Raw genomic sequence first — 144,179 nt, 5'->3', positions numbered from 1 at the left:
TGTGATTAGCTGCTACTGCTTTCTTAAGTGCTAGCACGGCTGACTGGATCCTTCGCTGCACAACTGCGACTGTGGTGTGGGTCACAGTTAGACTTGTGAGCGTGATGCTGTGATTAGCTGCTACTGCTTTCTTAAGTGCTAGCACGGCTGACTGGATCCTTCGCTGCACAACTGCGACTGTGGTGTGGGTCACAGTCAGACTTGTGAGCGTGATGCTGTGATTAGCTGCTACTGCTTTCTTAACTGCTAGCACGGCTGACTGGATCCTTCGCTGCACAACTGCGACTGTGGTGTGGGTCACAGTTAAACTTGTGAGCGTGATGCTGTGATTAGCTGCTACTGCTTTCTTAACTGCTAGCACGGCTGACTGGATCCCTCGCTGCGCAACTTATGCGAGCTAGCTAGAGCGACGCGTCAAGTCGGCGGTGCTGATTGTCTGTTAACTGCTACTGGCTGCTACTATTGGCCTTGGCTGTGCGTTTCACGCTGGTTGATCACGTTACTTTATCGATTTCTCGCATTGCAGCGCTGCCGGAACTAATTAGGTTATCTGCTACTGCTTTCTTAACTGCTAACTGCTACTGGCTGCTACTATTGGCCTTGGCTGCGCGTTTCACGCAGCGCAGCGCTGCCGCCTGCGAAACATCACAATCGCAGTTAAGATCTGCTAGTTTGGCCAATCCGCTAGCAGGTTGAACTGTGATTTCACACTAGCAGTGATTTAGTAGCAGGTTTGCAAATCGCTTCCCATCACTACTTGTGTGTATCAAGAAACTTATTCCTCTAAACGTCATTAGCATGATTAGGAGAGTGAAAGGAATCCGTTTAGAGCCTTAAATTGAATGGATTTGACAAGAAATTTACGTTCATGTAGTAAACGCCCAATAGCCATAGGATGAAAGTTATCAATTTTATTATCATTTTTTTGATGAAACAGAAAAAATATACGGGCGTGTGTGGTTAAATGGATACAAATTACATGCAATATTGTTAGTAGGTTGAGCAGGAGGTGTAGTGTTATTATTGCGTTGGGTTGAATTTTGCAAAGAAGAGGTATTATGAGAACTATCGGTCACACTTGTATCCAGGTTCACCACTTCTTCTCGTACAACATTACGATTTGATGCGGGCTGAGAGTCCTCATCACCTCCACTGTCGGTACTCATGTCACCACTTCACAAAATCACACGCAAGCTGTCACTCGAAACTAGGCGTAAGTTTTAGAAACGTCAAGACACGGAACACGAAACCTCGAACAAAGTACGATGTCGCGAACGAGACTAAGCCGAACTATTACACTTAGCCCACAGGACAGAAAATACATGGTGTGCGTACTTACCGGGAGACGGGAGACAAATGGGAATCAGAAGCGTACACCGCTAATTACTTCTTCCCCTTTTACTTCAATATTGAGGGGTCCCGTTCCTTATTTCGCCCTTAATGTTAGCCTTTTTCGCTTGTAATATCAGTTAAGTTAGGAACATAGTCGCACAACTCACTGTATTAATTAAATTCTTCTTCTTCTACTTCCTGCTGGTTATGGGCTCCTATAACTTTGCCCGGTCCAAAAATGGTGATTTATAATGAATACATTCCCGATACGACAAAACAACATTTCACATAACACATATTAACTGTTACATTCACACACCTATAGCATTTCAATGTATGTTTCGAAAAATCAATCAAGGCGAATACACTCCAACACCAGTGGAAGCAGGAGTATAACGTCATACATAATAGGTATGACAGTACATTGTGTTATAATGCAATTTTAGAATCATCAAGAAACACACTGATCGCGGCAATCGTATCAGCGGTAGGATTATGGCATGCAACAAACAGGAAACACTGGTAGGAAAAGGAAGTTTAAGACGTGCAAGACTGCCGAGAAGCTTCTGACGTGCACACAGGGTTAAAGGACATTGAAAATCAAGTAATCCGCATCTCCATCCCTGTCACCACACGTACATTTAGACAAATTAGCCAGATGAAATCGTAATTTATATTGGGGAGTAAGAGCATGATTAAAGCGCAAACGAATGACATTAGTGATATGTTGTCGTGAGTATGATGACCCTCTCGTGAACCGGGATTTCTGCGGAATGCGTGGTTTTAATTGATAATAAAAGCGACCTTTGACTTGAGCAGTATATTGCCATTCCTCTTGCCAATCATTATGGAGAGTATCTTTTATCATGGTAATATAATCTGTGGGGGAAGTCGCTACCCGAACTGGAGTCGAAAACCGATGTGATTTAACAGTGACCTGTTCATTCTATTTAATAATGTGACATGTTAAAATTCTTAATTACAAGTTTAGCTGACCCTGATCAACAAAACGTTTAATTACATTAATTATTTCAGTAGTAGGTTGATATAATAAACAAGAGATAATTTACTTGATGAAAATGGAAAATATTTATTGAATTAATTTCCGAAGAAACTTTCTACGACATAGTTTATAAAATTTACATTGAAAAAAGGTTTAATTCTCGTCACCCTCGCCATCACCACACACACACACACACACACACACACACACACAAGGAGGAGTCTTGAAGATGACATCGACGTTTGTTCTTAGGAGTTAGAGCATGATTAAATCATAAACGTATAATATTAGTTATATATTTTCTTGTATAATTTCTTTCGAAATACCATGGTTTCGTACAGATATTGGATTGAATATTATAGTAATACTAGCAAATGTACCCTTGCTTCGCTACGGTATTCTACATTGCTTGCGGATGTCGATCAAAATTACTGTACATGCAGTGAATAAGATATTTTTTAAAGTCCATGGATCTTAGCGTGATTCGAGAAGCGGCATAGGAAGGTACACATACGTTGTTTCCAGTATAATGTGCATGTTGTGGAGCTGTGATGATAACGGCAGGTCAGCTTGCCTATTGTCATCCACAATCTAGTCGGGAATTACCTGCTGCGCGGTCACAGTTGATTTGGAGGGTTTTCGTTGCAATGGCAGGACCAATTTCCTACTTCCAGACAGATAACAGTTCAGAACATTTTATTAAAATGGGAGGCACCTTTTCTACTGCCAGTCGAAATTGAGTTGTACTGCTATCATTATAATCAGAGGCGCCTTTACTAATGCCAGACAGTTTACTGCCAGTCACACAGAGTTGGTGAGTTTCCATTATAATAGCTGGCCACAATGCCTAACGTCAGTCACGTTGTAGGTGGGTGGATTTGTTCATAATGGCGGACATACTTTCCTACTGCCAAACACCATCAGGTAAAGTAGTCCTGAAAAAATTCCATGCTCCCTAATCATGAGCCAATCAAATCGAGAAGTAAATAATTCATTCCAGTTGTACACACGAGTTGGAGGAGGACAAAATTCCTACTGCCAGTCAAAGTCAATGTGGGGAGTACTGATTACAATAGCAGACACCCTCCTGCTGACTGTCATTAACGATTTGTAATGTATTAATTACAATGGCACACACACCCTTTATAGATCGCTTCAAATCGACTCCAATGAATAAATATAGATCGACATAAGAAAGTTTATGCCTGTTCACCTCCATTTAAAATTTAACTGCTGGTAAATGGTACATAATATCGACAAACGGATTGTACGATAAGACGCCATATTTAGCGATCTAAATGGGTGGTCCCATGATATTTTCTCGTATCTCATCTATTTATGGGTAGGATTTAGTAAGAACTTTGAATAGTGTGAAATATGAGTAAAGATTTTTAAGAGTGCATTACTTTTTGGGTACTCATGTGACAGTAACTAAAATAGAAATTGGCTCCCATATAGCTACAGGGTGGGGAAATATTTGTGCAGACTTTGATGATTCTATCTTTAATGTAAGGGATCCAAGTCATCAAGTATACGTGTAAAAAGAGGGAAATGTAAGTACAATCCAGAAATAGAGGCAAATTTGAGGTGTAAGTGATAGTGATACGGCAAAATAACATAGGACCAAAGTTGTAAATCACTCCATATTGAGCCAAGATTTTGCCATCCGTTTTGTGATACGACCTACCGTTTAGCCACCAAATACCGCGAAAGGAAGGTCTCAACCGTAATTAAAATTGCCCCCATATTTCGATATTTTCGGGGGTAATAAAGAAAATTTTAAACATCGCGCAATTTTCCCTTCAGTTACAGGATAAAAGCCATAATTTCTCAAAATTACAATGTTCTAGCTGGTCTGGCAGATTGTGTGCCATCTTGATTTGGGGGAGAGGTTAAAAATGAAGACTTTCAGCGAACTCCTAAGCCCATAAAACCTATAGGTTTTTATTTTGGATAAATATATCCGACAGCGTTCTTATGCTGAGCTCCAAATTTGAGACTCCCAGCGTGGTCCCACTCATGGTATTTTGAGAATGTTCTATTTTTCTAGGGATTCCGAAGTCCCACCTTCTCTGGTACAAAGTTTTAAGTTTCTAAAATGCCTGGAAGTGCCTTATTAATTCATGCTTATTTCCATTATTTTACCTTAGTTTATATATATATATATATATATATATATATATATATATATATATATATATATTGTACCGGGAACACCGCTACGACAGAAGTTCGAAGTATGTTTGTTGAACTTCGCGCGAGATGGAAGTTAGGCAGCCCGCCGAACGCAGTGACGTACCCAGCGAGTGACGTGGCCGCCGTAAGCCAGCTATCCGCTACCATATATTGTAATGATCCAGCTCGTCCTCAAAAGTACATTTTTGAGCTAATTCATCGCTATTTTGACATTGCCAACTTAAAAGCCTCTACAATGGACATCATCTCTTCAGATTTCAAGAAAATCCACCGAGTATTATAGAAGTTATAAGGGTAGATAGTACCCGAGTTCTAGACACTTCCATGTGAACGTGTATAAAAGGAGGCCCATCCGACCTACGAATTCAGTGTGTCTGTCACTCCGCCGTCTCTGTGACACGGGTGACAAGAGAAGTGTTGTGCGTGTCGAACTTCTAGTCGACAGTCTGCGAAATCCAAGTTCGGTATTTTCTCTAAGTGTTATATCAAGACTTTGTCATATTCTTGAAGTGCTTGAAAGGGACTTTACTTCTGAGAGCATCGTATTGGAACTTAGTCATATTGACACATTGGGACTTTGTTTCTTTTCGTGTGTCGTGATTGGACTTTGATGTTTTCTTAAAGTGCCATATAAGAACTTTGTTTTTTTTTCTGAAGCGTCTCATTGGAACTTAGTTATTTTCGCCAAGTGTCGCGATAAGACTTTATTATTTTCTTAACGTGACGTACTGGAACATTGTCATCGGAACTTTATTTTCTTCGAGTGTCGTGTTGGGACTTTAACATTTTGACGCCACGGAACTTTATTTTCTTCGAGTGTCGTGTTGGGACTTAAACATTTCGGCACATGTTCACGTGTGTTGTGTATCGCACTGAACTTACGTTTCGAACTTATTCGAACTTATATTTTTTCAATTTCTGGAACATTGAACTTAGGGGACATTCAACATTACGTTTAATGGTGAAATATGCAATGCTTTCCAAGTGCTGCACAGGGACTTATGTTTTGATTCTTAAAGACTGTGACAATTCGGAATACGCATATCGCATCTCCCGAAAGCCTAGAACTTTCCAGTATTTTGAGTGATCCATAATTTATGAAGTCAGACTTTCTCTTTCGAATATTATTTTCTTTAATGGCTATTCACTTCGCTTATTAATGCAACAGGACAGTTTCCAAGTGCTACTTATTCAGTTCATTGCCAATATGTTTTAAATCTTCAGAACTATGCATTTAGGACTGCAGTGACAGTAATCCTCTAGAACATTCTGACTTAACTTGCATTTCTACCAGTACTTGTTCTTCGAGTGATTATTCCAGAACGTTTGATTTAATATTTAGAGTGCAGTAACCATAACTAAAAGGTCATATCTGTTCAGACAGTTCCCTGAATGTGTGGAGTGCCGTGCAGGAAATTCAGGTGTGAATTACGTCTCGAATCGAACCCCGGAACTTGCGCCAATCTTCTAGACATTCCAGAACGTCGGGACATTCCAGAACGTCGAGACATTTCCAGAACCTCCAGACATTCCAGCACTCCTCATCCGAGCAGGTGTGGTCCCTGCCCAGTCGATGTCCAGCACCATTCCAGGACTTGGAGGTACCAACCAGCCATGACACTTCCGCGCTGCTGTACGAAGGTGATATGAACTTGCTTTTGATGATCAATAAACTCAATTTATCAAAATAATTTCTCAAATTGATAACTATACCTCTCTCTGTACCAGCTCCAATGATAAAGCCACTCCCGTGATTAAGACCCATGCTCGTTCATTTAATATCAAGCGCCTTAAAGATATGAACACATTTTTACGGGTACAGAGAGGAGGTAGTATACGTGGCGCCCAACGTGGGGCCAGATTTCATTGGAGCTTAACATGAAAGACTTACATACAGCTCAAACTATGCTGACTAAATTCAATCAGAATAGGAGTGTTTTCAAATTTCAGTGGACACTAACTTAACTGAAATATAAGTGCATAATATAAGTGATTTGGTAGAGGTGATTTGCAAAGACTTGGTTTTATTAATGTGTGTTGAAACATTGGCACTAGGACTTAAGACTTTGAAGTTTTGACTGAATGCAAGTTTCGAAAATCTTTCAATTTTTTTAAGTGTGTCAATCATTATTTCCGTACTTGGTACTAGCGTTATATATTTTAATAAAATGGAGGAGATTATGGCAGCGATTGAAGCCCTTAGGCTCAGTATGAAAGAACAACTTAACGAATCTAGTTCTAACCTTGAACGTCAACTTAATGAGTCTAGTTCTAACCTTGAACGTCAACTTAATGAATCCCGTTCCAACCTTGAACGTCAACTTAGGGAATCCGTAGTTCAGATTAATGCTGAAGTAGATAAGAAGTTTGTAGAAGCGAATACCAACCTAGAACAAAGGCTTACTCAGGCTGGTGCTCGCATTGAACAAAAATTTAAAGAGTCCAACGCTAGGGTAGATGAAAAATTTTCCGAAATCAATTACCAATTGAAAAGTAACATGGAGGTCATGAAAGAAGAAATTAAAACTCAAGTTGTAGCTCTTCGATTCACCTTCCCTGTGAGAAGTTACCATGCTTCAAATATCCTGATTCTTTCCACTATTTAACATTAATGGCACATGAGCATCATCCAGCAGGATGTTAAAACAGAACTACAAGGACAGATAGAAACCCTTGGTAGTAAAGTCTCTAATTTAGAACTGAAGGATACTCCCTTATTTTCTTCTAGTCTATTAAAAACTAATGAAAACGCAAACATTACCACTATCATCCGAATGACCGATGAAAAACCTGCTAAATTCTCTGGGAAGGAGGAATACACCGCCAGGGAATTTTTACTCAACACTGAAGAATATTTTCGAGAAAATAAAATCAGTCCTGATCGACAGCTTCGTGTCGTTTCCAAGTTACTAGAGGGACGCGCTCTATCATGGTATTCCGCTTTTAAATCTTGCTTTAACACTTATTCTGAATTCAAGGAAGCTCTATTGAAGCGTTTTTGGAATTCAGAGACGCAACATTTAATTAAGCTGCAGCTGTATGCTAAGAAGTACAATACTTCTATAAACACATCCCGTTACTCAGATTATTTCATCGGGCAACTTAAGAAGATGCAATTTTTGGATCCACCATTGCCTGAGCAAGAGCTGATCCAGGCGATCACGTTGCAATTCCCAGCCCAAGTTCAGGAGATTTTGGTAGCTGCTAACATACAATCTTTAGAACAAATGGATGGGATACTTCGTAGATTGGACACAGCCCACGCTCAATCTTTACCGAAAGGGAGTAAGACTAAAGAAATGACTACCAGTCCTGTCGCCATTGTGACACAAGGACGTCCAGAACCGGAAGTACCAGAGGAACGGCCTACATCACGAAACACACCTACCCGATATCGAGGGTATAAAGGACGGCCGGACCGAGGGAAAGTGCCATACCAAAATAGATTAACATGGAAAAAGCCAACAGAGGCCCAACCAGTAGAGGATAGGGTTTCTTATCGAGATGAATTAAATAGACGATGGCGAGATACTCAAGAGTACTTGAAAGAACAGCGAAAGGGCGAGAATCAAGAAGGAGCCGCCTCGCTAGAGTATCAGCAAGCCGCTGGTAAGACAAACGAAACACCTGCCCCGAACCCTAACACAACGGGTGCAAAAAAAGAAACTCTAATGTTTTCTTAAGAAGATTGCCTGAAAATGGAAGGAGGTAGTATACGTGACTTCAAAGCCATTCTCCCCACTTCTCAGGCAATTGCTAAAGAGATGGAAGGCTTAAAAACTCAGTTACAGGAATCACATTCACAATTATCTTTAGCCCAGGTTAAAATAGCCTCTATTCAGGAGAACCTTAGAGATACGCTTAAAAATGACATTCAAAGAGTAAACAATGAAGTCAGTCTTATAAAGAGTAAACAGGGAGAGTTTGATAAAAAATTTACATCTCAATTAGATACTACACACACTCAGGTTACGCGTATATGTCGAGACGTATCCGAATTAAAAAAGGATCTCCAAGATGAAGTTAAGGTAGTAGAAGATACTATTAAACAACAGGTGAAGGATGTTAAAACAGAACTACAAGGACAGATAGAAACCCTTGGTAGTAAAGTCTCTAATTTAGAACTGAAGGATACTCCCTTATTTTCTTCTAGTCTATTAAAAACTAATGAAAACGCAAACATTACCACTATCATCCGAATGACCGATGAAAAACCTGCTAAATTCTCTGGGAAGGAGGAATACACCGCCAGGGAATTTTTACTCAACACTGAAGAATATTTTCAAGAAAATAAAATCAGTCCTGATCGACAGCTTCGTGTCGTTTCCAAGTTACTAGAAGGACGCGCTCTATCATGGTATTCCGCTTTTAAATCTTGCTTTAACACTTATTCTGAATTCAAGGAAGCTCTATTGAAGCGTTTTTGGAATTCAGAGACGCAACATTTAATTAAGCTGCAGCTGTATGCTAAGAAGTACAATACTTCTATAAACACATCCCGTTACTCAAATTATTTCATCGGGCAACTTAAGAAGATGCAATTTTTGGATCCACCATTGCCTGAGCAAGAGCTGATCCAGGCGATCACGTTGCAATTCCCAGCCCAAGTTCAGGAGATTTTGGTAGCTGCTAACATACAATCTTTAGAACAAATGGATGGGATACTTCGTAGATTGGACACAGCCCACGCTCAATCTTTACCGAAAGGGAGTAAGACTAAAGAAATGACTACCAGTCCTGTCGCCATTGTGACACAAGGACGTCCAGATCCGGAAGTACCGGAGGAACGGCCTACATCACGAAACACACCTACCCGATATCGAGGGTATAAAGGACGGCCGGACCGAGGGAAAGTGCCATACCAAAATAGATTAACATGGAAAAAGCCAACAGAGGCCCAACCAGTAGAGGATAGGGTTTCTTATCGAGATGAATTAAATAGACGATGGCGAGATACTCAAGAGTACTTGAAAGAACAGCGAAAGGGCGAGAATCAAGAAGGAGCCGCCTCGCTAGAGTATCAGCAAGCCGCTGGTAAGACAAACGAAACACCTGCCCCGAACCCTAACACAACGGGTGCAAAAAAAAACTCTAATGTTTTCTTAAGAAGATTGCCTGAAAATGGAAGGAGGTAGTATACGTGACTTCAAAGCCATTCTCCCCACTTCTCAGGCAATTGCTAAAGAGATGGAAGGCTTAAAAACTCAGTTACAGGAATCACATTCACAATTATCTTTAGCCCAGGTTAAAATAGCCTCTATTCAGGAGAACCTTAGAGATACGCTTAAAAATGACATTCAAAGAGTAAACAATGAAGTCAGTCTTATAAAGAGTAAACAGGGAGAGTTTGATAAAAAGTTTACATCTCAATTAGATACTACACACACTCAGGTTACGCGTATATGTCGAGACGTATCCGAATTAAAAAAGGATCTCCAAGATGAAGTTAAGGTAGTAGAAGATACTATTAAACAACAGGTGAAGGATGTTAAAACAGAACTACAAGGACAGATAGAAACCCTTGGTAGTAAAGTCTCTAATTTAGAACTGAAGGATACTCCCTTATTTTCTTCTAGTCTATTAAAAACTAATGAAAACGCAAACATTACCACTATCATCCGAATGACCGATGAAAAACCTGCTAAATTCTCTGGGAAGGAGGAATACACCGCTAGGGAATTTTTACTCAACACTGAAGAATATTTTCAAGAAAATAAAATCAGTCCTGATCGACAGCTTCGTGTCGTTTCCAAGTTACTAGAGGGACGCGCTCTATCATGGTATTCCGCTTTTAAATCTTGCTTTAACACTTATTCTGAATTCAAGGAAGCTCTATTGAAGCGTTTTTGGAATTCAGAGACGCAACATTTAATTAAGTTGCAGCTGTATGCTAAGAAGTACAATACTTCTATAAACACATCCCGTTACTCAGATAATTTCATCGGGCAACTTAAGAAGATGCAATTTTTGGATCCACCATTGCCTGAGCAAGAGCTGATCCAGGCGATCACGTTGCAATTCCCAGCCCAAGTTCAGGAGATTTTGGTAGCTGCTAACATACAATCTTTAGAACAAATGGATGGGATACTTCGTAGATTGGACACAGCCCACGCTCAATCTTTACCGAAAGGGAGTAAGACTAAAGAAATGACTACCAGTCCTGTCGCCATTGTGACACAAGGACGTCCACATCCGGAAGTACCAGAGGAACGGCCTACATCACGAAACACACCTACCCGATATCGAGGGTATAAAGGACGGCCGGACCGAGGGAAAGTGCCATACCAAAATAGATTAACATGGAAAAAGCCAACAGAGGCCCAACAAGTAGAGGATAGGATTTCTTATCGAGATGAATTGAATAGACGATGGCGAGATACTCAAGAGTACCTGAAAGAACAGCGAAAGGGCGAGAATCAAGAAGGAGCCGCCTCGCTAGAGTATCAGCAAGCCGCTGGTAAGAGAAACGAAACACCTGCCCCGAACCCTAACACAATGAAAATGGAAAATGGAAGGAGGGAAGAGCCGCTCTGCGTAACTCAGGTACATTATTGGCACGTAGAGGACTCGGAACTACTCCATGAAAACATGACACCGTCTAGGCCAAGAATCCAACGTAGCCTGCCAGTAATCACCATTAGGGTTGGCAATATTAAAGTTATGTCATTGGTAGATTCAGGAGCTCAAGCCTCACTTATTTCAGCCAGACTATTAGAAGCCATAAAGGAGAGACATGATGTACTTGTGATGCCTGTTTCCCAACTTAGGATCAAAGGGATTGTTCCAGATAAGTGCATTAAATGTAAACTACAAGCGTTTATGGAATTCGTCGTGGGACATGTTCAATTTGAGCATGTTTTTCTAGTAATCTCTCAGATGAAATTCAATGTTATCCTTGGATCGGATTTTCTCATCAAATATGGAGGAGTGATCGATTACACAGCAAATGTCATTACATTTTATAACGTTGACCCTGTAGAATTACAGCTGATCAAAGGAGACGACGGTCGGATACAAGGGATAGATACCCCGCAAGAAGAATTCGATGGTGGAAATAGCGATGCTGCACCAGTCGGAGATGAAGAGGGTGATCCCGAAGAAGTGGGACCCGTCGAAGATGTACCCCTGATAGATGAGATGTACGACGACGGTCCAGACTATGTCAGCTCCGTAATCAGTGTGATTGAAGACCCAGTGGCCAACAAAGACGTTGCGGATTCAGTCAAGGAAATCTTCGAAACTTATCCAGACGTGTTCAATGATAAACCCGGAGAGATCCGAGATTTTAAATATCATTTAGATGTCAAGGATACTTCCACATATAAAAGACGTCCCTATTCGATAGTATGGAGATGCAGAGCATAAGCAAGAACACACATCATGGAACCGCCGAGGGAATATATAACGCTACTAGCCTAAAAACATACTTCGAGAGAGAAGCCTAAAGAAAATCCTTGTCGAATTTTCTTTGCCCTAAGAGGGGGGGACATGTACCGGGAACACCGCTACGACAGAAGTTCGAAGTATGTTTGTTGAACTTCGCGCGAGATGGAAGGTAGGCAGCCCGCCGAACGCAGTGACGTACCCAGCGAGTGACGTGGCCGCCGTAAGCCAGCTATCCGCTACCATATATGGTAATGATCCAGCTCGTCCTCAAAAGTACATTTTTGAGCTAATTCATCGCTATTTTGACATTGCCAACTTAAAAGCCTTTGATGTTTTCTTAAAGTGCCATATAAGAACTTTTTTTTTTTTTCTGAAGCGTCTCATTGGAACTTAGTTATTTTCGCCAAGTGTCGCGATAAGACTTTATTATTTTCTTAACGTGACGTACTGGAACATTGTCATCGGAACTTTATTTTCTTCGAGTGTCGTGTTGGGACTTTAACATTTTGACGCCACGGAACTTTATTTTCTTCGAGTGTCGTGTTGGGACTTTAACATTTTGGCACATGTTCACGTGTGTTGTGTATCGCACTGAACTTACGTTTCGAACTTATTCGAACTTATATTTTTTCAATTTCTGGAACATTGAACTTAGGGGACATTCAACATTACGTTTAATGGTGAAATATGCAATGCTTTCCAAGTGCTGCACAGGGACTTATGTTTTGATTCTTAAAGACTGTGACAATTCGGAATACGCATGTCGCATCTCCCGAAAGCCTAGAACTTTCCAGTATTTTGAGTGATCCATAATTTATGAAGTCAGACTTTCTCTTTCGAATATTATTTTCTTTAATGGCTATTCACTTCGCTTATTAATGCAACAGGACAGTTTCCAAGTGCTACTTATTCAGTTCATTGCCAATATGTTTTAAATCTTCAGAACTATGCATTTAGGACTGCAGTGACAGTAATCCTCTAGAACATTCTGACTTAACTTGCATTTCTACCAGTACTTGTTCTTCGAGTGATTATTCCAGAACGTTTGATTTAATATTTAGAGTGCAGTAACCATAATTAAAAGGTCATATCTGTTCAGACAGTTTCCTGAATGTGTGGAGTGCCGTGCAGGAAATTCAGGTGTGAATTACGTCTCGAATCGAACCCCGGAACTTGCGCCAATCTTCTAGACATTCCAGAACGTCGGGACATTCCAGAACGTCGAGACATTTCCAGAACCTCCAGACATTCCAGCACTCCTCATCCGAGCAGTTGTGGTCCTTGCCCAGTCGATGTCCAGCACCATTCCAGGACTTGGAGGTACCAACCAGCCATGACACTTCCACGCTGCTGTACGAAGGTGATATGAACTTGCTTTTGATGATCAATAAACTCAATTTATCAAAATAATTTCTCAAATTGATAACTATACCTCTCTCTGTACCAGCTCCAATGATAAAGCCACTCCCGTGATTAAGACCCATGCTCGTTCATTTAATATCAAGCGCCTTAAAGATATGAACACATTTTTACGGGTACAATATATATATAGTACAGTATATGTAGTTTGTTCCAAACTTACTTGTCCCCGACCCAGTACAATTAATCACAAGTGATTAAAATTCCCTACCCCTGCCGGGGATGAAATCCAGGACCCACTGAACCGAAGGCCGCAAGGCTAACCATTCAGCCAAGCAGTCGGACGACATTAATATAGGTTACTTTCCAATAATTTTACATATCATCCCTTCAAATTCCCAAACCTTAGCGGGGCTTTGGATTTTCCATCTGCACAGGTTTTTCTTTTCTCCTGATGGTCATACGTATACCAAGTTTCTTTGAGAGCGATTCTGAAACATACATACATCCATAATCTCGGTCATTTTTACAGTCATTTTCACCCTTTCTCACCCCCCAATATCATTGCGACTGAAGTAGGACTTAACCAGCATCCAGAGTGCCATAGTTCATGTCAGTGACCTCGTAAAAATTGATTCACCTTTAATATCAGTCCTTTTCATTTATTTTTTTATTTTACCTGCCTTTCCTAGAAGTGCTAGGAGTATTTCCCTCCAACAGTATATTTTTCAGATAGTAAGTCATACGTGTACGGACTTTCGTTGAGAGCTATTCTGGAACATACTCACGTACGACCATAATCTCGGTTATTTTTACATTAATTTTCAGCCCTTCTCAACCTCCATTCTGATTGCGGCTGAAGTATGTCTTAACCAGCACCCGGAGTGTCACAGTACAACTCAGCGATCTCGTGAACAATGGATTCAACTTTGATATCAGTCGTTTTTTTTAAATTTAATATTTCACCTCCTCCCCTAGTAGTGCTATGAGTGTTTTCCTCCAACAGTATTTATTTCAGATAGTAAGTAACATGTGTACAAACACTGTACGAGGGCTATACTGGAAGAATCATACATACGTGCGTAATTTCCATAAGTTTGGACAATTTCCTTCTCTCCCCATCTCATCCTCATGTCAATGCTGGCCGAACATGGACTTCAGAGACATCCGGATTGTCATTATCCGCCTCATGGACCCCGAAACCTACGGACTGCACATTAACATTTGTCGTTGTTTATTATTTTAATATTTCACCCCTATCTCCGTATTTTTTATAACTCAACTCCGCCGCTAGCGGTGCTAGCTGAATCGTACCCCTCTAGTAACTTATTCGAGGTAATTTATATATGTACAATGCATAGTTAAGAGGTATGTTAGAACATATACACATACGTCCGTAAACTCGGTCAATTTGGACATTTTCTTTTCTTAACTCGTTCGCACCCCCTCTCCCGATTAGGACTGAAGTTTGTCTTAAACGTTATCCAGAGTGTCACAATTCATCTCAGCGACCTCGAAAACTATGCATTCGACTCAAATATCGGTCGTTTTACATCTCACCCCTACCCTAGGGGCTAGCGGTCCCTTACCCCCACAGTATTCTTTTCGAGATAGTGGTACTTGTATCAATATTGATAGAGAGCTATGCTGGAACGTGCACACATCGCGGTCATTTCGGAAATATTCTTGTTCACCTTTACTGACCCACGATACCAAAGGGTGCTGAACTGTGACCTTAAACATCCGGAGTGTCACAATCATCTCTGAACCTGAAAGTTATGGATTCGACACTATTTTCGATTACTCCATTTTATCACCCCTCACTGCCAACCGATAAGGTGCCAGCGGTGTCTTACACCCACGTGGTTAGTCTTCTGATAGTAAGACATATGCGTAGCAAGTTTGGATTAAATCGGTCCAATAGTCCTCAAAACTATGGATTCGGCAATAACATCGGTCGTTTTTAGCTCTACTTATATTTCATCTCCTCCCTTGGAGGTTCCAGGGGTGTCTTGCCCCAGCAACATTTTTCACAGATAGTAAGAGATATTTGTACCATATTTACGTGTCAGCCATGCTGGAAGATACACACATACATCCAAAATCTCCAACATTTGGCTTATTTGAACATAAAGAAATAAATGAACTGGAGTAAAGTCACTATATATATATATATTTCATAAAAAAGACAAGATTTCAGCGAAATACAGACAGATGGAGCAGCAATGGGTTCACTTTTGTCACCAGTGGCTGCTAATATTTTTATGGAACACTTTGAGTCTACTGCATTAACTTCAGCGCCATTGAAACCTAAGCGCTTCTATCGTTACGTGGATGACACATTTTTGGTCTGGCCACATAGAAGGGAAACATTAAATGAAATTTTAGAGTACTTAAATTCCATTAACAGAAAGATCAAGTTCACAATGGAAGTAAAAAATGAAGGTAAATTACCTTTTCTTGATGTTTTAGTATACAAGAAGGACGATGGTACACTAGGCCATGCAATGTACAAGAAACCTACACATTCTGAAAGATACCTTCATAAGTCCTCACATCATCACCCCTCCCCAAAAGCAGCTCTCCTACGAACGTTATATACTAGGGTGAATAATGTTGCAGACGATTATAACCGCTCGACTGCATTGAGAGAACTGACAACATCCAGGAAGAAAAACGGTTATACATCAGGAGACATAACACGAGCGCTGTGAAGATTAAGGAGCCTAACTTCGATAGCACCAACAAGGACTACAGCAAAAAGATAAAAGTATTCCTTCCTTACGTGGCAGGTATAACTGACAGAATATAATTCCAGTTTTCACCGCAGACAGGAAGCTCAAATCCCTGTTTCGACCAGTCAGAGAAAAAACACATCTTGAAACACCGGGCGTATATGAAATTCCATGTGGTTGTGGTTGTTCATACGTTGGCATGACGAAAAGGCTTGTTAGCACTAGGGTCAAAGAGCACATCAGGTCGGTAAAGAATGTCGCTCTTTCATTCTCCACGGAGAACGCTATATGCCAGCCTGCCATAGCAGAACATTTCTACAGTACAGACCGTGAAAACCTCTTTGACCAGGCGAAGGTCATCGCGCCTGTAAAAGACTTCTATGCTCGTCTTGTGAGGGAAACCATAAAGATAGAGCTGCGCCCAAATAACATCAACAGGGAAGACGGCTTCAAGTTATCAAATACATGGAGACCTGCACTGCAGAAATACACGCATAACACCACCATGGCACAGCGGGAAGCACTCAAACTGTCGACAGAGGGCGGTGCATTAGCAACTTCCCTCCAAACCACCACAGCACAGCGCCACGATCCTTGAGTCCAGTTAGTGGGGTAGGCCGTGGATAGTACGGGCATGACTTCCACGTTCCTTCAGAGAATTTCTTTGCTCACTGTCGGAGGCAAAACTTCACATGCCCTGATGAAGGCCAATGCAATTTCGCTGAAAGCGTGGCCTTATTATTAAATACATACATATATATAGTGGCTTTAATCAAGTTCTTTCATTTCTTTATGTTGATACAATGAGCCACGAAACTTACGTTCATTAATTTGGCTTATTTTATTTGTTCACTCTTTCTCTCCTCCTATGCCAGAGGGGACTGAACTTTCATATCACACTACCCCCTCGCAGCCCACCGAAAAGCGAGCTGAACTAGGACTTAAAAAATCGGAGTGGTTCTTCTCAGCGTCCCCAAAATCTATGGATTTCATACCATGTTAGACTATCTTTACTTTTATATCTCACTCCCCACTTATCTCCCACCCAAAAGAGAGCTGAACGTCGACTTTAAAATGATCTGAGCGTTGTTATTCATCTCAGAAACTCTGAAACCTGTGGGTTCAACACAATTCTCGAATACTTTTATATCTCACTCGCCCCTCGCCACCCACACAAAGAGGGGCAGATCTTGGACTTTAAAAATCCGGAGTGTTACTATTCATCTCAACGACCCCAAAAACTATGGACTCGACACTATTTTCGATTTTTTTGTACCTCACTCCCTCCTCGCCCCCTTCCCAACAGGGATATAAACTTGTTTATTAAAAACTTCTGGAGTGTCGCTAATCATCTCAGCGATCTCAACAACTAAGGATTCGATACTATTTTCGATTACTGTTATATCTCACTCTCCCTAGCCCCCACCTGAAAGAGGGCTGAACTTTGACTTTTAAAAACCGGAGGGTTACTGTTCATCTCAGCGACCCAGAAAACTGTGGATTTAACACTATTTTCGATTATTTGATATCCCAACACCCTCGCTCCCCCTACGACAAAGAAGGCTGAACATTGACTTTAAAAAATCCAGGAAGTCACTATTCATTTCAGCGACCCCAAAAACTATGAATTCGGCACTATTTTCCTTTTATTTTTCTATCTCACTGTCCACTCCCCCCACCGCAAAGGGGGCTGATCATTGACTTAAAAAATTCTGAGTGTTACTATTCATCTCAGCGACCTCAAAAACTATGGATAGGACACTATTTTCGATTTTTAAAATCTCACTCCCCCCTAGCCCCTACCACAAAGGGGGCTGAACTTGGATTTTTAAAAATTTCTAACTGTCAGTATTGACTTGTACGGGCCCGAAATCTATGGATTCGACACTATTTTCGATTATTCTTATACCTGACCCCATAACCCCATCCTTAAGGGATCTATAGATGGCGTGCCCCCCACAGTGCTCATCTCCAAAATAACCAATAATAAGCATTCAAAATTTGATTGAAATTACTCCAGTGGTTTAGGAGGAGATATGTCATTTACACACATACATCCAGTTTTATATATATTGAATAGCCTCCCTCCCAAAAAAAAGTGTTTCCTGAAACTAAAGCGAAGATCAGTCGTTGTTTTACGTACGGTACGAACAACTTATAAACTTACGCCGAAATGTTAAATTAACGTAGCGACAAAGATTCTACTAGCAGGGCTCAATAGGGCCATATATAATTCTCCATATTTGTACTGCTTGATTGAAAGGAAAAACGTAGGATTGTGATGCGCAGGGATATTTCCCTGTGGAAGCCTCAGTATTGGGAAAGTAACCGCGTGTTGACAAATGTCAAGAGATGAGGAAAAGGGCAATTAGCAAGGCACTACTCAGTAGGGGGCCGGAACGTGACAACCGAGATAACGGGGGCCACAGCCAGAAACAGTTGCAAGCTTAAGATATCGTGTCAGGTTTTTCACATCATTTCCCGGAAACAACAATATCCTAGGAATCTTCGGTTTGCACCGTGGTTGAAAGATGTGCTGTGTTTAAGTTGCAGCGTTGGGAAGACTGTGACAGGATTGTGACCTGCACGTTAGTTCCTCACTTTGTACCATATAAGTAACTTTTTTTTTTTGAACATGGACAGTTTTGTCACTAAGAAGCCAAAACTGTGTGCATCCTCGGTAAGTAATGAAACAGTTTTTTAATTCTAATAGTAGCGGGACAGATCGCGTAAGCAGACCTATATATTTTGTCAAATGCCCGGGGACTGCTTGGAACCTCAAATGACACCAACAAAAGTGCGGGTAACTATTTTGTAATTAGCGGGTGTGATAACTCAGTTCCAATGGTTCTATCTTCTCATCAAGACGGGCGAGGCTTGAATCACAGTCGATGCATGAAACATTTTCAAAATGGGAAGTCACGTTCTATTGATTCGGATTCTGCTTAAAAGGCTTTCTTTATTACTTTTGAGCCATAACTGCATCATTTGTGGTGGTGTATTTCGAGTATCCAACCCTTCCTCGGGCTTCATTGTACCTTAAACGGTGGGTTGATACAGTGGCGTACCCACAAGGTAATTTCAATGGGTGGGGTATAGGTCCGGGCCAGTAGCGTGGACACATCTTTTCCTTGGAAGGGGTTGTGAATATTTTTGTTTTTTATTTACAATTTGATCTAGGCCTACGTAAGTCTTACGGCGACGATGGGAAAGGAAAGGGCCGGGAGTGGGAAGGAAGCATCCGTGGCTTTCATTAGGGTACAGCCCCAGTATTTGCCTTGTGTAAAAATGGGAAACCACGGAAAACCATCTTTAGGGCTGGTGACAGTGTGATTCGAACCCACTGTCTCCCGGATGCAAACACACGGCTGTGCGCCCCTAACCGCACGGCCAAATCGGCCGGTGGATATGAAAAGAAATCCGGTCTTTCAGAGTGCTGTGACGGATCTTCAGTAAATAATGATCGATTAGGTTGTTACCATGTACAATCATAGCTTCTGTACTCTTAACTTAAACCGGCTGCATTACTGGAACTGTTCGTAAAATTGATAATATAGTTCTTCCTTTGTGAGGAGGTAGAATCTTCATTTCATTTGTCTTCTTAAAAAAAGGAACCACTTTGACACTTCGCCCCGTGAAGGTGACTACCTTCCAGGTCGTAGATATTTCGATTACGGGAGACTCAAGGCCAACTGTACTGCACTCGCAAACAAGGCTGTATATTCCGCATCCCTTGCTTTTCTTAACTCTGTCAGTGCCGGGAATCGAACTCAGAATCCCTTAAGTCAAACTCTAAGATAAGGAAACCCAAAAGTAACCAGCCGGCCCCGCGGTGTAGGGGTAGCGTGCCTGCCTCTTACCGGAGGCCCCGGGTTCGATCCCCGGCCATGTCAGGGATTTTTACCTGGATGTGAGGGCTGTTTCAAGGTACACTCAGCCCACGTGCTTATAATTGAGGAGCTAGTTGACGGTGAGATGGCGGCCCCGGTCTAGAAAGCCAAGAATAACGACGGATAGGATTCGTCATGCTGGCCACACGACACCTTGTAATCTGCAAGACTTCGGGCTGAGCAGTGGTCTGTTGGTAGGCGATGGCCCTTTGAGGCTGTTACGCCATGGAGCTGGGTTTGGAAAAGTGAACACAGAAGGAAGCGACACCCATGCAAGGCTCTTTAGCTTCCAGCTAGTTCTTCCGTCCGGTCTCGTACATTTAGGACAGTTGGAAAACGTACGCCTTGGTAAATGCTCCTCATTAAACGTTTGTAAAAACACTAACTGCATCTATGTATAACAATAATCACAAACGCCTCCTTTTCATGTGTGTCAGTTAGTTGAGTCGCTGTTCTTCTCAGTCCGAGTTCGCAGGTTCGATTCTCGGCTTAGGTCGGTGGCCCTTAAAACGGTGTTAAAAAGGCACGTTAAAAAATTATACGTACGAATACTGGCGTCACAAAACTGTAACTTTATACTACTATATTCTGTATCCCAGGCTTGCGAGGGAAACTAATTAACAATTTGCTTTACTTCGCATCGACACAGAAAGGTTGTATGGCGGTGGTGGGATAGGAAGAGCCTAGGAGTAGGAAGGAAGAGGCCGTGGCCTTTATTAAGGTACAGTCCAACATTTGCCTGGTGTAAAAATGGGAAACCACGAAAAATCATTTTCAGGGCTGCCGACAGAGGGGTTCGAATTCACTATCACCCGGATGCAAGCTGACAGATGCGTGGTCCTAACCACGAGGAAACTAATAGGACAAGTTAAACCCTACATACTATATGTTGTGACATGTTTTCCTTTAGCAATTAACAAAATATTTATTTATTTATTTATTTATTTATTTATTATTTATTTATTTATTTATTTATTTATTTATTTATTTATTTATTTATTTATTTATTTATTTATTTATTTATTTATTTATTTATTTATTTATTTATTTATGTATTTATTTATTTATTTATTTATTTATTTATTTATTTATTTATTTATTAGTGCCCTTTCTACAGTGGCGAAATTAGGGCTCGAGGCCCTCTCGTACACTTAACCACATACTAATCAAAATCTTAAATAAAATACTGAGATAACTGAGATACTTACAAAAGTTAAAACTACATAAATGAATAGAATTGAAAATAAATTTAAATAAATTACTAACTAAATTAATATTCAAATGAACTAATTTTTAAAACTCTTAAAATGATTATAAAATGACTAATCCTCAGGCACGCACACATTCATACTTCAACCATTCAGTCAGCTGTCCTCAGCAGGTAGTCTCAGCAGCTGACATTAAATCGTGATAAAGAGCTAGTTTCTCTGACCTGAGCTGGCAGGGAATTCTATAATCTGGCGCCGGTCACCCCTAATAATATATTAATTTTATTTGTGCAGTGCAGTGGAATAGATAGACAGGATCTAGAACGTGTATTTAAGTTGTGAAATGATGATGAAAGGGTGAATTTAGAAGAAATATACAGTGGCTGACTTTCAGCTAACACTCTAAACACCATCGTTAAATTGTGTAGCTGCCGATGTTTATCAGGCTTCAGCCATGGGAGAGCCTGATAGTATGGGGTGATAATTATGAACATCGTACCCGATATTGTAAATAAATCGCAGGCAGGAATCCAGTGCTCGTTGAAGTTTAATGTTTCTTCTCTCGTCACGTCAACTAAAACAACGTCACAATAACCAATGTCTGTATTAGGTTGGCCTTTTGCTCAAATGGAAATCATCCCTCTGCCGTTTAAGAGAGTGCAGCACCCCAAAAATCGTTTTACATATTGATTTCGTGTGATAAGACCAATCAAGTGTTCCATTCGTAATTACGCCTAGATTTTTAACCGTTTTACTGTAGGGAATAATGTTGCCATTCAGTAGGATAGGCAGGATTGCGACATTGTTTGAGCAGTTCAGTAATTTTCGTGATCCAATTATGATTGACTCAGATTTTATGGAGTTCTTGAAAGAGAATTGCGTTGTGCATATATACTAAGTCGTCGGAGGTCATTGTTAATATCTTGTCTTGCAGTTGCCATATATTTGAATATCATCAGCATAGAGGTGGTGTGTGTTATTTGCCGTCACAGATAGTATGTCATTGATATAAATACAAAAATTAAGGGCCCTAGAATACTGCCCTGCGGGGCACCACTAAGTTTAATTTTCCAGTTAGAGGACTTGTCGTTTACTGTTATACACTGTTGGCGATTACTCAAAAATAAGAACTAAAGAACTTAAGCGCAGCCAGGTCGAAATATAGCAGTTCCATTTTCTTTACCATAGTCGGAATTTCTATTGGGTCAATGATGCTACTGAAGTCAAGAAGGATACATAGAGTGAGCAGTCGTTTGTCCATAGCGTTTATAATGTCTTCAGATAGCTTCAAAAGTGCTGTCGCGGTATTGTGACCCTTCATAAATCCAGATTACAAAGTGTCCAAAAGAACATTTTTTTCCTTTTTTGGTATTCCGGAACTTGCTCGTATGCTAAACGTTCAAAGGCTTTAGAAAGCGCAGGGAGTATGGACACAGGACGATAGTCAGAGGGTGATAGTGGGTCTAAACTCTTAGGTACCGACATAATATTGGTTGTTTTCCAGACAATCGGGAAAGTTCCGTTTGGTAAACAGTAGTTCAGTATGTGCGTCAGTATAGGCAAGACAGCACCCATAATGTTATGTATAAGAGTAATAGGAATATCATCTACGCCTGTAGCCTTTGATTTAATCGAATACAAAGCCTTTTTAACCTGATTTTCTGTGACACTGTGAAATGTGAATGGTGGATTGGCTGGAGGGGAGGGCGGTAAGTCGGTGCAGTTAATTGGGGTATTTTGAATATTTATTCTACTAAAGTAATTACTCAGTTCAAGTGGAATGTCAGGAGTTGTCTGTCCCTGTTGATATTTTCGTATTCCCAGAGCTCTAAATAGGTCCCATGCGCGATTAGAATTTAAGTTGTTAGCTAAATTCCGGAAATATGTACATTTTTAATTTCTGATGAACTGCTTTGTGCGATTTCTTAATATGCGGTAAGATTCGAAGTCTGTGTAATCTAGGGATTGTTTATAATGTCGAAATAATGAATCACAGTGGGCCATCATTCCTTTGGTGTCATCGTCTAGCCATGGGCAAGAAGGACGAGAAACCTGTATTCGAGATGTGTGTGCGTGTATTTCTTTGCCGCATTATTTGTATAAAATGTCACCTCTTTCTGGCTTATCACCTGACCATTATTATAATGGCGTGCGGCCTCTGGGGAGGCCTGGTGCAGGTCTTTGGATTTGACTCCTGTAGGTGACCTGCGCGTCATGATGAGAATGAGATGATGATGAAGACGGAACATATACCCAGTCCCCGTGCCAGGGAATTAAACAAATATAGTTAAAATTACGTATCCTGCCGGTAATCGAACCCGAAACCCCTGTAACAAAAGGCCAGCACGCTAACCATTTAACCATGGATCCGGACAATATTATATTAAAATTACCGTATTTATTCTAAACTAGAAAATTGCATCTTTACTCAAACTGTTTATTCTTGCATTTATTTCACGTCTTGGCCTACTCGGAATATATGGAATGCTGCAGTTATGCTGGGATGGGAGTAAAACAGGTTAGAAGGGGGGGGGGGGGTTGTCGTCCAAGGAGTGCAGATACCCCAGGAGATTACACGAATGTACTTTTATTAAGCATTTGTACATAACGTATATTACTATTAGCTTCCGGAGTCCGACTAGAATAATCAATTTTGAGGCCTTTGGTTCCGTGTGTCCCGGGTTCGATTCCCGGCCGGGTCGGGGATTTTAATCGCGTCTGATTAATTTTTCTGGATCGGAGACTGGGTGTTTGTCCCAACACTTTCCACTTCATATTCAGACAACATACTACACTAGCAACCACCGAAGAAACACACAACAGTGGTTACGTTCCTCTATACAGGGTTGGCGTCGGAAAGAGCATTCGGCCATAAAAAATGGCCAAATCCACATGCGTGACGCAGTGGAGGAAGAAGAAGAAGAAGAATAAGATTACTATTAGCTTCCGGAATCCTCACGAATCCACCACTCTTACTTGGATCCAAGAACACTCATTTCATTTTTAGGTATTCTATACCAGTTAAACTCTGGAAGTTCGGACACCTATCAAAATAAAATTCTGTATGAAGAACTACCTTAATGGGACCCCCAAACTGAAATCCTGGCTACGCTACTGTAGAATAGATAGATACATTTTTATATCCTACTCCCCCCTCTAACTCCCTCACCGCAATGAGCACTGAACTTTGAATTTTTAAAATTCGGAGTGTTACTATTCATCTCAGTGACCCCGAAAACTCAGGATTCAACACTATTTTCGATTACTTTTATACCTCGTTGCCCCCCCCCGCCCCCTACCGCACAGGGGGCTGAACTTTGACTTTAAAAATTTCTGACTGTCACGATTTATCTCAGCGACCCCGAAAACTATGGATTCGAAACTATTTTCGATTATTTTTATATATCACTACCCCCTCGCCCCCACCACAAAGGGGGCTAAATTTGGATTTTAAAAATTTCGAAGTGTCACTATTCACCTCAGCGACACCGAAAATTATGGATTCGACACTGTTTTTGATTATTTTCATACCTGTCCCCGCTAACCCTCACCCGAAAGGGGGATAGAAATGGGTTACCCTATAGAGTTCGTCTCCGGATAGTAAATAATATGTGATCAAAGATAGAGATGGTGCTGCAATCTGGTGGAGAAACAATTCAACACAACCAATCAGAGACGATTTGTAACAGAAGAGTGTGGAAAGTAATTACAGACAATTACATCAGAGTGTGAAATAAATGTAATTCTTAATGAGTTTCAGGGACTCAGGACATCATGTTCTGTTTTCTGCTGGCTATTTCTTATGTCGGTGGTCACCCTCATTATGAATAGGGGCAGATGACCTCGTGATTTTGACAACAGCTACCAATTAGTTTCTTACCATGACGATATTTCCAAGTCAGTGATGGACTTGGTAATCTTCTCTATTTCCGCCTTCCGACACACCATCACGCCGAATGCGCTGAACAGAATTTCATTAAATTTTACACAACCATCTCAAAGGGAGGTGCCACATGATAAGCCACGTTCCGCTTCAAAATATAGAACTGAAAATGCAATATTTGTTAAAATATGTATGTGATGACTTACTCCCAGCGTAGTTGCCAAGGTAACGTGAGTACAACAAAGACCGATAGCCATCATATTGTTAGTCCATGAAAGAACATTGGTCTATTTAGTTGTTTCTCACACCAGAAATTTCGTAGTAAATTATCTTTCCTAAGCGACTTCAGATGTCTAACTAAGCAACTTCAAGAGCGCTTAAAAGTCTCCAAAACTACTCAAAAATTAGGGAAAAGTGAAATTAAAATTTGTGACTTCATATGTTTAGCTTATCATTTTAAAACACAATAGAAATTTATTTTCGAGCCATAACTTAATTTATTAAACTCGCGTATATGTGGAAAACGATGCTAAGCACATAACTACACGCAGGACTTAAAATAACCCGGATTTAAACACGTTACAGATGTTGGCTTATCCTTTTATACAGCACATAGAGAAGTAAAACGCCTACACGGTGATCGGACGAATTATATTTATACAGCTCTGCCCACCCCGACATTGCTGTGCGGGAGTGAAGGCTGTGTGGACTGAGAATATCTTAATCATAAGTTAGAAGTAGCTGACATGAATGTAGCGAGAATGATTGGTGGTACAAATACGTGAGAAGAATGGCAGCGGGCCTTCGGAATAAAGAGATAAGGGCTAATTCAATAGCAACCGCTCTTGATGAAGTCGTACGTGTCATATGAAGCGAACGGAGGAGGGTGGGTTACCTTGGACAACAATAGACTTGAGCGTTGGAGAGTAAGAGAAGTACAGGAAGAACGATGCAACGATGTTTGAACTCAGTTCATGACCTGAGATCGGAACTACAGGACACGTACATTATGCTACGGTTTGTTTCAGAACATTGACCTGAAAATGTAATATTTGCGAAATAATTGTAAAAATCACGTAATAATTCAAAACGAAACGCTGTGCCTTCATTTGTCGCTTATCCACAAGGTATTGCCTCAATCAGCTCTCTTCCCTTTATTTATGGGAGAGACGGTATCTGCACTCCATGTCACTTGAGAGCAGACCTTCAGTACCTGTTCTCCATAAATAATCACGAAACAACACCCTGCTAAGTTTCCGAGAAATCCTCGCTACTATTCCCTGCCATTCCTAGTACACAGCTGTTTACATATAAGGACTAAGTCCGTAGCGCATATCGTAAAATAACATACTTTCTTCGTGTAAATATTAGCCGAAGTTTATAATAATTTACCGACATTTAGATTTTTTCAGAATATAAGATTAATTAGAAGTGTATATTATAGTTTGGCATAATAGCAAGATCTGTAGCCACATTACAATAAATAAAGAAATAATTAATCTCATGGAACAATTCAGATAAAATTTGATATGGATACCCCTCAGATATTCAGTTGAAATGCAAGCTACTTCGACTTTTCCTATTACGAACGTTTTCTAATTGGCGGGCGTTAAAACGCAAGTATTCACTGAAGAGGTGTACGTACTGACTATGCTGAGAATGGTCATTGTTCCAATTTTAGGTACAATTAGGTTAAATATTCTTTGCCCTACAGATTTGGAACTTTGTAGTGTTATTGTGTGAACTTTTTCCCTTACATTTCTGGCTTTACTTTCAGGATAAAATCCATAGTTTTGGAGGAGATATTATCCAAACCTCAAATATTTGCATAAAAAAATTTAGGAATAATATTTTTTTCATAGTCGTATGTATTAACATATCTTAAATAAATTGCAGCTTTACAGAGAGAACGTATGGAAGTAGCACTGGTAATCATTTCATATTTCTATCTTTTATAATTTTTAAGTGAGCGTACATATAAAAAGAGAAAAACAAAAGCACAGAAAACTAACGTCAAAGTTTACCTCACATAAATGTTACTTGAGATGTAGTCTAGAACCTCCCTGCTGCATATTCCTCATCCTCCTTGTCCTCCAGACATACCTCACACCCCCGGTAGCAAGTGACTTTTAAAAATCCTTGATGCACTCTCAGCTTCCTTGCCCCCACTAGAATCAGCACAATTTGTCATACACACACATGTTCAGTTTGCAATTTGCATGCATGGCAGTATTTAGTGAGGCACTCCACATCAGCTGCTTTACCAGTAGCAACGCCAGTAACAGTAACCTCACCATGCTGTCTGGTGTGGCCTCGCTTTTGCCAGCCACCGTCAAGAGCAACGGCAATGTCATTAACACCTTCGTTTTCTACAGTATTACTGCCTCTTGAGTGTCTTACTAATAACGTTTGTGAACGTATGGAGTCTAGTAGGAGGACTACTCGTAAACAGCTCCACCCTTACCAACTGATCCGAGGCCATACACAAATCGAAGGTTCATCTCATGCGCGCCTTTCACATATTTTGTTGTGGGAAACTCTGTTTCTTCCCCACAACTTGTGCATGAAAGAACAATGGTGCAAGCTTGGCCCTTCCACAATGAAGCCTTGTCAGATACACTCAATATTTTTACAATACTTACACTGCACAAAAGATTTCACAGCAGCACACAAGAGCTGAATATCTACAACCTGGTATCGTACTGAAATGTCCTCAATATTTACACCAGTAAACTCTCTACCTCAATCTTATTCGTAATACACACTTTCCGAAGTGACCAGCTTTCTACCTGGACCTGCCTCACTGGTGTTTGAGTGGCGGGTAAATACTCACTATTCCCGATAGCAGCACCTTTAACCTTCAAGCGTTTCTTTCTCTTCTTGTATTGATTCCCATGGCACTACTTCTGCCGAACATTTTAGCCCTCGGCACTTTGAAAGTAAACACTCAAAGATGTGCCATACTATTCGAATATGAACAAAGACATCGACATAGCACTTTGTTGACAGTAGCACCAATCGCTAAGCAACAATTTACTTGCAGAACGACGCCATGTTCACGAAGCCACTTGCATTTCCTAGAAAGTTATCGAAGAGTAAAGTCCAGCGTGCAGTCAGAGAAGGGTGTTCCATTTATAAATGTGAATATCCAAATTACGGAAACTAGGAACGCGGTTCTCTCTTGTTCACATACCAAAGAATACTGAAACACTTAAAATGAATTCGCAAATGTTTGCGAAAATTGAGGTACGTACTCCCCTGAACTACGGAAAACTAAACCTGTATACCACCTCAGGTATTCACTGAACATGTTAAGTTTTCCTCCCCTGAAAACAAGGAATTTCCACTTTTACGTATTGAAGGTGGAGTTTGGGAGCACCCGGCACCTGGTTCTTGGTCGATCTTCTTAACACCAGAGTGGGCGGACATCACACGTCAACGAAGACATCTGCTAGTAATTCATACATTACTGTAATAACTCCTAAGGTGTTTAGTTAAATTTAACAATTACTCGGCCTAATGATATAATTTAGCTTTGTACTATTATTGAAATATTCCAGCTGTGTTTATCGATAAAGCCTTGCCTCACAATGATCCCTTGCCAACTGCAGCCAGAAAGTGAAAGTAGTATCACGCCACAAGGCCAACTCATAGCAGATAACACCGCTCACTCTCGACTGCTTTGATAACTCAATACAGAGTGAAGTTAGAAATTTGTGGTTTCAGTTCCAGTGGTATCCAAGTGGCTGTTATTTTCCGCACATTTGTATTTCTGTGGCATTCAAATTATGTACCGGAAATGTCTAATGAAGCGTATTCTTCTGACAATCAAATGACAATTGAACTGATTAGTTTTTCAGGTGTCTTAAGATCTTCATAAAATGCTTCGACACTTTGCGTTTGCTCCCTAAACTTTGTCATGAGTTCCGGGTTTTCATGAGGCACTTTACATGGGACTATTAGGCCCTTAAGTCTGATGCACTCAGAGCAGGCATCCGTTGCCGGAGATATGAAGCCAATATTGAAGGATATAAAAACACACCCCTAAAGATTTTTGTATAACCGCCAGATCCTCGTTTTCTCTGCAAGAAGTTTTCTGCCGCATTTTAATGCTACTGTCACTAGAAAGATATTGCCGTGCAGACCTTTATCCAAAATGGGGAGAATCAACTCATTTTAGATTGGAAATGAAAGTAATAACTGAAAACATTACTACGTTTATCAGCACCGTTATTTTCTTCAGCCATGCTGCCCCTGTTCTTAAATTTCCAACTGAGATTGTGTACTCGAAATCTTGGGATTCCATGTATATTCAGAATGTCAGTAGTACAAATTGAAATCATACCTTTGCTTACTTTTTACAAAGTAAACTATAGTAACTGAATTTCCTGGTCGAATGCCTTTGACGGAACGCCTTCTTATAGGAATACATTGAGATATGTGCTTATATATGAATTTATCTTCGTTCATTTTTTAGTAGTCGGTATAAAAGTCTGCATGACATTTTGTAAATCCTACATTATCAACCATCACAGCCATAAACATACTGCTTTGAATACTTCATGGAAGATTAGCTAGAGAAGTAGGCCTACATGCACCGTGCGGAATGTCCTAGTGGCGCCACACAACGTTACTGAGGCGAATTAAATATGGACCTTGCATTTACTGAGGAGTTCCGGAGCGGCATTAAGAAATTATGGATCTGAGCATTGAATGTGAATTTCTACCTATTCATACAGTTTGGCTTCGCATCACTTTGTAAGGGTGAAACATTGTGTTTAAGTGGACATGTGAATGAAGTTAAGGAAATAAGAAGAGATGATTTTTAGTTACTAGCGCTTTGCCCGTGGCTTCGCTCGCGTCATAGTTGGTTATGTCCCATTATATCATTTTATTTCCCATTTTCTTTTGAAGTCCACCGAGCCAACCTTATGCGTTCATCGACTTTGATAAGAAATGTAAGACATGAACGTAAATGATGTGTTTTTCCGCCTCGGCTTCGGCCGGAATTGAAAAGTTTCACATGTATTCCGAGTTCGCGGTTAAATGAAATTCTCCTGGAGAACACCCGGTAATAACAGTAGCTTCTATTATTTTTCTTAACCCCGTCACACGTAATCTAGTGCCATTGCACAACTTAGGTTGTTTGAGGTTACGTAACAACATTACAGGTGCTTCTACTTTCAAACGAAGTTTGTGAGATGGGAATGCTGAAGGATTAAGAGTATTTAGGAATTCTACTAGATAATTGACAGCATCGTCCGTTTGTAATACCGATACTCTATTTATTCTGCATCAAAATATGTAAACAATGCTTCGTTTATTTCATTAGCCATCTCATTAAAGTAAATCTGCAAAAGTCCAGGATCTTGATGAGCATTTGGCAATAGACTGCCTATGGAATGCTAAATTTGACCTTGTACTTTGAAAGTTGGCATAAAGCTGGGTTGGATGACTTGCTTATCACCAAAAGATGTCATTTGAAAACAGCTGATATATTTTCTAATTCGATCAAAAAATTACCATGATCTGGAAGGGCACCCATTAGTAACTGTACAATGGTTCAGGTGGAGATTAGAGCGGTGGCAGCTGAACCTTGCCAGAATCCCAACACATGCCTGGTGTTTCATCTTTCCACTTGAGAGCATTGCAGAATTGGCATTTATGGATCATTGTACCAGTGGTTATCAAGCTGCTATCTTCCTGATTAATTTCAGGATCGTAAGACATCCCGGAACGGAACTTAATTTTACATGGAAGCAATCGGTTTTTTTTTTCGTACCCCAGGGTGATGTTGCTTATATCGCGTTTGAATCGTCCTGTGATATTCACGATTATTTTGCTGGTGTGTAGCTGCCGCTGCTTTATGAAACTCGGGATTATTTTTCTGGTATGTCGGTGCCGCTGTTCTATGACCTTGTGGTTATTCTTCTGGTACGTGACTGCCGCTGCTCTATAAACCTTGAAATTATTCTTCTGGTACGTATCCGCTGCTGCTCTATGGACTTCGGGATTTTTCTTTTGGTATTTACTTGCAGCAATGGTATGTGCGGAAGGATTATTCTGAAAAAATGTGGCTGTTGCTTTTTAAAGTGTATTTTTCTCGTAGCTTTTGAGTATCGAGTACGACGTTTTTCAGAAACTTTTGTAACAACCAATGGAGCACTTGTTTCTTTGCACAGACATTCATGTACAGTACTTCAAAATGTCCGTTACGATATTAGCTTCATCACTAAATGTCCAGTATAACTTTTGATCACGATAAACTTCAAAGTGGAATGGAAATATTTTGCCTGCTGCCGTCAACTCACATGTTCCACCATAAGTTGAATCTTCTGACACGAAAAGTCGGCACTCTTCTGAGGAGTAATAGTTATTACCAGGACGATTTTCGGACAAAATGGAGACAACTTACGAAACAATAGCTTCACGAACTTCTTTATGCCGTAACTGAGTAGAATATAAATTGTAAGAAAGAGATCTAAATAGACACGCACCGTCACCTACAATAGAAACAATGTTATGTGGAAACACTTCACCATTAATGTTTAGATAAGTTACTGCCATTGTGGTGTGTGCGTGAAAAAGACGTTATCGCGCTGCAGCCTGTTATCTAGCTGCCACCTTGAAATATCACACACCAGTACGTTGAATCTTCTGATATGAAATGTTGGTACTCTTCTGAGGAGGAATAGTTATTAGCAAGGATTGCCAAGGTTCAAACTTTTATTGCTCAAGAGTTCTATCACACTCACTTCATTACTGGTCGACAATATTATGCAATTTGCCTTCGGTCTCTCCTTCGTCAATATGAGTGACATATCATCAAACTATAGACAGCTTTGCTAATGACGCATGCGCGCGCTGAACTGGTACTGCTTTCGCCTAGCCTGTTTTACCAGTTGTATGGATGAAACAATTCATTTAAACTGTAAGCGGCTGCATAACTCACGAACAAAATATAAAACTGTAATAAATCTCCGTGATTAAACAATATTCCTGTGTTAAAAGACCGCCAACAGGCAGACTCGAACCTGCATTCATGCAGTCTGTACTCCGTTGACAACCGTTGAGCTATCAGCGCAGCGTTAAACAATTTCTCATGAATTCAGTCACAAACATTCGTATATGTAGGCCTATATACTGTTAATGGTATTTTATTTTTTCTGTAAGGATTTGGTTTATTACAGTCTTAAAGTACATGGAAGCGGAGTGAATTGGCGCGTACACTTATATGTGTGAAAGTGCCGCGGCCACAGATTCATGCGCGCAAGGGAAGTATTTCATCTGTAAAATCTTGAAAATAAATATATTTCCGTTGACTTTTCAAGAAATTCAAGATTTTTGCTGTACTATTGAGACGATTTGGAAGACTGAATGAATATATATGTACAATATTGTCCAAAAAGCGGAGATATTGAACACAAATTTAAAACCACATATCACCCCTTTTCACCCCTTTAAAATCGGAATTTTTAAAATTTCTTTAAAAATAGTATTTATGATACATGAAAAGAAATATCTGAATGAATATAAGTACAATATGTTTCACAGAAACGGAGAAATTCAACAAAAAAGTAAAATCACATTTCACCACTTTTCACCCCTTTAAAATAGGAATTTTAAAAAATACGTTCTTAGTGCGCATCTAAGCTACAGTAGGAACATGTTCTCAAATTTTCATGCAATTATCTCTAGTAGGTTTTGCTGTGCGTTGATTAACAGTCAGTCAGGACATCTTGCTTTATATTATTAGTTATTTCTGCAAATGTGTTACGGCAAACTTCTGTGACACTACCACTGTACATAGTGAACTCCAGATAACTGTTTAACTGTCTGTTATTTTTGTTATCCATTCCACTTGAATTCCACTTGCAATAAGTAAATATGAAACTTCTACCGGGCGAGTTGGCCGTGCGGTCAGGGCACGCGGCTGTGAGACAGTGGGTTCGAAACCAACTGTCGGCAGTCCTGAAGATATTTTCCGTGGTTTCCCATTTACACACCAGGCAAGTGCTGGGGCTGTACCTAAATTAAGACCTATCTGTGTCGATGCGACGTAAAGCAACTAGCAAAAAAAGAAGAAACTTCCAATTTTTTTTTGGTATTTGTTTAGATGGATTCGAAGCGCAGTGTTTTAAATGGAGAATGTCCCTGGCCTGCAGGAGGAGGAGGATCATGTAAACACGTTTCAATTGTATTCTACTATATCAAAAATGAATGCTCCTTCACCGAGACTGGTTTGCCACAACGTTTGGGGATATCTAGTGACACTAAGTTCTAGTATTTTCATTGTTACTTACCACTTGTTCTTAAATTCCAAGTACATTCATTAGTAAATAATGTTATTCTTTAATTGCAGGTTTTTGAAAATTAGTTAACGCACAATATTGTGAATTATATAATCCGCATTTGGGATAAGTTCTATAGGCAATTCAGTTAAATTGCATAATATTTTAATACGTTGAATTCATCTTCCTATGTGAATTCTGACGCTAGCAATACTGTAAAACTAGTTTATTTCCTCAGCATTCAGTCTTCCATCATGTAAGGAGTGTGCGTCACAACAACTATACCGCGACCTTCCATGCTTATTTTTATTCCAGGGAACCCTTTGACAGCAATAGTAGTAATAAATGATTCACTAGACCATCCGTCGTAGCACTTACGTTTAAAGCTGATCGTACTATTTGGTGTGATTCCTATGAGAAATATCTCTGTGCAACATCCCTTGTAATGTGAGTACAGATATATTCTGTGGCCAAATTCGGCTTGGTTGTTCAAGTCTTATTTCTGTGCAGTCTATTATTACCCTGCAATGGGGATATTTATTTTGAAATTCTGAGGCAGAATTTCTTTGACACTTTCTCTACTCGGTCAGAAAACGAAGTTCGCCATAGCCGCTGCAAGAGTCATAACTGTCGGCGTAAAAATTCTATATACTGTAGTGCGATGGATACCGAACAAAACCCTCAATGTGAATGAGACAAACCAGTTTTCACCTTCATTAAGAAAAATAAATAAACGATTTGCTTTAGCAACTTTTACTTCCTGCTGATCCGACAACTTCTTCAAAAACCTCTGTATTTACGCCCGTAAAGGCTCTTCATTCAGAATCTTCTATAATGGACGAGTAACCTTCAAAGCCTATTGATTCAATTCATTCATTAGCATTATTAACTTCCTGTTCAATAGCCCTGCCTAAACGAAACCTGTCGGAATACTTGTTTGAGGAGCAATATCATTACCATTAGTCATGCGGGTTGAAATCTTATCTTGTGTCACACTGTTACTTATGTCAGTTTTCGTAAATACACCACGACCTTACTCCCATTATTACCATCTACTTCTAAGGTCTCATTCTCTTTTCTTATTTTCTTTTCTGTTCTATTTAACGCCCTTTTGAAACGCTCAACAGCCAAATCATTTGAAATATTCATTAACTTACATTCCTTTAGAAAGATCGTACGGACAGACCGCATATGAACAATGAAAAGTACACTGCAAACTCTTGAGTGTAGTGTTAGTTCCCAACACGATCCATCAACACTAATAGAAACAAGAAAATGTATTTATGTGTAGATCTCTAATTTAGTCAATGAGTGAAAAAAAGACAAAACTTCCTTTTTACGATTCACTGCTTGAATCCATTCTTGCCGCATTTCTGCCTCAGTTATCCTCTTAGGAAAAGAATAGAATAGCACATCAGTAGTATTTCTGTACCTATTGGAACATCCTACGACACAACACAGTACGGAATTCACCTCTCTTTTCCTTTCTGCATTTTCTTGCATCCTACATTCATGATTCCATTTAATTAAATGAAGTGGCAAGTCCGCATTTAATTCATTCGGTGACCGCTAGAGTGTCACGCACGCAGCTTATATCTGGAAAGAAATACCCAGCATGGCAGGTTCGATTCTGGCTCAGTCCGTTGGTACTTGAAGGTGCTCAAATACGTCAGCTTCTTGTCGGTATATTTACAGGCATTTAAAAGAACACCTGCGGGACAAAATTTCGCCACCTCGGCGACTCCGAAAACCGTAAAAGTAGTTAGTGGGACGTAAAGCTATTATTCTCATTACTGAAAGGAAATACATTAAAAGTAAATAATACTTACACTGTTTTGTATTATTTAAACTAAATATTCAATTTGCTAAAAATTTGTCAAAGTCTTGCACATTCGGAATTAAAAAATATATGTACCCTTACCTGTTATATTTCCCTTGGTTTTTCCTCCATATCGACGGATCATTCAGTCTCTTTCGTCCTGTACAAGGAGATGATAGCAATATGGCATGTACAGTGTTAGCAACTGTTGAAAATATGAACTTAAATTGACATTGCAAGAAAAATTACAAGAAGGATGGAGAGAGTTTTGTAACCCAAACAACAAATAGTGATCTTGTTCATGGATTGAATAAGCCCTGAAAATAATTCATGTAGGAAAAGAGAGGGTTTTGGAGCGATACACATGGTGGAAGGAGAGAGTTTGAAAAATGTCATCAAAATTTGAAGCTAAGTTACGCAGGGAAAGAAAACGTTTAACCATGGTAACAGATTTGTTAGAAGAGTTTGTTGAGAGATTAAAAACACCATTACCTCACTTTTTCTGGAAATTGGAAGGAAGCAGTTTTGGAAGCGCAGTCTTCAAATGTTTGTCTCTGTTGTAGCAATAAACAGAACTAGTGTCCAAAGTAAAAATCTTCATTTCATTTTAACCTTAAAGTTACATTGAATTACTCTATAGGATTATTGTTGGTAATATATAACGGCTGTCATATAACCCTCTGAGGGGATCGGCCTGCAGAATATATCCACGGTATACCCGGCCCGTCGTAAGAGCAGACTAAAAGGGGCCCCAGGGGCTTTCAACTTGCGAGCGTGGGTTGGCGGCCACAGAGCTCTTACCAGAGTCCTGATATTGCTTCTCACTTATTCTATACCGTCCGACCTCCCTTGGTCAACTTATCCCAGCGGTATCAGGCTTGCGAGGCCACCCACTTCTCTCTCTTTAGCCGACACCTTCATTCTTCGAAGTGCTGGACATCATCCTTTTCCCTATGATTAGTGCTAACGAGTTGATGGTTGCTCAGTTGAATACTCTTAAAGCAATAATCACCGCCACCTTCACGCTGTCATGGAGATAGAAATAGAGATAACAACAACAACAACAACAACAACGAGGTTTGCGTTTGAAGGACTTGCTAGAGAGATAACAGGCAACTCATGAATAAAATCTGTGTACACTGCCCTTGTACAATTTTATTATTTCTCGAGAACTGGTATCGAAACGAATCTTCTTTCTACTTCAATAATAAAATTACACTGAATTGTAAACTTATCGTTTACTGTCATGGAGATAAAATAAATAAATGAATAAATAAATAAATAAATAAATAAATAAATAAATGAATGAATAAATTATGTTTTATTCACAAAGAGGTTTCTGAGAATTCTAATTAAAGACATATAAATAAAATAACAGTTTATGGTATATTCCTATGTTGCCGTAAGTTCAGTACTATGTTTCTGACAAAGTGGTTCTTGGTATCAAATTCATTGAATAGTTTGTATTTCCATATCAGAATGTCAATAATTATGACTAACGGAGATGATCTCATGTCATCACTTTTAACAATTTATAATCCATTTTTATATAAAATGAGTACAGTACTACAACTGACAGAATAAATCTGTATTTGCTTCCATTATTATTACGAAAATCGATTCCCAGTGTGCGCACGCAGTGCTAGAGTAAGATAACGTTCCGGTTCGGAGCGGAGTCGGCTGTGTGTGACCTCAAGCGTCGTGCTAGATGGCGGTCAATCTTAGGCGTCCCTATGTAGGGGAACTCACGCATTTGGGAATAAATACCCGGGTAGTGAATATAAAAGAAAGAAAGAAATAATTCCATACAATTGTTACCCCGGCATTACTCGCTAGTGAGCGCAGCGTAATAATGGATCGAGGTCTTGGTTTTCAAAGATAATGGGAATGACTGACACATTCTCTTTCTAACAATCTGTTTAAAATGTAAGGGAGTTTCAGAAGTAGAGGTGTTGTAAAATTCCAGCAAAAAGCAATACACTTCTGAAGTGAGCGCGAGTAACCACGGGTTATATTACCAGGAGTGGATCGCACTGGAAAAAAACAGAAAAATATATCTGTATTTTGAAAAATGTGTGGCAGAAGGAAAATAAAATAAGCACTAATGAAAATATTGTAGGATAGGATACATGTTGTCCTCGTAACACTATCTAGGAGGAGAGAAGACCGTGGAGTTGATGTAAACATGATTAGGTTTAGGTATAATATTTACTGTAGTAGTAGACGAAGTAAATGAACATGTCATTTCATCTTTTGTGAGGTTTTATTAATCTTAAGGCGACAAATTGGTAAACAAACGCGTTTAATGGCAACAGTAACATCTAACTAAGAAGTGTTCTATATGCAATATCGGTAAATCACCTCAAACCATGAAGTGAAATTGTGACAAATATGTTTTAAGTTTACGCTTTCACATCAAGTGAAAAGTTAGTCAGTTACTTAAAAATATATGGGAAGACGAAAGTCATTATTTCAAAAACTAATGATGGCGATAATACCAAGGCAGTAGTTTTGAAGTTATTTTAGGAAAACCCTCAAGTCACCCTGGTTACGGCAGTGCTTCCTGAAATCACTTTCAGTCGAGAGTTTCTCCCAGACATTTTGGAGTGTCACAGACGTGAGGCTCGATACCTGACTACACGACATTCAGCTTCAATCCTTGTGGCAAGTTCTAAGACCTCGTATAGATAACAAAACAGGTTTGCTATCACTATTCACAATAGAAGACGGTCATACTCCCGCTCTCTTAGCAGTTTAACATGATATAATTGCAGATAATGTCAACTAATCTTTTTTTTGCTAGGTGCTTTACGTCGCACCGACACAGATAGGTCTTATGGCGACGATGGGATAGGAAAGGGCTAAGAGTTGGAAGGAAGCGGCCGTGGCCTTAATTAAGGTACAGCCCCAGCATTTGCCTGGTGTGAAAATGGGAAACCACGGAAAACCATTTTCAGGGCTGCCGATAGTGGGATTCGAACCTACTATCTCCCGCATGCAAGCACACAGCCGCGCGCCTCTACGCGCACGGCCAACTCGCCCGGTGATGTCAACTAAAATAGCCTTTAAGATTTTAATAGTTTTAAAATGTTAACTATAACAATCTCCATATTTGTAAATCAAAATAAATAGACATTTAAAGTCGGCACCTTTTCCACAGAGGAGAAGCGCACAATTCTTAGCGGACAGCGTCACGTGTCGGGCTTTGAAACTAATGGAATCACAGTGCAGTGACACGCTCGTTAAGAAGGTAAAGGAGTTAACTAGATGATATCGGCCGTTGTATGATTTTACGTTCGCTCTTGAAAATAGTAAATCACTAACAGTAATTAATTGAGTGTCCAACATTTTCCAGCGTACGTTAGAGATTGTGGATACAGTGTAGAATGAAGGAAATCGAAATACGTTAATAAAGAAAGTCATAGGGAAATACCACAATTAACGGAGTAAGACTGCATAACGTATTGCGGTCTGGTTGAGTAACAACAAATACTTTACTGCACAACACCGGACAGCTCTATCACAACAGCATTCAGTGGAGTGCCGACAGCGACGGTGGTGACATCTAGCGATTCGGTGTGACAAGCCCGGGAACTGCACACTCTTCTTAGCTACTGTTCAGAGCAATGCGTCTCCAGGCATTGAAAATAATTGAAGTCATAATAATTTAAGAGAAATTTTGAAATATGGAACACCTTCATAAACCTCCAAATGCGCATAATACAAGGCGTGCCATTCACCATATGTTAAAAATTATAAGGAGGATTCTTTGAGGATGACCAAGCCTCCGGAAGCAGTGCTTAACTATTACTCTCTCTCCTTTCCAGCCTTTTCCGAGTTATCTGGGGTCAGCACTTTCCACGCACATAGCCTAGTTTCACGGCAGGATGCCCTTCCCAGGACCACCCCTATGGTGGGATATATTCACTATTGCGTGCGATGTGTTGTCTGTACGAAGACGAACACAAATCCATAGTCCCCGACCTGCAGGAATTAACAGCCGCGATGAAAATCCTCGGTTCAAACGGGAATCGTACCCGGGATCCTCTGAACCGAAGGCCAATACGCTGAACATTCCGTGGTAGTGATTATTGTTTTGAGAGGAAGCAGCCTTCCTCTACTAACACTGATCGGAATGAATATGGAAGAGGCCAGACATTTGGAAGAATGAAAACATCGTCAAAAGTAAGCGAAGGGGCACGAAGCGAAAGACAGGGCAGACAACTTAACAACATACGTGCTTTATTAAGGTTTAGGAAAAGAGAAACTCTAATGGAGAAATAAGAGTTCCGGTCCATTATTTTGTTTCCTCCTTCGTCTTCCTTTCTTCTTCTTCTTCTTCTCCTTCATTTAACGGTAGATCTTCCCGCACTCTACAGGAGAACTCACCTAACGCTGTTATCTCGCTTTTACTGTACTTTGAATTTTCCTTTCTACCTCTCAAGACAGAAATACATAATACGTATTAAATTTACGAGAGGATATTGGTATTGGATGGTAGGTCTTATTGAGACGATGGTATAAGAAAGGGCTGGAAGTCGGAAGGAAGCGGCAGTAGCCTTAATTATGGTACAACACCAACTTTTGCCTCGCGTGAAAATTGGAAACTACTGAAAACCATCTTCAAGTCTTCCGAACGGAAATTACGTGACCCAAACCACGCAGCCACCACGATGTGTTGAGGGTTTCCTAAAATCTCCTTCACGAATGTCCTGCCATATTTGCTGGAACGCATACAGAAGCACCAGACTGCAATTTTTTTTGTAATGGACACCAAGTAACGTTCATTATATGTGGTGATTATTGTTAACCAGCGAGATAATCACTTCGTGGTCCGTATCTTGTATAGGACCGGACTCCAACATGCACCCAGTTACAAAGTTCGCAACATTCCCTTAAGAAGCGCCTAGCACGAGCAGTCAACAGCCGCCAGCCCGCCACAGTGGACAAATGGTATATAGGTACATACGCTACGAGAGACGGAGAGAGACCAGCATTTTAAACATCCGAAAACTCCTTCTCCCACAATGAAATGGCGTAAGGCTTTTTTAGTGCTGGGAATGTCCGGGGACAAGTTCGGCTTCTCAGGTGCAGGACTTATGAATTGACACCCGTAGGTGACCTGCGCGTCATGATGAGGATGAAATGATGATGAAGATGACATGTACACCCAGCCATCCTGGCAACGAAATTAACTTATTTTGCACAAAATTGCAGACCCTGCCGGGAATCGAACCCGGAAACATAATTTAGCCATGGGAACGGACTCCTCCCACAATTCAGAAGCGTGATAGGAAATGGGCTATCACGTGGCCACTTTTGTGCGAAGAAGTTTGTCGTTCATTTGGGCTGTTATCATATTCGTCTCGTGCACGGTTACAATCAACCATTCATCGATGATCTGCATTTAGGGCGGTCGCCCAGGTGGCAGATTCACTATCAGGCTTTTGATAGAGTGAAACTTAAAAACTGATGGAGATTATCTAACGAAAACATCTCGATGGAAAAGACATACGCATCATACAGAATCTTTACTGGGGCCAACAAGCAACAATCAAAATCAACCAAACCAAAACATCAGATGTGAAAATCAGAAGGGGGGTACGCCAAGGTTGTATACTCTCACCGCTCCTTTTTAATATCTACTTTGACATCATGTTTAAAGAAGCTTTGCAGGATGTTGAACTGGGTGTGAAAGTAAATGGTGTTTTGATCAATAATATTAGATATGCAGATGACACTCTGATTCTATGCAACACTATAGAAGGCCTTCGGGAACTCCTGAACAGAATGCATGTCAAAGGTTTACAGTATGGTATCAATATAAATGTAGCGAAACTAAGTTAATTGTATTTAGCAGAAATAATAATGCAAATGTCATATTTTCATTAAACAACCGTAAAATAGAACAAGTCCACCAGTTCAAGTACCTCGGCAGCATAATAACAGACAGTATGGATCCAGATAAGGAAATCAGACGCAGAATTGAGAACGCTAGAGCTGCATTTCGCAGGATGAGCTCTTTGTTCTGTAATAATCATCTGAATCTGAAGCTCAGACAGAGATTAATGAAGTGCTACATCTGGTCAGTACTGTTATATGGAGGAGATACATGGATCTTAAAAGCCACAAGTATCAAGCGACTTGCCGCCTTTGAAATGGGGTTGCACAGAAGAATGCTTAGAATACCTTGGACAGATATGATAACAAACGATGAAATCCTAAGGAGAGCTAGGACGAAGCAGGAAGTAATAACAACTATAAAAGTTCGCAAAATAGCTTATCTAGGCCACATATTAAGAGGAAACAAATATGGCCTCATAAAATTCATTCTCCAGGATAAAATAGAGGAGAAATGGCGAGTTGGAAGACCGGAGATAACATGTTTACACAAGATCAAGCAGTGGACCGGTATTGAGACAACTGAGAGACTCTTCCGACTGGCAGAAGACAGTAAAACTTTCTCCAGAGTAATCGCCGGCGTCTGGGCAACCGGATACAGCACTTGAAGAAGAAGAAGAAGAAGAAGATATCCGTATTTAATAATAATTGTTTACTTAGCTTTTTCTTAAATATTTTCAACGAACTTGGAAATTTATCGAAATTTTCCCTTGATAATTTATTCCAATCGCTCACTCCCTGGCCTGTAAATAAATATTTACCCCGATCTGTCCTCCTGAATTCCAACAACATCTTCATATTGTGATCTTTCCTAGTTTTGAAATTTCCACTCAAACTTATCCTTCTAATTATGTCATTTCCCGTCAACTCACCACTGACAGCTCCAAACATACCGCCTAGTCGAACATATCGTCTCCTCACTCCCAAGTCTTCCCAGCCCAAAATTTGCAGCATTTTAGTAACACTACTTCCTTGTCGGAATCACCCAGAACAAATCGTGCTGCTTCCCTTTGAATTTTTTTCTAGTTCTCGTATCAAATATTCCTGGTGAGGGTCCCTTACTCTGGAGCCACACTCTAACTGAAGTCTTACCAGGGACTTAAACACCCTCTCCTTTACATCCTTATTACAACCCCTACATACTCTCCTGACTGTGTGAAGAGATCTCTAACCTTTCTTAACTACTCCGTTAATATGATTATCCCAATGAAGGTCAACATCTATAATAACACCTGGGTACTTACATTGATACCCAAGAGATGATATCATCCCATAGACACAATAATTTAAACTGAGAGGCCTTTTCCTCTTGGTGAAACTTACATATTGACCTTTCATCCCATTTACATTAATACCATCGCCTGATATCCATCTCACTACACTGTTTAAGTTCCCCTGCAGTCTCTCACAATCCTCCAACATATTAACTACTTTATACGGTATAACATCATCTGCAAATATCCTTATCTATGAATCCAAATTTTTACTCATATCCTTTACATATTATGTAAGAAAACATAAAGGCCAATAATACCGCTCTGCGGGATCCCCCACTTAATCATTACCAAATCAGATAACGAATCAGCTACTCTAATAATCTGAGTTCTATTTTCTAGAAATGTAGCAATTCCTTCAACCACTCTTCAGTCTAGTCCAATTGCCCTCATCTTTGTCAGTAATCTCCCTTGACTTACCCTATCAAAAGCCTTGGATAGGTCAATAGCGATACAGTCCATTTGACCTTCTGAATCCAAAATACCTGCTATATCTTGCTGGAATCCTACAAAATGAGCTTTAGTGAAATAACCCTTCCTAAAACCGAACGGCCTTCTGTCAAACCATTTCGTAATTTCGCAAACGCGTGTAATATAATCAGAAATAATTTTTCCCGGAGCTTACAAACTACACATGTTAAGCGAAAATGGCCTGTAATTTTCCGCTTTATGTTTCAGACCGTTTACCTTGTATACTGGGGTTACTATTCCAACACTCCATTCATCTTGTATAGCTCATTCATGCAACACAGTAATAAAATAAGCATTTCTGATATGGCACTATATCCCAACCCAAAGCCTTTAATATATATCCCCAGAAATCTTGTCTACCCCAGCTGCCTTTCCAGCTTTCAAATTTTGTACCATTTTATACATCCCTTTGTTATCACAGGTAAATTTCAATCTTTCGCCTTTATTAATCGCCTCCTCTCTCAGAACATTATATTTATATCCAACTAACTTTACATACTGCTGACTGAATACTTCTGCCTTCCGTAAGTCCTTGCATATACACTCCCCTTGTTCTTTAATGATCCGAATAATGTCCTTCCGTTAACCTTCTTCTGCCTTAAAATAGGGGAGCATGGGGAGCAGTGATTCATCTTAATTATTTCTGTCTGTTATAGAGATGACATGCTAGCGCTGTCGTGATGTGATGCTGAACTAAGATCCTACTACTCGGAATTTTTTGATTTGAAGTTGGACAATCTGAAGATGAGTTACAGTTGAAGATCTTTGTTTAGGTGACAAAAGTAATTTGTGCTGTGAGCTTAGTTCATCAGTACCTGCGGTGCAGTGAACATCGTTCCTCAGCTGACGTGTGCTTCAGTGTAGTATAGTTAGTAGGGAGTGAGTGTGTTAAATGGAGAAAGCAGTTGGAGGCGGTGGCACCAACCGTCCCCCGAATCTGGACATGGATTTGGAGGTCGACCACGAAGAAGAAATTCCCGCAAAGAATGAACAGGTAGCAATGAACTCTAACGATGAAAGGCCTCCAGCTGACAAAAATCTCTCAAAAAGCGACAATAGCTCATTACCTACAGAATTGTATCCACGTACTCGTAGGGGTCCTTATTTGATTAATGTTGAACCTGTGGGTAATAATAATACAGGCAATTTGCATCCTATGGCCTTAGGTCGACTTTTTTATGACAATAAAATCAGTGGCATAAAAACTGTTAGTCCCAAAGGTGCTCACCGGATTCAAATTGCATTGTCTGGTCAACACGCCAATAGTTTTTGCACCATCCAATCTTACCAGAAAAGAATCTAAAAGCCTACATTCCATATTCCAGCATTTATCGTATCGGAATTATTCGTGGTGTGGATAAAAATTTATCCAACGAAGACATAATGCAATTCATTGACTCTACCGAGCCCATTAAACAAGTGCAGCGAATGAACAGAAGGATTAGTGTTGGTGATAAAATAGATTACGTGCCTACTGGTTCCGTGAAAGTAACCTTCAGATCTCAAAACCTACTGGATCATGTATCTATTTTTAATGTGCTCTTAGAGGTTGAATTATTTATTTATAATCCTATTATATGTCAAAATTGTCAACAATATGAACACATTGCTAAAAATTGTAGGGCCAGCAATTCTCGTTGTGGGAGATGTTCTCTATCCCATTCAACACGGGAATGTCAGCAAACAATGTTAAAATGTCTACACTGCAATCTTAAACATTCAGTGGGATCACATTTATGCGAAGTTCATAACAAACAAGTTACTATTAAAAAAAAATATGTGCATTAAAAACATATCTTTCGAAGAGGCACAAAATCAAGTACAGCCGAAGGCATATAACCCACTTTCAGTAACGCAGCAATTCCCCCCATTACACTCTTCCGAATCAAACCAAACAGTCGAGCTTCCTAGAAAAAGAAAATTTACGGAAATTATCTATCGTGAACATCGGGTCACACCTCCCCCTGGTTATGATAGGGACGGTTACCTTCAAATAATTGGAACCACCAGAACAGAACATCGTTCATCTCCCATAACTAATACTACCCACGCGCCGAGTGGTTCAGGGATTCGGTCTACAGTGTCATCTTCTAATAATGAACCAGGAAGTAGTTTCCAGAAGGATAATTCATTATCCTTTAACCCAAGTAAACTACAATCGGCACTACGTGCTGAGTTTTTAATACTCATGGAATTATTAGGGGGTAACCCACAATGGAGTCACTTGGTTAAGAGTATAAATGACAAAGTCAATGGTCTCATTGAACATGGCAATTTCGATTCTACAGTGGAATTGTAAAAGTATACTAGGTAAGAGACGTGAGTTAGTTAAACTTATTAATGAATATCATCCCCATATAATATTAATTCAAGAATCCTGGTTGAAACCCATGTATACTTTTCGATTTGCGGGTTATAAAACGGAACGAATGGATGGTGGTGGGTATGGCGGCGTACTAACGCTTATTGCCACTGGAATAACATATCAACGGTTGGAGGTTGCCCATCATATAACAAGCACCTTTTTGTAGCAGTGAAAATTAATGAACTGTTCATTGTGAATCTTTTTTGTCCCCCTCGTATACAGGGTACAGCTACACAATGGTATAATTTTTTTCTCTCAGTTTACTCCTTATCCTCATTTTATAATTGCCGGAGATATGAATGCCCATCACACTGCATGGGGATCTCAGCACATTTCTGCTAAGGGTAGGAAAATTCTTAATGTAATGCAGACCCTAGACCTACTAATATTAAATGATGGATCTCCTACGCGACTCACAGCACCGGGGCAAGCTAAAAGCGCTGTCGATCTTTCTATTTGTAGTATCTCATTGGGTCACCGTAGGGTTTGGCAAACAATTAAAGATACCCATCTCAGTGACCATTTCCCCATATTTCTTTCACTTAGTGGGAATATTGGCACTATAAATTTCGATTCTTCTACAAATAACCAACACCGGCTCGACAGGTCACTCCATGATTTTGATTTTGATATGTTTCATAGCTATTTACATGCCAAGCGCAAACTCAGTTCTTCCCCTATCCTGCAATATTCATCATTTCTTACTGAAATTACCGAATATCTCAATATGTATCATCCTCTTCACCCAAAAACATTCACGTCCAAGCCTGAACAAATTGTAATAAGATGGTGGGATAAACACTGTGATGCAATGGTCAAACGCCGCAAAATCCTCTTTCGACAACTTCGAACTAACTTCACATATTATCACTATATCCTTTACCAGAAGTATACTGCACTTATGAAACGCACCTTTAATCATAAACGAAAGGAATCCTGGAAAAAATGCATCTCTACTATTCATAGAAATACTAATCCACAAACTATTTGGTCTGCTATTCGATCCCTAGATCGCATTCAACGACGACACAATACTGTTACCATTCATCCTGATAATCTACAGACATTTTATAATGAACTAACTCCAGATTTCGTGATACCCCAATTTCCGCTGTCTTCGTCCGTACATAATGTTCAATTTGACACACTTATGCAACCCACTGAACTAATAGAATTCCTCACCGCTGTTGAAGGTAAGACTTCCACTTCCCCGTGTCCGGATTGCATAACTTACAAAATGATACATCATCTTCCACACAGAGCTCAAAAAATTTTAATCACGTACTTCAATTCGGTTTTAACGTCCTCCACAACTCCACAGGATTGGAATCAATTTCTCCTAGTGCCATTAGAAAAACCACCAACTGAAGGACATGTATATCCACGGTACCGAGGCATAACCTTGGGATCCTGTATTAGGAAGGTTTTTCTACGTATACTGCTCAGTCGCCTACTATGGTGCTTAGAATATTATAATTTATTGCCAAAATACCAATTTGCTTTTATCAAGGGAAGATGTACTTTTGACGCTATAAACATTTTCTTAACGGATCTTACTTTAGCTAGATTTCGAAAACAAGATACTCTTGCCATTTTCATAGACATCAAACAGGCATATGATGATGTTAATATTCATGTATTGCTCCAAAAATTAACGGATATGCAATTTCCTCCCAATTTTATAACTATCATAGGGCAACTTTTATACTATCGATGCCTACACATTAAATCATCATGGCAGCCTCCTCACATTCGTTACAGTTCCAAGGGCTTACCCCAAGGTGACGTACTAAGTGGTATATTATTTGCATTATACCTAAAGGATCTAGAAACACTCATTACTCGTGATGCTCGCATAATTACGTACGCGGATGATGTCCTAATATACGTTACTAAAAGTACCGTATTGGAAGCCAGACAAACCATCTCGCAAGCACTAGACAACGAAAATAATTGGTTTAATGACCATGGATTCGAAGTTTCGCAGAATAAGTGTGCTGTCATGGTATTCACCACTAAACGAAGTTATGATCAATCACCAATACAAAGTAGTACTTTAATCATTTCGATTCGCACAACCTATAAATATTAGGTATATAATAAGTTAACCTGGAAATATCATTTTGAATCCCTACACTATAAAACAAATACCTTTTCAGATATTCTCAAAGCTATCGTAAGGAGGAACTGGGGGGCGGACCCAGTCATGGCGTTGACAATCTATAAGAATACCATACGACCAAGGTTAGATTACGGATGCTTCTTTTTAAACATGGCATCTGCCATCCTTGTCCATAAATTAGACGTTATTCAATACAAAGCGATACGACTATGCATTGGTGCATTGAAATCAACCCCCACTAACGCGTTGCTGGTTGAAACTGGAGAAATGCCGTTGTTCTTACGGAGAAAGTTTCTAGCAAACAAGTTCTTACTAAAAAAACTCTCGCTTACCTCCTATTTGTTATTTCCTAAATTACAACTTCTCTCGGAATATTTTCAAAAATACCCTAATACTAAATTAAAACCACCTGACATCTTAACAGCCTTTGGAAACATTAGAGATTATAACAATCAAGTCATTAAATGTCCCTCTCTACCTCATTATTCCTTCCCATACTCTGTATCATTGTATAAACCACAACTTATTATATCCCAATTCGGATTCAATACCAAACAAAACATACAATCTTCTCATATTATTTCTTTTCCATTCCCAGTATGCCTATCTCTTCATCAGGATACATTAAGTATTTACACGGATGGTTCTCGAACCGACCAAGGTGTCGGAGCAGCCTACTATATACCTTCATCTAAAACCTCCGGTAAATTCACACTACCAAAACATGCTTCTATCTTCACTGCTGAAGCATTCGCCATTCGGCAGGCCCTATTATATGTCAAACTTCATGCTATACCCAAAGCCATCATATTTTCTGATTCACATACATACATACATACATACATTATCATTATAGACTGTTATGCCTTTCAGCGTTAAGTCTGCAAGCCTCTGAGAATTAACTAAACGTCGCCACAATCCTCGATTTGCAACTAGTGTTGTGGCCTCATTTAGTTCTATACCTCTTATCTTTAAATCGTTAGAAACAGAGTCTAACCATCGTCGTCTTGGTCTCCCTCTGCTTCTCTTACCCTCAATAACAGAGTCCATTATTCTCCTAGGTAACCTATCCTCCTCCATTCGCCTCACATGTCCCCATCACCGAAGCCGGTTTATGCGTACAGCTTCATCCATCGAGTTCATTCCTAAATTAGACTTTATCTCCTCATTCCGAGTACCCTCCTGCCATTGTTCCCACCTGTTTGTACCAGCAATCATTCTTGCTACTTTCATGTCTGTTACTTCTAACTTATGAATAAGATATCCTGAGTCCACCCAGCTTTCGCTCCCGTAAAGCAAAGTTGGTCTGAAAACAGACCGATGTAAAGATAGTTTCGTCTGGGAGCTGACTTCCTTCTTACAGAATACTGCTGATCGCAACTGCGAGCTCACTGCATTAGTTTTACTACACCTTGATTCAATCTCACTTACTATATTACCATCCTGGGAGATTCACAGAGTGTTCTAAAATGCATACAATCAACTCATAGTCCAAGTTCGTGGTATGTCCTCAATATTAAAAATCTATTATTTAACCTAGACCAAAACCATCAGGATATAACGTTGGTCTGGATTCCAGGCCATTCTAATATTAATGGCAATCTTAAATCTGATTTACTTTCCAAAGACGCTGCTTTAGGAAATGGGTTCAACTGTAACATCGCTATTCCCGCTACCGATATTCAACCTCTCATAAAACATGCACTTTGTCAGGAATGGCAGGACGATTGAAAAGGATCTGCGACTTTAAAGGGTGGTTTTTATTTTAATGTGCAACCTTCTATCAGTTTACGGCCATGGTTTGCTAAAGGGAAATACACACGTCGGCATGTTACCACTATCATCCGCCTTCGTTTTAACCATGTACTCACACCTGCCTATAAATTTAGATTTCAGTTAAATGACTCACCGCTATGTAATTGTGGTAACGCTATCGGGGATGCTAATCACATTATTCTCCAATGTAAAACATTTAACTCACAACGAAACATTCTCTTTCAACGATTATTAGAACAACAGGTTGCCTTTTCCACATGTGTCTCTTGCCTAGTATCCAATCCCACACCGGAAATTGTGCTGGCCATCACGGACTACTTAAATCAATGTAACATTTGTCTTTGAATACTCTCACACAATTGAAATTACTCAATGTGATGTATCTAGTTCTTCGTAATTTCAACATACATTCTCCTGATAATAATGACCAATCGTTCTATACGCATACATGTAACATTCATATAATAAAAAAATAGAGAACTACAGTATTCAAGCGAGTGTACATTTGGTGACTGAATAAATTGCGTGTGTGCAGCGCCCAACAACACAAAAGAAGAAGAAGAAAAAGAAGAAGAAGAATAAGAAGAAGAAGTGCTGTGAGCTTTCTGACCGTATGGTCGTGAGAGTCCACTTCCAGAAATTTCAAGTGAGTGCATCTATTTTATTATATATTTAACCTATGTTGTGATATATTAATATAGCTGTATTATTAAATGTGAACTGGTGTAATGCAACATAATTTTTAAAAAACGTCCCCAACGACATACTATGCAAAGCTTGTATTGTACTTAAATAAAACATGCAATAATTTTGGTTCTGTTTACTTATTGTTTCAGGAAAATGCTAATAACTCTGAGAAGAAAGACCCAGATAGGGACATGTATTGATGAATGCATGAGAAAAGCAGTTTCTTTGGTGATAGGGGACGCAGCATTCGATCTGTGGCAAAAGAATTAAATGTGGCATTCCACACAATGGCGGGTTATATAAAGAAGCAGAAGCAGAAGGTGCCACCTAACGAACTACTTCATATGAGTCCAAATTATCGTGTCAATCAGGTGTTCACTGATGAAGAGGAATTAACTCTGGTTTCACACCTAATGACATGTGCCATGATGTTTTACGGCCTGCCTCAAGTAGAATGTAGGAATCTTGCCTATGAAGTAGCTTCAAGGAACGATGAAGATTGCCAGAGACATGGAGTCTCAACAAATGTGCTGGAATAGATTGGATGTCTGGATTTCTTAAACGGCATCCATCACTATAAATGGGAACACCTAACAAGAGCAACAGCATTCAACCAGCACAATGTGAAAGGATTTTATGATATCCTGGAAGATGTTCTTCTCTGATGTCCCAAATTTGCTGATGGAACACGGATCTTTAACTTAGATGAAACCAGTATAACAACCAGACAGAAGCAGCATGCAAAAATTATTACTGAAAAGGGCATGAAACAAGTGTCTAAAGTCACGAGTGCTGAAAAGGAGGTATTGGTGACAACATGTTGCACACTGAGTGCTGCAGGGAATAGTCTTTCACCTGTTTTAGTTTTTCCAAGGGTACATTTTAAAGAGCACATGCTTAATGACTGGAAGTCTGGGCCTAGCATCACCGTCTGGATGGATGAATGCAGAGCTGTGATGAAACATTTCATAAAGCACACAAGTAGCTCGAAGGAAAATCCCTCTCTCTTAATATTTGGCAACCATGAGAGTTATCTCTCCATTAATGTACTAAATTTGGATAAGGATAATGGTGTCACAATCCTGATAGTTCCGCCACACACAACCAACAAACCGGAGCCAATGGATGTTGGCACTTTCGAGCCATTTAATCTTGCTTATGATGCTGCCATGGACACTTGGTTAATGCATCACGCAGGGAAACCAACGGCAATACATGAAATTGCTTCTTGTGTGGGTATCGCACACCAGAAAGCCCTTACGCCATCAAACATCATGGCAGCATTCAAAAAATGTGGAATTTTCGCAATTGATAGAAATATATTCACAGACATAGACTTCCTTCCAAGCTCTGTTACTGACAGACCGCAGCAAGCTGCAGTACCTTCTACATCAATTGCAAATTCAGGCTCGTCCTCACCTCATTGCAACAGTGATCTTCAAGGGGTCCCGGCTACTCCAAGTAGGGAACTACAACCATCTACAGGTTCATTTGTTACACCTGAGGACATAAGAGACTACCCCAAAGCATATGAAAGGAAGAACACACAAAAGGGAAGGAAACGGGGTAGAAGTATGATTCCAACAGACATGCAGGAAAAGGACAGCATACAGGCACGGCATTTGTCAAAAACAAGGCAGAAGTCAAAGGAATCTATTTCTGTCGATCCAAGGAAGAAGGCTGCTAGGAAGAAACTTTTTGTTTATGGTGACAGTTCTGAAGAAGAATTAGCTGATGAGATGGTGTTCTTGACAGTTCAGATGATTAATTGGATCTACAGGTGGATCCATCAGGTTTCGAAGAACTGGACAGGGATCCTATTATTGGTAATTATGTACTGATTGAATTCGAAAATGACAAAATAAATCTAAGCAAAAGGGATGAGGAAGATGATATGACAGTGAGTTTTCTGAGAAAGAGTTCAAAAGTGAAAGAAAAGTTTGTTCTTCCAGATGTCACGGATATTTTTTCAGTTCCTGTCAGTGATATTGAAACTATCCTACCCAATCCAGAAGACCGTGGTGATACTAAAAGGCAACAGTCTTATTACAGAACTGAAATTGATTTCAGCCTTAGAAATATCCAGTAAAACTAATAATACTAGTTTGTCTCACTGAACCCCAATCCATGTCTCAGTGTGCCCTACTGAGACAAACTGCACTTTGTGACATATCTATGCATAGGTTGTTGTTATTTGAGTCATCAGTCCATAGACTGGTTTGATGAAGCTCTCCATGCCACCCTATCCTGTGCTAAACTTTTCATTTCTACGTAACTATTGCATCCTACATCTGCTCTAATCTGTTTGTCATATTCATACCTTGGTCTACCCCTACCGTTCTTATCACCTACACTTCCTTCAAAAACCAACTGAAACAAGTCCTGGGTGTCTTAAGATGTGTCCTGTCATTCTATCTCTTCTTCTCGTCAAATTTAGCCAAATCGATCTCCTCTCACCAATTCGATTCAGTATCTCTTCATTCGTGATTCGATCTATCCATCTCACCTTCAGCATTCTTCTGTAACACCACATTTCAAAAGCTTCTATTCTCTTTCTTTCTGAGCTACTTATCGTCCATGTTTCACTTCCATACAATGCCACGCTCCAAACGAAAGTCTTCAAAAACATCTTTCTAATTCCGATATCAATGTTTGAAGTGAGCAAATTTCTTTTCTTAAGAAAGCTCTTCCTTGCTTGTGCTAGTCTGCATTTTATGTCCTCCTTACTTCTGCCATCGTTAGTTATTTTACTACCCAAGTAACAATATTCATCTACTTCCTTTAAGACTTTGTTTCCTAATCTAATATTTCCTACACCACATGCCTTCGTTCGACTGCACTCCATTACTTTTGTTTTGGACTTATTTATTTTCATCTTGTACTCCTTACCCAAGACTTCATCCGTACCATTCAGCAACTTCTCGAGATCTTCTCCAGTCTCAGATAAAATAACAATATCATCGGCAAATCTCAAGGTTTTGATTTCCTCTCCTTGGACTGTGATTCCCTTTCCAAATTTCTCTTTGATTTCCTTTACTGCCTGTTCTATGTAAACATTGAAAAGGAGAGGGGGACAAACTGCAGCCTTGCCTCACTCCTTTCTGGATTGCTGCTTCTTTTTCAAAGCCCTCGATTCTTATCACTCCAGACTGATTTTTATACAGGTTGTAGATAATTCTTCGTTCTCGGTATTTGGTCCCTATCATCTTCAGAATCATAAATAGCTTGTTCCAATCAACATTATCGAATGCCTTTTCCAGATCTACGAATGCCATGTATGTGGGCTTGTCCTTCTTGATTCGATCCTCTAGGATCAGTCGTGAAGTCAGGATTGCTTCACATGTTCCTACATTTCTTCTGAAGCCAAATTGATCTTCTCCCAGCTCAGCTTCAACTTGTTTTTCCATTCTTCTGTAAATAATACGTGTTAAAATTTTGCAGGCATGTGATACTAAACTAATGGTGCGGTAGTTTTCACACCTGTCAGCACCGGCTTTCTTGGGAATAGGTATTACAACATTCTGCCGAAAATCGGATGGGACTTCTCCTGTCTCATACATCCTGCACACTAAATGAAATAACCTTACCATGCTGGTTTCTCCTAAGGCAGTCAGTAATTCAGAAGGAATATCATCAATTCCAGGTACCTTGTTCCTATTTAGGTCACTCACAGCTCTGTCAAACTCTGACCTCAAAATTGGGTCTCCCATTTCATCAGCATCAACAGCCTTTTCATGTTCCAGAACCAAATTATCTACATCGTTACCTTGATACAACTGTTGGATATGTTCCTGCCATCTTTCTGCTTTGTCTTCTTTCCCTAGGAATGGCTTTCCATCTGAGCTCTTAATATTCATGCACCTAGATTTCCTTTCTCCAAAGGTTTCCTTGATTTTCCTGTATGCAGCATCTACCTTTCCTAGGACCATACAGCCTTCGACATCCTTGCACTTCGCCTTCAGCAATTCTTCCTTAGCTACCTTGCACTTTCTATCCACTTGATTCTTTAATCGCCTGTATTCTTTTCTTCCCTCTTCATTTCTAGCATTCTTGTATTTTCGTCGTTCATCAATCAGGTCTAGTATCTCCTGAGTTATCCACTGATTCTTAGTTGATCTTTTCTTCCTTCCTAACATTTCTTCAGCAGCCCTACTGACTTCATTTTTCATGACTCTCCACTCTTCTTATATTGTGTTTCCTTCAACTTTTTCATTTAGTCCTTGTGCAACATGTTCCTTGAAAGAATCCCTCACACTCATTTCTTTCAACTTGTCTAGATCCCATCTTTTTGCATTCTTTCCTTTCTTCAATTTCTTCAACTTCAGATGGCATTTCATGACCAACAAGTTGTGGTCAGAGTCCACGTCTGCTCCTGGGAAAGTTTTGCAATCCAACACCTGGTTTCTGAATCTCTGCCTAATCATAATGAAGTCTATTTGATACCTTCCAGTGTCGCCAGGTCTCGTCCACGTATACAGCCGTCGTTTGTGGTGTTTGAACCAAGTATTGGCAAGGACTAAATTATGATCAGTGCAGAATTCAACCAGCCGACTTCCTCTTTCGTTCCTTTGTCCCAATCCAAATTCTCCTACTGTACTACCTTCTCTTCCTTTGCCTACCACTGCATTCCAGTCTCCCATCACAATTAGATTCTCGGCACCTTTTACATATTGTATTAAATCTTCTATCTCCTCATATATTCTTTCAATTTCTTCATCATCCGCTGAACTAGTAGGCATATAGACCTGCACTATTGTGGTGGGCATTGGTTTGGTGTCTATCTTGACGACAATAATTCTTTCACTATGCTGGTCGTAGTAGCTTATCCGCTGCCCTATTTTCTTATTCATTATTAAACCAACTCCTGCATTTCCCCTGTTTGGTTTCGTGTTGATAATTCGGTAGTCGCCTGACCAAAAATCCTGTTCTTCCTGCCAACGTACTTCACTTATACCAACTACATCTAACTTTAGCCTATCCATCTCCCTCATGAAGAAACTCAAATGGTTTCAGTGGCTTCAGTTCGTGCAAATCATCCGATTAAGGTTTCGTAAAAGAGGAACTGAGGTGAAGGAACGCGCGTTCTGGTCCATTATTCTGTTTTCTCCTTCGTAGTCTTCTTCTTCATATAACGGTCGAACATTCCGCACTCTACAGGCGAGCTCACGTAACGCTGTTATCTCGCTTTTAGTGTACATTGAATTTTCTTTCTTACCTCTGAAGATATAAATACATAATACCTATTGGAGTTATGTGAGGATATTGGCATCAGTGATACGTTTTATTTAGACGATGATAAGGAAGGGCTAGGAGTGGGAAGAAAGCGACCGCAGCCTTAATTAAGATAGAACCTCAGCATTTGCCTGGTATGAAAATGGGAAACAACTGAAAAACATATTCATCTCTGCCGGCAGTGTAGTTCGAACCCACTATCTCCCGACTACGTGACCTAAACCACGCAGTCATTACGATGTCCCTGACAAGGAGGAGGTGTTCAGGATTTCTTAAATTCTCCTTCACAACATTGTGCATGAAGAATTATCACACTTACGTGCCGGTATTCAATTTGTTGGACTGGTGTTCGGTCCTATTTCATCAATACTTTGAAATTATTTTCTTACAGGAAAAAATGTAATTATGTAAAAGGTTGAAGCCGACTGGATTCTAGACTTCAACTTCACTATTATGCTACAGACCCACAAACTATGTAGGTGGTGTGAAATGCATGATTTTACTTTATACTGCGGATCATCAAGTTTGAAGTCATTAACAGTTCAAAATTTGTTAATATAATTGGGTTAACGCCCCATTAATAACTCATTAGTTGATTGACTTCTTCATATAAGGAGCACAGAAGATAACCTCAACACAGCTGCGAGGTCATGAGTTTTTAAATACTTGCGGTCCTTATCGGTTCTCATGTCATTACCTTGCTGGGTAATTCGTTCAACGCGGAACATTTTTTCTTGAAATATCATTGCAAAGTAGTGTCAAACACTGATAAAATATAAACAGTACGCTAGTGTACCAAGATCACACAAGTGGCAGTTTCACATTGCAGAGTTGGTCACACCGTGCAGTGCAGATAGCAGCACTATCGACTTTTTCGCTGAAGCCGCAAGCTGTCCGGTAGAGCTACAACAAATACCAACTTACCTACTACTTGGACACCAAACAGGATATGGTGAACAGAGTTTCCAACAGATTACCAACCCCGGGTGGCCGTATGTCCCGGTTGAGGACGTTTAGTCCCAGTTTCCGAAACAATTTTTTCTTCCGGACACAAGATGTCCCAGACATTAAATATGGATTTCTTCCTTATGACGTCAAAAGTTTGTAGGTAACCAACGAATTTATAGTCGGAAATATTGCGAGGTTACGGCCCGTAAGAGTGTGATTCGGTAGCTGAAACTGAAAATTGAATTTGAATGAAAGTAGCATGAAACTGGAGCAGAGAATAGGAGATTGAACTCATAAATGAATGAGCTTGGGAAGGGTAATACGGAGATTCAAAAGTAGATGCAATTTTCTATTCGATGAAAATGGAGGACTTGTGAACAAACAACGAGGAGAAGGAAATGAGGGCAGAAATAGAAGAAATGAGCAACATTTTAATTTTTTAAATCAGTCTACCGCCTATAGTTCGTTTCTCCCCGGACTCAGCAGGGCTCTCACCTCTTCCGCCTCAAGGGCGGTGTCCTGGAGCGTGATACATCTGGTCAGGGATACAACTGGGGACAGTGGGGACGTCGTGGGGATATGGGCAATGAGATTTCTGAACCCAAAATATATTCTTAAAGCGCAAAGTGCCAATTTGCCCCCTGCTAAAAGAATTATTATCTTAGATGTTGCCTTGTTACACTTAAACGTGGAGTTCGGAGCCCCAAGTCGGGGACTACAGTGTAACGAGGTTTGATGAAAAAAAAAAGTAGCAAGTTGATTCTCTCATGTCTGCTGCGGGATGGCTTGAGGTGCGCTAATGGAAAGGGTGTATCCCAGAGTGGCCAGTGTTATCTTACTAATGAATATCGGACAATTCGTAGCAGGGACATTCCGTACCAGCGGGCGTTACGTACCACGTGGTCTGCGAAGTGTCAGCTAATAACTTTAAAATACAGTATTAGGATGTGGAAATGTGGGACGTTTTCCGAGTGCATTACGGCCGATATGCTATCCTGGTTTCGGTCTGGCAAAATGTTTATGTTTAGTTTACAACCATTTTGTCTACTTTGAAATAAGCTACGGTTCGCTCTCATTTGTTCATTGTTCTATGTGTAGTTTTTATTTTGATGTTATTTATTGTTTCTTGGCGTTTTTCTCTCGAAACAAAGAGCAAGATCTTCAAGTTCTGTGATGAGAGAGCTCTCAAGCAGGATCTCATACCGCTTCATTATTCATAGATTTAGCCGAGTTGAGTCGCTCAGACGGTTGAGGCGCTGGCCTTCTGACTCCAACTTGGCAAGTTCGATCCTGGCTCAGTCAGGTGGTATTTGAAGGTGCTCAAATACGTCACCCTCGTGTCGGTATATTTACTAGCACGTCAAAGAACGCCTGCGGGACTAAATTCCAGCACGTCGGCGTCTCCGAAAACCTTAAAAGTTGTTAGTGGGACGTAAAGCCAGTAAGATTACTATCAAATAGGGAGAAATTCCCATCTTACGTTTTATAATAATCATCTGACATGAAGTTCTACGGTTGACCTGGCGTAAATGTTCGGTAATTGTGGGAAAGCCATTCGCAGGTAGTTAACGACCAGCGAGGTGTCCAGAAAAATGAACTGATAAGGAATGTTCCTGGTACAAAATATCCTGATAGGGAAGAGCCAGGTGGTGTGACCACTGTATTAATAGGAAGTGCGACGGGGCAACCATCCTCAGTAGTGACGGGAAGATCGTTGCATATCAAGGACGCTTTCTGATTGGCTGGAAGGGTGTGGCTCGCTTCCTATTGATCCGTCTCTCAAGGGTGGGGGTAGTGGGAAGCGATCAAGGATGCTTTCTGATTGGCTGACCGGGTGTGGAGTGGGGTGTAGGTTTGGGTTAAGCGACAAGGTTGTCATACGTAACTTAGCGCGATGGGATGTAAATAGCATGGATCGCTTCCTCCTCCTTATCTTTGACATGCTACCCTTCTTACAGTTGTGTGTAAATAGTATGGTCACCTTCGTTTAGATCGTTTTGTCGAGGAGAGGACATTAGGCTAATTGATAGTTCATTCTTCTTCACCTTATATTGTGAAAGGTTTCTGTTAAGTCTTCGCAATGTTGACTAATGATAACTAAAAACTTTGGGGAAAACAGAACACAAAGGGAAATAAAAGGGAGAGGACACATATCTGTTGGAACAGTTGGAAAGAAAGTGTACTATAGAACGTGCAATCAACTCAACACCTATGCAGCGACGTGCGAAGGCAAGTTCTACATCTGGTAGACGCACAAGTAAAACTAGTATACGTAGAGTAGGAAAGAGAAAGAATAGACTAGATAGGAAAAAGGTTACTAACAATCAGTCTTTAACAGATGTAAGACATGAAATAGAGAAGAAGAAAGAACTCGTAGAGGCAGTAAAAAATATAAAACAAAAGTACTATGCCCTTAAAACGGGGCAGAAAAAAGCTGAAGCCCAGCTAGAAAAAACATTCCAACCTATATCGAAACCACTGAAAACAATGCTTGCGAGAACAGAGAAAAGACAGGAAACAAACAATGTTAAGAAAAAAGAAGAGGAAGTTAAACAAAGGACAAGAGACATCGCGATAGGCAACGAAAGTGAAGAAGAGGAAGATGACGAATATGAAGAAGAGGAACCGAATACTATAGATGAGCTACAGATAAAGCAAGAAGACGAAGATAATCAAGACGAACTACCACATGCAGGGTCAAGCAGAGAACAAGATAGTACAATTAAAGTAGAAACAGACATTGATAATGTACTACAGGAATATTTGAATATTTTTAACAGCCGAACATTAGCTAAAGAAGTACTCGATAGTGTGTACGGAGTTCGACGCCTGAAAAACAAACAGTACATGATTGGTGATAAAAAAAATTGTGTTTAAAGAAAGAAAGATATACGTTGGAGGTCGAGAATACACTGCTACAAGAGGTTTGTACGAGTTGCTATTCAAAAAAGTTCCAAGACGAGAATTGTATAATATAGAAGAAGATATTCCAGTATACAAAGACATACTAAATTATAGTAATGCTTATAGGAAACAATATAAACCAAACTATCCCGTAAGATCCTCCGATGGATATAAATTTATGAAAATAATAAAAAAACTAAGTTCAAGTGCGCGTGTAGGTTCAGGAATGGTTATGAAAAGACACAGCACTAATGCCTCTAACTACGTATTCTGGGATAACCCAAACGAATTAGTAGATCGGTTGAAACTACTTATGGCATCTACAGCAGCAGGACACAACGCTCACCACAATGAAATAATATCTATTGAAGAAGAACTACTGGAAGCAGGAATTATTGCATAAAAACAGGAGAAGGAACAGAAAAATACCAGAAGTATGTCTACTACGATCAAGGAGGGAATCGCGGCTGAGCTACACAAGCAAGCACGCCGGCATTACCAACGACGTCATGTTATAACCAGAGGTTATGATGATCTCCATCAAATGGATCTTGTCGAAATGATACCATACGCAAAAGTTAACAAAGGATATAAATATCTATTAACAATTATAGATGTATATTCAAAATATGCATGGGCACATCCGTTAAAAAGGAAAGAGGGAAAAGAAGTTATGGAGGCGCTACATCAGATTTACAAGAAGAGTAGACGCTACCCTAAAAACGTGCAAACAGATCATGGAAAAGAGTTCTACAATACACAAGTACAAGAATGGTTCAACAAGTATCGAATTAACCACTACAGCACGTACAGCAACCTTAAGGCAAGTATCGTAGAACGATTTAATAGAACACTACGCACTCGTATGTGGAGAATGTTTACAGCACAAGGATCATACAAATGGGTAACGAAACTTCAACAGATTGTAAACGACTACAACAATACTTACCATCGTACGATTCGGATGAAACCAAAAGACGTTAAAGATAATAGCTTGCTTTCTACTGTCTACAGCAGAATAAAGAAGATTGATGGACGCAAGAATAAATTACGGGTTGGCGACATAGTACGCATTTCAAAAGTCAAACATCAGTTCGAGAAAGGATACAAACCGAACTGGACAACAGAACTTTTTACTGTAGATACAGTTAAACATACTTACCCAGTTACTTACCTGCTAAAAGACTACCAAGGAAAGCAGATTGCTGGCAGCTTCTACAGCGAAGAACTCCAACGAACTAAGTACCCTAAGTAATATTTGGTTGAGAAAATATTAAGGAGGAAAGGTGATAAAGTACTAGTAAAATGGTTAGGATTTGATTCAAAGCACAATAGTTGGGTTGATAAAAAGGATGTACTAGCCTAAATTACAACTATTAAAATTTTCTGAACTATTTATTGCAATTTTCCTCTTCCAAATTTATCCACAATTATCCTCGTCTTTATCAGTATGTTTATGCACAAGCATCCTGAACAATTGGGGATAGTTACCAGTTTCTTCTTCTGTGGACGGTACCAGCACCGTTAAGCGAGGGCACAAAAGTCTGCGCAAGTCGTCTGTAGGATGCATCAGAGCTCGTGGTCTTGGTCTATGTAACGATCGAGCCATCTCTTGTAGATGTTGAACGCACCTCGACGGTTTCTTGTTTATTGGTGGAGAATACAGTTGAACAGTTATGTGTTCTGCTTCTTCTCTGTCTTGATCGATGCTGTCACTGAGAGCAACACAGTAAGAATGCATGAGCAGCCCCGGTGGTGTTTCGGTAATTATAAAATTTAGGATTTTTCGACATTCAGCTACCGGGAGACTACTACAAATACTTCTTAATAATCGTCGTAGTTCTGACAACGCTAACTCATCTACAAATCGTGGCTGAGCTGCAGATATCCCATGCGATTCCTCAGATAAACCGATGCGTACTGCATGGTCCGCCATCGTGGCTAAAGTGTACAACCGGGATACCTTGTTGCGGTATTCAGTCGAATCCATAGTGAAGTTGAAATAATGAAGCAGTATGCTCAGCAGCTGGAATATATACTCTAATCAGAAGAGAAAACAAGCAATTAATTTGTTTTCTTGCCTCCCATCCATATACACAAGGTTAAATTACAAGTTTTTCTGTATGCTGGGATGAAGCCAAAAAAATATTTTTGTGCTAAGGAGCAGCAAAGTTCAAGGAGAAGTAATGATGTAGTCTAGGGCTGAATAAATTAGAATGTGGTCATGGTTCCCCAAAACAACTCTCGCTATCTACTTGTTTACATAAGGTTAAACTGGTTGACCATCTGGTGAGCTGGACTAAGTTGTTTTCGAAAAACCGGAACTAGGCCGCACATCTGTCTCAGCCGTGTGCCAAGAGCAGCTATCTATATGAGGAAATTATATAATGTAGCTTAGAGCTAAAGAAATTAGTATGCAGACAAGTTGTCACCAAACATAATAAATTACACATGAGACAGTGTGTACAATAATTCAACGTAAAGCGGTAGATCTTGTGTAGTAATCGTAGGATCTGATTCAAGAGCACTGCTGCTAATCATAAATGCTAGTCTGTCTCCAGCACGAACAGAATGCACCGTGCCAACACTCATCTTAGTTTCTTTTCCATTTAAAATGCATTCAAGAGACTCAGGTCCGGGCATAATACTGTGTACTTTTATTTTACCGTTATATGGGAATGTATACTGTGAACTACCATTGTGCAACATATACATGAACTCAGGGGAACTTGCATTATTAATACTATCAATTCTTAAGACGAAAGAATGTTGTTGCACAACTTTTTTTTTTATATCCTCACTGTGTCCCGCCCGTATGTGTTCTAATGAACTGATGGTTTTATCCAATAAATTATGAATGCTAGCAATAGCAAATGTTGTAGTGTCCACATGATCTTGAAACTGACCAAAGGTTACAGCATCCCGAACATTTTTTCCTTCTGCAAGATTGACAAGCTGTCTGTTCTTCATATCTAATTTACCATCGGGAAGGAGCCAAAGTAGGTCATTTAAATGACTAGTAAGAGCTGTGATGTTCTTTCGAGTAACAGAATTTTCAGTTGCAAGTGGATTTTCATGATCCGCTAAATACTACTAAAAATCCGCTAAAATTCCTCCAAGAAATCCGATCTCAAATGATGAGCAATAATAATAATAATAATAATGATGATGAAATAGCGTATGGCTTTTAGTGCCGGGAGTGTCCGAGAGCAAGTTCGGCTCGCCAAATGCAGGTCTTTTGTTTAGACTCCCGTAGGCGACCTGCGCGTCGTGATGAGGATGAAATGATAATGGGGACGACACATACACCCAGTCACCGTGCCGGCGAAATTAACCAATTAAGGTTTAAATTACTGACGCTGCCAGGAATCGAAACCGAGGCCCCTGTGACCTAAGGCCAGCACGCTAACCATTTAGCCATGGAGCCGGACATAATGGTAAAAGTAAATATCTACACTCACCTGATCTCTGAGTTTCACTAGGACTGGTGAGAGGAATACAAATTACGAATTACAAATTTATTAAACCATGATATCGTAACATCAAATCCAAATAACATGTTTTCCTCATGTGACTGCTAGCTCCTTACAAGAAATACAGAATAGCTCGAAGAGAGACTGGAGTAGACATTTTAAAAAACACACAATGGATAAAACGCTAAATTCCGCTATAATAAATCTAGAATTACGCCAAAAAATCCGCTGTCCGCTAAATGATATATTTCTCCACCGACAGTCTTCTAATTCCGCCAAATTTAGCGGAAAATCTGCTAAGATGGCAACACTGGTGAACAAGGAGTGTCCAGAGATGTACCTCCAGCTCACAAGTATGCGTGCCATGGTGTCGGAAAAGGCAGGACTTGCGAGCAAATGTAGCACCATAGTGAGCACAAGGGTGTGGGCGCCTTCGATTATGTGTAAGCAGGTGTTGCCAAAATAATTCGATTTGCCAAAAACCTACATACCACATTGCTCTCACAGGAATGTGGACGCTCACCAGTATCTTGAAGCTGGTGATTTCAAAGAATAGACATCTTAGAAAACTTCTTACCACATACATCACAAAACTTAGGACCCTCGCCAGTATAAGTAGACAAGGTAAGGCGAAGAGACGATATCCGAGATGAACTTCTTTCCACACACCTTATAGAGAGTGGACGCTCACCAGTATATGTAGGTGTTGACGAAGATGAGACTTCAAGTAAACTACTTACTAAATTACCAGTATGTTTAAGCTGGTGTTGGAGGAGTAGAGTTCTCACAAAACTCCACCTAACATTCAACAAAGCATGTAGCTCATTCAGGAGTATGTTTAGGTAAATGTTGTCGGAGACTCGACTTATGGGAAAACTTCTTACCACATGTATCACAGGAATGTGCATGCTCCGCAGTGTGTCTAATGAGGTGTTTACGAAGATACCCCCTATGAGAAAACTTCTTATCACAAAGATGACAGGAATTCAGACGTTCTCCAGTATGTGTAAACTTGTGTAGGCGAAGATCCGCTTTCAGAGAAAACTTCTTACCACATGTCTGACAGGAATGTGGGCGTTCACCAGTATGTGTAAGCAGGTGTTGCCGAAGATGCACGTTCTGCGTGAAATTCCTATGACATTGGGGACAGGAAATTGGGCGTACACCACTATGTGTAAGCTGGTGTTGGCGAAGATTCATTTTTTGAGAAAAGTCCTTCCCACATGTTTTACAAGAATGTGGGCGTTCACCAGTATGTGTAAGCAGATGTTGCCGAAGATACGACTTCCGAGAAAACTTCTTATCACATTCATGACAGGAGATCGGACGTACACCAGTATGTAATAGCTCATGATGGCGAAGATTCACCTTTGCAGAAAACTTTTTACCACATGTTTCACACAAATGTGGTCGTTCACCAGTATGTGTGAGCAGGTGTTGCCGGAGATGCGAAAACTGGATGACAGGAATGTCGACGTTCCCCGGTATGAGTAAACTCGTGCTGGCGAAGATTGACCTTTTGAGAGAACTTCTTGCCACATGTTCCACAAGAATGTGGACGTTCACCAGTATGTGTCAGAAGGTGTTGCCGAAGATGCGAATTGCGAGAAAACTTCTTATAACATTCATGACAGGAAAATACACATTTACCAGTATGTGTTAGTTGGTGATTGCGAAGATACCCGCCATTAGAAAACTTCTTACCACATGCTTCGCAGGTATGTTCACTTACATCAGTATGTGTTACCAGGTGCTGCCGCAGATCCAAATTACGAGGAAAATTCTTATCACATTGATGACAGGAAATTAGTCGTTCCCCAGTATGTGTAAAAAGGTGACGCCTAAGTCTCGACTTAAGAGGAAACTTAGAACCACATTCATTACAACAGAATGCCCTTTGTCCAATGGGATGGATAGGGTCACATAACACGTCTAGGTTGCATTCATTATGAGTGGGCAAAATGCTCATTACCTCACTTCCGTTTGTCAATATGTTGCGGCTACTGTTACATGAACCCTCTGGAACTCCGGTAAATAATGCACCGTTTCCGAATCTAAAAAACAAAATATTATATATTTTACGATTAAGATAAAATGAAATACAACATCCAAAACAAATGCAATATATGTACCAAAATTGCTTCTTATCACATTACATAGAACTCCAAATCAAAATAATTTCAGATAAAGGCCCTAACACATAATCCCATATAATTTCCAATTCCCAAATAGAAAGTTTGCACTTAACAACAACACATCCAAACAATTCAAGAGGGTCCAATATGGAAGGAATGACTGTGAGAATACTTCTCTTAGTGATTTCCTTATGTACAATCCTCAAGTTTATTTGTAACTGAAACTCATGAAATTAGGGATGCCAAATAATACCTCATAATTAACCTTGTAATTCGTATTAAGAACTGTAATTATTTCCAGCATTTAAACAAAGACATTAACACTGGTTTACATGACGACAACTTCGGTCACTGGGTATTGGCAAACCACTTGCGAAGGATACTGATCCCGAGGTGTCCCTTGATGATTAAATACATATTTCTGCAAGGAACGTCTCACTCCTGATACAACGACAGTACAAAACACCATTGACAATATATTAACGCAACAATCCCCAATCCGTCCTGTATTTGAATTAGATACCGTTACAGAGCATGAAGTAAGAAGGGAAGTTATTTCAACAAAATCTCACGCAACAGGAGCTGATGAAATTCCCATTTCATTCGTGACTTACATAATCGACATAATATTGCCCATTTTTACGCACGTACTTAATACCTGTCTTACTTCAGGCAAAATCCCAATTAAATAGAAAGATGCTCTCATTGGGCCTGTCCCAAAAAACTCTCCTGCAAGCAATACATCTGACTACCGACCTGTCTGCATCCCCACAGCACTTTCTAAGGTTCTGGAGAAGATATTGCATAAACAAATTGTTAAATACTTGGAAAAACATTCTGTACTTGATCCCTTACAGTCTGGTTATAGGAAAGGACACAGTACTGCAACAACACTAATCAAAATCACGGATAACATTAGACGGGCTATGGACGAACGAAAACTGACTATACTTATCCTTCTCGACTTTAGCAGTGCGTTTGACACTGTAAATATATACATATTGTTAGCTAAGTTACAAAAACTTCACATGGCTCATTCTGCTATTCAGCTCTTGGGCTCATACCTCAAAAACAGACGACAGCGAGTTGTATCAAACATGAAGACTATAGAATGGAGGACTATGTTATCTGGCGTTCCCCAAGGATCTATTCTTTGACGTCTTTCATTCTTAATCTATATTAATGACATTTCTTCTCATCTGAACGACTGCAATTATCATCTTTATGCTGACGATCTTCAGATATACTCACACTTTAAAGTCCCCGACATTGACAAAGCAATCCACCATACGAACTCGACTTTAAATTCAATTAGCTCGTATGCTAAAGAGAACTGCCTATTAATTAACACGATGAAAACGTAAACAATCATAATAGGACAATCTAGACTTTAAATACGGTAAACATCATACAACAGCCTAACCTCATTCTCTGTGGTGAATCTATACCTTTCCAGAAGTCTGTAAAAACTAGGCGTTGTCATGAATGACACATTAAACTGGAATGACATTATAACAAGTGTCTGCAGAAAAGTATATGCATCTCTTCACCCCCTAAAAATTAAACAATCCATTCTTCCACACAGCATGAAAATAAAACTTATTCAAATTCTCATTTTTCCAATAATTTATTACTGTGATGTCGTATTAACCGATGCAACTGCAGAACAAACTATGAAACATCAAAGGGCAATGAACTCTTGCATACGATTTATATTTTCTTTGCACTTTAGGACACATATTTCCCCTTATTATGAGAAGCTATCCTGGCTGAAACTTGATCAACTGAGGAATTTACATACTGCGACACTAATTTTTCGAGTTCTGAACGAATCTACACCAGAATACCTATCCTCACATTTTAACTTGCTATCATCTATCCATGGACATAATACCTGATCGACTTCTACCCTTATGATACCAGTTAATCATTCATCTGTATACAGCCACTCTTTCCAAGTGTCTGGTGCAAGGCTATAGAACACACTCCCTGTCAGTATACGTAATAGCACTTCAACAGTCCCATTTAAAAGGTCTTAAATAGGTGATCAGCTTGTACGAATGTTAGTGTGTATGAGTGCAAGGGTGATTTAGAACTAGTGTTAGGTGCTGTAGATGTAGATAGGCTAGATAATATTAATCATGAAAAATAACAATTATAATCTGTTATAATATTACTCCACAAATGTAGGTAGCTCCTAGGGACTGTTAATGTTATTTTACCAACGTATGTGACTATGTACTGTACGTAGTGGTTAAATGTAAGAGAGGACCGTGAGCCCTAACTTCGCCACATACAAAGGCATAAAATAAATAAATAAATAAATAAATAAATAAATAATGTTTTAATAGCTTCAACCTTAGTGTGGTTACATGTTGACAAGATTTCTCTATCATCTACAGGGACATTGGCAAGGGCTTCTGGTCAATTTGACGTCCAATTTATGATTCACATGTGTACTACAAGGCCAGGAACAAATTTCTGACTGAAGCTACTCAGTTACTTCAAATGAGCTAGTACTTGTCAACACGTCTTTTACGAAAAAAAGAAGATGCAAATAGGGTGAGATTCTGTGTGTTCCTCAGCAAGGTGAACTAGAAATATCGGAGCAAGAAATGTGGCAGAACTTGTAACAGTAGGAAGGTGGCAGTCCTTAATCTCTTCATCATAGGATTCATGCCTCGTAATATTCACAAGACACCAGTGGTTGGGGTGTATTAACACAAATTTGTGTATCTTAGTAACATCAGCTGAAAGAGTAACAAGTTCTGAAACTTAAAACAATAGACAGGAAGTCAGGCTGAATTTCAGGGTCAACAATTTACAAAGAGTTCAAAGCTATCCCATTTCAAAGTTTACAACATCTGTCAAACTGAACACTTAGCTTGGTTTTCATGCTAGAATCTTTGGGCACACAATGATGGGGCATATAAGAGCTTAATGAGTTAGATGTCTCAAGGGATGCAAAATCCATGTGTCCCGTTTTACTGTATTCACCCATGAAAATTACATATAGCTGTTTCAAATCTGGAAATGCAGCAAACTTATTTTCAATGTATTTGAGCGTTTTATCAGTATAATGCTTAGACTGAGCTACTGGTGACACTTCAGGACGAATAAGAAATTTGCCAACAAAACCGCCAGAATCATCCACTTGATCATTATTCAAGAAAATGTTCTTCACATGCCCTTTCTTCAGGAGTAAGAAATGATTCATGGAGTTCTTTAAGCTTCCAAAACCTTTGCCATTTTGTGTAAAGAGAATCAAGATGTATAAGCCAGGCACACCGAACCTTGGCGTTATTCTTAACACAGAACTCAGGAATGGTGCCCGACAATCCCCAAGCAAATTTCATAGTAGACTTACGTTATTAGCATGATATAAATGGCAGAAAGCTGATTAAATATACTAACCCTTAATATGACATCACGAGCAATATAGCAACTGGAGCATTCAAATTGCTGTGCCGGAAGTTGGCTTGTGGTTGTATTCACGACTACACGGTTCAACTTCAATGTATAAACTGACGCAATAGAGAACGAAACAAGGTTGCATATTGATCTTCGAGTATTGCCTACACCAAATATAGGTAGCAAAAAACTCTTAGTAGAAATATCAAGCTTCGTGACAAGACTGCAAGACACAAAGGATAAGTAACTCCCCCATTCTAAAAAATATTTAATTAGTACAATCTCTCCTGAACTGTTCTTCACTGCTAATAAAGCCGTGCTTAGCTAAATATTTAAGCGGTTGACACACTTGCAGAAATTCTAACATTTATGTCATTATTTTGAATTGTTTGGTCATTACCAACCAATAAGGTGTGGGGTCCATTGTACCAGGGGCAGTTGTGTCGCTTACACTGTTTAGATAAATGAAAAGCAAAAACATAGAGACCAAAGGTTATTTTCCCCCAAAAAACTTGCGGCAATAATGTTTGGTTTTTGTTTGTTCGAACTTTGTACAATCAGGATTGCAATGATTATCAAGTTCGCAATACTTACAATTAAAGGAGGTGCTATTGTTGGTATTATGAAGTTAAATCTAAAATGAATGACTAAATGACCGTGAGTCCAAAACAATCAGTAGATCCAATTCACAATACCTTATTTTCTGAGATAATGCATGTTGTCCGAAAGGGTCCAAAATCCATGTCACTGCCCTTGCAATAGTATTAATTACTGGTAAAGCAGAGCCATGGCCATCCTCCTATGCTGGTAATAAACACAGGTATCACACCCATGGCATTTGTCGCATGGTGGTATTAATCACAGGTAACATACACAAATGGCATGTCACACATAATGGCACCACTCACAGGTAACACAGACCAATGGTGTTCCCCACATTAGGGTACTATTCACAAGAAATGCAGACCGATGGTGTTCCACACACAGTAAAACATGCTCACTGACTAGATCAATGATGATGACGGTATTTCTTGTTTAAAGGGGCCTACCCGCAAGGTACCACACCCCACTGGTACGAGTTGCAACAGAATGAAATGATAATTAAAACTTCAAGATGTATTCGTAGACAAGAATCTAAAGTGAATTACGATGACAAATTAGCATGTATTCCAAACAATCAGTGGGTCTAATTGACAATGCTTTAATAACTTCTCTATGCAGGGTAAGATTAGAAATAATTTCAGGATAAAACATAGAGGGTGGGGCAGAGTGGGCTCCCTGATTTGATGGGTTAACTGTATAAAAACCGTACAAGATTATTACAAAAGCTATTATTTCTGAAATCTACATACAAAGCCATTTTCTTCATTTGGTTCTAAAAATGATATCGTCCAGGTGACGACCTTGACGAGCGATGCACATATTCAGCCGTGTAATAAAGTTTTCAAAAACTCTGCGCAGCATATCTGGCGTTATTCCAGCGATGACATCAACAATTGCTTCCTTAAGGGCTTCCACGGTCCTTGGTCGACCTTTATTAACCTCAGATTTGAGGTAACCCCAAAGAAAATAATCGCATGGGCTTAAATCGGGGATCGAGGGGGCCATGAAACATCCGCTCGTAATGAGATCACGCGGCCGGGAAACTGTTCTTGCAGAAGTTAGCGAGAGCGACGGGCGGTATGAGCCGTGGCACCATCCTGTTGATACCAAAAAGCTTCCATTTCCTCACCATACTCTGATCACAGTGTAAAATTCGCCTTACCGTCCTGGACGATATTCCAAGAGCAGCAGCATGTTTCCGCGCAGAGCGCGATGGGGAATGTCCAATAGACGCTCTCACCGCCATGATGTTCTCAGGTGTCCTCACACTTTTTAGTTGTCCGACTGGTTTTCTAGGAAGTGCAGATCCTGTCGCCCGTACACTTGTTATCCATTTCCTTATGGTTTTAGCATCAGGAACACTGTCATGACGATTCAAACCAAACCGCCTACGAAATGCCCTCTGCGTCGCCACCACACTATCGTTATTTTTAAAAAACGTTTCGACTACAAAACCACGATGCTCGCCAGTCCATGGCATGGTGACTACTAAAATGGCGTCTTTCCCCCCACCAAATGCTACTACTCCCACTCCGCTTACTCACGTGCACGCTCTTCAGTGATTTTTTGAAACTAGGGAGTCCACTCTGCCCCACCCTGTACAACTTAGCTTGGAGTCCCAACGCTCGATTCTGAATCAGCCTCTTTGCATCCCGGAGTCCGTGTGGTTTCCTCCTCGACAGAGCGAGTTTGCTACATGACTTATAGGTCCTATAGCCAGGAACATCCACTCAAGAGATGGTAAATTCGAATCCGCAGCTCAGAAGATAGTTTTAAACCGGTTTCACATTTTCATACCAAGCTGCTGAACATGATGTCACTGTAGTGTGAAACTCCTTCTCCTCAAAGACTTAGTAGAACTTGACCTCCTCCTTATGGAGTACTCAGTACTGATTTCTGTTACAAAGTTTAGTAATCGGCATACATATCTCTCGGACCTCTCAACAGACATATAAAATTACACCTTTATCGAATAGACCTAAATAAATTGCTGTTAAAATTTATACTTCATCCATTCAGATTAAAATAAATGCCTTCCTGACCACCACCATTAAGTATTAAACCCTGAATATCTGAGTTCTGAGATAGAGAGATTTGAACCCCCAAAACTACAAATTCCATAACAGATAAATGTGTTGACACTTGTATTCACTTAGCTAACTGGTATTCATATGATCTTTTGACAGACAATTGGTTCATCATGAGATTTGACTATTGAGTAGTAAGAATGAAAACCTACAACCTATTTTCCAGTCACTGACCGGGTCGGGGAAGGAATGAATGAAGCCCCCATCTTGCGAAGAGGATAGGAATTGTGCAGACTGCCGAGGCCTGTCGCACTCCTGTGAGGCAATGATTAATGACAGACAGATGAATGACATGAAATGATATTCGAGAGTGTTGCTGGAAAGAAGGATGACAGGGAAAACCGGACTACGCAGAGAAAACAACCTGTCCGCCTCCACTTTGTGCAGCACAAATCTCATATGGAGTGACCAGGATCTGAACCACGGAATCCAGCGGTGCGAAGCCGACATGCTGCCACATGAGCCACAGAGGCTACTACTGAGTAGTATCACTATTATAATTAAACTTATGTTTTAATGGTCCACCTTTACAATCCTTTATTATGCAATGTGTATAGACTATATAGTATTGAAAAGGTGGACCATTAAAACATAAGTTTAATTATTATTGTGATCTCAATTCAATACGGATCAAAACCATGAAGTTCATATCCTATGATATTCAGTAGTATGGTAAGGCAACTGTGAACTGTGACATAACGACTTCAACAGAACCAACAGAAAGCACCATCAGTAAGAAATATAGCACCTGCAGGAAAATCTTCTTCCCTGGTGTCCAGAAATTCTACACCACCACCACCACAACCACCATGAGGATAACAAATTGCGATACAGAAGAACGCAGGGAAGCAGGCTAGGACCCTGGAAGACAGTGACTCCCCAAGCCCAAATCGCTGCATGTAGCTTGCTGTTGCTCCAGAGGAATAAATCCCACCTGCATTGACTGGCAGAACAGACACACACCTCTCAATCTCTACATCAGAGTGATATGGTAGCACAGTTCCATTTACCAGCTGCGAACTACTCGCTGGTATTTACGCCATTAAATATCAGGATCTAAGCAGAGGCAGCAAAAAACGCCACATTGCTCAGAAAAGTACAACAACGCAGTGGCACAGCAACAAGCACTGGTCTTCTTGTCCCATTCTAAATACTGAAGATGAGAAATCTGAATCTAGATATCAACCGCTCACTTCCAATCTACAATATTACCACCATGCATCTGCCCAATGCCACAAGAGATTATTGCCTAGAAATTCGGTAGAGCAAAGATGGCCACACCATCAAAACTTCTAGAAATTATTACACAGTCCTAGTCAACAAAATAAGACTGGCGCATTTTGGACACATGCCGCAGCACAGAACCTGGCTCACAATGCGGCGCAACTAACTGCCTTTGAGTCCAGCCTCCACCTAGTCAGTGGTGGCACATGGGGTTGATAGCAGCCACATGGACGACGTTATTACTGGCCATCCTCAGAAACAGGGACATCAAATATTCCGGGCCATTCTGATCAGGAATTCTAACGGACACAACTCGCTGATGCGTATCCTCTCCCGGAATATGCCAAAAATGAACCAGCTTCTGAGGGTTGGTTCGCTGATCTACGTGGAGCGATATCGTGTGGAGGTCTCATGGTCACCTTGACAACAGCGCAGACACTGCAATCACTGCCAATTCTATGATCACCCTAACATTACTTTGTTCAAAATATGTGTGATTTGTAGTGGTTAACACACCTCGAGTGCTTTCACGACAAAGGGATCACTCGTATACAACACTTGCAGTGAAGATCATCCACCTTCTCAGTTAAGTGCAAGGGTAAATGTCAACCATCTCACACTCAGCCAGAAAAAGTGTTACCTATCACACCAACTGACATCCCTACACCACCCTCCCTTTCCACTCTTCTCCTACTTCTACTAAGAACATTCTAAAAATCATCACTATGGAGCTCCAGAATATTCTCCCATTCCAACGTCCTGATGTTCTGTATCAGATCCAGCTAGCGGCGCGATTGATCTACCACACTCACTTTGACGGAACGTTATCTGGGAGGTGAAAGCACTGTGCATTATTTGTCCTTGATCCTAGTTCACTGTTGTAGTAAATGGAAGTTTATTATGATAATGTGTGTTCTTTAAGGTTCAAGTGACCGCAGCCCCCAACAGATGTCACGGAGCGGTAGCAATTAATATTCATAAATCCATCCCTCCAGAACAACATTATCATTCTTACATGAATATCTATCTGAAAACTTAAAAATAGAAATCACAAATGGAATGAAAATAATAGCCTTAGCAACAATTTATCTACCTCTTGGCTATTCCCCACCTCAGATATTTGTAGAATATACCAATCATAAATACAGTACTTACATCATGATAACATATTTTATAATTATATCATATACACAACAACAGCAACAACAAGAAACTATTTACGATCAACTATTACATGATGTTGGCTTACCCTTCCCTTTCCCCAAACCGTCCTACATCAAATACGAGCCCTGAATGTCTGATCCTCAGCCCAAACCTAGCAACGAACTGTAACATTACCATTCTACCTTCAGTGGGAGATGACCATGTCCCTGTCCTACTGAATATCAAAAATGTGCTAACAAACCCACAGCAACATAACTAACATCCCCAAACAGTTACACAGTATATATGAGCCTATTGGGTAGCACACAGACAAACAATATTACACATAGTATACAATGCTGAGCCACCTACTTCACAGCACCAATTACAACATAGAGTTAATAAATTAGAATCCCCACTAACTATTCTCAACCGACTCCATATTCCCCACCACAAACCAATCCTCCCAAACATCCCCTGTCACGCTAAGCACTCCAAATATTAAAATATTCCCATGAACAATAGAAGGCATACCTTCCAACCTGTGACCCAAATATTAGGAAATACTGTTACAGATGCTTGATCATTCATCAAGGCTAATAAAAGAAAAGCATGTGCAAATAGTTGCACTGAGTTTTCCAAAACCACTTACGCTCGCAAATACCGGACCAAGTTAAAACAACTGACAAATAAAAAACAATCCTACCCTTATTATCTAATAATTACAGTCTAAGATACACAAGACACACTCAGGACTACAAAGAACACTGCCCCTGGACTAGAACAAATTTCTTACCGACACATAAAAGAAGCTCCATATCCCTTCCCACAACTCTGAAATAAAGTATACACCATAATTCTCGATACTGGATTCTTCCCCTATCTTCGACCCAAATTGGGTACATACCAAAATTTTGTTATTTTGAAAACCCCGAAAACTACCACCCCAATTAAATTCATATCGTCCCATAAGTCTTCTAACAGAGTGTTCTGAAATATTAGAAATCATCTTAGCTCACTGTATATACACCTATCTCGACTCCCTCCATCTCATACCACAGTAACACGCCAGTTTCTATCCTCAGCACTCCATAAATAACCGTGTCTTTCATATCTCGGTATCCATCATTCATTAAATCTCAGCCATAGACGCCCATGAGAGTTTAGGTTTACTCGGTCTGCCATCTAGTGGGCCTAGAGTAAAACGGAACGTCGAAACTGACGAGCAGACAGCCAGATGGCGCAAATTGAAATGTCTGCACACGGTAGCTGAGGCCATATGTTTATTATTATTATTATTATTTATTTTTCTGTATCCATCACAAAATATTCACCTACAAAAATATGTGCAGCCCTTACCAGTCTTGATGTTGAGAATGCCTTTCAACGGACTGATATATAAACTCGATCACCTTACAGTTCCAATGACAATCACCCATTTCCTAGCCAAAATCAGTATCCATAAGACATTTACCTACAACTTTCCAATTAAAGCAGGAGTACCACTAGGTGTCCCACTCTACACCACTTTTGTATGTCCTGTGGCTGTAGAATCCAATATCTGATCCTTGCAATCCTGTCTTCAAACCAATTTAAATGATCTCGAACAATGGCTCAATCTCTGTCAAATCAAAATTAATTTAAGCAAAAAAAATTATAATTTTTTCCTAATCATAATTTGTAGATGTCGTCCCACTAAGAAACTCCTTCTAACATTAAGTAATCAACCCCTAGCTGTAACGACCACACTTACATACCTAGGCATAACGTTTCAAAATAATTTTCAATGGAATGTACATTTAGACCAAATTTATAAAAAGGCATCCCAAGGCATTCACCTCCTGCCCTGGCTGTTAGGTCAAACCTGGGGATTAAATGCCATGCAAATCACACCTCCTACCAAGCACCACTTCCGATTCAGACAATAGATGCATTTAAACTCAAAATGGAATTATGGACAAATACAGATCACACGTCTCTGGCCGAGGTTCTTCTAGTTATTTTTCTCTTCCTCAGAAATTATGACAACTTGGCTTATTCACATGGAGGGGAATTGGTTAATGATGTTGTATCATCGATTGTATAATTAAATTTAAAATATATATAAACTAGCTGATGTACCCGTGCTTTGCTACGGCATTCTCAGAAAGATTGACTTTGTAGTTTTCCTAGCTGAAGTCAAAAATGTCCTTAGGAAAGTGGCGATTAACAGCAATGTTATCATATAAAATATGTGATCAAGTGAATAACCGCACATTTTCTTACCTTTAACGAACAGTACTACGGTGCCGATCTAACAGTCCAAAGTTGCAGAACTGGAATAACCAGACCGCAGACAGCTGTGAGCACTCCTCTGTTATTATAGATAATTAAAATCAATGCCTCAGAGTAGGGATTAAATAGCTCGAATGCTATGATGCTAAAGAAGAAAGTAATCTAACTTCCCAGCTACATCCCGCCAATATTCAGGCAGACTGTTACACACGGTACGACCGGGCGAGTTGGCCGTGTGGATTAGGCGCGCAGCTGTCAGCTTGCATCCGGGAGATAGTGGATTCGAACCCCACTGTCGGCAGCCCTGAAAATGGTATTCCATGGTTTCCCATTTTCACACCAGGTAAATGCTGGGGCTGTACCTTAATTAAGGCCAAGGCCGCTTTCTTCACACTCTTAGCCCCTTCATATCCCATCGTCGCCATAAGACCCATCTGTATCCGTGTGACATATGGCAAATTTTAAAAAAATACTCGGTACGCAGCAGTAATGCTATCTATCGGAGATGAGTGGCAACAGAAAACATAAATCACATCACAAAAAACAATGTTTAATGTGATCTTACTGTTGATCAATTTTATGAGCTTTCTATATTGTAGGCCTTCACATTTAGTTTTCATTCGACTCTGATATAAGGACATCATATAAAATTACTTACAGCGCACACTGTAGTTCTGTATTCCCCGACTTTACATACCGATTTTCCTTAAATTCTGTTTACCCATTTTCTCGCGACTCGGCGTTGATATGGACTTAGTGACAACAATCCAAATTCATGAATATCACTGTGATCATAGTCGGTACAGTAAGAATGCATAAGACATAAATGATCGAAAATTTAACACTATATAACCTTAGTTACATAGTATTTATCGATACGACCACTAACATTTTAAAAGTTCATTTTTCATTTCCGCTAAACTACCATTTTACTCAGCGTGAATACAATTATTTATGTCACAGATTATAGCGAATTCTTCCCCGACTTTGCATACCCACTTTCATTAAGATAGGACCACTAATAGATATTGGAGCAATACATTTTAGGCCTTCCCGTAAACTACCATTTTTCTCAGCGTAAAAACAATTATTTACGGCCTAAATTTTAGCGACTTATTCCCCGGACTCGCGTACCAATTTTCGTTAATATACGATCATTCATAACAGAAATATTTGCGAATTTAAAGTCAGGCCTTCCCCTAAGCTACCATGTCTTTCAGCGTGAATACAATTATCTATGGCTTATAGTAGTATAATTGGATGGTTCGGCCGCCACCGCCACCGCAGGCTCCCAGAGGCCACCTCCACCACCACCACAGCCAGATGCCTCCCAGAGGCCTCCTCCACCACCACCACAGCCAGATGCCTCCCAGAGGCCTCCTCCACCACCACCACAGCCAGAGGCCTCCCAGATGCCTCCTCCACCACCACCACAGCCAGAGGCCTCCCAGAGGTCTACTCCACCACCCGCGGGGAATTTGAATTTGTAAACAAAGCCACGTGCTTTTTGACAGCTGTCATCGACAACAACGCATCGCTAACCTCAGTACTGCCATCTTGACGGGCCTAAACCTCAGTAGTACCAACTTAACCTAACTAGCGCGAGGTAAACAAAGCCACGTGTTTTTTGACAGCCACGTGCTTTTTGACAGACAACAACGCATCGCTAACCTCAGTACTGCCATCTTGACGGGCCTAAACCTCAGTAGTACCAACTTAACCTAACTAGCGCGTGGTAAACAAAGCCACGTGCTTTTTGACAACCACGTGCTTTTTTGACAGCTGTCATCCGCCATCTTTAAACCACAGAGCACTGTGCTGCCCTCTTTATCGTAGTAGATGTAAATTCGTCACCTGTCATCGGCAGTGCTGCCATCTTGGCGGGCCTAAACCTTAGTGCTACCAACTTAACCTCACTAGCGTGAGATAAACAAATCTACGTGCAGCTGATATCCGCCATCTTTAACCTATAGAGCACAGTGCTGCCCTCTTTAGCTACTTACCTTTGAAATGTGGTACGTCACAGCTGTCATCCGCCATCTTGCATCCGAAACCTCAGTCCTGCACTCTTTAGCTAGATACCTTTGAAATGTAGTGGTGGTGATTTGAAAAATTATTTATGCTCTTGTTTGGAAACAAAGCCACGTGCTTTTTTGACAGCTGTCATCCGCCATCTTTAATCCAGAGAGCACAGTGCTGCCCTCTTTAGCTACCTACCTTTGAAATGTGGTACGTCACAGCTGTCATCCGCCATCATGCATCGCAAACCTCAGTGCTGCACTCATTAGCTAGATACCTTTGAAATGTAGTGGCGGTAATTTGAGAAATTCTTTATGCTCTTGTTTGGAAACAAAGCCACGTGCTTTTTGACAGCTGTCATCCGCCATCTTTAATCCAGAGAGCATTGTGCTGCCCTCTCTATCGTAGTAGGTGTAAATTCGTCACCTGTCATCGGCAGTGCTGCCATCTTGGCGGGCCTAAACCTTAGTGCTACCAACTTAACCTCACTAGCGTGAGATAAACAAATCTACGTGCAGCTGATATCCGCCATCTTTAATCTATAGAGCACAGTGCTGCCCTCTTTAGCTATTTACCTTTAAAATGTGGTACGTCACAGCTGTCATCCGCCATCTTCCATCCGAAACCTCAGTCCTGCACTCTTTAGCTAGATACCTTTGAAATGTAGTGGTGGTGATTTGAAAAATTATTTATGCTCTTGTTTGGAAACAAAGCCACGTGCTTTTTTGACAGCTGTCATCCGCCATCTTTAATCCAGAGAGCACAGTGCTGCCCTCTTTAGCTACCTACCTTTGAAATGTGGTACGTCACAGCTGTCATCCGCCATCATGCATCGCAAACCTCAGTGCTGCACTCATTAGCTAGATACCTTTGAAATGTAGTGGCGGTAATTTGAGAAATTCTTTATGCTCTTGTTTGGAAACAAAGCCACGTGCTTTTTTGACAGCTGTCATCCGCCATCTTTAATCCAGAGAGCATTGTGCTGCCCTCTCTATCGTAGTAGGTGTAAATTCGTCACCTGTCATCGGCAGTGCTGCCATCTTGGCGGGCCTAAACCTTAGTGCTACCAACTTACCCTCACTAGCGTGAGATAAACAAATCCACGTGCAGCTGACATCCGCCATCTTTAATCTATAGAGCACAGTGCTGTCCTCCTTAGCTACTTACCTTTGAAATGTGGTACGTCACAGCTGTCATCCGCCATCTTGCATCCGAAACCTCAGTGCTGCACTCTTTAGCTAGATACCTTTGAAATGTAGTGGTGGTGATTTGAAAAATTCTTTATGCTCTTGTTTGGAAACAAAGCCACGTGCCTTTTTGACAGCTGTCATTCGCCATCTTTAATCCAGAGAGCACCGTGCTGCCCTCTTTAGCTACTTACCTTTGAAATGTGGTACGTCACAGCTGTCATCCGCCATCTTGCATCGCAAACCTCAGTGCTGCACTCTTTAGCTAGATACCTTTGAAATGTAGTGGCGGCAATTTGAAAAATTCTTTATGCTCCTGTTTGGAAACAAACCTATGCGCTTTTTTGTCAGCTATCATCCGCCATCTTTAATCCAGAGAGCACCGTGCTGCCCTCTATGTGGTGGTGGTAAATTCTACACGCTCTTCTTTGGAAACAAACCCATGTGCTTTTCTGACAGCTGTCAACTGCCAGAGAGCACCGTGCTGCCCTCTTTATGCCGGTTGCAAATTCCACGTGCTTTACAAACTCACGTGCTTTTTGACAGCTGTCATCCGCCATCTTTAATCAAGAGAGCACCGTGCTGCCATCTTTAGCTAGATAACTTTGAAATGTGGTGGCGGCAAATTCCACGTGCTCTTGTTTAGTAAACAAAGCCACGTGCTTTCTTGACAGCTATCATCCGCCATCTTTAATCAATAGAGCACTGTGCTGCTATCATGCGGGTAATTTCGTCAGCAGTCATCCGCCATCTTTAATCTACAGAGCGCCGTGCTGCCCTCTGTGGTAGCGGGCAATTTGAAAAATTCTGTTACTTGTCATCCGTCATCTTTAATCAACAAAGCATCGTACTGCTATCTTTAGCTACATACATTTAACATGTGGTGGCGGATAATTTGAAAAAACTTCCGTTAGCTATCATCCACCATCTTTATTCAACAGAGCATCGTGCTGCTATCTCTAGCTACATACATTTAACATGTGGTGGCGGCAATTTGAAATTCTATCTAGATCCCATCTTTAATCAACACAGCACCGTGCTGCTACCGCTTTGAATTGTGGTGACGGATAATTTGAAATTCCGTTAGCTATCATCATTAAACATTAGTGCATTCGCTAACCTAACCTCTCATCTACTATCTTGAAGGAGACTATACGACACCTCCTCTACCTCCTCCTCTTCCTACTCCTCCTCCTCCGCTACCACCTCCGCCTCCTCCTCCTCCTCCTCCTGCTCCTCTGTCAAGGCATAGCTTTATCGAACACGCATCGCGAAGGCAAGAGTGTACAGCGATATGCATGTTTAGACTTGCGGATTACGAAAGAAACATAACAAGACTTGAATCGAACACTGCACTCGATGTCGTTAACTTCAACATAAGATTAAAACATTGTCTGGTGTGTTCAGAACACTACATAAGTAGAATCGAACGCTGTACAACATGTTAGGGGATACCTTTGTTCTAAGAAGATCAGATTGAAACATAACAAGACTAGAATTGAACACTGCACTCGATGTTGTTAACCTTAACATGTGATCAGAACATTGATTGACGTGTTCAGATCACTAAAAAAGTAGAACCGAACACTGTACAACATGTTAGGGGATACCTTTGTTCTAAGAAAATTAGATTGAAACATAAAAAGACTAGAATCGAACACTACACTCGATGACGTTAACCTTAACATGTGACCACAACATTGATCGATGTGTTCAGATCACTAAACAAGTAGAACCGAACACTGTACAACATGTCAGGGGATACCTTTGTTCTAAGAAAATTAGATTGAAACATAACAAGTCTAGAACCGAACACTGTACTCGATACAACATGTTAGGGGATACCTTTGTTCTAAGAAGATCATATTGAAACATAACAAGACTAGAATTGAACACTGCACTCGATGCCGTTAACCTTAACATGTGATCAGAACATTGATTGATGTGTTCAGATCACTAAACAAGCAGAACCGAACACTGTACAACATGTTAGGGGATACCCTTGTTCTAAGAAAATTAGATTGAAACATAACAAGACTAGAATCGAACACTGCACTCGATGTCGTTAACCTTAACATGTGATCCGATACAACATGTTAGTGGATACCTTTGTTCTAAGAAAATTAGATTGAAACATAACAAGACTAGAATCGAACACTGCACTCGATGTCGTTAACCTTAACATGTGATCCGATACAACATGTTAGGGGATACCTTTGTTCTAAGAAAATTAGATTGAAACATAGCAAGACTAGAATCGAACACTGTAAGAACATTGTTTGATGTGTTCGGAGCAAAAGTACAACTTCAATGATTTACCTAGTGTAAAAATCAAAAACACACACTGTGCACATATCGCATAGCTATCTCGCCTATCACTTGCCAAGTATGAAAATCAAAAACACACTGTGCACATATCGCATACCTAACTCGGCAACACTTCAAATGATTTGCTTAGTACGAAAATAAAAAATCTATACCGCGAAGCTAACTCGTTCATCGCACTGCTAAGACGCATAGTAATTGCAAATACACTGATATATGTCATACGAAAATCAAGAAAGCACACTGCGTAGCCAACTCGCTCGGTCACTCGCTTAGTAATTGCAACACGACTAGAACACTGATACACGTTACTCTTTTTTTCTCGAAACACACACACACGGGTAAGAATGTTGCGAGATACTACATACTTACATGGTTTTTTAAAAAAAAATAGGGGGATGAAAGATCATAAATTATATGTACACATGTTGTCTCCTCCAAGTTGTAAGACGAAATAGACGCAGTACTGCGAGTTTCCGCTATAGCTGGCGAACGGAAGTAGCATGATATCTCAGCAAAAAAAATACGCGTGAGCTTGCATACACGCAAGTCAGACACAACGATGGATACCGCGATTCAAATCCTGGCAACTTATGCTGTCAGGAAGGGCATCCGGCGAGCATCTAGCTGTAAATCCCCTATTCTTATGTTAGAAAGGGCAACTTGTTGTAAAACATTCATAATCCCAGTTCTTTGACGTCAGGAAGGGCAACCGGTCGAAAACAAAAGTGTATGATGTAAGAGGCTAGATACTGCCAGTTTTGCGTCAGGAAGGGCAACTAGTCTTAAAACAAATTCTTGCGATTAAAAATCTAAGTTTTGTGTCAGGGAGGGCATCCGGCTGTAAAACAATAGTTCATGATACAGCGATTTAAAATCTAAGAAGTGCATCTAGCTGTAAAACCCCGATTCTCGTGTTAAAAAGAGCATCTAGTTGTAAAACAGATTCTTAATCCCAGTTCCTTGACGTCAGGAAGGGCAACCGGTCGAAAACAATAGTGTATGATGTAAGAGGTTAGATACTGACAGTTTTGCGTCAGGAAGGTCAACTAGTCTTAAAACAAATTCCCGCGATTTAAAATCTTAGTTTTGCGTCAGGAAGGGCATCCGGCTGTAAAACAATAGTTCGTGATACAGCGATTTAAAATCTTAGTTCCTGCGCTAAGAAGAGCATCTAGCTGTAAATCCCCGATTCCCGTGTTAGAAAGGGTAACTAGTTGTAAAACAGATTCTTAATCCTAGTTCCTTGACGTCAGGAAGGGCAACCGGTCGAAAACAATAGTGTATGATGTAAGAGGCTAGACTGCCAGTTTTGCGTCAGGAAGGGCAACTAGTCTTAAAACAAATTCTTCAGATTTATAATCTTAGTTTTGCGTCAGGAAGGGCATCCGGCTGTAAAACAATAGTTCGTGACACAGCGATTTAAAATCTAAGAAGTGCATCTAGCTGTAAAACAACGATCAACACATCAACACATCAAACAATGTTCTTACAGTGTTCGATTCTAGTCTTGCTATGTTTCAATCTAATTTTCTTAGAACAAAGGTATCCCCTAACATGTTGTATCGGATCACATGTTAAGGGTAACGACATCGAGTGCAGTGTTCGATTCTAGTCTTGTTATGTTTCAATCTAATTTTCTTAGAACAAAGGTATCCCCTAACATGTTGTACCGGATCACATGTTAAGGTTAACGACATCGAGAGCAGTGTTCAATTCTAGTTTTGTTATGTTTCAATCTGATCTTCTTAGAACAAAGGTATCCCCTAACATGTTGTATCGAGTACAGTGTTCGGTTCTAGTCTTGCTATGTTTCAATCTAATTTTCTTAGAACAAAGGTATCCGCTGACATGTTGTACGGTGTTCGGTTCTACTTGTTTAGTGATCTGAACACATCGATCAATGTTGTGATCACATGTTAAGGTTAACGACATCGAGTGTAGTGTTCGATTCTAGTCTTGTTATCTTTCAATCTAATTTTCTTAGAACAAAGGTATCCCCTAACATGTTGTACAGTGTTCGGTTCTACTTGTTTAGTGATCTGAACACGTCAATCAATGTTCCGATCACATGTTAAGGTTAACGACATCGAGTGCAGTGTTCAATTCCAGTCTTGTTATGTTTCAATCTGATCTTCTTAGAACAAAGGTATCCCCTAACATGTTGTACAGCGTTCGATTCTACTTATGGTATGTTCTGAACACACCAGACAATGTTTTAATCACATGTTGAAGTTAACGACATCGAGTGCAGTGTTCTATTCAAGTCTTGTTATGTTTCTTTCGTAATCCGCAAGTCTAAACATGCATATCGCTGTACACTCTTGCCTTCGCGATGCGTGTTCGATAAAACTATGCCTTGACAGAGGAGCAGGAGGAGGAGGAGGAGGAGGCGGAGGTGGTAGCGGAGGAGGAGGAGTAGGAAGAGCAGGAGGTAGAGGAGGTGTCGTATAGTCTCCTTCAAGATAGTAGATGAGAGGTTAGGTTAGCGAATGCACTAATGTTTAATGATGATAGCTAACAGAATTTCAAATTATCCGTCACCACAATTCAAAGGGGTAGCAGCACGGTGCTCTGTTGATTAAAGATGGGATCTAGATAGAATTTCAAATTGCCGCCACCACATGTTAAATGTATGTAGCTAGTGATAGCAACACGATGCTCTGTTGAATAAAGATGGTGGATGATAGCTAAAGGAAGTTTTTTCAAATTATCCGCCACCACATGTTAAATGTATGTAGCTAAAGATAGCAGTACGATGCTTTGTTGATTAAAGATGACGGATGACAAGTAACAGAACTTTTCAAATTGCCCGCTACTACAGAGAGCAGCACGGCGCTCTGTAGATTAAAGATGGCGGATGACTGCTGACGAAATTACCCGCATGATAGCAGCACAGTGCTCTATTGATTAAAGATGGCGGATGATAGCTGTCAAGAAAGCACGTGGCTTTGTTTACTAAACAAGAGCACGTGGAATTTGCCGCCACCACATTTCAAAGGTATCTAGCTAAAGATGGCAGCACGGTGCTCTCTTGATTAAAGATGGCGGATGACAGCTGTCAAAGAGCATGTGAGTTTGTAAAGCACGTGGAATTTGCCACCGGCATAAAGAGGGCAGCACGGTGCTCTCTGGCGGTTGGCAGCTGTCAGAAAAGCACATGGGTTTGTTTCCAAAGAAGAGCGTGTAGAATTTACCACCACCACATAGAGGGCAGCACGGTGCTCTCTGGATTAAAGATGGCGGATGATAGCTGACAAAAAAGCGCATAGGTTTGTTTCCAAACAGGAGCATAAAGAATTTTTCAAATTGCCGCCACTACATTTCAAAGGTATCTAGCTAAAGAGTGCAGCACTGAGGTTTGCGATGCAAGATGGCGGATGACAGCTGTGACGTACCACATTGCAAAGGTAAGTAGCTAAAGAGGGCAGCACGGTGCTCTCTGGATTAAAGATGGCGAATGACAGCTGTCAAAAAAGCACGTGGCTTTGTTTCCAAACAAGAGCATAAAGAATTTTTCAAATCACCACCACTTCATTTCAAAGGTATCTAGCTAAAGAGTGCAGCACTGAGGTTTCGGATGCAAGATGGCGGATGACAGCTGTGACGTACCACATTTCAAAGGTAAGTAGCTAAAGAGGGCAGCACTGTGCTCTATAGATTAAAGATGGCGGATGTCAGTTGCACGTGGATTTGTTTATCTCACGCTAATGAGGTTACGTTGGTAGCACTAAGGTTTAGGCCCGCCAAGATGGCAGCACTGCCGATGACAGGTGACGAATTTACATCTACTACGATAAAGAGGGCAGCACAGTGCTCTCTGGATTAAAGATGGCGGATGACAGCTGTCAAAAAAGCACGTGGCTTTGTTTCCAAACAAGAGCATAAAGAATTTCTCAAATTACCGCCACTACATTTCAAAGGTATCTAGCTAAAGAGTGCAGCACTGAGGTTTGCGATGCAAGATGGCGGATGAGAGCTGTGACGTACCACATTTCAAAGGTAAGTAGCTAAAGAGGGCAGCACTGTTCCTTCTGGATTAAAGTTGGCGGATGACAGCTATCAAAAAAGCACGTGGCTTTGTTTCCAAACAAGAGCATAAATAATTTTTCAAATCACCACCACTACATTTCAAAGGTATCTAGCTAAAGAGTGCAGGACTGAGGTTTCGGATGCAAGATGGCGGATGACAGCTGTGACGTACCACATTTCAAAGGTAAGTAGCTAAAGAGGGCAGCACTGTGCTCTATAGATTAAAGATGGCGGATGTCAGCTGCACGTAGATTTGTTTATCTCACGCTAGTGAGGTTAAGTTGGTAGCACTAAGGTTTAGGCCCGCCAAGATGGCAGCACTGCCGATGACAGGTGACGAATTTACATCTACTACGATAAAGAGGGCAGCACAGTGCTCTGTGGTTTAAAGATGGCGGATGACGGCTGTCAAAAAAGCACGTGGTTGTCAAAAAGCACGTGGCTTTGTTTACCACGCGCTAGTTAGGTTAAGTTGGTACTACTGAGGTTTAGGCTCGTCAAGATGGCAGTACTGAGGTTAGCGATGCGTTGTTGTCTGTCAAAAAGCACGTGGCTGTCAAAAAACACGTGGCTTTGTTTACCTCGCGCTAGTTAGGTTAAGTTGGTACTACTGAGGTTTAGGCCCGTCAAGATGGCAGTACTGAGGTTAGCGATGCGTTGTTGTCGATGACAGCTGTCAAAAAGCACGTGGCTTTGTTTACAAATTCAAATTTCCCGCGGGTGGTGGAAGAGACCTCTGGGAGGCCTCTGGCTGTGGTGGTGGTGGAGGAGGCATCTGGGAGGCCTCTGGCTGTGGTGGTGGTGGAGGAGGCCTCTGGGAGGCATCTGGCTGTGGTGGTGGTGGAGGTGGCCTCTGGGAGCCTGCGGTGGCGGTGGCGGCCTAACCATGCAATTATACTACTGCTTATATTAGAGCGACTTATTCCCCGACTTTGCATACCGGTTTTCATTAAGATATGACCACTAATAACATAAATATTTAAGAATTAAATTTTAGGCCTTCCCCAAACTTCCGTTTCATTCAGCATGAAAAAATTATTTTGGGCCTAGATTGTAGCGACTTATTCCCATATTCATTAAATTCTCTTCCGCCATTTTCTCTTGATGCGTGTACATACATACATACAGACAGACAGAAATTACGGAAAATTAAAAATCCTTCTTACTGTGGACACGACTGATACAGAAATATCATCATTTTTAAATTCTGAGGAATGTACAGACAAAACTCTTATTTTATATATATAGATGTATCTATGTAAAAATATAAAATAAATATTTTTAACACTGTTTTACTTCCGGAAAAGCAATGTTCTCTGTTCTGTTATTATATTTCTCGTGATTCAATACTATAACAATACAACTATTTTTTTCTCACAACATGTTTTACAAAAGCAGAAGAAAAGATTTTTTTTATTTACTTCCATGAAACGTGTGAATTTAGCACACAACCATTACTAAAACAAACATCTGTAAATGTAATTGGCCAAAGAGTCCATTTGTTAGACTGATGGCTCACTCCCATAGTGGTGAGAATGAAATAACTATTAACCCCTCAGCGTCGCAACCATTTTAGGAGCTTCCTATCCCGCGGCCGGATGAGATTTAAACTACGCGCGACTGAAATACACTGATTCACTTAAAGCGTTACTACAAGTATAAGAGTAGCCCAATATTCACGAAATTTTGAATTCCTTATGAGAGAGCTATGTACATGCAGATAATGACATAATTATTTCACATTACCTTAGTAATTTAGTTTCATGTGATAGAGTTCGAAGCACTCTTCGAGATAGAGACCCACGTCACACTCCTGGCCGCAGTACACCGACGTCGTCTTTTCTCCGTGTTTTGAACACACAATACAACGTCTCTGAGGTTTGTATTTCTCACTCTTGTGTGATAATTTCATGATAAAATGTCTTTCCTGCAACCTTGGAACTGTATTATCGGATGCGCGCCGGCCTTGAATATTTCGTTTCCCGGCCGAGCGAGCTTATTACGTAAATAAACATTCCTCCAGCTGAACCGATAAGATAGGCCTAACTGCTCAGTGTTTGTCCCTGTGACTTGTCTGGATATTATTAGAGAATTTAGGAATCCGAATTCACTGTTGGAAACTTCCCTTTGACCTGTATACTTATCAATAGTCTCCTACACGAAATTTCCAAGTACTGGTTCCTCCTGATCGTCACTCTCATCATTTACCACTGCATATGCCACAGCCGCATCATTTATTTAATTATCACTGCTGCTAATACTGTCACTACTACTTCCGACTAAACACTCATCTAAATTATACAATTTTTCAAGCACATTACTGTCAGTCAAACCACGGCTGAGAAGGCGCGTCACACGGACTGATGAAGCTGCAGCGAGGCCGAAAGCAGCAGGACGAAACTCAATGAGGGGAATAACATTCATGACGAAACAAACCAACTCGATACTGAACCATTCTGTTCATTGGGACAATTGTATTAATTTGAGTATTGGATATTGGAATCACACAAGGCCACCCACGAAGCCAATGTCTTACAGTATATGTCATAAAGGAGTCCAGAAGAAGCGTTCTTATGTGAAGTGAGCGCGAGCGTCATTATGAGAAATCTCCAGAACTCATTAAATGGAGTTATGTCCCAAGCCAAGCCTCTTGATGAAGATTGGGGACGCTTCCCAGATCCCGGCTAAACTTATTATAGGAGGGAAGATAGAATTAAATTAATATCTTTGGTTACGGAAGAGTTGCATTGGATTTGAGACAAGAATTGCAACCTGTATCATTTCTGCTTTATTTTGATATGCATTAGGGCTGCATTCATTAATGCATTCGCTAATTAGAGCTCATGATATAATTAATGCGGGAAAACTTCCCGGGCGCGCTAAGATTGCACGCAGTCAAGCGGCTTGATGACGCTATACGGGATTATAAAATAAGGCCGCCGGGCATATCAGAGTCATTCTTGGACCAAAAGGCTGCTTGAACGAGTCGTCATACTGCGTGTTGGTACTGAGAACAACGCTTTGTCTTCGAGCTACACCTACTACCCGTACTGCTATTTCTGCAAGGAAGTAAGTAATCAACTTGAATATTCAGCTGAATTCAAGATTTTACCTGTGAGAATATGCTATGGGGAGATGAGGTACTGCTTATAAGAGACTAATGAACTAGTAGCTTCATATTTCTATGAGGTCAAGGTATTACTGACGAACTGCTAGAATTAATATTGGCTCAGGTTAGGAATTCTGAAACTTTATGTTGTCCGTGTGATAGGGTGAAAGAACAGTGACTGAGAGGAGTGAAGAAACTATTGTGTACCAGGTTAAAACTCTGAACGAGACTTGGTCAATGTGACGTGTGAGACACGCTAGTAGTGGAGACAGGCATCGAGTTTGGACAGTCTGTAATATATGAATTTATTTTCAGTTACCCAGCATCAAGTCCGAACGAGTGTTTGACATCACCATTGCAAGGAAGCCACAACCAGGAGCTGAAGCCAACACGACAACGGGCATCGATCCAGGAACGTTGGGAGCACCTGATCAGCACAACGTCGAAGGGGACACCTTCCAACTACAGAGGGAGCTGTACGAAGACGCAACACAAGAAAGAATGTCTCCAAATGGTCAACAGTATCTGATGCCAGCGCCGCCGTCCATCATGAGGTGGTAGATTCAGGGGTCCACAGGGATGGCCGCTCCGTCATGTCATCGATAACAAGGTCAGAGCTTTCCAATTCTGTTTCAAGCATGTCATTTAAATTTAGATAGGAATATGGGGGCCGTCAGTCAGATTAGTTATGGTAGGACAATTTTCCTTGTAATTTAGAGCTAGGCCTCAAACTCGAACCCCGTACATTAAGGTAGATGTTATTTGTAGAGTCCTTGTTAGCGTGTTCATATTTCACTTTGCTTGTGTTATTTTAATGTATGTGTGATTTTATGGGTCTGATCGAACTCCTTTGGTCATAGGAGGTTAGTCTACAGATAGGTACTTTTATTAGATCGCATTTAGGCATTTATTTTTGCAGACGTAGATGTGTATAGTTGTGACCAAGACGTGACCAGTAATTCTGATTCACTGATAGAGCGAGCGAGGCCGAATATTTAAGAGATATGAGCCCATGATAGGCAGAAATAAGATGTGCGATTGATATGAGAGAGCCCAGCACAATTGAGAGTTTATTGAAAATATTTAGAGAGGTCTAGTATGGCCATGTGACTATCGCTTAATGATTAGTGTTTTTGTAGCACCAGGATTGAGCCCATGAGAGGCATAAGTAAGATTTGCGAGACTGCTGGAGATATTAAGACGAGGGCAGATAGCCCAGGTGTATTTAAAAGAGGGCTGTAGCAGCAGATTACGTGAGATGTTTCTTTGAAAGGCAAGACTTTAGCCTGTCGCCCATTTGAGCTCATAAATTAGGGGGCTGCCGCAAGTGAAGTGGTGAGGGTGGAGGTCATTGAGCTTGACGTCACAGGCTTGTGAGTTGGTGATGGTCGTCTGCAGTTTGTCAAGTGTGCCAGGGGGGAAGAAACGACCTTCATGTTTTGAAAGCAGGGAGAGAGTGTTTTTGTGTCCTATTTGTTTTACGTATGATTTTAACACTGGCCCGTTTGGTACTTACACGCGTGTATATGTTGATTATGTCCTTTTTATTTTGTTTGCATAGGTATCTTTGAAGCCTTACTCGTCATGGGACTAGGGTTCGTGACCGAGTCAGGTCATTGTACATTTTGTGGTGATTTTTGTTTGCACCGGGGTTCGACGGCGCGAGGCATTGTAAATTGTTATGGGAATTACTGATATGAGTAGTTAAGCGGATATCCATCTTTCTAAACTTCGTTACTTACACTATTGTAACATGCTTGTTGCAGCTCACTTGTTTTCGTCAAGGCAGTGAACTGGTTGTCATCGGCTCAGCGTTATTTACCCTGTCATAATGAAAAGCTCTATCCTTTGTAAATAATTCAATTTTGTGTAATAAATCCCTATTTGTTAAACTTTGAATGCAGCGGTGTTTTCTGTTATATATATATTTTTTTTTAGCCGAATTTTACCTGATTTGTCACATATCCTCTTGTTTATCTTTTGTTGCCCCGTTATACCCATGTTATCCCTGAGAAGATTGCTTTTTCGACTGAGTGAAGAGGAGTGTGTTCAGGTAAGACTATGTGCACCAGCTCACGTTTGTGAGAGTTCTTTCACTACCGTACTCTGGGTTCGAGACCGGCTTTCGCCTGGCCGGAACTTCAGAGTCCAGTAGGGCACAATACATATCAGATAAAAAGTCGAGACATCGTCTTTCAAGCGAGATATATACCATAAACAACTGGTTCTCGTATCGTATGACAGAAAGCAGCACTAACTGATGCCTACACAGAGCGCTCGTGGAGAATTACGAAAATATTACAAGCCGAGAAATAAAGACAATATGATAAATATTTTGCACTCTCAATGTACAAATAGAGCAAAGAACATCACGCGAAAAGACAAACTTCTCATATCTCATTTCTTTATTTTATTACGTGGGAAAGAAAGAAGAAAACAGGCTTTAAAGAAGCAGAGATTACTAGTGCTCAGACTTACTTCACAAATATTTACCCTTACAAAAACAACTACATTTTAACGATCTTCATTCTTATTTTACAACACTGATAAACCCCAAAATTTCTTCTTGGAAACAAAACAATTTGCAAATCCACAACTCCAAATCTCTTCGCGCTATAGCCGTAAATGCGAAACCATGCATGGGTCTATACAACGTATAGAGGCCGGCGCTGAGGGGTTAAACGAAAAAGATTGGTTCATCTCTCTTTGCCTCTCTCTGTCATTAGGAAAATATCTACCATGAAACAACCTACCCCGGGTTATATTTGCAAAGATTGTGGAAGAACCTTCCTCTGGGGTTACAACAAGAGTGGCACAAGATCTCATAATAGTTCAATTTTTGGTGCAATCACTGTAAAAGACTGTTCAAGAACCCTTCCATCGGCAAACATCATGAAGAAACCTGTAGTGTAGTTTCATCCAGAAATAAGTTTAAAGAGCTCAAAGTATTCTACCAGATAATAATTTATTTATGAATAGTAAACTTTTACAAAATATTTCAAACTCTACTTCATTGTCTCGATTTACAACAAGTTCTGTTCCTATGCTCACATCTGAAGAGGAAGAAAAAGAAGATCTCATTGGTATTTACCATCACAGTTCCTAATTTTATTTCATTTTCTAAGCCTACTAAATGTTCTATCACATTGCAAACATCTAAATAAGTAGAGCAGCCGGATGAGGTACAAAATGAAGGTGATAAAAAAGATGACCGAGATGGTCTCAACACCTTTTTCCAATGAAGCCAGTTAAATAGAGTTTTCTACATATCAACAGTCTGCACGTAATCCAAAATGTTAACAACAAGCCTCTGTTACCGTATGTAGATATAAGATCCCAACCTACTCGTAGAACACTTGTAACAGATAAGAGCCGATCAAGATTGTCATTACACAAAGTATGAAACAGAGATTCTAGAAATAGGGCATAACTGAAGATGTAAAACATAACATTACTAATCTTTTTGGCTGAACTTCAGTTTTGCGTTTTGCACAACTATATCAAGAAAATAGTTGCATAAAATGCAAAAAAAAATTGTAATGCTCATCTCATTTATCCACACTATTCAGTCACTGATCATTAGCCCGCACTCATTAGTAACTCTTAAGAAACCATTGCTTAATTGCCCCCTGATCAATTGCAATTGCTTATTAGACCCTGCTCATTGAGTCATGCTTAACTGACCCTTGCTCATTAGCGACTGCTCCTTGCTGATGACCACGCAGTTTCCAACAGTCTTAGGGGGCTGTCACACTGGATCGATCGAACGACTGCGATCAACCTACAGAGGGCAGTGTCACCAGTCACACTGCATCGATCGTCAGCGAACAACTACGAGCGATGGAGATCGACTGGTTTGTGAAAACAAACCTGTTCGTTTTTCAGTCGCAGTCGTTCGATAATGGCGGACGTAACATTGTGTTCTGTTGATGAAATCGAAACATTATTTTGCCTAGTGTATGAAAACAAAGTGTTGTATAATCCTAGATTCCCTGGATATACTAATAGGGAGACCGTAAATTTCGTATGGCATTTTATAGCGTCGAGAATTGGGACGAAAACTGGTAAGTAATTACTATATTTATTATGATTATGTTACGAATAGTGTTATCTTAGATTAATTATTAATAAAATGTGTTACATGGAATAGACTGGTAAAGAAAGTTATACTAGGAAAAGTAGTAATTATCATTCTTATGACTTAATTGAAGAAATGTTTGGAAAACATAGTGCTTTCCTAACCTCCATCTCGTAGGCCTCCCAAATGAAATGAACAACGTTCTTCGTTTTAATGACAAATAAGTGTATGCCATAAGTACTACAGGTATATTTTCTTTATCACAATATTCTAATTCATTGTTTCAGGAAAAAGTTGTGCCAAAATATGACAAATTCTGAGGGCAGGGTATCGAACTTGGAGAGATAACATCCCCTCCTCCCCTCCCAGGTTCTTCTGTATAGAAAACAAAAAATGGGTCTACTTCACTGCCTCAACTTTCTGGAACACTTCATTGCTGGAAGAAGGTACAATTCTGTAATATTTATTTTTAAAATTAGGCCTACACTACAGACAAGTGTTCTAGTTGTGAAAGAGTGAGAGGAAAATTCAGTCTGTAGGCCATAAGTTCTAACCATCCGTTCATTAATGTATCAGATATGACTGAAAGTAATATAATAAAATCTAAAATCTTACTAAAATAATTATTGAAACTAATAATTTCTTAAACAGAAGGTTTGTGTGCAGACTAAAATATAGCTCCAATTTTTATCTATCTATCTATCTATATATATATATATATATATATATATATATACAGGGTGATTCACCCAACATGTTACACGGAAATGACTTCTATACCATTAATGATATCGGCATTCTGTTTCCGTAGTCCTAAATGGTACCCAGAGCCTTGTAAAATAACGTGCTACTTAGTCTCATGGGGTGATTAATAACCGAGATATTGATACTAACTCCATATTTTTAAATGGAACGGTACAAATTCACACAGCTGGCCTAAAAGCTTAACTGCGTACAAGTTCAAATATGTAATTATTTTCAAAATCGGACAATTACTTTTTGAGATATAATTAAGAACAGCACACGCGGTTTTGCATGCCCCATCAGACGGCGTGAAGTCGGCCAAGGACGTATTGGCAAGCAAGCTGCTTCCTGGCATTGATTCCAGCCACAGAACGGATACCAGGCATGTACTATATACATAATGTGATGTACCGTAACATACCCTGGGTGTGCAACGTTATTGTATGACTGGCAAACACACAACGGGGAAGGGAAATTAAATTTGTTTTGTTTTGTTATGACATCCATGTGTAATAGGTTGCGCTCAGTTTAGAGTCGTTTTTCACGGATGGGAATGGGAAGGATTTGGAAAAGACGTCGGCCGTGGCCTATACCAAAGGTACCTATCCGGCATTTGCCTGGTGTTGAACATGGGACACTATGAAAATCACTTTCAGGTTGGGCGAGGCAGGACTCGAACCTGCCCTCTCCCGAATGCACGCTACTACAGGCGCGCTTGAGCTCCGTGGAGATTAATGCGTGTAAAATAAATAAGTGATAGTGTTGATGCCATCACATCACGATCAGCTCTGAACATCCCACATAATAAGTCGAGCTGTTTGTCTCCTAATGTCTAACCTATCCCAACCCAAATAATCCAGCATTGGTAACACTGCTCCTTCGCCTGAAATAGCCTAGTACAAAACGAGGTGCGCTTTGTACCACACACACACACCCATGCAAACGGCGCTACATGACCACGTTGTCAAATGCCCGGAAATGAAATAACAACAAACAGCCACTATTCTCCGCAGCCTGTCGAGTTTCTTAATCACGTGTAGCGGCTAGCATTCGTAGCTGTCGCCGCGGTGGTCCGGGTTAAATTCCCGACTCTGATAAGCAATTTAATTCTGTTTGGAGGGCTGGAACGGGGTACACTTCGCCTCGTGAGGTAAAGCGGGGAAGAGATGGGTTCGGTAACCATCTCAGCTATCCTGGGAGTGATCCCGTGGTTTCCCACCAATACTCCAAGGAAATGTCGGGATGGTTGCTTACTTACGATAACGGCCGCCTCCATCCCAATTCCCCACCTGAATTACAAATACAGTACACTGCTACAGACACCACAATAACGTAGGTTATCAGGCACATTCTAACACACACACACACGGCTACACGACCACGATGTTCAAGCCCCGGAAATGAAATAACAACCACTATTCTCTGTACCACTTCGAGTGTATTAATCACGTACCACGGACATTATTAATTTGCTTTTCTAGAAGGAGCTCTTCCGGTGTTTTGTGTTATGTTTATTTCTCAACTCATACAGTAGTATGTACTGTGCACTAAAACCAGTGACATCGTTATGTTCCTTTCAAGCCAAAGTACTTATTTCATTCCCTTTAAACACATCAACCCTCTCTGCCCTGTCATGAGTTCGCCTGTAATACACACTTTGCGAACCCATCACATGTGTACGAGGTGCTTACATTCCTGGTATCCATCCTGTGGCCGGCATCACACCCAAGAACCTGCTCGCGCGTCAATATGTCTTTGCCCAACTTCACGCTGTCTGATGCGGCATGCAAAACCGCGCATGCTGTTCTTATTTATATCTCAAAAAGTACTTGTCCGATTTTGAAAATAATTACATATTTGAACTTGTACGCAGTTAAGCTTTTAGGCCAGCTGTATGAATTTGTACTGTAACCGCGATTTCGAACGCGTACATAAATAATAATAATAATAAAATGGTAAATAATATAAAAATAATATGACTAAGGAAATAGAAAAGGACGCAGTGGCGGTGAACTCATATCAGAACTTAGAAGCGTGACGAGTATCCTTCGATACGCAAAATTAAATCAAATACAGGGAACACTTACAGGCCTAAAAATGACAACTAAGACAGGATAGTGGAACGAGCTGGGAAGCCCTATCTATGAGGTCCACGGGAACGTATGACGTTATGGGGGAGAAAAGACTTACATGAAACACCCTCTAGCTTAATTATATTAAAAATAACAAATAACCAAAAATTACAAGAGACTAAATTATATAACAGTGCAGCAGATACTTTACACATTTGACCAACGCAATAATTACGAAACCAAAACAGAAATGAAAGGATAGTTAATTAAAAGACAGGAGAAAAACTTTAAATTACAAGATCGAGAATCTAGGACAAACTCAAGACATGATGAATATTAAACTTAGAAAATCGCATTAACCAGGAAAATACCAAAACGCAAAGGAATTAAATTAAATTAAACGAAATCAGAAAACATTGATAATAACAAGAAAATAGCACTGAAATAACACTTACCTCGGAAAGGCAGAAGTTCCCGAGGGTAGCCCTCGAGCGCGAACGCTCGCTAGGGCGGTCGGATGGAAAATGACGCCGAGCAAACGCATCATTTTTCCAAAGCCGGCAAGGAGACCGGATATGGCCCGATTACAATCAACCAATAAGAAACAATTTCTACTAGATTCTCGTTTGCCAATATATTCGCATAACCATATATGGTTATTTCCTGTCAACAGACGCTAGATAAATTACATCACTTATTTCAACATCCCTAACAGCGCGTGCGGTATAGGCTGTTCCAAATTAAATGTTACCAAATTACATCATGATATACGAATCACTTTATCACACTTGCAATGTTAACAATCCAATCTTGAGGTTTTCTTAATTTACATTTTACTATTGCCTGAAAGAAAAATTATTACACATACCCCAGCCACATAAACAAATATTCCAGCAAAGTCCAGAGTTCTTATTTCTTCATTTCTCAAAATATTACAAACAAAATAAAATCCTTCAGTTATGTTAAATTTTAAAAAAAATTTACATTTTCAAACTCTAACTTCTTGCAACACACAACATCCAGTTCCAGTTCACTGTCCCACCACAGCTTACATGTACCATTCCACTTAAAAATATGGAGTTACTATCAATATCTCGCTTATTAATCACTCCATAAGACTAAGTAGCACGTTATTTTACAAGGCCCTGGGTACCATTTAGGACCACGAAAACAGAATACCGATATCTTTAATGGTTTAGAAGTTATTTCCGTGTAACATGTTAGGGGAATCACCCTGTATATATAATATAATATATTGTTCATTTTTTTAGTCCTATAACAAACACACCTATGGAAGTGGCACTTGGTGTAGGAAAGCCTTCTCACTAAGCTGAAATGGAGGAGGAAGCCGAAATAACTTGTGTTGGAGGGGTCTAAATCCTGCAGTTCAGTAATTATTTAAGGGACTTCAACTTCCAGTCCAGTGAGTTCTGCTTCTACAAACAGCTCTGCCAGCAGTTAAGAAAAAAGAAAGAAACAGAAATGTGAAAGTGACAGTGATGTGTTAAGTAAATATTTAGAAAAGATACTGAAAACGATACATAATCAATGTTATTTTTAGTGTCTTCATGATGACATGGAAAGTCTGAGTGAACTAGGTCGAAGTGTTTTCAGAGTTAAAATTCAGGAACTGTTGTATACAATGCTAGATCAAGAAAGAATCTAATAAAATTTATATCCTTGAGAAATGTTCTACTTTTTAAATTAAATCAGTTTTCCTTCTACTTATCTATCAATATTTATTGGAATCCTCAGTGAGTTATATGTATTAGCACCCAATGAGAAAATAACCTTAACTCCAATTTTTATGAATTATTAGCATTACTACAACTTAATTTGTATATTTTATGTGGTAGAACACATATGGTTTACAAAAGAAGGAGTAGCCTATTTTGAAATACTGGTAGTAGGTCCTTTGTGTGTATGTAGTAAGCAATTGTACAGCACAGGTGGTCTGAAACCAGACCAGTGTATTGATAGTTCTGTCCAAGAGCTGACTTCCATCTTACGGTATACTGTTGATTGCAAATGCAAGCTCATTGCACTAGGTTTGTACAGCACAGGTGGTCTGAATCCATACTGGTGCATAGATACAAGTAGTTTTGTCCAGGAGCTGACTGCCTTCTTACAGATTACTGTTGATTGCCTATGCAAGCTCATTGCATTAGGTTTACTGCACCCATATTCAATGTTGTTTACTATAATACCATCCTGGGAGAATACACACCCTAAATAACTATTTGAAATTATCTACCAGTTCTATTTTTGTATTCACAACCTGACATTCAGTTCCCTTTTAGGTGTCTTCCCTACTGCAATTACTTTAGTCTTGAAAAGACTAATTTTATCATTATTATTATTATTATTATTATTATTATTATTATTATTATTATTATTATTATTATTATTATTATTATTATTATTATTATCACACGAATGTGCATTACATAGATTATTCATTTTCATGTCATAATCATTGCATCTTTTTTTAAAGTTGCAGGTTATTTGATTGCACATTTTCAGTAGACCAAGTTGTTCACATAAGACAAACTTCTTACCACAGTTATACCTAACTGAATCCCTCCCTGCCACCTTATACCTTTGTAACTTAGCCTTTACCTCCTCATTCCAAGTACTCTCCTGCCATTGATACCTGTTTGCACCAGCAATCATTCTCACTACTTTCATTGCCTACCGAAGGCATCAAGGTAGACCCATTCTTACATTTCTTGTGCTGTAGATCCATGTGAACAATGAAGAACAAAGGTAGAAAATTCATTTCTAACTGTTTTGACAGGTGTTTCTACAAAAGTTTTGTAGATTTTCATCTACAAAATAAAAATCTGCATTTTGTGTGATGTGTTATTAAGGGGATATGATGGCAGAAAATGTACACATTTATAAAAAATATATTCATATGACAGTTACATGCTTTTAATAAAAGGTTGAGTAGATTAATTACCCTGTAAGTTAATCCGAGATCTTACAAGAGCCAAGCACCCTACTCTGTCAAACATTATTTTATATTATCAGTATTTACAAATAATTTTGACAGGCAATGCATGATATAGCAAAATGAAACCATTTACCACCTTAGCAACAGCCCTAAGTAATATTCCACTTTAAACAGCTATGGTAATTAGTTGATAGAAAGGCATATTCACTTCTAAAAATAGAAGGCAAGGTGCTTGTAATTAGCACCTATTATTGTTTGCAGTGTTTGGTTCTCATTTTTGGTGAAATTGAAGGCAAAGTTTTCATTTTCCTTCAACTGATTCATAAGGGAAGTATTTCAGGATGGCTAGATAGGCTTGGTAGTGTTCACATCAGTAAAGTAGATGCATATGAAAAATACACAGAAAGGCAAATTCAACATTGAGGTAAGAAAGAGAGTCCTACCAGACCTTTGTGGAAAAAGTTATCACTCTGTACCAAGGAGTTTACCAGTAACTTGGATGGAAGTGCAGGATTTAGATTAATATGTTTATTATTGCCATGTGAGAAATTAGATCAGCTTGCCAGTGCAAAGTTTGGGGAGACAGTACGTTATGCATAGTGATGTGGGTAATAAACAAGACCTTGTATGTAATTTACATGTAGTTGTGACAAGTATCAGTCTATCAAAAATCAAATCAAAATCTCTTTATTTGCAAATGAGGTGTCTACCTCAGTGGCAAATGGTACACTAAAATACATTATTGTCAAGCACTAAATTTTAAATTAACTAGTGAAGAAGATAATTTTCCCAGAATACAATATTATACAATTTACTCTAACAATTTTTTCTATTAAACACACTCCTCATCTATATAAATAAAATTGTTTCTGTTTGTCTGTCTGTTTGTCTGTTCCACCATCACGTCGAAACGGCTGGATAGATCTCAACCAAACTTCATATTTAGAGTATACTGACCCCGGGGAAGGTTTCGATATGCATATCATTTTAAAATCTTTGAAAAGACGGGGGTTTTATAGGAAAAACGGTTTTCCTCCATTTTCTCTTATACTATTATAGGCAAAATATCGAATTTGTCGTATAAGGACGAGACAAAGCTCAATTTAATCCTCTTGACGCAAAGAACAAAACTCGGTAAGCCCTACGGGCCCGAAAACCATGTTTTAAGGCCCTAAAACCAACCGTTACGGAGATATTGGCACCACACTACCCCTGCTCTAGGAATCGGATAAAGAAATGAACTGCCGTAACCATGGCAACGTCAGCTCCAGGATTCTAGAGCAGTGAGATTATGCATGTACGTTTGGGCATAGGTGTCAACCAAAATAGGTACAAATAAGACTTAATATCTGGGAAAAAAATATACTGTTGTGTAAGGCACTCATAGGACTCCTTTGGGCGGGGATAAATAAAATTGTTTCTGTTTGTCTGTCTGTTTGTCTGTTCCACCATCACGTCGAAACGGCTGGATAGATCTCAACCAAACTTCATATTTAGGGTATACTCATCCCGGAGAAGGTTTTGATATGCATATCATTTTAAAATCCTTGAATAGACAGGGGGTTTATAGGAAAACCAGAATGGTTTTTCCACCATCACGTCGAAACGGCTGGATAGATCTCAACCAAACTTCATATTTAGAGGATACTCATCGCGGGGAACTTTTCCATATGCATATCATTTTAAAATATTTGAATATATGGGGGGTTTATAGGAAAATCAGAATGGTTTTTCCACCATCACGTCGAAACGGCTGGATGGATCTCAACCAAACATTGTATTTAGAGTATACTAATCCCGGGGAAGGTTTAGATATGCATATCATTTTAAAATCCTTGAATAGACGGGGGGTTTATAGGAAAACCAGAGTGGTTTTCCCACCATCACGTCGAAACGGCTGGATAGATCTCAGCCAAACTTCATATTTAGAGTATACTCATCCCAGGAAAGGTTCCGATATGCATAGCCTATAATTTTAAAATCTTTGAATAGACGGGGTGTTTATAGGAAAACCACAGTGGTTTTCCTCTATTTTCTCTTATACTATTGATTTTCTGTAAACTTCGTTTACCGTACGTGAAATGTCTCTTCATTATAAACAACTTTCGTTATGTTCATAATTTACCTTACTCTTCACATGACGGAGAAATTTACAATTTTCTGCTGGTATCATGCTCTGCATTTAGTGACCGACAGACCGACAACGAACCTACAGGTTACCATGGCAACGTCTCTGACTGCATGCCAGTAGGGAAGTAACGTATTGCCATTTTCCTCATCATGCTTTTAAATTCGTGGTTGTTCCTTGGGTAGATGGCAAGAGAGGCATCAATCGGCTCATCTGCGGGATATTGGCGGAATATCGTTGGAGGTTATAACCGCCCTCGAATAGATTAAGTAATAACACCATTAGTCATCTTCATATTTGTTTACCTAAGAATCACTGAACCTAAATTTCTCCTCTGTTAGCGCTTTATTATATCCATAACTCACGGCATTTATTTATTTGTCGTTATCCGGCTGTCCTCAGTTATAATCCATTTTCTATTAGTTTCAACATTCTTAACTGTATTATTTTCTTCCTTAATTACGCCGTATGTACGTGAATGCTAGAAACTACTGGATGCATTTCCACCAAGATTCGTATTTAGAATACACCTGTCCTTGATAGGTTTCAGGGCAAGTATTGTTTCTAAATCCCTGAACTAACTGGGGGTTTATACGAAACCGAAACAGTGATTTTGCACTTCCAAAAAATATACACAACAAAAGTTTATGGAAGTCTACCTACCTTGGTAGAAATTAATGTCTAAACCTTTTTTTCTCATGTGCATCATTTCGATACGAGGATCAATAAGGGAGATATCATTAAAGGACCGTTTTTCTGTACAAGTCCCATCGGACTTAACTCACGAGCGGGTGCGTGTAAAGCGTATTCCTTACAACTTGAAAACTACTGAAGACATTCGAAACAAAATTTATATTTAGCATCCACCTGTCCAAGGGTAGGTTTTAAACGTAAATAACATTTCATGTTCCGAAATGGACTGGCGGTTTATAAGGAACCGAAATGGTGATTTTACTCTTCCACAATATATACAGAACAAGACCAACCTGACTGGAAATCGACCAAACCTGATGGAATTCCACCTCTAAACCTTTTTTTTCATGTGCATTTTTTCGTCAGGAGGATTAATAAGGGAGATATCATGAATGGTCACTTTTGCAGGTTAAGTCCAGCGGACATAGCCCAAAAGGTGTTTTACATGGAGCAGATTCCTTATCTATATAAATCAAATCGTAACGACTGTGTACCTCTACACTGACTATTTTGGCGAAATTTTCCTACAGCTTTCCGTTTAAGGGGTAATAATAACAATCTCCATAATTTTTGATTTCCTGAAAGTCCTAATTTTTACCCGCCTCGCCCAAAATCCACATTGTGGCATAATCTGCCAGAAGAATAAGAAGATAATTGAAATTTGACAAAATTATACGTTTTAGCCTGTAACGAATGAAAAATCCTATATCATTAAATTTTTCATTTTTTATCCCCGAAGAATATCGAAATATGCAGGCAATTTTAATGATGGTGCAGACCTTCGGAAATTCCTATCACGTAACGGATTGCACAATCTCCGTTCAATTTGGAATGATCTACAACCTTGGTCTTATGACTTTATGCCGTATCTGTATCCCTTTTACGTTTGATTTTTCTCTATTAATCGATGTTAAGTCAATTTGGAATTTTCACATGCATTATTCATACTTTCAATTACTTATATGAAATACAGAATCATCAAACTCTTCACGAAAATTGGCCCACTCAGTAGCCATATGTGAGCCAAATGCTACGTATGTAGCTGTCACATTATTATCCGAAAAGTAATGTAATGTGAGAAGATCTTACAAAACCTTTACCCTGTTCCACGTTTCTAAATCTGACCCAAGAATAGATGACATATCATTGGACCAGCCATTTAGGCCACTAAATCCGGCGTGTCTTATGGTATAATCCTTTGTCGATATGACGTACGTTTAGTAGCAGTTAATCTGTAAATGAAGGTCTTCAATATTGTAAACACGCATATACTTTCGTATGTCGATCTATATATATTCACTGATGTCGATTTAGCGATCGAGAAAGGGTCGGTCTGCTATTGTAATCAGTACTCCCCACACCGACTTTGACTGGCAGTAGGAAAGGGTTCCTTCTCCAACTCCTGTGTAACTGTCATTAGTAAGGAAGGCCTACAATTGTAATGAATAGTTCCCTTCTCGATTTGACTTGCAGAAGGTAAGTGAGCATGCAGTTTTGTTTAAAACTCCCCTACCCGATTGTGTTTGGCAGTAGGCAAGGGTGCCCGCCATTATAAAGAAATGTACTCATCTAAAATGTGACTGGCATTAGGCATAGTGGCCTGCTATTTTGATGGAAACTCACCAACTTGGTGTGACTGGCAGTACGCTGGCTGGCAGTAGGAAAAGGGGCCTGTCATTATAATGATAACTGCACAACTCAATTTCGAGTGATAGTAGGGTAATTGCCTGCCATTATAATAAAAACTGTAATCTGTCTGGAGGTAGGAAAGGGGGGCTGCCATTTTAACGAAAACTCCCCAAATCGATTCTGTCCGCATAGTAGGCAATGGGGCCTGCAATTATAATGTAAACTTCCCAACCTGATTGTGAATGCCAGTAGGCAAGTGAGCCTGCCGTTATATCACAAATCCGTAACAAACACTTTACATTGGAAACGTACGGGGACCTCCCCATGCTCTTTCTCGGATAACGCTAAGAGACATGCAATTTTAAAACTATCTTATTTACTGCATGTACACTATTTACTTCGATATTCGAATACAATGTAGAATACCGTAGCGAAGCACGGGTACATTCGCTAGTCCTTAATAAATTTATATTGTTTACAAAATTCTACTTATAATATCTCCTGTACTTACAAACATAGTGTACTCATATACAGTATGTGAAATTACTTGTAATAATACTATGCAACTGGTATAAGATTAAAATTAACATTGCATTTATTTACTTATTCCTTACCCATTTTGGAACCTAAGTAGCATAACGACCTGCTGTGTCTTAAAGAGAGTCCCTTCTGCCACCACTTTTCAGAGTTCCTGAAGGGCCTTCACAGCTACCGTAGCGGTCCCAGGGCCCTGAAAGTCCCCACTGTACTTCACCCCTACAGGCAGTCCCCTACTTGGGCTGTCCAAACTCCATAGACCAGAGGATGGAATTAATTTAATCACACACATTTTTTTTTACAATATCCTGCACAGACCGAATGCCCTCTAATCATTTATTTTCTCTGTTGCAGTTTATTCTCTTCTTGAATATTACACTGCCAACTTACTCATTACAACAATATTCCAGGTGCTTTTCCTATAGTTCTTAATCTAGTATACAGAGCACTAGCCTTTCCTGAACTCCTCAAGAAATGTACACATATGTGAATACACAGTACCCTAATGAGATTTTAAATTTTTTACTTTGGAAGAGATGTCCATAGACAAACTTTCTTCACAGGAATTTGGTAAAAGTAGCTGCTTTTCAAGATGCTGTAGTCTTTAGTGATATAAATTATGACAGGATTGTCATTCTTGCACAAAGTTTGGCTTTAGACCTGAATTCTTTGCACAAAGGACAGTACAGAAATTCAGCAAATGCTTGTCATGAAAACAATATGCTACTATTTTGAACATGGCACAATAACAAAGAAGAGGAGAGGCAAGAAGAGATTTGCAGAGGATCATGAGGGAGAAAAACAGTGTAAGGAACTCCATTACTTTTCCTTGTTTCTCCTATTTTCACAATATTCAGAACATATGTACATTTTTCTTTCTTTCAAAATTATTTACAGGATTGTAATGAAAATTGAAACACTATTTCTACATTAGATAATGTAAATTTCGACTGGAAGCATTTCTTGATATATCTATTATATCAACTGGTATGAAAAAAAAAATTAATAAGCTGTTAACCTCCATCTAATGAACACCTCAGAATATCATTCGAAAAGACTAATTATGTCCCAAGAACTAGCATCATTTAAATAAATAATAGTAAATGATATTAGTCTTATATCTGAAGTACAATGAGCCACTGTTGTGAGGCTTTTGTTGGAATATTCACTCTGTCAAGAATTCTGGCTGTAGTGTTCTATGAATGACATCACATATAATAGGAACTAGCGAATGTACCCGTGCTTCGCTACGGTATTCTACATTGTATTCGAATATCGAAGTAAATAGTGTGCATGCAGTAAATAAGATTGTTTTAAAATTGCATGTCTCTTAGCGTTATCCGAGAAAGAGCATGGGGAGGTCCCCGTACGTTGTTTCCAATGTAAAGTGTTTGTTATGGATTTGTGATATAACGGCAGGCTCACTTGCCTACTGCCATTCACAATCGAGTTGGGAAGTTTACATTATAATTGCAGGCCCCATTGCCTACTATGCGGAGAGAATCGATTTGGGGAGTTTTCGTTAAAATGGCAGCCCCCCTTTCCTACTTCCACACAGATTACAGTTTTTATTATAATGGCAGGCAATTACCCTACTATCACTCGAAATTGAGTTGTGCAGTTATCATTATAATGCCAGGCCCATTTTCCTACTTCCAGCCAGCTTACTGCCAATCACACCAAGTTGGTGAGTTTCCATCAAAATAGCAGGCCACTATGCCTAATGCCAGTCACATTTTAGATGAGGACATTTCTTTATAATGGCGGACACCCTTGCCTACTGCCAAACACACTCGGGTAGGGGAGTTTTTAACAAAACTGCATGCTCACTTGCCTTCTGCAAGTCAAATCGAGAAGTGAACTATTCATTACAATTGTAGACCTTCCTTACTAATGACAGTTACACAGGAGTTGGAGAAGGAACCCTTTCATACTGCCAGTCAAAGTCGGTGTGGGGAGTACTGATTACAATAGCAGATCCACCCTTTCTCGATCGCTACAAATCGACATCAGTGAATATATATAGATCGACATACGAAAGTATATGCGTGTTTACAATATTGAATATTGAAGACCTTCATTTACAGATTAACTGCTACTAAACGTACGTCATATCGACAAAGAATTATACCATAAGACACGCCGGATTTAGTGGCCTAAATGGCTGGTCCTATGATATGTCATCTATTCTTGGGTCAGATTGAGTTAGAAACGTGGAACAGGGTAACGTTCTTGTAAGATTATATCACATTACATTACTTTTCGGATACATACATAGCATTTGGCTCATATATGGCTACTGGGTGGGCCAATTTTCGTGAAGAGTTTGATGATTCTGTATTTCATATAAGTAATCGAAGGTATGAATTATGCATGTGAAAATTCCAAATTGACTTAACATCCATTAATAGAGAAAAATCAAACGTAAAAGGGATACAGATACGGCAAAAAGTCATAAGACCAAGGTTGTAGATCATTCCAAATTGAACGGAGATTGTGCAATCTGTTATGTGATAGGAATTTCCGAAGGTCTGCACCATCATTAAAATTGCCTGCATATTTCGATATTCTTCGGGGATAAAAAGTGAAAAATTTAATGATCTTGGATATTTTCCGTTCGTTACAGGCTAAAACGTATAATTTTGTCAAATTTCAATTATCTTCTTTTTCTTCTGTCAGATTATGCCGCAATCTGGATTTTGGGCGAGGCGGGTAAAAATTAGGACTTTCAGGAAACTAAACCAAAAATTATGCAGATGGTCATTATTACCCCTTAAACGGAAAGCTGTACGAAAATTTCGCCAAAATAGTCAGTGTAGAGGCACACAGTCGTTACGATTTGATTTATATAGATAAGGAATCTGCTCCATGTAAAACACCTTTTTGGCTATGTCCGCTGGACTTAACCTGCAAAACTGACCATTCATGCTATCTCCCTTATTAATCCTCCTGACGAAACAATGCACATGAAAAAAGGTTTAGAGGTGGAATTCCATCACGTTTGGTCGATTTCCAGTCAGGTTGGTCTTGTTCTGTATATATTGTGGAAGAGTAAAATCACAATTTGTTTTCCCTATAAACCGCCAGTCCATTCCGGAACATGAAATGTTATTTACGTTTAAAACCTACCTTTGGACAGGTGGATGCTAAATATGAATTTTGGTTCGAATGTCTTCAGTAGTTTTCAAGTTGTAAGGAATACGCTTTACACGCACACGCTCGTGAGTTAAGTCCGATGGGACTTGTACAAAAAAACGGTCCGTTAATGATATCTCCCTTATTAATCCTCGTATCGAAATGATGCACATGAGAAAAAAGGTTTAGAAATTAATTTCTACCAAGGCAGGTAGATTTAAATTAACGTTGGTTGTGTATATTTTGTGGAAGTGCAAAATCACTGTTTCGGTTTCGTATAAACCCCCAGTCAGTTCAGGGATTTAGAAACAATATTTGCCCTAAAACCTATCAAGGACAGGTGTATTCTAAATATGAGTATTGGTGGAAATACATCCAGTAGTTTGAAGCACTCGCGTACATACGGCGTAATTAAGGAAGAAAATAATACAGTTAAGAAAGTTGAAAGTAATAGAAAATGGATTATAACTGAGGACAGCCGGATAACGACAAATATGTAAATACCAAGTTAATGTATTGGAAAATCAAATGCCCCTCAATAAATTATGCTAGTGTGAGTTATGGATATAATAAAGCGGTAACAGAGGAGAAATTTAGGTCCATTGATTCCTAGGTAAACAAAAAATAAGAAGATGACTAATGGTGTTATTACTTAATCTATTCGAAGGCGGTTATAACATCCAACGATATTCCGCCAATATCCCGAAGATAGGCCGATTGACGCCTCTCTTGCCTTCTACCCAAGGAGCAACCACGAATTTAAAAGCATGATGAGGAAAATGGCAATACGTTACTTCCCTGCTGGCATGCAGTCAGAGACGTTGCCATGGTAACCTGTAGGTTCGTTGTCGGTCTGTCGGTCACTCAATGCAGAGCATGGTACCAGCAGAAAATTGTAAATTTCTCCGTCATGTAAAGAGTAAGGTAAATTATGAACATAACGAAAGTTGTTTATAATGAAGAGACGTTTCACGTACGGTAAACGAAGTTTACAGAAAATCAATAGTATAAGAGAAAATGGAGGAAAACCATTGTGGGTTTCCTGTAAACCCCCCGTCTATTCAAAGATTTTAAAATGATATGCATATTGAAACCTTCCCCGGGATGAGTATACTCTAAATATGAAGTTTAGTTGAGATCTATCGAGCCGTTTCTACGTGATGGTGGAAAAACCATTCTGGTATTCCTATAAACCCCCGTCTATTCAAAGATTTTAAAATGATATGCATATCGAAACCTTCCCCGGGATGAGTATACTCTGAATATGAAATTTGGTTGACATCTATCCCGCCGTTTCGACGTGATGGTGGAAAAACCATTCTGGTCTTCCTATAAACCCCCGTGTATTCGAAGATTTTAAAATGATATGCATATCGAAACCTTCCACGGGAGGAGTATACTCTAAATATGAAGTTTGGTTGAGATCTATCCAGCCGTTTCGACGTGATGGTGGAAAAACCATTCTGGTTTTCCTATAAATCCCCCGTGTATTCAAAGATTTTAAAATGATATGCATATCGAAACCTTCCCCGGGATGAGTATACTCTAAATATGAAGTTTGGTTGAGATCTATCCAGCCGTTTCGACGTGATGGTGGAACAGACAAACAGACAGACAAACAGACACGAACAATTTTATTTATATAGATAGATGACGGATAAGCATGAGCACGTTGAAAAGAGCAGACTTCCACTTCGAGATTCATATCTCCTAAACGGTTTATGATATTAAGAAACGGTTTGCGCCATCAGACGCCTCATTATTCGCTCTACATGTTTGTTTCTAAACCATTTCCTCGTATCTCCCATATTAAGGGGGTAAATTGAGTTCAAATTTTGAATAGGGTGAAATTTGGGTACATTTTTAACATTTTACATTACATTTTGCCTACTTATGTATAAGCTAGAATCATGAAATTTGGTACACATATGTCCCTTAATCGTGCCAATGTGCGCACACAACGTGATGATCCTATCATTCTTATAAGTGTGTCAAACAATAAAATATACTTGTAAAAATCACCAAATTTACGAACAATCCAGAAATACGGCCAAATTTAACGTATAAGGGAGAGAGATACGACAAAATGTCACAGGACCAAAGCTGTAGATCACTCCGAATTGAAGGGACATTGTGCATCCGTTTTGTGATACGACTTACCGTTTAGCCAAAAAATAGCTCAAAAGGAATGTCTGCGCAGTCATTAAAATTGCCTCCATATTTCGATATCTTTGGGGTTAAAAAGTGAAAAATTTGAACACATTGGAATTTTCCCGTCGGTTAGGGACCAAAAGCTATAATTTCACCAAATTTCAATTGTCTACCTCGTCTCGCAGGTTGTGCCGCCATCTTGATTTGGGGGGATGGGGGATAAAAATGAGGAAATTCCCGAAAATTTTTAAGCCCTCGGAACCTATAGGTTATCGTTTTGTATATACTATACGACTGTGTTCTTATGCTGAGCCCAAAATTTGAGCCCCCCCAGCGTGCCCCCTTCAGGGAATTTTGAGAATTTCCGATTTTTCTAGGGATCCTGGGGTCATCAGTTTCCCTCGTACCAAGTTTCAAATTTCTGAGATTTCTGGAAGTGCCTCATTAATTCACGTCTTTTTTCATTTTTAAATATTTATATATACATCGCTCCAGCCCGACTTGCTTTTATGTATATAGACAAATCCACTGATGTGAGTCACCAATGTCCAGAAACCTGTAGGCCTAAATAAATATATTTCCACTGTTAATTGTAGTACCTTCAAACTATGAATTCAAATTGATGTACATAAATGCATCCATTGTTTTCAGTCCTTTTTTTATCAATTCTTTATTAGAAACTTGTAGGATGCAAAGAAATGTACCTGCCACTAATCTTTTATTTGATATATTTTGTCACGGACATAGTTGTTTCGGAGGTGAACATCGCTTCTGACTTTAAACCTAAAAAAAATGTTGAGAATATTGAATTTAACGATAGTGTCAGCCTTTCCTCAGAACTTATACTTTTCCTGTAATTTGTTTGCCTGATGTCTATTAGTGACTTTTTTTTCCACTTTTTTCCACTAATTCCTTATAATTACTGATGGGCATTCGGTACTAGTTCCTGAATTTTTCTTCGTCATTCCACAATGAAGGCACACATTGGTGGAATTCTCCATGGCTCTTTACTTTGTGCACTGTAATCGTATGGTTCTTTCCTTTCTCCTAATATATTCATACGTCAGAATCATATTTTCACCCAAATTATCGCTTTCACAACACATTCTTTACGCTCGTGAATATGAATACGTCTGTAGCCGTACGGTAGTGGGTGGGAGTATCAGCTGTTTCCGTGCAGTCGATCCCTCTCGATCGATGACTAGTGTGACAAGGTAAATGAATTTAGTCGTTAGTACTCGATGGCAGTTGGTCGCTCTTGATCGTTCGATGCTCTGTGTGACAGCTGGCTTAACCCTCATCTAGGGAGTTTACCAAACTTGAGAGATGGATGGGTATTTGTACCATATTTAGAATTAGATGACACCTTCTGAGCCTAAGTTAGTCTATATAAACTTGATATGCTACTAAGTTTTTAAGTTCACTTCTGACTATCATTCTTAGATCAGCCTTTTTGTGGCTGATGGCCATACAGTATATCAAGACTCAAAAAGCTAGTGCTCTGCCACCTGAGCTACTCAGCCTTAGACTACACAGACATGAAATGCTATGTTTCAACATCACCTCTGTCCAGTGATCATGAGATCAGCCCTTTAGACTGATGACAGTGCAGTTTTCAACATGCAAAAAGCTACCACTCAGCTCCTTTAGCTACTCAGTATAAGATAGTCTACACAGACTGATAGCTTATGTTTAAACACATTTTTAAAGTTCTGAACCTAAAACTTTAATCCCTAAGTGATGTAAACATTATGGTAGTGTGGCCCCGTGGTGTAGGGGGCAACATGTTCACCTGTCACCCGGCGGTCCCAGGTTCGTTTCCGGGCCGGGTCAGCGGTTTTTAATTGTAACGGTTAATATCCCTTCACTGGGGACTGGGTGTTTATGACGTCCTTAATCTTCCTTTCCTCACATACAACATTCCACACTACTGCCATTCCAATTACGTTGCAGGTTCATACAATGTGATGCCAGTAGGGGCAAAAGATCCACATGGGTCGCTGCCCTGAACAAATAGCATTTAAAATAAAAAACATTATGGTACGTAATTAGAAGTCTCTTAAGTTTAAATCTATAAGTTAAAAAGTTAAAATCAACAAGTGAGTGACTCTGTGGTCGCTCAGCTCTGAGACCCTGAGATCGACCTCCATTACATCCATAGAAGCAATTCAAATGTGTAAGGCCTTATACCACCTCCCTAGTCCCATATAAATAATGTATACTCACTACAATGTACAAAACTACAAGTTAAACTCTGAGTCCCTCAAGTTGCCTATCATTATGCCTCTATCGGTATTAAACATAGCATCTTCCCAGTTCATTAGCTAAATGTGTAGCCACCATCTTGTTCCAAGTCCAGCAGCAAGTCCCGAATATCACCCTCCAATATGTCCCCACTATGAATAAAGCATACGTATTAAACCTTACACCAAGTCCCTAGTCTCATTAGTACAATGTGTGGCCTCCATTTTGTCCCAAGTTCCGCTCCAAGGGAGCTCATGCTTCTGCACATTGCACAAAGATAATTGGAGGTATGTTGTCAAGGTCAGAAGCAGCATGTGGCTGAGTATTTCGAAGGGTGTTAATGACCTCGATCTCTGTGAAGTAAAGATTGGAGAGTGTACCATTATGTTACAATTGATGCTCATTAGCATGGAGATATATCGGCTAAAAAATGGCGCAGAGCAGCTTCAGACGGCAAGAATGCACGGAATATCTTTTTATGGCAAGTCGATCGCAGTTAGAAGGCATTGACCGGCGAGAAAGAAAGGAATCTCTTAGATAAAATAATTATTGTACGTAAAAATAGTTGAAAACGTTCGATTATTAACTACTTTGAGAAGAAAACTGCACCAGAAAACAGCTAGCGATTACCATTACCAAATCAGAAGAATAATTATCGTATTCAAGAAAGTTGAACTAAAATACACATCCACGGAAGGAACCCAGATGCAAACTACTGAAAAATTGCTTAAAAACGGGAGGAAGGCGCATATATTTCATTCTGAGTACTGTACAGAAGAAAGGTTTTGAACAGAGAAACGACGTTCAGAAAAGGGCCAGCAATAATTTAATAAGCGGCCAAATTCTGTCAAAAACTATGTAGAGTCCAGTCCGAAGCTTTAAATTATATTAATTAGGCGATATATTTCACAAGAGAATAGCCTATTTTGGAAATATATAAAATCCTAAGCACTATATCTCAAATAATAAGCAATACACATATAGTTAATATACGTATTGGAGGACTTTGTACGCAAGAAATTGAGATGTACTCTGTTGAATTTATGATGTCTTTTCATTGCATGGAAACTGGAGTTGTAATGGAGCTTGCGTAAACTGATGGCGGAAGACTGCTCAAGACACTATTAGCTCAAGCGCGACTACCTAATGATGACCGGCCGTGGCGTAATCCAGGACCGTGGCTGATAGCTCTGAGATGCCGCAGGAAGCAAGAAGAAACCCACAGCTGACAAAATGGCTTGAGATAAGTAACGTTTTCCAAAGATTTCATTTTAAAATTATTTCATTTGGTGTAATATATTTTTAGGAGTGCAGAAGTGCCCTGATATAACTTAAAGTGCCAATATGTGAATTCTGAGACACGCATTGAGGCGCGCGGCTGTGAGCTTGCATCCGGGAGATAGTAGGTTCGAATCCCACTATCGCCAGCCCTGAAGATGGTTTTCCGTAGTTTCCCATTTTCACACCAGACAAATGCTGGGGCTGTACCTTAATTAAGGCCACGGCCACTTCCTTCCAACTCCTAGGCCTTTCCTATCCCATCGTCGCCATAAGACCTGTGTCGGAGCGATGTAAAGCCCCTAGCAAAAAAAAAATTCTGAGACATAAGTTTGAGAAAATAACCGCAGATATGTGTTATTTATGTGTAGTAATATTACCGTGCTCATAAGTTGATTTAAGGTTTTTGTGAGCAGTATCGGAAAGTGAATATCGATGTTTGAGAGCCAATATACTCAAAAGAACAATTTATGTCAAACTAGGTGAGGCTAAGATGAGAAATTGAGATACATAATAAGAAACCTAGGTTATGCAACGAACAGATCGGCTAACATGGCCTATATTATTATTATTGTGATGAATTGGATTAAATAGTAGGAGGTTGCTCTTTTATGAGTAGATACTGAAGTCAATGGATTGTTTTACCATAACGTAGTAGTTATTATGAAGGAGTTGAATGAGAATATTTATTGTATGCAGAAGAATCGCAGAAATGAGATACGAGAATTATGAAATTATAACGATGTTAGGAAATGTTGAATGTTTATTGTACAAGGAGTGATTGAATGAAGTAGTTACGGATTTCTGAGTTAGCTTCAGTTATAGTATGATAGAAAATGATGCAAGCAATGGAATTAAGTCAAGGTTATGTGTATATTAAGTATAGTCCAGGTGTTAGATGGTCGATTGATTGAATTTAAATCAAAGATTAAGCTAGGTTAATCGTAATTTGTATACGTTATGAAGTACATATAGGATGGAGATATCATCGCCTAGCAGGATAAATGTCTCATAATGTGAATGTATATTGGTAGAGCACGTTATAACCTAATGTTGGCACAGCGGTAGGCAATAAGAGAGTTCATTTTAATTGAAATAGCACATGAATATTTAATTGTTCTGCATGACTTTAGCAGTTTAAGCTGATTGATGAACATGGTTATGGCACTTATAAATGCAAGTATTTGATTTCTTTTGGCACACATTTTAGAATATGAGGATAATATAATTGATATTAATATAGATAGGATTATTTTAAATATGATGGTATTTTGAAACCATACTTCGGAAAATAGTTACTTATCTCACGTCACAAACAAGTCATTACGAAATTCCAACGGAAACCCAAAGAAGATTCCAAACAAACCTAAAATGAAGAAAGACCACTCCCTCCTTAAATAATGACTGAATATTATTTGTCCCCATGATGTGATAAAATTATGAACTGAGGTCATGCAACGAAATGATGATAAATATTGAGTTGAAATAATGTAACCTACCCAATTTTAATTATTTTATGGATGGTAATTCATTAATTCAAGAACAGTAATGTAACATATCTACGTTTTCTTTCCTTTATTACCAAAGATATTAATGTTATTATATTTATGTATTATTGGCATGCTAATAAATTAGATTTAGGACTATTTATGCGTTTACTTTTCGAGATTGAAGCAGAATATTTAGTTATAAGGTAGCATATGAACTGGTAATATGTATTTATGATATGTTGAGAGCGTTATGTTGGTTTAGTGATAAGATTTTTGGGGAAATTGAATAATTAAATGTACAGTACTTATTGACACTCTTCAACGGAACCTACGATGGCAAATAATATGATCTGATCCATACTGATATTTTACCCTGAGAAGTTGGCTTAGCATATACCTGCAATCATCGCACTTGATTTATGCAATTAACTCCCGAATTCGAGTAGATGATTAATTCTGAGAGATGGTAGGGTGTATAAAAATTTGTCGGCCCAACGCGGGGCTTGACAAGAGTAAGGGCTACTATGCAAAACGGCTACAAGAGGGAGAGTGATAAAGGCTGAGCTCTGTTTGGGTACATATTACTGCTTTCCCTGGCTCATTATGGCTCCCTTTAAATTTCTCACTGAACGTTGAGGCAATAGCCTCAGCGGAGGCAACTATTGTCATTAGAGTAATATGCACTTTGTGCTGATTTGCCGTGTTTACTATAAAGGTATTAACATTTGACTTTGCTGTTGTTACTTATCTTGTTCATGTAGTTTTTGTATGCTTCATGGATGAGTTTCTTGGTGGTATTCCTCACGCATTTATATTTGTCCCACATGAGATTGCTTGTATCCTGTTTCCACCATTTTGACTATTTCTTTTGTGATCTATGGAGAGTTCTTCTTGGTAACGATGAGTAGATGGCTTCTTGGAAGTTATGATAGCAGTTCCCAGCCAGCTTTTTTGTAGTAATAGATTTCTCTATCATATTTCTTACTGGTGTTTTCTTGTATTTTATGGTAGCTGTAACTGCTAGGTGTTCGGAGGAACAGAGGATCACTTCTGTTTTCAGTACTGAGGATGGAGGTTTTGTAAGGACAAGAGTTTTCATTATTTGGGTTAGTTCAGTAATTAATTGTTCAAGGAACAATAGGCAGAATTCTACAAAGAAGGTTGCTGCTAATGGACTGGTGGGAAGAGGCAGGAGGTGAGGGCAAACATCCAGCCAGAACATTTCAAATGGAATATTGATATCCAATGGAATAATAATAATAATAATAATAAGAAGAAGAAGAAGAAGAAGAAGAAACATTATGGTATGTAATTAGAAGTCTCTTAAGTTCAAATCTATAAGTTCAAAATGTTAAAACAAACAAGTGAGTGACTCCGTGGTCGCTCAGCTCTGTGACCCTGAGATAGACCTCCATTACATCCATAGCCTATATGCTCAGAGTGCACAGGGTTGTATTCGGGTTTCATGGCAATAAGTTTTCCTCCTACTGAGGTTTCCTAAATACTGTGTATGACTGAGGTACCATTTCTATGTCATAGATTAGAAAATTTTGCCAGGATTCACTAACGCACACAATTGGTGGGTCTAAAGCAGCAAGAGTGGCCAGAACTGCCTGTTTATGCTTCACATATTTCAGGCTGTCAGCATTAAATCAAAACACAGTAATGGTCCTGTTTTGTGCAGTCTAATATTCTGAGTTGCTACCATCACTATTTACACAGTTTGACATCATGTTAAAGAATGATTCTGAGATTGATGAGAACTACATTTCCAACATGACCATGTCTGCACCATCGAGTTAATTTTCTACAGTAGAAATGTATTGATCATTGCACATGTTCTCTGGACTGGTGAGTAAAAATGTACACATCACAAATAGCTGATTTACATGATGTTTAGAATTATACACATTACACAGGCATTTCAATGAGAATTCTGAGTTTGGACCTGGGTTCAATTCCACATCTCCACTAAGAGCAACTGAACACATCACAAGGTGGGGAAATGATACGGGTGGTTTGGCAACTTTGCTCCCTCCAGCAACCCTCCAACCCCCCAGACGTCCGATACCCATTGCTGTGGTGGACGGTAGACCTTCACTTCTACACCATGCCCAAGAATTATCTCACATTTAGATACTACTAATAAGCACTTACTAATTTCTAAATCTGTATACAATTCTCTGTTTTCACGGAGTGCTATGATATTATTTTTGCAGATGTTATTACACTTAATACCATTAAAAACATGACATAAACTCGGAGAACTAGTATCACTACGGAGCTGCTTCCCACCATACTGAACTATTTTGTGGTTATTTTGTTGTTATGAGCTGTAGATTTAAATATTTGATAATAACATTCTTGCAAAACCAGAGATTTGATACCTTCACTTTCATCCAACACAGCCAGACAAGAGGCAGTGTTGTCAACATTCCTATTCCAGAATATACTTTCCACCTGCCTGAACACTGAGGATGCCGATGCCAACCTCTAGCTCTGAACCAACCCCACTTTTCTTTTTGTTTACTCACTTAATTTAAATGGAAATTCTAAGTTCCCATGAAGGGAATTAGATTCTTTTCCACCAATAGAGCATATCAAACATACATACATACATACATACATTATCATTATAGACTGTTATGCCTTTCAGCGTTCAGTCTGCAAGCCTCTGAGAATTTACTAAACATCGCCACAATCCTCGATTTGCAACTAGTGTTGTCGCCTCATTTAGTTCTATACCTCTTATCTTTAAATCGTTAGAAACAGAGTCTAACCATCGTCGTCTTGGTCTCCCTCTACTTCTCTTACCCTCCATAACAGAGTCCATTATTCTCCTGGGTAACCTATCCTCCTCCATTCGCCTCACATGACCCCACCACCGAAGCCGGTTTATGCGTACAGCTTCATCCATCGAGTTCATTCCTAAATTAGCCTTTATCTCCTCATTCCGAGTTCCCTCCTGCCATTGTTCCCACCTGTTTGTACCAGCAATCATTCTTGCTACTTTCATGTCTGTTACTTCTAACTTATGAATAAGATATCCTGAGTCCACCCAGCTTTCGCTCCCATAAAGCAAAGTTGGTCTGAAAACAGACCGATGTAAAGATAGTTTCGTCTGGGAGCTGACTTCCTTCTTACAGAATACTGCTGATCGCAACTGCGAGCTCACTGCATTAGCTTTACTACACCTTGATTCAATCTCACTTACTATATTACCATCCTGGGAAAACACACAACCTAAATACTTGAAATTATCGACCTGTTCTAGCTTTGTATCACCAATCTGACATTCAATTCTGTTGGATTTCTTACCTACTGACATCAATTTAGTCTTCGAGAGGCTAATTTTCATACCATACTCATTGCACCTATTTTCAAGTTCCCAGATGTTAGACTGCAGGCTTTCAGCACAGTCTGCCATTAAGACCAAGTCGTCAGCATAGGCCAGGCTGCTTACTACATTTCCACCTAACTGAATCCCTCCCTGCCATTTTATACCTTTCAGCATATGATCCATGTAAACTACAAACAGCAAAGGTGAAAGATTACAGCCTTGTCTAACTCCTGTAAGTACCCTGAACCAAGAACTCATTCTACCATCAATTCTCACTGAAGCCCAATTGTCAACATAAATGCCTTTGATTGAATTTAATAATCTACCTTTAATTCCATAGTCCCCCAGTATAGCGAACATCTTTTCCCTCGGTACCCTGTCATATGCTTTCTCTAGATCTACGAAACATAAACACAACTGCCTATTCCTCTCGTAGCATTTTTCAATTACCTGGCGCATACTGAAAATCTGATCCTGACAACCTCTCTGTGGTCTGAAACCACACTGGTTTTCATCCAACTTCCTCTCAACGACTGATCGCACCCTCCCTTCCAAGATGCCTGTGAATACTTTGCCTGGTATACTAATCAATGAGATACCTCGATAGTTGTTGCAATCCTTCCTGTTCCCTTGCTTATAGATAGGTGCAATTACTGCTTTTGTCCAATCTGAAGGTACCTTACCAACACTCCACGCTAATTTCACTACTCTATGAAGCCATTTCATCCCTGCCTTCCCACTATACTTCACCATTTCAGGTCTAATTTCATCTATTCCTGCTGCCTTATGACAATGGAGTTTATTTACTATCCTTTCCACTTCCTCAAGCATAATTTCACCAACATCATTTTCCTCCTCCCCATGAGCTTGACTGTTTGCAACACCACCATGATGATTTCCTTTTACATTGAGAAGATGTTCAAAATATTCCCTCCACCTCTCCAGTGATTCCCTGGGATCTGTTATGAGTTCACCTGAATTACTCAAAACACTGTTCATTTCCTTTTTCCTTCCTTTCCTAAGATTCTTTATTGCTGTCCAGAAAGGTTTCCCTGCTGCTTGACCTAGCCTTTCCAAGTTATTACCAAAATCTTCCCATGACTTCTTTTTGGATTCAACAACTATTTGTTTCGCTCTGTTTCTTTCATCTACGTACAAATCCCTGTCTGCCTCGGCCCTTGTTTGGAGCCATTTCTGATAAGCCTTCTTTTTACGTTTACAGGCTGCTCTCACTTCCTCATTCCACCAAGATGTTCGCCTTTTCCCATCTTTACACACAGTTGTTCCTAGGCATTCCCTTGCTGTTTCTACTACAGCATCCCTGTATGCCACCCATTCACTCTCTATATCCTGAACCTGCTTACTGTCTACTGTTCGAAACTTCTCACTAATCATATCCACGTACTTCTGTCTAATTTCCTCGTCCTGGAGATTTTCTACCCTTATTCGTTTGCAGACAGATTTCACTTTCTCTACCCTAGGCCTAGAGATACTTAGTTTACTACAGATCAGATAATGGTCTGTATCATCGAAAAACCCCCGAAAAACTCGTACATTCCTAAAAGATTTCCTGAATTCAAAGTCTGTTAAGATATAGTCTATTATGGATCTGGTACCCCTAGCCTCCCATGTGTAGCGGTGAATAGCCTTATGCTTGAAGAATGTATTCGTAACAGCTAAACCCATACTAGCACAGAAGTCCAGCAAACGCTTTCCATTCCCATTAGCTTCCATATCTTCCCCACATTTACCAATCACCCTTTCGTATCCTTCAGTTCTATTCCCAACTCTCGCATTGAAATCGCCCATTAGCACTATTCTATCCTTGCTGTTGACCCTGACCACGATGTCACTCAATGCGTCATAAAACTTGTCAACTTCATCCTCATCTGCACCCTCACATGGTGAATACACGGACACAATTCTTGTCCTAATTCCTCCCACTGACAAATCTACCCACATCATTCGCTCACTTACGTGCCTAACAGAAACTATGTTGCGTGCAATGGTATTCCTGATAAAGAGCCCTACCCCAGACTCTGCCCTTCCCTTTCTAACACCCGTCAAGTACAATTTATAATCTCCTATCTCTTCCTCCTTATCTCCCCTTACCCGAATATCACTTACTCCTAGCACATCCAGATGCATCCTCTTTGCTGACTCAGCAAGTTCTACCTTCTTTCTTCCATAAGCCCCATTAATATTGATAGCTCCCCATCGAATTCCATTTCGTTCGCCAAGTTGTTTCCAAGGAGTCCCTCGCCTGTCAAATGGGAGTGGGACTCCATTACTCCCATAGGTCCGAGGCTTGCTTAAAGTGTTCTGAGCTCGGTAAATTCATGAAGCAGGATGCTGCCCTACTTGCACATAGTCCAAGTGAGGATCTCTCCTCTAACGGGTTATGGACCACCGGTGAATTGTGTAGTCCTAGCCGCCTGAGCACAAGAAGGGCCACGACTCAAAATATGTCCGAGATGCCCACTCCCATTCCATAGCAACTGGTATCCCGACTCTCAGGACCACTTACTAGGCCACTCAGCCGTTGCCCATGGTTCACGAACTAGGACGTGACTACATTAACCCACAAACATGAACCATAGCATATCAAAAATCAGATCAAAAATTAGATGTCTGACACATCCCACTCTGAAGAGTCTAGTGTCAGACCTAAGACGAAACGCTGGCTAATAGAGCAAACACCGGAAAAGCCATACATCTAATTTTTGATCACTTAATTTAACCCTACCAGGATGCATTTCTCAAATAGGTAGCTTACCTGTTACTCATGACCATTTTTCAGTTTTATTGATTTGATACAGTACGTCTTGGAATATTGTGATGAGTGAGTGAGTAGTGTTCGGCATTTCTATTACACATTGCCAGATTGGGCAGAAATCAGCTACTAATTACAGGGTCAGATGTAAGAACAAAGATTGTGAAAGAGCAACAGGAGGCCAAGTTAAATGTCGGAGAGTAATAAAGTCTTGACATTTAGACAATTAAATATCTCCAAATTGCATGGAGCAGTGTTTATAATGAGGTGACAGAGGTGAAGAAGAATAAACAAAATACAAATGATGGAATATAACACACCAGCCTCTGTGGATCATTGCTGGATTTTCAGCCACGGGATCCCAAGATCAAATTTTCAAAGGTCAGAATAAATTCTGAGGATGGAAAGCAAAGTGAGTACATCAGAACATGGTCATTCAACTGCAAATAATAAGGCCTTGAAATATAAGAAAGATTCTTCCATCTGAAACAACATTAAAAAATATGTACCTAACAACACCAAGATAAAAATCTACTATGCCATCATACGAGCCATTATAATTAATGGCTTTGAAACTTAACAAGCCACTGAAGGCGACAGTAAATATATCAATATCACAGAAAGAAGGTATTTGCGAAGAGTCACTAATGAAAGAATTTGGGGTTTTGATAGAAGAATGCAAAGACGTACAGAGGAATGAAAGGAGACAGAATCAAGTGCCTAATTCACAGCAGGTTGATTCTCTGGACTGGTCATGTTGCAAGAATGGCAAAGAGCAAGGTCATGGTCAACCAGACATCCCAGGAACACCTATTACAAAATGGAGAAATACACTGGGATGGTAATATTAATCATCATTGTACTGGATCAGATACCAAGTGGTGCCAACTAGGTGGCCTGCTTATCACTAGTTAATACAGGTTATTTTAATTTTGTAGAATTTTCTCATTAGCCAGGATCAAACCAACAAGTTCAGACCATGAGTGAAGCAGAGGACACAGAATTCGAGAATGACCTGGATGGACCTGAGCTCGCCTTGAACCCAAGATATTGGGATATTGAGGACTTTGCATTAACTCTTGTCTTCAGACGGAGCTGCTGAACATATTAAAACCAAATTCCATTTTGTCGAAGGTTAGGGGTGTAAATTCTAATTAAGCTAAAGAGTACTTACCTGTCTTCTTCTTTGAAACAAGTGACCAACCGACCTACTGTTTGTTCATCAACGCATATTTCATCCTTAATATTGGTGGAGGGCTGTAAGGAACAAATATGCAAAACAAAATAAGAAATGTAGAGTAAGCAGATAGCTAAAGTAAAAGTTCATAAATACACATGACATACCTGACAAAATAAACTGTATAGTTGCACAATAAAAATATAAATTTATTATCTGAATGTGGAAAGGAAAGAAACAAACAAGTGTCAAGTCAAAAATATATGAAGAACAGGAACAAGAAAAGGAACTCATGAAAGGATAAAGTAGACAGAACTGAAAGAGGGAGCAAAAGAAGAAGAAAACATGAAGGACAACAATAATCTCTGCAATTTTTTTTCCTCTTCCTACAACTTCCTCACATCGTGTTCATCCTATTATGTGTTGTTAAATGACTGGTCCCTTGTTTGTTTCCTGTGTTCCCACAGATGACTCTGATTGTCAGACAGACATACAATGGATCTTAACCTGAGAAAGGTCAATCTCTAGCCTACCATGTTCATGTTTGTACAACAAACAGTCAGTTGTTGCACTCTTCATTGAATCTAGACAATCTGAAGACTTTATCAATATAGATTTACAACATTTACATTCAGATTTTAAGGGACAATGCTGGCCATGTTTTCTACAGATAGCAAGTACACCACATTCCCGAAAGCCCCAGAATTGATTTTTGGACAAGTCACAGAATATTACCAGAATCTGGTGGCTAGTTGCTGGTCCAGTCAGGCTACATGAGAACAAAGAAGGTGTTAATTGATAGAGAGGTAGAGCACTTAGTGTAAAAAGGCAAGAAAAATGGCCAAGAAATTTTGTTGGGCTCACCACACATTGACTTATAAACTGAAGGCCATCAGGCTGAGCAGCAGTCACTTGGCAGAGTAATGCTCATTAGTGCTGAAGAGCAAATCTCTATTCAAAAACCAAACAAAACCAAACCCCATGGCACTACAGCCCTTGAAGGGCCTTCGCTTACCCAGCGACCGCTGCTCAGCCCGAAGGCCAGCAGATTGTGAGGTGTCGTGTGGTCAGCACGACGAATCCTCTCGGCCATTATTTTTGGCTTCCTAGACTAGGAAATCTCTATTCAGAGAGTTTAAAACTACCTATTATGTTTCCTAGACATGAGCAGAAAAGCCTAACATTTTTAAAAATCATCATTCAACTCAAGTTGTCTGCACTTGACTTTGTACGCAATGTTAGATTAATGTTATCTCTCGGGTTTCTTGAAAGAGAGAAACCTTACAATTTTCTTCCTCACAAGTGACCTTTCCACTGTTCTAACAAAGGTGAAAGGATTCACTTTAGTTAATGTCATTGAGTACTTCATCAAAAGGGCAATATTCAAATTAATTCATTTAATGTAAAATTTTATATTGGAAAGGCAAACCCATTTGTTCACAACAAAAAAGCTTTAAACAACAATCTATGTTAACTTAATGACAATAAACGTGCTTGAAACAGGTGATTCTCCAGACATATCCATAAAATGTTTTAAATGGACTGTTCATATGAAGATTAAGTAGGCCACAGGTGGATGAAAACAAAAATGATGTTTAATTAGCTCTAGAAAATGAAGGTGAAGTGAACGATGGAAGATAATACTGTTGGAACTTTGATAGTTACAACACTGCTGCAGAGACGCCACGCAATGGAATCTAATAATGTCACTGACAGCACACGTTAGCTGCATACCTACCTCACATCACACGCATGCAAACTGGCATATTAAACACAGCCTTGGGTTAGCTGGCAAACTCAGACAGTGTTGTCACGATGTTTTTGAAACAGGAACAATGGAATTGGATAAAGATTAAATGTGCCAGACGTTGTACAGCATGACAGTGTCTTCAAGGTCTACAAGAAGCCTGCAGCAAGACTGCATAGCCTTACAGGACGGTGGCACACTGGATCAAATCCTTCAAACAGGGATGCCAATAAATGGCAGGCATGTGTCAGTCAGGTCATCATAATGTGTCAGTGAAGGAGAAGTGCACGCTCTTGCCATGTTAATGGACACTGGTCGATGTCATATGATATGTGAGATGGCCCGAGACACCGGGTTAGCGAATACAACTGTGCTTCATATAAGAAGGAACACCTGGGCATGCGGAAAATTTCATCAAAATGGGTTCAGCATGATTCGACAGAAATGCAGAAATGATTACGATATGATGATGCTCGTAACCATTTGGAGTACTCTAAGTACGAGAAGAGGCTTTCTTATGCCATATCGTTATGCTGGATGAGACATGGGCTAAATTGTATGAGCCACAGCTGAAATGCTGATCGAAATAATGGCATTATTATGGGAAACCACACACAAAGATTCAGAGTTCATGAAAAACCCAGCCGTGTGAAAGTTATTGTTAAACTCATGTATGACTGTGATGGTTTTATCCCAGAGCACTACATTCCTCCACAGCATTATAGCCTACGCAGTGGCTTCCACAGTATGCACTAGCCATGTGTATTGGTGGGCATGCTATTTACCAACTGATGAGCCCAGCTTAGCACACTGGGGCGAAACACTGGCAACCTGGAATGAATTAGCTGGAAAATCTATAATGGCCAATAACGAACCAACTACATTGGTATTATAAACTTACCAATTGGGATAAATATTTCAGGTTCCCTATAGGAATCAACATCTATATCATACGGAACTGTTCCGTACCAACCTATAAATGTTTGTAGTTGTAGTTACTAGCAAGTGATAAATCTTGCATCACATGTGAATTACTCCTTGAAGTTCGGTGAAACTTCTAAATGGAATCCACCCTTCTTAGACCACAGAATACTGTATCAAAAAACAAAATACTATCTGCTTGCGCTTGTTAGCAAACAAACATGGCTGATGACTAGGGGGCGGATTTCTATGACCTAAAAATGTATGAAATATGTATGCACTTATGACCTAAAAAACATAAAAATATGACCTATAAAATTCAAAATATGACTTAATGAATAGCATCTACGTTACATAGAAGCACTTTTATTACGATTGCTATAGGCTGCAATTAATTTACAGTTTAAGAAACGTTTAATTCTTCGAAATCTTTAAACCCAAAATCAACTAAAATGATGAATATTTCATGAACTCGTTAAGGTTACACTGCATACTCCTAGGCAAGGACGCACTCTGTGGAAGACATAAACACTACAGTTAATTTCACTGTTCAATATTCAATCAGTTTTAATTTATACACAAAACATATGTTATTTGAATGAAACTTTCATACCTGATATATTCTCCATTATCAGAACTGTTGCAATTTATGACCACATGCATCTTAAGATTGTTGAATGAGAATCCCCTCCTGTTGTCGCTGAGTATCGTCTTGTGGCGAGAAAAACTTCTTTCGACATCACATGATGTAACGGGAGCATACTTGAATAGACTTAAATCACTTGGAGAAAATTACTGGAAATCTGCAGATGAAGGGTTTAAAGAATGTCACTTATTCCACGCAGGTACACAAGTCCACTATTTTTTTCCAGTATATTTTCTAATTTTCTACACACCCTAGATGCTATTGTTCCATTCGCATGCTTTAATTCCTGTTCAATGCACTTTACAACATCCAATGCATCGCTTAGTTCTGCACCTAAAACTTCCAGTTGCGTGATTGCTCTGGATAAAGAATTAAAATTGGACTTTATGTAAGCCAGGTCCGCTTTTAATGTAGTGCTTGAAAATAAATCTTGAGTGGTTTTTATGGAGGACGATTCTGCAGGATCAAAAGACTTCACGATCTTCTCCACGACATCTAAGTTGTTGCAGTAGTACACTGCGGCATCAAGCCAAGTGCCCATCGCGTTATAACTGGCTTGGGAGGTAGGGGTAGTGAAGGTGCTTCTTGAAATTTCTGAACGCGAAGCGGAACTTTGACAAACACTTTCTTACAGTTCGATATTAATTTATCAACTTCAGGGTAGCTACTTCTAACTTCTTCAGCTGCCCTATGCAAGGCATGTGCAAGATATGACACATGTATCATTTTCGGGTATAGCATTTTAAGTCCCTTGGCTGCCTTCACCATATACGGAGCAGCGTCAGTTACAAATAGAAAAATGTGCTCTCTCTTTGCCCCGTTTGGCCACAACAGATTCATTGAATTGTCGAAGAGAACTGCAATGGTGGAATGGTTTGTCTTCTCTAGCACTTCACATGTCAGGAGGAATGTATCTCCAGGCTGGTCTTCCTTCAGCGTGCCAACGATCACATTTGCTACATATCTTCCATCCACATCTGTGGTCTCGTCTATTGAAACCCATATCTTACTGTCTCCCACGCCACGCCTTATTATATCCAACATCTCTTCATAACAAGGGGTCAGATAGTCCTTCCTGAGAGTAGATTCGTTGGGAACAGGATGCTCTGTATATTTTTCAAGAAACTGTCTGAAGCTTCAACTGTTAAGTTTCTTTAAAGGGATATTAGACGAAACCATCGTCTTGCAGAGATCTTGTGAAAATTGTGAACTCTGAGAACTTGATGTCGGGGTTTCGAATAGCAGACGTTGCCTATTTTCGAGTGCAGAATATCTAGTTACACAATTCTTATGTTTTACAGTATTACAGTGTTGTTGCACAGAGAAGCATTTTTCGGCAGTAACTTTTACCTCACACAATTTACAGAATAATATCACTCCATCCATACTGAATATGTTTTCACCGAACTCGCGAACAAAACTTCGCAACTTTCCACAAATTGAGACTTTCGTTTTAGGCATATTGAAAGGAACTGAATGACTGAAGCTCCCTAATGACCAAGGTCATTCAGTGTGTTGAAGGTGGAAGAGCGAAGAGGAAGGGGAGAGATAAGAACAATGACGAATAACTGCAGAATTACCTCTGCTTCCGTGTAAACGATTGCCCGGTTTCCAGGAATTGACCCAGCTAGCAAACAATAGCTCCTACCTGTTAGAAACATTCCATACAGTACTTTATAATGGTTATTCAGTAAATGCAGCTTGGCTCAAGTGGAGACAGGTCACTGGAGTCCTCTGTGATAAAAAGATGCCTCAATATCTAAAGGCAAAAGTTTATAAGAGTGTGGTACGGCCAGCAGCGATCTATGGGACTGAATGTCGCCCCATGACGAAACAACAGGAGCAAATGTTGACAACCATGGAGATGAAGATGCTTCGATGGTCCATGGGGCTGACCCGATGTGACCACATAAGGAACACGGACGTCCGGCAAAGGTTTGGTGTCGCGCCCATCATAGACAAAGTGAGGGAAGCCCGTCTCCGCTGGTACGGCCACGTCATGAGAAAACAGGACGACTCAGTTGCCAAAACAGCGCTCCACATCAACCCAGAGGGAACAAGACCACGAGGAAGACCGGCAAAGAGATGGACTGACAACATCAGGGCAGACATGCACAGTGTTGGCTTAACACCAGAAGATGTCAACGACAGACAGAAATGGAGGAGATGTAGCAAAGCAGCAGACCCTGCAAGTCGGGATTAATGCTAAGAAAGAGAGAGAGAGAGAGAGTAGTATATTCCAGTCTATCCTGAAAAATAATTTCTAGAGCTTATTTTGATTTTTATAATACGAAATTAAAATGAAAATTACCAAAATATGCCGTTATAATGATATTTTGTTGAAAATATGCCTTAAAACTTAAGAAAGCCTAAATATGCATTTATATGCCCAATAAAACATGTTTAATTTTGATCATCATGCTTGGAAACGTGTTGAAAATACAAGACTATACGATATAATGTTAAGGGAAAAAATATGACTGGTCATAGAAATCCGCCCCCTACTGATGACTATGTAGATACCTTAAAGTGGTTAGAGAAAGATAATGAGAATGATTTTTCTACAGAAGACAGTGCTATTCCTTACACTAATAATGATAGTGTTAGGGAAAATGATTCTAATGATGGCAACGGCATGGACGATGTAAATGAAGACCGAGGTGGTGTGACTGCTTTATGAGATGGATCATCAACATGGAATTGGACAACCTTTTCCAATACACCAAAAACAATTCTATTCACTGGTGTTTCTGGTCTCAGTGCCGTCATTTTGAGAAGACTATGTATTAGATGTGTGTTTAGAATTCCTTGGGGACGAGATCTGGGAAATGATTGCAATAGGAACCAATGACTATGCTGCCTTCCAGGCGAATAACTTGATGAGAAAAAATCTGAAATGTGATAGTAAATGGTATCCTTGCATGGTTGATGAAAAAAAAAGTGTAATATGCTGATGATTCTCATGAGTCGGGTAAGAAAACCTAAACTCAAGTTGTGCTGGTCTAACAGGAAGTTCCAGAAAGTAAAATATTTCCAGAGACTATGATATTTGAACTATTCCAACAAATTTCACTATTTCTGCACTTCTCTGATGACATGTTTATAGATCCAAATGACTCGCTACAAAATATCATACCAGTTATTTCATATTTGCAAACAAAGTTTCAGAATATCTACAATCTTGACACAGATAATAGTACTGATGACAGTGTTATGAAATTTCTAGTTAGGCTCCCATTTGTGCAATGAAATCCTTCCAAAAAAGCCAGGTTTGTTATTAACATTTATAAACTCTGTGAATGTGCTTCTGGATACTGTTCCCAGTTCAAAATTTTACCAGACAAGGCAAACAGGGTGTTATTCCAGCAACAAAAGCAGCAGTGTTGTAACTAATGGAAGCAAACTTGAACCAAGGTCATATATTATATCATGATAACTGGTATGTTTGCTCTGAACATTTTTGCACCTTGCTGGAGAATGGAACTCATGCTGTGGGTACCAGATGCTCTAACAAGAAGAACGGGCCTCCAGAGTTCTGCAGTAAAACTGATGAAAGCTAATAATATTCTCTCCATAAATGGAAAGACTAAAAGGATGTGAATTTACTTTCAACTGTAGATAAGGACTTGGACTTTGAAGTGAAAATTCAAAGAAAACAAGGTGAAGGAGAGGAAGTAGTGAAAAACTGCAAGTGTATTGAAAGATATAACCAGAAAATGAATGCAGTATATCATCAAGACCAAGTCCTTGCATGTTTCCCTGTAACGCGATGGACTATCAAGGGTTATAAAAACATAATGTTGTATCTATTGGATATGGCTATCTTCAATTCATACATTGTGTTCATGAAGGTTACTGGCAGGCAGCTGCATTATACAGAATTTCTCACACCATTTGCCAAGCAATTGTTGCAGAGGGTTACTCTCTCACATAGGACAACAAAAGGGAGAGCACCCAGTCAAGACAGCCACCTGCAGCTTCTGGCAAATGTATGGGGACATTTTCCAGTGTCTATTCCTCCAACAGAAAGGAAGAAACATCCTTCTTGGCTCTGCAAAGTTTGCAAGGGTCATAAAATAAGGTCCAGAGTGAGGTGGCTATGTGAATAATGCCGTGTTCCACTCCGTCTGAGGAGCTGCTTCTAAAAATATCACACAATGATTCACTACTGAAGACTGAGAAACAGTTAATGAACAGTTAGGCATTGACCTATGATGTATATAGCTTTGAAAAGATGCCACTTTTTTACCAATCCTCAGCAAACAAAATTAAAGCATAATTTTCAAAAGTAAATAGAGTTTTCTGTCCCTGCAGGTTAGACTATTAGTCAGGTTGCAATGTGTTAATTAAAGTATAATTTCAGAATTTGCCTGGTTTAAAATTGGGAAACCACAGAAAACCATCTTTGGAAGAATGGCTGAAAGAGAAGTGCAAGGATGTTCAAGACCTTATGTTCCTAGGAAAGGTAGAATCTGCATGCAGGAAAATCAAGGAAGCTTTTGGAGAAAGGAAAACTAGGTAAGAAAGAGTAGTGATGGGTGATACGACAGTACAATTACAAGCCATCACTCTCATTTTTGTTCCGTATTCATAACAGCAATCTCACTTAGTTTCCAAAGGGAGTATATTTATTACCCCACCTATTCATTACTATTAATACCACGTTATTTGGTTAAATAAACATAGAAATTCTAAATTTTAATGGGACATGTTTTGCCCTTCATTTATTGGGCATTACCAGCCTTATTTAATCTTAAAACAAGGATTGTTTAGGGCACATTGACAATTATTATTTATAAAAATTGAACTGTAATTTATTAAGGTAATAATACTAAGGAACAGTAGTTATAAAATATGATGTTGAGACATAAGATATACAACACATGTTAAAATCATTGTATACAAATTTAAAACCCTTGTGCAAAAGAAAATTTGTGTCATATAAAATTCTAAAAATGGCACATGTCTGACACAGAATTATTATTATTATGATTATGATTATTATTATTATTATTATTTATTTTCCTTAAATTGTACAATTTAGGGGTGGTAGATGGAGAAAGGGCAAGCCCCACATACACAGAAGTGCCTCCATCTCCATATGTGTACATAAACTCTCCTGAATATTTACATATAAACTTATGTAGATAATTTTAAATTCACATATTTACACTCCAAACACTGTACCCTTAGAATAATAATTATCTTGATCTATCCTGAAAATATTAGAGTAAGAAGACCCAGTCATTTATACTCTCACTCATACCTCTGTATACACACCCATTCACAACCACTCCTACATGCGCACGCATACACATTCGCCCACCTACACCTGTACTTGCACCCATCCTTCTTGCAATTCTACTTTATATAAGTTATATACATCACATATGGGTTTCTATTTACATATACATTTTCTTTACTTCGCAGAGGAAGTGAGGAAGAGGAAGTAGCTTTACCTCAGATGGTAGAAGGTACCAGGTACGAGCAGCCCTTGCGTAAAACCCATTTAAATATGAGGTTGTTCTAGCGAAGGGAGGGACAAGAGTAACTCCTTGGCTTCTTTTAACAGAACGGTAATTAAGCTGCAGGCGGTGGAAAGGGGAGAGGTGTGTATTGTCTGTGAGGGATTTCCTAAGGAAGGCTACGTCTATTTGTGTACATAATGAGTTCACTGGTGGCAATGACCTGACTGTCTGGACACCCTCTAGTTTCCTCATATTTTCCATTGTCGTTGGATGCCAGGAAGGAAGGCCATGTAGTAGTATGGGCCGCACTAGGGAAATATAAGCCATTCGTAGGGCTTAACTTCTTCCTCCCGAGAGACATCTACGGACGAAACCTAGCCTTACACCTCACTTCCTACACATGTTTATTCCATTTCAGATTGTCCATAATGTGAATACCGAGCAGTCTGATGGAGTTAGAAGTCGGCAGTTGGATCCCACATAGAGTAGGTTGGATCTGGAGTCAACACAAGTCTTCAATAGACTAGAATGGTTGAAACATTGAGGTTGGATTTTGTTTATTTTTTGTGAACCAACGCAAAAAATATTGGCCAGGTTGAAATGTGAATGTTTTAAATTATCTTACTAAATTGATTGATCCAAAAATTATCGTAATAAAACCAATGCAAAAAGACGTTGATGTGCTGGTTGAAGCTGCTTTTGAGACGAGTATATCAGAGTATTTGACAGGTATTAGGCTGTCACGTGAAACTGTAGTCCCTCTAGAAGATGTAGAACACTGTGGAAAAGAATGTGGTTATACTGTAATGAAACAAGAAAGAAAAGTGTTTGACGTGTGTGTTTAAATTGTATATTAATGCTCAAGAATTATGTCTTATGTAAAACGGGTACTTACTCATTCACCGTAACTATGTCTATCTTAATGTATTAGCAGCATTGGTGTGTCTGGAGTTCCTATTCCTCGCGTTGTATCAATGTGATAGAGGTGGAGGGGAATGCTGAGGGAATGCTGAGGGGAAGCGGAGGTAGGCGGAGCATTACATCTCGATATTAATGTGGGAGGGGGATTGCTTAGAGGGGCAAGTGCAGGCTTAGTATTTGGTGAGTTAAGGGGAGGTTTTGATTCAAAGGATTTAAATATTCGTGGGACTATGTTCTGATTTGGATTGACTATTTTCAATAACTTAGGCATTAAAGTATATAAGAGACTTTTGACTTTTGTATCATCATTAAGGTTTCGATCCTTATTAAATATTTTGTCCAGAAAAAAAAAAAAAATATATATATATATTTATTTATTCTCTAATTCCTTTAAAAGTTCACCTTTTAATAAAGTTTACCATTTAATAAAGATCGAAACTTTAACGATGATATGGAAGTCAAAAGTCCCTTATATAGTTTAATGTCTAAGTTATTAAAAATAGTCAATCCAAATCAGAACAGAGTCCCGTGAATATTTAAATCCTTTGAATCCAAAACTCCCCTTATCTCACTGAATACTAAGTTTGCACTTGCCCCTCCAAATAATCGCCCTCCCACATTAACATGTTGGCCAGGAGAAATGGTGAATATCTTAAATTATCTTATTAAGGTGATTGATCCAAAAATTATCATAAATTTAACCTCCCCTCATTCTCTATCACATCGATACAATGCGAGGAGTAGGAACTCCACACAGACCAATGCTGCTAATACATTAAGATAGACGTAGTTAGGCCCTACGGCAAATAAGTCAGTACCTGTTTTACATAATATATAATTATTGAGCATTAACATACAATTTAAACACACATGTCAAACAGGTTTTTTTGTTTCATTACAGTATAACCACATTCTTTTACTCGGTGTTCTACATCTTCTAGAGGGACTACACTTTCACGTGACAGCCTAACATACCTGTCAAATGCTCTGATATACTCGTCTCAAAAGCAGCTTCAACCAGCACATCAACATATTTCTGCATTGGTTATATTACGATAATTTCTGGATAAATCAACTTAATAAGATAATTTAAAATATTCACCTTTTCTCCTGGCCAACATTTTTTTTTGCGCCAGTTCACAAAAAGTAAACAAAATTCAACCTCAATATTTCAACCATTCTAGTCTATTGAAGACTTGTGTTGACAACTGCCCCAAGCAAGTACAGTATATGCTCAAATTTTCTTATGAAGAGGATCCACTTCAGTGTCAGACATGTGCCGTTTTTAGAATTTTATGGACACAAATTTTATTTTGGACAAGGATTTTAAATTTGTTTAAAATGATTTTAACACGTGTTGTATATGTTATGTCTCAACATCATATTTTATAACTACTATTTCTTAGTGTTATTACCTTAAGAAATCACAGTTCAATTTTTATAAATTATAAATGTCAATGTCCTCCAAACAATGCTTGTTTTAAGATTAAATAAGGCTGATGATGCCCAATAAAAGAAGGGCGAAACATGTCCCCTTTAAAATTTAGAATCTATATGTTTATTTAATGACATAACATGGTGTTAATTGTATTGAATAGGTGGGATAATAAATATAGTCCTTTTGTAAACTAAGTGATAAGACAGTGCCGATGGATTGGATATGGAGGAATACAGTCAACAGCTTGCTGCTAATCCTATGAAACTGCAGTCCAACCATTGGGCTCACTTCATATGTGCACCTTTCCCACTGTATCCAAGCAAATCCCCTCTAAAAGAGCTCAGATAGAAAAAACCACTAGGGGAAAGAAGACAAAGCAGAAATATGGCAGGAACTTATAAAACACCAGTATCAAGGTAAAGAAGTAGATGATAGGGTTCTGGAAAAATAAAAGGCTGTTGATGCTGATGAAATGGGAGTCCCAATTTTGAGGTCAGAATTTGAGAAAGTTTTGACAGACCCAAGAATAAACAAGGCATCAGGAATTGACGAGATACCCTCAGATTTACTGACTGCTTTAAGAGAAACCAGCATGGAGACGTTATTCCATAAGTGTGCAAGATGCATGAAAATGGAGAACTGCCATTCAACATTTGGCAGAATCATGTTATATTTAATCCCATGAAAGCTGGTGCTGACAAGTGTGAAAACTATCGCAGCATTAGTTTAGTATGGAAAAACAAATTGAAACCGAGTTGGAGGACATCAATTTGGCTACAGAAGACATGTAAGAACACGTGAACCAATCCTGACTTTACGCCTGATCTTAGAGGATTGAATTAAGAAAGATAAGCACACATACATAACGTTCATAGAAAAACAAAAGGCATTCATTATCAGACAGCGAGAAAGAATCATTTACAATCTGCACCAAAATCAGTCTGATGCGATAAGAATTGAAGACTTTGAGAAAGGATCAGTATTCCATAAGGGAGTGAGGCAGGACTGCAGGTTTCCACTCCTTCAGAATGTTCATATAGAAGAGGCAGTAAAGAAAATCAAAGAGGAATTTTTGAAAGGGTATCGCAATCAAAGGAGAGGAAATCAAAACACTGAAGTTGGCTAATGATATTGTTATTTTATCTCAGACTGCAGAAGATCTGGAAAAATCGCTGAATGGTATAGACAGAGTCTTGGGGAAAGAGTAAAAGATGAAAATAAATAAATTCAAAACAAAAGTAACAGAGTGCAGTAGAACAAAGTCAGCTTACGCAGAAAAATTGCATTAACAAATGAACTTCTAAAGGTAGTAGGTGATTATTGTTACTTGGGTAGTAAATAAACTAATGACAGCGAAAGGACATAAAATGCAGACTGCAGGCTAGCACAAGCAAGGAAGGCCTTTCTTCAGAAAGCCAATTTGCACCTTTCGAACATTGATAAACGGATTACTTAGATGTTTTTGAACACATTTGTCTTGAGCGTGGTGTTGTATGAAAGAAAAAACATGGACAATAACCAGCTCAGGAAAAAAAAGAAGGTAGAAACTTCTGAAATATAATGTTAAAGATGAATGCTGAAGGTGAGTTGGGTAGATCAAATCACGAACTAAGAGATAGTGAACTAAATTGGTGAGAGATCAATTTGGCTAAATTTGACAAGAAGAGACATATCTTAAGACTCCCAGGACTTGCTCAGTTCATTTTTGAGGGAAGTGCAGTCAGTAAGAACAGTAGGGATAGACCAAGATATGAATATGACAAGCAGATCAGAGCAGATGTAGGATGTAGAAGTTATCTAGAAATCTAGAGGGTTAAAGATGAATGCTGAAGGTGAGTTGGGTAGATCAAATCACGAACTAAGAGATAGTGAACTAAATTGGTGAGAGATCAATTTGGCTAAATTTGACAAGAAGAGACATATCTTAAGACTCCCAGGACTTGCTCAGTTCATTTTTGAGGGAAGTGCAGTCAGTAAGAACAGTAGGGATAGACCAAGATATGAATATGACAAGCAGATCAGAGCAGATGTAGGATGTAGAAGTTATCTAGAAATGAAAGGGATACCATAGGATAGGGTCGCATGAAGGGCAGCAACAAACCAGTCTTTGGACTGATGACTCAAAAATTAACAAGTGAGAAATTGTGTCCTGGTTAACAGGGACCGCAATTCCCTTCCAAGAGGACACACTGAGAAACCAGTTATATTCATTAATCAAGATGAACAAGCCAGTCCAGTGCATTTATAAAATAGACTGTATTTAAGCTAAAAATGCTCATACCGTATTACACCTTTCTCCATATCACCCAGAAATGAATCCCATTAAGCTGATATGGGCAAGTGTCAAGAATGACATTTATGAACATAATGAGATGTTCAGAATGGAAGCATTTCAATAATTTATGGTGAACAAATTGCTTCTATTACAAATGAGGACTGGAAGTAAAATTTCTTAGCACTAAATAAATTTGGAAATCAGTAATTTCAAGTGAAGGTTTATTGAACCATGGTAACAAAATGTGGGAAGTGAAATAGACAGGAATCATGTAAGTGACGGAAGCAATACTGAAACTGCAAGAGAAAGTGATGCTAAAACAACAGACACTGCCAGCGGAAGTGAAATGGAAAACGATACAGAAAATGATGAAACAGTGGGAGGAGCATTTTCTAAGAGATTTACTATACCTAGCAATAGTGAGAGTGAATGATCCATAGTCTTCTATCATGTCACTAACCAAGTTAGTTATGTGTAATGTGCATTTATGTGTGTAATTATTGGAAGGATTTGTGAAATTTTCTTAGCAGGAATACTACAATTTACAACAAGATTGTATGTTTCATAAGGCATGCCTTGTACAATATCCTCACTTATACTCTCCCATGTACGCTCGATCCTAGTCTTGTCACCTTCCACTACAGTGCTCTTCCTGTCCTGCACTTAAATGAGTGTTCTCCACAATTCGCACAAGCTGTACACAAAAATTGTAACATTGTCAACACAACAAAAGCAATGTAAAGCAATGGAAATCCTTCTGATGTACAACATACAGGCAGACAGTTTAAAAAAATTGTATATCTAGGGAGTAACATAGGACCATTCTGCTGAAATCAAACGCTGGATAGAAAAACAGAGTCCATATTCATTAGCATGTGGCAACACCTATCTTGAAACGATGTCAGAATAAAGCTCAAAAAGATAAAAACAAATTGCTGGGTCCTCTCCACCCTATTAAATACTGTACAGCCCTGTATACTTTATTACCCACAGAAAAGAGAATACAAACTTTCAAGATGTGGATATGTAATAGCAAATTGTCTAATTCCAGTGGGTTATTTTCAGGTCGCAACAACAGACATAGGTCTTATGCCAACCAAAGGATAGGAAATGGCTAGGAGTAGAAAGGAAGCAGCCGTGGCCTTAATTAAGGAACAGCCCCAGCATATTAGTCATATGAAAATGGGAAACTACAAAAACCATCTTTAGGGCTGCTGAGAGTGGGCTGCCCCACACGATGAGCTGTCAACCTCAGCTTGGCAAGGCAATTAAACGCAAGAAGCTGAAATACGTGTATCACATTATGAGGACTCCGAAAAAGGACGGTCTGTTACAAGTAATATTTTGAGGAGAAAATTTAGGCAAAAGAGGACTTAGAAGAAGACGGATATCTTGGATCAATACTTTGAAGAAATCAGTTAGAGTGATGAAACCAGCCACCAGATGCCATGCAGTGGAGGAGCTTTGAACAATAATAGCTGCTATATATTACCTAACACAAAATATTGAACTATATGAAGAAAATATGAAAATCATTTCAAAATATTGGAAATCTCACTATACATCTTTTCAAGGATCTTTAAAATGTCTGCCTTAAAGTGAGTAGTTGCTCAGTGAAGTCTCTTCAGCAGTTTGTTACAATTTCAGTTATCAGAAAAATGTTATCAAAATATTAGATTACTTCAAATGTGTTCACCTGTGTTTCTCTTGGCTCTGCCAACTCTGATTTTGGTTCTTCATCCAAATGCATCTCTTCTGATATAATTTTGTAATTGTCCTGTGGAAAAGTTTATATATTAGCAAGTTTTTCAGACACACCTTGAAATGTAGTTATATATGAGTGGGATTAACAGTTCTTCATTTCTTAGTAAATGAGATAGTTTCAGTTTCAAATCTTCATTATCATTTGTCAGAAAATTTCTATGTCGAGTATCCATAAAAGCATGACAACTAAGAGACCTTCATGAGTGGAGGAATGTCCTATTTGAATGCTCAGAGATATTTTTGAACAGTACCCAATAATATAATATAAAACCTTCTATAATAACACCAAATGATCAGAACAAAATACAGACATTCATAGAAATAATCTGCTCATTATAAACCAATTCTGAAATATTTGGAACTTCATAATTTATCACTGTAATCATTCACATCCTGTACCAACAAATACAACTCATGTATCTTCCATATTTCCTCCTGTATATGAAGTGCTCAGCCTGAAGGCAGGGAGGATCACCAACAGGTCTAGCATCAGCTGCCATAGATAGCTAGGTGTCACTGAGGAGGCAAACTAAGGAAATGAAGAGTAAGGTAGTTTTCCATTGCTTTCATCTTCCCGCCAGACTGTGCTGTTACATACTAGTCTCTCATGTTCAATGAACTATCCACACGGACCACCTATATGAACGTCAATTTCACACCTTTTCCTATAGGATCTGGCTGTATTAGGAATGGTGTTACACATACTGCTCATATCTCAGCCACTTTCATATCGTAAGAGTCAAGGATGAGACTTAGACCCAAAATACAAGTGACAAACTTATTCTGGGCCAATCCAGAAGACAACAGGCATTGAGCACACAGTATCTCACCAGAGATGGATTCGGGCAGGCCACCTCATATGAAATTTGGAAAGGAAGTCATCAAGGACATAAGCTCTAAACAACATGAACCATACACACAATTATTCCTATACTGTAGGTTATCTACAATATCATACAGAGCCTATATGCCTGACATCAGTGCTCCTTGTGAAGGCATGAGTACATATGGGCAGCTGACAGCGATAATGCAATTTGCATTACGTTGCACCGACACAGATAGGTCTTGTGACAACGATGCAATAGGAAAGGCCTAGGAGTGCAAAGGAAGTAACCATGGTCTTAATTAAGATACAGCCCCAGCATTTGCCTGGCGTGAAAACAGAAAACCATGGAAAACCATGTTCAGGGCTTCCAACAGATTCAGCATATGGCTTCACTTATCCGTGAAACTAATCCCAGGATACACTTTGTTTTAACTTAGGGTTACTGAATTGTAACTGACATTGCTTTTGTAATTCCTGTTTGAAATTATGCCCATTTGAATGTTTACTGTGAGACAGTAATTATTCATTTGATCATGTTTCTGATTTCCTTCTTAAGGCCAAGGAATTAACTCAACAATGAGTTGTGAGGATGAAAAGAGACAAATTGTATCCCACCCAATACAGTAATTTATGCTCTGCACACTTTACATTTAAGTACATGTATCAAATGACCAGTGGCTATTGCTGCCAAACATGGTTCTAAGCATTTTATTTTCCCTCACATTTGCAAACCAATAAAATAGAGTGCTCACTGCCAATAAAACATAACCAAGAAAACCCACCAGAGGCAACCTGTTAAAATTAATATATATAAAGTGGGGATAATTAACCAGTTTTAAATTATTTCTTCCTAACCATTTTCTGCACCTATTTATTATGCAATTTAAAATTGTGATCTGGATGACATTATTTTAAAATTGTTTTAATTTTATCTTTTAAATCACCAAAACAACAGCTTTTGTCTCATCCCTAAGAAATAAAAGCAGCAATAGGCGCAGGCTACCAGGAAAATAAAATGGCTGAAATCATGGCAAAGCAAACAAAGAGGAACAGTAGGAAAGTCTTCCATCAGCAAATAATCACTGAAGGTCTTCACAAGAAACATAACGATTCAGGATTCAATGTTCTGGGTAGCTATTTCCAAGAGGTGAGTGATCCTAGACCTTTTCAGGCTTCAGGCCAACTCAACCGTGCATCTATAACCCCAGTATCCCTATTGTTACCTCAGCAAATATTTACACATCTTAAATAATCTTTGTCACTTGGCAACATCGATTGATGGTAGTCCACATTTTACAGAGGAGAGTTTTTAAAAGAAAGGAAAAGTTGGGCTATTTCACAGTCATTCCTGGGAACTTAGATGTTTAATGAAACAGCAATTGTTGCGGGACAATAAACAGTTTTGTGTCTATGTTGACTAAAGTCAGGGATATTTAGATATTGGGAAGTATGAAGTGGCCAAGGAAGCATTATTCCTTATGCTGGTAGCACTGAATAGCAGCTCAAAAATACCAGTGAGTGGAGGGCTCATACAAAACAATCATATAGTCAGCAGCTGTGATGGGATTGAGACTAATTGCCTTAGGAATGAAGTCTGTTGGACTGAACTGCCAGTGTTCATTTCCACATCCAGCAGAGTTTGAGCAAAAGACATTACATTCCCCTGATGCTGCTCACAATATAAAACTTGCAATGAATTCCCTAGCAGAAAAGCAGGTTCTTGTAGATGGTAGTGCTCCAGACCAAGAAAATATTACTGTAGTGAAATACCTCTCAGAACTTGGTACTATTACAGGAAGTGAAAGGCCTGCACACTGCTTATAGATTAAGGAGGAAGAATTTAAAGTGGGTGAGACAGAAGATAAACATTTCCTTAGGTGCATGAACCTTCATTAATTCTGTGACTAATATCCTTAAATTTTACAATGATATGAGTCTTGAAGAGTTTACTGATTGTGAAAGTACCATTCAGTTTGCAACGTTCCTAAATCTTGCATTTGGCTAATAGATTCATGCCATCTTACATGTAAGTAAACCAAGGCTGCAAACAGATATTCCAACGAGGACAAAATCTGTACTGATATTGAAAAATGCATAAGTTATCCTAATAATATTATCCCAACTGATGGTTCATACCTCTGTAACTCTAAGAAAATAACTGCAATGAATGTATAATTTCTGATTTGTTAGGAGTGCAAGGTCTTGCAGAAACATATGTCTGGGGAGAGGATTCTGTACTAAGATACCTCCTCACATAGAGGTTAAGCCACGATCACCTGGAATTCATCCTCTCATGTGTGAGGAACAGAGATGATAATATAATTCCGGTCAACTCAAAGCTGCATACAGGAAGTGTCTCACTGGTCAGATCGACCCATCATGTAATTCTTATATGTGTTCTTGAAAGGTACTGTTTTATTGAACCCTGGTCTTGTACAGACAATTCAGCAAGAAATTGATTTTGACACACTCAATCAAGATTAAGACACCAATTATATAGTCTTTCTTTCTTTATATCCCTTTCAGACCCAGAAGTTCAAAAAGTTTGAAGTCTTATAGTCATGAAATGTTCGGTTTTTTTTTTTTTTTTTTTTTTTTTTTTTTTTTTTTTTTTTTTTTTTTTTTTTTTTTTTTCCACTTTAGTTCTAACAATCAGTGAATGTTAGAGTATGAAACACATATGTTCTATTTTCCTGCATACTAGTTGTCTAAGTAACTAACCTATACAATTGTGTAGTCTAGGAAAAACATAAGGAACATGATTTTGTACCGCAAAAGAAACCTTTCTTGAAAAATATTTATGATGTAATTACATCAATGAGAACACTCAGCAAAATGTAAGGGCTACGTGAAAAAAAGAAAGAATATATAGTCTGTTTTCAATCTAGTTTTGGGTCATATCTCCCAAAATAACTTAAAAATCCTCTGGCTACTCTCATGGTTACGTGCGAAACACTCTGAAACAGTTTTTGTCCTTAGTTAAACACAAATACATGTTGCATTTTTCACATTGCACTCTTCACCTCGAGGTACAACCTCCCGTTCAGCAAGCCCTAGCTGTTGACAGGGAATCAAGAACTGGCCAATGCTTATAGCAATCTGTTCACTTGTCCTCACCAGATAAGGTGCTCGTCAGTTTTGAGGTCCGGTTTGTGGAGACGAATTTGAGTTTTCTTCATTGTCCAAAATTTACCTGGGACAATCAGGGCTGCAGAGGAGAGCTTCAGCTAGGTCCATCCTGGATTTCAGCAAGTCAATGGTTCGGAAGTTCGAAATGCCAATTTTCCTGCTATCTTCACGGAACTCCAACCAGCTGTTGACAACAACAAGATCCAGGAAGTGCAGTATAACTTTGAGTGTCCACTTTTTAGTTTTTATCCATGTTCTATAACATTCTAACAACTGATTGAAGAGATCCCATATACTTATTATATTTTGTCACAAGGGCAGAGCAGTTTATATCAACATTAGCAAGGTCACTCTTCTTCCACCTTGTAACCACACCAATTGGAGAATTTCCAGTCACTCAAGGTAGAAATGTTGTACAATTATTGTCCTTCCATTTTATTGCAGCAAGCTTGCCATCAGAGGATCTAAATTCTTCAAAATCCCCTCCAGTGATATACCAATCAGAGCAGAAAGTGAAGCGCTTCAAGCTGTTTGTCATTATAGTTCCTGTAGCATAAAAATTTTCTTCATACGGCTTTTCCATCAGGAACACTGGTGTAAAATACCTGTCAAAATATAATACACTGAAGGGTGGAATGGAATCCTTCAGTCTGAGAAACACAGACGGACCAAGTCCTAATGTATTTTTCTCTGGGAGATTGCTTCCTTTCCCTTGGTAAATTTCAAAGTCCATCATCAGCCATGCAGATGTAGTTACAACAAAAAATTGTTTTCCAACTGGCCTAGTCTTGATTGGAACATACTGTTTTAATGTACATTTACCTGTGAAGGGCACCATCTGTTCATCTACTGAAAAATTACCAGCAGTACGTTCAATACGATAACATGCATTACGAACTTTATCAATCACAGGCTTCGACCATCAGGAGGACTGCTTGTATCAAAAACATGAAGACAGTTTCGCAAAAGAAAACAGCGATCACGTGACATAGTCTCTGCCAAAAACACAGTGAAATTCCTGATTGCCAATACATCCAGATATGTGGGTATGGAATACAACACATTACTAAATGCATGCTGTACAGTTTCTTGATTTCAGTAGCATCAGTTTTGAGTTCCCAGCCTTTTGTTTTAAGACAATACATAGCTGTATATGTGGCAGTATCATCAACAAAAAAGAATCCAAACAGTATTTGCTGAAATATCCCAAAGGAGTTAAAATGGTACGTTACTCTTCATTTGCTTCCTCAATTTGGGAATATGGTTTTGAAACAAAACTGTCCTTATTCCATGAAATGCTCATAACTTCACACAGTGCATTTTTTGTGGATCACTTCCTCCTCCGATTCCTCTTGTGTTAAAATAGCATCTCGCTGGAGAATATCACAACGATCATCATCGGAATGGTCTTCACTTTCTGAGTCATCATTCAATAGAGAGTTCAAAATTTCATCAGCATCTCTGGTTGAATCCAACGAACTGGTAAAAATTATTATTATTATTATTATTATTATTATTATTATTATTATTATTATTATTATTATTATTATTACTGTTATTATTATCCCAGATAGACCCCCAGGTACAAAACATACCAATGTTAATACACATTATTCATGAGAAATGACCCATTCTCTACAGTTACAACATACACTGCACATATTTGGCTTTACCCCCAAATATCTAACCTACACAATTGTGCAGGTAAACATTCAAAACAGAATTCTGTTGATACTACTAACTACTTGGAAAACAAATTCCATACAACAAAGCAAACATCTGTTTATACATGAAATATCACAACACCCTCTATTAAATAAGCATAATGTGAAAATATAAGCAGTACTTATGGAATGCCACCTTGCCAGATTCAGCCATGATGGCTACACAACAAATTAATACAGTGCTGCCTCACAGTGGAGAGTGTGGGAAATGAACTATAATTCCAAAGAACAGCTTCATACCTACACGATCGATGCACATAGGTCTGGCACTAATAATCAGTTCTACATAGGCAGCATAAAATAGAAACCCAGCCTACACACTTGTGTAAGTTAGGATTACAGCCCTACCTACAAAATTATGTACGCAGGGTCTGAAAGGAATTCAGTGCATATGCTGATTATATTGCAAAAAGTGTGTAAAATATATCACTAAAACAATTAAATTGTGCAATACTTGCATCTTTTGCAGTGTTACATAATATCAGCTCCATATGCGTACTGGCAGTACTGAATTATACACCTAAAAGACTTTATTACATCCCCCTAATCAATACGAACTTCTGGGTAACTTCACTGATAACTTCAGGCCATGCTGCCAATATGAGAAAACACGGACACTGCACTAATGCAATTCTTATCTTGTATTGAATATTAGGATCTAACAGTCCTATAAAGGTATAATTCTTTTCTAGTGCACAAGCACTGACACATGTGGATTGGTGCAGTGTACTGAGTCTACATGAAACATATCCTTTTCTTATCATCACAGTTGAGATGCACAGTATGGAAGATTTGACACATTTATTGTTCTTTGCGTCAGTGCTTAGACATTCCTGATTTCCTATAGCTGTCAGTTCAAAAAATCTGCAACAGGCCAAAGTTAATATTATTATCAATATTCTGAATTGCTAAAATAAGATTTGAAGGAATATTCCTTGAAAATTTTGTTTCATGCTTATTCTAATATCAAGACTCTTCCTTAATGGGGCTGACTGATCAAAAATCACCAAGGAGGTGAATTAAAAGTGAACCAACACTCAAATCAGATAGTGTTTTTCTTTATCATGTAATAAGGCAATACACTGATGATTGTATGTAGGAATGCATCTAGTATTTTGTACTGTATAAAGAATAGAGCAATCTTCCGGAAAACTTAAGACCATGCTGCCAATAGTGGCAAACACGGACACTGCACTAATGCAATTGTTATCTATGAGCACATAATGAAATGTCCTGTTAAAGGAATAGATACATACATACATTCATACATACATACATCTTCATTAAAGACTATTATTCCTTTTGGTGTACAGTCTGCAAGCCTCTGAGAATATATTAATCACCACAACAATCCCCCATTTCAAAATAGTTCTATATCTCTTATCTTTAAATAATTAGAAACTGAGTCTAATCATCATCAGCTTGGTTTCCCTGTATTCCTCTTACCCTCCATGACCAACTCCATCGTTCTCCTAGCTAATCTATCCTGCTCCATTGGCCTCACATGACCTTATCATGATGCGCTTCATGAGTACAGCTCCATCCAATGAGTTCAATCCTAACTTAGCCTTTATCCCTTCACATCAACTACCTTCCTGCCGTTGTTCTCACATGATTTTACCAGCAATCATTCTTGCTACTTTTATGTCTGTTACTTCTAAGTTGTGAATAAGTTATCCTGAGTCCACACAGTTTTCACTCCCGTAAAGCAAAGTTGGTCTGAAAACATACCTATGTAAATATATTTTCATCTAGGAGCTGACTTCATTCTTCCAGAATACTGTTGATTGCAACTGTGAGCAGACTGCATTAGCTTGATTCAAGTTAACTTAGTATATTACCAGCCTGGGAGTACACACATCCTAAATATCTGAAATTATCTACTTGTTCCAACTTCATATCCCCAATCTGACATTCAAATATCTTGGATATCTTACCTACTGACAACAATCTGGTCTTAGAAAGGCTTACTTTTATACCATACTCATATTTTCAAGTTCCAAGACAGGAGACTGCAGGCTTTTGGCAAAATCTGCCGTTAACCTGAATCCGCCCCGCATGCCATGCATGGCACGGCAAACTACACTGTATTCTTGAACTCTTATTATTTGAATTATTTTTTTGCTAGTTGCTTTACGTCGCACCAACACAGATAGGTCTTATGGCGACGATGGGACAGGAAAGGGCTAGGAGTGGGAAGGAAGCGGCCGTGGCCTTAACTAAGGTACAGCCGCAACATTTGCCTGGTGTGAAAATGGGAAACCAAGGAAAACCATTTTCAGGGCTGCCGACAGTGGGGTTCGAACATACTATCTCCCGAATACTGGATACTGGCCGCACTTAAGCGACTGCTGCTATTGAGCTCGGTGCACTGAATTATTAACTACGGTATAGTCATGTTCAGCAGTGTCCTGCCTAACATTTACGTGGTTTTTTTTTTTTAGTATATCGTGCTTTTATAGCTACAAAAGAAGAAAACTTGTTTTCAAGAGTGCCAGTAATGGCTGCACATTTGAAGTAAGTAATTCCTGTTTTACTTCTATAGTTACTTCTATGGACCCTGTTCTGATATATTTTTCTTTAAGGTGCTTATATGTATGATTTGTGTCCTTTCGTTTGAAGTAGAAATTTGGTGGTACTTATCTGGCACGCTGGGTGGAAGTGCTGTCCTTCTGTCCCGCACAACTCAGAATTGTCACAGTTCTGATGTTACTGTCCATTCATTTCATTCTTCTTTATCAATCTAGCAATGCGTAATAGTGTAGGCTATAAGTTATATGTTTTAATTTAACCAATTTTAATCACACAGAGTAAAATGTTGACACTTCATTGCTCTTTCCTTGTTGAAATGTATCTTTTATGCAGTTATTCATCCTGTTTTTTGACGTGCTTCATATTTATGGATTATTGCATTTTTCTAGGAGAATTTCATTATGAGAAGTACTTGACTTGTTGGAAAATGATGAACTTTCCGACGTAGAAAATGTACTCATCGAGCCTCCAGACACTGCAGTTTGTTGGACGAAGAAAGCAGGGATGAAGACGGAGGTGGCCTCGCCGACAATTTACCTGGTAGCCTGCTTCGAGCGAA

General features: G+C 39.4%; 1 protein-coding gene across 1 annotated transcript; it reads right to left on the bottom strand.

Annotated features, from left to right (window-relative positions):
* Positions 1-62,351: 62,351 nt before the first annotated feature.
* On the bottom strand, positions 62,352-135,400 carry LOC136884724 (gastrula zinc finger protein XlCGF57.1-like). The gene is made up of 5 exons (XM_068230012.1): positions 135,342-135,400; positions 120,227-120,309; positions 68,497-68,605; positions 63,772-64,309; positions 62,352-63,710 (listed from the first exon to the last, which is right to left on the bottom strand). Exons 4-5 carry the CDS (start codon positions 64,222-64,224, stop codon positions 63,078-63,080), a joined length of 1,086 nt encoding a protein of 361 aa, XP_068086113.1. The 5' UTR covers positions 64,225-64,309; positions 68,497-68,605; positions 120,227-120,309; positions 135,342-135,400; the 3' UTR covers positions 62,352-63,077.
* Positions 135,401-144,179: the final 8,779 nt, after the last annotated feature.

Source organism: Anabrus simplex, chromosome 13, assembly GCF_040414725.1.
Source record: "Anabrus simplex isolate iqAnaSimp1 chromosome 13, ASM4041472v1, whole genome shotgun sequence".
In the NCBI taxonomy this organism is placed as follows: Eukaryota; Metazoa; Arthropoda; class Insecta; order Orthoptera; family Tettigoniidae; genus Anabrus; species Anabrus simplex.
The sequence above is the reverse complement of the archived record's forward strand: the minus strand, read 5'-3'. Positions and strand labels throughout refer to the sequence as shown.

Bases quoted from the DNA above. Each gene is read 5' to 3' on its own strand.
- LOC136884724 (XM_068230012.1), bottom strand. From the start codon at position 64,224: ATGAGCATTTTGCCCACTCATAATGAATGCAACCTAGACGTGTTATGT. The intron at 63,711-63,771 runs GTCAATCTTCGC...CCTGTCATCCAG, and splicing joins GCAAGAAGTTCTCTCAAAAG to TTTTCGCATCTCCGGCAACA.